At 40.0% G+C, this 122,242-nt stretch overlaps 1 protein-coding gene and 1 non-coding gene across 4 annotated transcripts; one reads left to right on the forward strand and one right to left on the reverse strand.

The window, feature by feature from the left end:
• Positions 1 to 29,125: 29,125 nt before the first annotated feature.
• LOC127451857 (axin-1-like) lies at positions 29,126 to 80,012 on the reverse strand. 3 transcript variants are annotated; one of them, XM_051716851.1, is made up of 12 exons: positions 79,918 to 80,012; positions 73,208 to 73,405; positions 64,741 to 65,712; positions 48,973 to 49,113; positions 45,714 to 45,810; positions 43,187 to 43,324; positions 37,183 to 37,730; positions 36,665 to 36,835; positions 34,816 to 35,064; positions 34,364 to 34,471; positions 33,009 to 33,158; positions 29,126 to 31,962 (listed from the first exon to the last, which is right to left on the reverse strand). In XM_051716851.1, exons 3-12 carry the CDS (start codon positions 65,631 to 65,633, stop codon positions 31,836 to 31,838), a joined length of 2,622 nt encoding a protein of 873 aa, XP_051572811.1. In that variant the 5' UTR covers positions 65,634 to 65,712; positions 73,208 to 73,405; positions 79,918 to 80,012; the 3' UTR covers positions 29,126 to 31,835. The 3 variants fall into 3 exon arrangements, with proteins under 3 accessions (XP_051572811.1, XP_051572810.1, XP_051572812.1); XM_051716850.1 differs by lacking the exons at positions 73,208 to 73,405; positions 79,918 to 80,012 and adding an exon at positions 69,038 to 69,198; XM_051716852.1 differs by lacking the exons at positions 34,364 to 34,471; positions 73,208 to 73,405; positions 79,918 to 80,012 and adding an exon at positions 69,038 to 69,198.
• A 15,958-nt stretch (positions 80,013 to 95,970) lies between these two features.
• trnat-cgu (transfer RNA threonine (anticodon CGU)) lies at positions 95,971 to 96,042 on the forward strand. The gene has a single exon. It is a non-coding gene; the product is annotated as a tRNA-Thr (tRNA).
• The last annotated feature ends 26,200 nt before the right edge of the window (positions 96,043 to 122,242 follow it).

The raw sequence follows: 122,242 nt of genomic DNA on the forward strand, positions 1-122,242 counted from the left end.
CACTACTCTAAATTACAAATATCTCTCCAAATCAGAGCGACCTTTTAGCATGAGCGCGCTGCTGCAGCAGCATCCGCTCTGACCAGGCTACAGCTTCCTATGGCTACATACAGCTTCCTCAACATTCTGCATTGTGTCTCACGTCCTCGCAGCATTTGCAATCACCTTGCCACGCAGCTCTGATAACCATACAGCAAGCGCTTTCTGCAAACTTTATTCAAATGTAAAATTATAGACCGCTGTATGATTTTCTCTCCTCCCGCAGACCAGAACGAATGTTTCACGCAGTTGAAATCAATCCATTACTTTAATATCACAGGGAAATCTTATTTTCTTGAGAGATAAATTTTAAAGCCATTCTAAATGATTGGATCATAGACTCTTAAGAAGCTTTACCTTAGAACATATTTTTTGTACCTATGTCTACCTTTTAAAGTGACTCATTAAATCTGTCACAATTCAGCGCTCCACACAATCTTAAAGTAACATGTTGAAATCAGTATCGGATGATTCGGCCTCACATTTTGCTTTTATCCTCAGAATATTTCAGTTATTCTGTAGAATTTATTAAAGGCTATAAAATAAAGAAGCTGTATTTATTCAGCACTACTGCAAATGGTGTCCATAGTATATTTTTTAAATCCAATTCTCAGGCAAAACTCCAAATAATTTTGTACGTCCCCGTCATAACGAGATGAGTCATCGTGTCTCAATATAATACAGAAATAATTTAATTACATTACGTTCTGAGAATAATCTACTAAACGCCAATCCATATGTAGAAGATAAATAATATCAGACCACGGACAGTCATCCAAGTAATTTAGTTTCAAGTACCTTCAAATTCAATGACAAATCACCACTTTAAATGACGCTGAATGTATGCACAAACGTAAGTATGTATCCTGATCGCTTCACAAATGATCCAGAAATTTAATCCAGCAAATAAATTAAGTTTGTCTCTGCATCCTCTGCCCCTGCTTACAATTGTAAGGAAATTAGAATACTATCTTTCCACTACAATAAGCTTCCTTTATTCATCCGCTTGGACCTACCTTTCACCAATATGGCTGCTCATGCACTTCTGTTACACAACTGGTTAAATGTTATTCCCTCTATGGCCTGCAGGCCTCTGATGGCTGCTATTTAAGCCTAAATAAGAAAAACTGACCAAGTTAATTTGCCATGATCCGCAAATCAGTACGGTGCCCTTGAAGTACTTGCTAGACTTTCTTCACCCTTGATGGTTCGCAGGCCATTGAATTTAGCAGATGCCACGTTTCATTCTTTGTCCCTCAGCAAGCGTTTGAACACAGCTATTTTGCTTTACACGTGTATTCAGGTGTCTTGCAACACCTAATCTTGCTACACAATCTTAAAGTAATGTGTCATTAATCAACATTATCATAACAAATCTGATTGCTATACACCCTTCCATCAAATTTCCTAAGTTTGACACATCTTTATAGAAGTGTATCTACAGTGGATTCCACAACAGCGAAAACACAGCAGTGGTTCCACTCCTAGCCCCCACCACAGCTCCTTTTACCATTCTCTCATTCACCATTCCAGTTCAAACGCTCAACCGCTACAGCAGTGCTTTAAACTCTGCTCCTGCAGGAGCCCACCTTTTACTATTCTGGTTCAACTATTCATTAAATACCCTAATTGCCAGTGCATCTTAATGCTAGGTGTTTCTGCAAATGCATGATTTACACATTATATTATTATAGTAAATGTTGTATAATCCGCAAACACTGTTGCTTCAGGAAGCAGCAAGTAGTGGTAGCCCTCGTGCCAGTGTTTCTGATAATGGAGACACCCACTATCAGAGTGCTGGGCTCGGCTGTGATCTCAGCAGAACGCAGATGCATGCCCAACCTTGAGCCCATTCTAGCCACAATATAAGCTGCTGACTGACGTGATCTATGTTCGACTACGCTTCGGGTTTCTTCGTCCTCATTCATTAATGTTTCAAATACTAATCTACTGTCGCCGAAGTATTTTAACAAGCTTCCACTGAAGCGCTTTCGTCTATGCTTCACTGCAGCTGTAATGAGCCCCAACTTTGCAAGTGCTAATCCCCTTCTCCTGCAATGCAAAAGTACTACCCCGGTACCTCACTGCATATCCTCTCCTCATCCAGTGCGTTAAAGCCTGGCAACACCACAACCACATAGCTCCTGCTATTGGCTTAATCTCTGAATCTACATCTCCAAATCAGCGCAAATATGCTGTCCATGTGCCGCAACTGTGGCATGTCTTTTGGGCCGTGCGACTAAGCAACGTAACTGCGATGTGCTTTCCTGATTAACTGTCTCAGATTATGCCACTTATGCCAAATTAATCACTACCCACTTTAGTGATTGACAGTCGGGCTGCTTCAGGTCACCTCTAAACAGTTCGCCATAAGCCGGCTTCTCAGCATCAATCATTTTCATCCGAATATAGTACACGCTTTCCCGTCAAACACTGTGCTTGACGATTCAGCCCGTGCGTATCACAGAGTGAGCTCTCATTTAAATGCAGTGTAAATAATTTTACACAAAAACATGGGCCCTTCCTGTCGTACGCTGTGCGGTCCCATGCTCGAGGATTCAGCTTGTTTGTATAGCAAAGTACACTTGTTTAATATACAGCATTAATAATTTTACGTGAAACAGGAGCTCTCCTGCTCTCAAGTGCTTGAGGATTCAGCCCGTTCACAGTGCTAAGTGAGCTCTTGTTCGAAATCCAGAATCAATTATTTTTCATGCGAAAAGCATAGGCTCTCCCGTCTCCGAGATTTCTGTTATAGACATTTTTCATCTGGAAGCATCAGTCTAATTGGCATTTGCTAAAAATATTAAAGATCAGATTAGATATAAACATATATCAAATAAACGTCCAGGTGATGTACCTGTGCTATCGGGCACTGCTTCTACAATGTTTACATCTCCAATTGCTATTCCCTAGTTCTCCATTCAGATTCCCGGCGACCTGTTATTCCAGTCATTCATTCCACATCGGAGCAGCAACCACCTCCGCACAAAGGTCTACCTGAGCAGCAAATTCAATCTCTCAGCTGTTGTTTTCAGATGCTTTCCACAGTTACATCAGAACGAACTGTTTCAGAAGAGCTCACCAAATTCTAATTGGCTAATTCGCCCTTAAAGGAATCAGCAGTTGTCCTATCCAATAATCTTACACTCTCGTCCAATGAAAGGGCATATGCGTATAGGCGTTCATAGAGCCCAGAGTTTCTCATCTAGCTTGGAGGGCACTATGGTGTTGAATGCTGAGCTGTAGTCTACAAACAGCATTCTCACAGAAGTGTTCCTTTTTTCCAGGTGGGAGAGAGCAGTGTGTATTGTAGATGCAATGGCATCATCAATGGAGCGGTTGTTGCAGTAAGCAAACTGCAGCGGGTCAAGAGAGAGTGGCAATACAAGGCAGATATAATCTCTGATTAGTCTCTCAAAACATTTGCTGATGATGGGGGTCAGAGCAACAGGACGCCAGTCATTTAAACAAGTTATTTTTGATTGTTTTGGAACAGGCACAATGGTGGATGTTTTAAAGCATGTGGGCACTACAGACAAAGAGAGGGAAAGGTTGAAAATGTCCGTAAAAACACCAGCCAGCTGGTTCGCGCACGCTCTGATGACGCGGCCCGGAATGCCGTCTGGGTCAGCGGCTTTACGGATATTCACCCGTCGGAAGGATCGGGTTAAATCCGCTACAGAGACGGAGAGTGAACTAACCTCTGTAGCTTCAGCCGCGAGAGCTCTCTCCGCAAGGGCGGTGTTATTTCCCTCGAAACGAGCATAAAAAGTATTTAGCTCATCCGGTAGAGAGGCAGCGGTGTTCATGGCGGAGTTTTTATTCCCTTTAAAGTCCGTGATGATGTTAATTCCCTGCCACATGTTTCTAGAGTTGGTGGTGTTAAACTGTCCTTCAATCTTACTCCTGTACTGGCGTTTTGCGGTTCTGATTCTGGTTTTTCGGAGGGCATAACTGGCTTGTTTATGCTCCTTCACGTTCCCGGAATTAAAAGCGGAGGTCCGCACATTAAGTGCCACGCGAACATCGCTATTGATCCAAGGTTTCTGATTCGGATAGATTCGTACAGTTCTGGTCGGAACAATGTCCTCCACGCACTTTTTGATGAAACACATTACGCTATCAGCGTAAAGCTCGATGTCGTCATCAGAGGCGGACCGGAACATCTCCCAGTCCGTGTGATCAAAACAGTCTTGTAGCGTAGAATCTGATTGGTCCGACCAGCACTGGATCGTTCTGAGGGTGGGTGCTTCCTGTTTCAATTTCTGCCTGTAAGCGGGCAGAAGCAGAATGGAAGAGTGGTCCGATTTGCCAAATGGTGGGCGGGGGAGGGATTTGTAGCCATCCCGGAACGGAGAGTAGCAATGGTCCAAAACCTGGTCCCCTCGTGTGTTGAAACTAATGTGCTGGTGATATTTTGGTGCGACTGATTTTAAACTGGCTTTATTAAAGTCCCCGGTCACAATGAACGCGGCCTCAGGGTGCGCGGTTTCCTGCTCACTTATAATCCCATACAGTTCCTTGAGTGCCCGGTCTGTGTCGGCTTGTGGGGGGATGTACACAGCAGTGATAATGACCGCTGTGAATTCCCTCGGTAGCCAGAATGGTCGACACAGAAGCATAAGAAATTCCAGATCAGGAGAGCAGAAAGACTTGATAGAATGTACGTTCCTCTGATCACACCAGGATTTGTTGATCATAAAACATACACCACCTCCTCTGCTTTTACCTGAGAGGTCTTTCGCTCTGTTCGCTCGGTGCACGGAGAACCTCGCGGGTTCAATGGCTGAGTCTGGAATCGCCGCAGACATCCAAGTTTCTGTTAGGCAGATAATGCAGCAGTCCCTTGTATCTCGTTGGAAAGAGATCCGTGCTTACAGCTCGCAGAGCTTGTTATCCAGAGACTGAACATTTGCCAGTAGAATAGTGGGTAGCGGGGGTCGATTTGCGCGGCGTCTTACTCTGATGAGAACGCCGGCTCTGTTTCCCCTTTTCCTCCTGCGTTTCCGCGGCCCTGCTGCCCAGACAAAGGGCTCCGCTTGCGTGTTTGTAAACAGCGGGTCGGCATTGAGGAATGTGAAGTCCGGTTTACGGTGTGAGATTGCTGAACCAATGTCCAAAAGTGTTTGTCTGTCATAGACAATAAGGCAGACAACATCCGAGACAAAAAACATAAGAATTGTGAACAAAACAAACAAAACATTACTATGTTGTGTCGGAGCTCGCAACGCAGCAGCCATACTCGGCGCCATCTTCGTAATGCATGCATTCGTAAGCGTCTAGTCATACATGAATGAATTAATAACTTCATTAATAAATATTAGCAATGCAAATTCAGCAATCTGTCATAGCTTGAGGTTCCACTTATTTGTATCGTGGGCTCTCCCTTTCGAAGCACTGAGGGGGCTCTCCCCTTCGAATGTGGTGTGGGTCCCCCATTCGACTGCTTGCTGGGCTCACCCGTTCGAATGCTGTGAGCAAGAACCTTCTCCAATTTGCACTGCGAGCTCCTGTTCTGATTGCAGTATGAGCCCTCCCTTTCGAATGGTCCACGTAGGCATGCATACTCACAAACACATCCACCGCCATCAAACATCTATTAAATCGCCCCCACTTGCAGCACCTGACAGCTCCCTCAGGAGCTCACAACAGTAAAGGCCACTACAATCATTCCATTCCTTATATCATCAGTATCCAATTCCCACATGGCTTCTATTCATTAAATAATTCTTAAAACTTTTGCCAGGGGTCAGTTTCTTATAAGAAACCAGTAGGCGTAATCCAAAGTATCTCTTTAAACGACCATATTCCTGGCTCGCTGTCCCAATCATTATCCATGGTAGCAATCGACATCACCAGCAGTTTTGGGGGATACCTTGGGCTCGGGTCGAGTCTCGAGCTCGAGCCCGCCATTATGGACAGTGAGCCACATATGTTTACCTTCTCTTCATTCAAAGATTACATGAACATGTGAACTCATGAAATGGAGTCCTTAACAAAAGTTCGGGAGGAGCATGTTCAATCAATCCAAACAATCAACACTGGAGTAAGTGTATATAAACCGCCACTTACCTCTATCCGGTGACAGTTATTCTGATATCCCTCTGCCACCCCAGCTCCACCTTCATGGCTAGTTACCACTAAATCAGACAAGAAAGTCCGGGGGAGGCCCTCCATTATGGACAGCAAGCCACATATGTTTACCTTCTCTTCATTAAAAAATTACATGAACATGTGATCTCATGAACATTTATTTCCATCCAGAGTTGCATTAATTTTTTACCAAGATCTTGTATTGATGACGAGAGAGTCAAACCACTCAGTAAAGTCTTCTCCAGCACATCCCAAAGACCTTCAATTGGGTTAAGGTCAGGACTCTGTGGTGGCCAATTCATGTGTGAAAATGATTCCTCATGCTCCCTGAAACACTCTTCCACATTTTGAGCCCGATGAATCTTGGCATTGTCGTCCTGGAATATGCCCATGCCGAGCAGAGCGGGTCCATTCTTGCCCAGGGTGGACAGGCACGGGCATTACAGGGAAGAAAAAATCCATTGATTTGATAACATGGTCATTCAGTACATTCAGGTAGTCAGCTGATTTCATTTTATTTATGCATAATGTTGCTGAGCCTAGACCTGACCAATTGAAGCAACCCCAGATCATAACACTGCCTACAGAGGCTTGTACAGTGGGCACTATGCATGATGGGTGCATCGCTTCATGCACTTCTATTCTTACCCTGCTGCGCCCGTCACTTTGGAATAGGCTAAATCTGGACCACACAACCTTTTTCAATTGCTCCACAGTCCAATCTTTATGCTCCCTAGCAAATTGAAGTAGTTTTTTTCTGATTAGCCTTGCTAACAAGTGGCTTTCTTGTGGCCACACAGCTGTTTAGTCCCAATCCTCTAAGTTCTCGTCACATTGTGCATGTGGAAATGCTCTTACTTTCACTATTAAACATAGCCGTGAGTTCTACTGTCGATTTTTTATGATGTGACTTCACCAAGCATTTTAGTGATCTCCGATCAAGATCATTCAAGATATTTTTCCGACCACATTTCTTCTACGAAGCTGACGGTTCATCATCCTTCCAGGTTTTAATAATGCATTGGACAGTTATTAACCCAATTCCAGTGAATTGAAAGACATTACTAACTTCAAGACACCATCCCCCAACTCTGAAGGGAATCAACAACTGGCTGACAATTTGAATGTGTTTTACTGTAGATTTGAAAAGCCCAGTCCCACACACCACACCTGCTCTGACCTTAGATGTTTTCTTTGCTTGATGGAGGCCAATAATTTGCCCCTTCTGAAACACAGTAACATCGTTTCCACGACCACGGGATACATCTTCCGACACGGTTGTTTAAGAAATTGCATCAGTTAGGGTTAAAAGAATTGTTGCCAGCTGAAACATATTAATCACTGCAAAAACGATCCAATCATAGGCTCTTAAGTATATTTAAATCCAAATGGCGATTTTTTTATTTATTTATTTATTTTTATTTTTTTGGCCAGGCAGCGTATACCAAGAAATGTAAGCACAGCGTAGTTCTAGCGGGAAGACTAGCAGCTATACATCATCGCACCATTAGCTAGATAACTCCTAGCCAATCACATGTAAGCCATTGCTTTATAAGTTTGCTCACAATCTATCATATTGCTGTTTCAGTGTGCTAACACGGCAACATCATTCTACAGCACTGTCTGACGTCGAGTCCATTCTCCGACTAGCTAACATCCAGCTATGGACATGGACTTATTCACTGCTCCTTACCTTATCCAGAAACAGCAAATTTCCGGATTCTCAGTGGGATCGTGCCCTCTCGGAATCATAATAGACTTGTTCTGACCTGTCCCATGCACAGAACATCTCTGGAAGCCCGCCTTCCCTTCCCAACGACGCCGTCACTTCATCTCAACTTCTGCCCGCATCAAACCCATGGGGAGTAAACAATCAGCAAACCCGGATCTTCATCCATATCTCTTTCACTTAGGAGATCTCCCTCAATCGAGCCACCGCATCCTCAATTGGAATGCATGACCCGGCGTGGAAGAAGTGCGCTCCTCGCCAAGTCTGTCAAAATCATTGGCTCAGGCAGCAGCTGATTTCCATCAGAAATAAGCTAAGTTCTCATTATATCCATCAAATGCATTCAGATTTAGTCATGGGTCTAGGCTTTCTGTTGCCTATGCTGTCTGTACATCATAACACATCGTATCGATATCAAAAGGCAATATTTCATGTCAACAGCGCATTCGCTCTCATAGTAACGGCAGGCAACCACGCGTCCACAGTGTGATCACAAGAGGGTAACTCGGTCAGGTTCACTCACATGTTATTTACCGTGTTGCATGCCCGAGTGTTCCCCGTGGCTTTACGCACGTTGTTCACCTTTCGGCAAAGATAATCATCAAACAATCTCTTCCCTCGTCGGAGGGTTTTCATAATCAAATGTTGTTTTCTTTCAACAAAGGGATTGCACGCAATGTCGCCATTATCGTATGGCTTTACGCTACGTTGTTCACCTTTTGGCAAAGATTTCTCAAACAACTCTTCTTATTTTTATTATTTTTATTTATTTATCACACATTGTACATTTGCACATATACAGTGAAATTCTTTTTTTTCACATATCCCAGCTAAGCTGGGGTCAGAGTGCAGGGTCAGCCATGATACGGCACCCCTGGAGCAGATAGGGTCAAGGGCCTTGCTCAAGGGCCCAACAGTGGCATCTTGGCAGTACTGGGGCTTGAACCCCTGACCTTCTGATCAGTAACCCAGAGCCTTAAACACTGAGCCACCAGCCCAAAATCACACTCAAGGACAAGGACAAAACCAAACTCAAGGAGGAGTTAAAAAAAAAAAAAAAACCCACACAAGGACAAAACCAAACTCAAGGAGGAGGAATATAAAAAATTAAAAAAAAACGCATGGCTTTTCCTATTGCAAAGGCATTGCACAACCATGCCAGAGATATTGCGTATGTCATGTCAAATCTAGGTGTTCACATCTCTTCTCTTCCCCACCCCCCCCCCACCCCTCTCCAGAATGAATGCCTAACACAAGACCTGGTTTGTACCTGACTGGATCGTCTCTTTTGGGCGTAGTATTCTACTTTCTCTCTCTTTTGGGGTAGGCTCCTCGCCCCTGCCTCCTATCTCCGGCAGGATATGACGGTTCGGAGTACAACTTCTTTGGATTGCCAGACGGTGCTTACGCCAAAGAGAGACATTACATTTCTGTTTTATATTCATCAAATAAATGTAATCTTAAATTTCACTCAAGTCTGTGAGTCTTCCTGATAGAAATGTAAGTGCAGCATAGTTCTAGTGGGAAGACTAGCAGCTGTACATCAATGCACCATTAGCTAGGTAACTCCTAGCCAATCACATGTAAGCCATTGCTTTATAAGTTTGCTCACAATCTATCACATTGCTGTTTCAGTGTACTAACTATAAGCAGAGTTGGGAAAAACTATACTTTGAAAAAATAAATGCAAGCAGCAAAGAAACGTTTCTAAATAAGTAAAGGCTATGGTTTAAAAAGAAAACAAAGTTTTCATATATATATATATATATATATATATATATATATGTACAAATACAAATCTGTTATATACAGATAGTGCAAGGGAATGTAAGGATATGTTAAATAAATATAATTGACTAAGCTGTGTATTGCACGTAATTATTGCTCAGTGGGGCAGTTTTAACTGTTCATGAGATGTATAGCCTGAGGGAAAAAAACATTTATTGTGTCTGACGGTTCTGGTACTCAATGTTCTGTAGAGCCAGCCAGAAGGCAAAAGTTCAAAAAGGTAGTGTGCTGAGTGAGTGGGGTCCAGAGTGATTTTTCCAGCCCTTTTCCTCACTCTGGAAGTGTACAGTTTTTGAAGGGAGGGCAGGGGGCAACCAATAATCCGCTCAGCTGTCTGAACTGTCCTTTGTAGTCTTCTGATGTTTGATTTCTTAGCTGAACCAAACCAGACAGCTATTGAAGTGAAGAGGACAGACTCAATGACTGCTGAGTAGAACTGGATTAGCAGCGCCTGTGGCAGGTTGAACTTCCTCAACTGGCGAAGGAAGTACAACCTCTGCTTGGCCTTTCTCACAACTGAGTCAATGTGGGTGTCCCACTTCAGGTCCTGTGAGATGGTAGTGCCCAGGAACCTGAATGAATGCACTGCTGCCACAGTGCTGTTTAGAATGGTGAGTGGGGTCAATGTTGGGGTGTTCCTCCTAAAGTCCACAATCATCTCCACTGTTTTGAGCATATTGAGCTCCAGGTTGTTATGACTGCACCAGTGAGCCAGCCGTTCAGCCTCCCTTCTGTATGCAGACCAATCGTCATCTTGGATGAGGCCGATAACAGTAGTGTCTTCTGCAAACTTCAGGAGCTTGACAGAGGGGTCCTTGGCAGTGCCGTCGTTGGTATACAGGGAGAAGAGTAGTGGGGAAAGCATACATCCCTGGGGGGCACCAGTGCTGATCGTATATGTGCTGGAAGTGAATTTCCCCAGTCTCAGCAGCTGCTGCCTATTCGTCAGAAAGCTGGTGATCAACTAACAGATAGACATGGGAACAGAGAGCTGGGTTAATTTATTCCATAGGAGAGCTGGGATGATGGTGTTGAAAGCCAAACTGAAGTCCACAAAAAGGTTCCTTGCATATGTCCCTGGTCTGTCCGGATGTTGCAGGATATGATGCAATCCCATGTTGACTGCATCATCCACATTCAAATCTTCAGCCAGTTTTGATTCCCTTCAGAGTTGGGGGATGGTGTCTTGAAGTTATTAATGTCTTTCAGGCCTCTCCACACTGATGCAGGGTTGTTAGCTGAAAACTTGTTTTTCAGATTCTCAGAGTAGCTTCTTTTAGCCACTTTAATTTCCTTAGTCAGTGTGTTTTTGGCCTGATTATACAAGATTTTATCCCCACTTCTGTAAGCATCCTCTTTGGCAAAATAAAGCTGTCTGAGTTTTCCTGTAAACCATGGTTTGTCATTGTTGAATGTTAAATAAGTCCTAGTAGGAATGCTCATATCCTCACAGAAACTGATATATGATGTTACAGTATCTGTGAGCTCATCCAGATTGGTGTCTGCAGCTTCAAAAACACTCCAATCAGTGCAGTCAAAGCAGGCTTGTAGTTCCAGCTCTGCTTCACTGGTCCATCTTTTTACAGTCTTTATGTAATGTTTGGTTAGTGGAGAGGAAGAGAGGAGATGCAGGAGTATCTTTCAAGTCTTTAATAAGGAAGTACGCTGGAAGGAACAAACGCTGAAGTGGAACAAATGCTGGAGTGGAACAAAAGATAATGCTAACCAACCAAATAACACTTTAACAACACAACGTAACAATACAAGAACTGACAAGGAATTAATAAAACTGGAGGGTATTTATACACACAGGTGCTGATGAGGAAATGGAGGACAGGTGAGGAAGATTGGGAACAGATGGCAGTGATGAGGACAGTGCATTATGGGAAGTGTAGTCCAGGGGAAACTAAGGATGACACAAAAACCATATCAAAATAAGAGTCCACAGAACAGAACGGTGAATAACTGTGACATTACCCCCTTTAAAGGGTGACTCCTGGTGCCCCAAAGACGGATGAGGAGGGTAGGGTGATGCAGAGGGTGAGGAAGGATCCAAAGAAGATGAACAGTAGGCCTGGGTGGTGGCTTCAGGGCTGGGAATGGATCCAGGGGCCTGGGAGGTGGCTGCAGGACAGGGATTGGGTCAGGAGGCCTGGGAGGTGGCCGCAGGACACGCAGGACTCATTAACTGTGGCAGGCATGGGCACTGGCTCGTATACCGTGGTAGGTGCAGGCACTGGTTGTGGCCCAGGGTACTCGCCATAATTCACAGTGTAAGGGGGAAAAGTAAGGAGTGGAGTTACCTTGGTGACAGGGGCTGTGAAAGGCTTAGAGACAGGGGCCATGGAAGGCTTGGAGACAGGGGCCGTGGAAGGCTGGAGGGCATCCACTGTGGGAGGAGATTCAAAGTCCTCATCCTCCGCACCCACAGTGAAAGGTGAGCTGCAGCTTATTAGAGCCTCCTCAATGTAGTCGGCGAGCGTCCAGTGAGGAGCCATCGGGGGCATCAGCTCCTTCAGTACACTATTCAGACCAGCCCTGAAGAAACTCACCAGAGTGTGGTCATCATAGTGCACCAAATTTGCTAGATGGAGAAACTCACGCAGGTGGTCCTCAACTGGACGGTCTCCTTGTTCGAGGAGGAGGATTCTCACTGCCGGTATATCCATCTTGTTAGGTCAGTTCTTCTGTAATGTTTGGTTAGTGGAGAGGAAGAGAGGAGATACAGGAGTATCTTTCAAGTATTTAATAATGAAGTATGCTGGAGAGGAACAAACGCTGGAGTGGAACAAAATATAATGCTAACCAACCAAATAACACTTTAACAACACAACGTAACAATACAAGAACTGACAAGGAATGCATTAAACTGGAGGGTATTTATACACACAGGTGCTGATGAGGAAATGGAGGACAGGTAAGGAAGATTGGGAACAGATGGCAGTGATGAGGGCAGTGCATTATGGGAAGTTTAGTCCAGGGGAAACTAAGGATGACACAAAAACCATATCAAAATAAGAGTCCACAGAACAGAATGGTGAATAACTGTGACACTTTACTACTGGTTTAGCTGATTTTAGTTTCTGCCTGTAGGTTGGAAGAAGATGAACCAGACAGTGATCAGAGAGTCACAAAGCTGCACGTGGGACAGAAGTAAATGCATCCTTTATTGTTGTGTATATTTCTGTCCCTGGTGGGGCATGTGATGTGCTGTCTGTATTTTGGCAGTTCACAGGTGAGGTTGGTGTGTTAAAATCAGTGAGAATAATAATAAGTGAATCTGGATTTTGTTGTTCTGTGTCTGTGATGTGATCAGCCAGCTGTTGATCCGTGTGGCAGGATGTACACACTCACCAGAATAAACAAGGAAATCTCCCGCGGCAAGTAGAAAGGCTTACAGTTGATAAAGAGCGCTTCCAAATTAGGACAACACATCTTCTTTAACGTTGATGCATCTGTACACCAACTTTCATTGATGTAAAAGCATGTTCCACCGCCTTTCGTTTTCCCCGTTAACTCCGCAATGCGATCCGCTCTGAACAGCTGGAAGCCCGGCAGATGTAATGCGCTGTCCGGAATGGCTTCACTCAGTCAGGTTTCTGTGAAGCACAAGTCAGCAGAGTTTGAAAAGTCCTTGTTTGTATGGGTGAGGAGATGTAGTTTGTCTGTTTTGTTAGGGAGTGGAGATTCACTAGATGAATACTCGGCAGTGCTGTTCGAAAGCCACGCTGTCGGAGCTTGATCAGTGCGCCGGCTCGCTTCCCTCACTTGCGTCTCATAGCGTGCTTTAACAACACAGCTGCGCCTCTGACTAAAATGTCCAGCAAAACGAATAGTTCAAAACCGGGAAAAGATTGTCTGGTATGTGCTGCCGAATGTTAAGCAGTTCATCCCTAGTAAAACCGATTGGAGAAAAATGACTAAACACAGGACAAACAAACAAAAACTACAAAAGAATCGGAGAGCTCCACACCGAGGCAGCCATCCGTGGAGAATCGTAAGTCATGACCATTTCCTGACCTTCTTTGACCTGTATAATTTCTCTGCACAGAGTAAGGAGTGATAGACCCTTCCACCTAGACATAAATCTCCATTGTATGCTTATTAATGCCTGCTCAGGAGGGAGAGTATGTGACACTCACCCTTAGCTATTACCATTTCAGATACCTTTACCTCTATTTAATCTTGCTTTTCACTGTTTTGAAGTTGAGAACCAGCAGATATATAGCTGCAATTATTTATCTACTCTGTTTTTCAGTTAGTTCTCTTAATCTATTTTTATTTAACTCCAAAAACATTTTGAAAAGGGTGTTTTTCTGTCTCACTGCAAGCAAGTGCAAACACATGGCCTACTTTAAAGGGATTGTCACTCAAAAACATTTACTCACCCTCATGTTGTTCCAAACCCATATGACTTTCTTCCGTGGAACACAAAAGGATAAAAAGAAGATGCAATGAAAGTGAATGGTGACTGTGACTAACATACTGCATAAAATCTAATTTTGTCATTTTGTCATCATTTGTGTTACACAGAAGGAAATAAGTCATCTGGGTTTGGAATCAAAAGAGGATGAGTAAAGTCTTGCTTTAGCTTAAATTCTATTCCAGTCTTTCCATTTCCTTTCTTTACTTCTTTAAATGCGAGAAACCTAATAATCCCTGAACAGTAATTCATTTGGGAAATTGTGTATTAATTATGCAGTCAGAAAGGACCATATCAAGAACTGGGTCTTATTATATTCATAACCATGTGCTAATGAATGGCTGATTGATTAACAACATAAAACAAATGAACTGTAATAATACAGTAATTCTGTTTGGCTCATGCTTTACTTTTCATGGATCAGCCCTTCTGTTGTACACATAATAAGCTTGAAATCAATCACATTTCCTTGTTCAGCGGAGGATCAGCAGTGGTTCTGTGAATGGATTATTTAGTCTGCTGATCTTCAGGAAAAATACATTCATTTTTGGTGCTATCTGTGCATATAAAACATTGTTACTGCTCTTGTCTTGTCCGGGCTGCGTCATCAGAGCATGCGCGAACCAACTGGCTGGTGTTTTTAAGGACATTTTCAACCTTTCCCTGTCCTTGTCTGTAGTCCCCACATGCATTAAAACGTCCACACAGCCCCATCACCATCAATGGAGCACCAGTGGAGAGAGTCAGCAGCTTCAAGTTCCTGGGTGTCCACAACACTGAGGAACTCACATGGTCTGTCCACACTGAGGCTGATGTGAAGAAGGCTCATCAGCGCCTCTTCTTCCTGAGATGGCTGAGGAAGTTTGGAATGAACCGCCACATCCTCACATGGTTCTACACCAGCACTGTAGAGAGCATCCTGACTGGCTGCATCTCCGCCTGGTACGGCAATAGCATCGCCCACAACCGCAAAGCCCTGCAAAGGGTGGTGCGAACTGCCAGACACATCATCGGAGGTGAGCTTCCCTCCCTCCAGGACATATATACCAGGCGGTGTGTGAAAAAAGATTGGAGGATCATCAGAGACTCCAGCCACCCGAGCCATGGGCTGTTCTCACTGCTACCATCAGGCAGGCGGTATCGCAGCATCAGGACCCACACCAGCCGACTTCACGACAGCTTCTTCCCCCAAGCAATCAGACTTTTGAACTCTTGATCTTTCACGATCAATATACATCAGCACTGCACTTTATTAATCTTATTATCTCACACTGGACTGTCATAAATTATATTCTCTCTTAACAACACACTGGCAACTGACTATCAACCGACAGCCTGAATGTCAATACAGTACGATACAACCTACTGTACATTTAATATGTACTATATATACTATTTTTTTTTTGTTGTATAATGTGTATTCTATATTGTGTGTATTGTATAATGTACATTGTATGTTATTATTTGTATACTGTGTTGTGTGTAATTATGTGTATATTATATTTTAAATTGTGTTGTGTAAATTTGAAGTTTATTGTAGACTGGTATATGTCTCATCACTGTCACGACTGCTATGTTGCTCGGAACTGCACCAAAGAATTTCACACACTATTGCACTTGTGTATGTGGTTGTGTGACACTAAAAGTGATTTGATTTGATTTGTCTCTTTACAAAGTCAGAGAAGGTTCTTGATTCACATAAGGCCCCTCAGTCAGTCTAAACATAATCAATGGTATCAGTATAACCAACACAGAATATACACAATTTCAGCTGCTTGGCAGCCACAAGATACAGAAAAGGAGAAACACAACACTTCCTTAGATAATTTAATACATCAGGTCAATCTGTCTGCTTTACATCACTATGGTGTTATGGAGCTTGGATCAATGAATTTCTTAACAGAGCATATCCCATAGGGGCAATTAGAGCTACCCAATCTTTTGCATAGAGTAATTATTTTAAAATACAACAGAGAATTAAAATGTATTCTTTTAGGAGCCAATACTTAATGTAATTTTTTTAATATAAAAAAATGTATTAGTATATGATGAAATTAACATTAATCAACATTTTTAAAAAATACTGTAAAAGTATTTTTCATTATGAGATCATGTTAAATATTGCATTCATGTTAACTAATTCAACCTTAACGTAAAGTTTATCTAATTAATTATCAAACTAATTAATTAATTATGCTGCTCTAGACTACTGTGTGATCTACTGAGGAAAAAGGACATTTTTCTGGATTGACACTGCACATCATGCATGTACTCATGTTAGGGCTGCACGATTATGATAAAGATCATAAGCGTTGATTATTTCCCTTGATATTGTAATTGCTATTAATTTAGATGAATAGATTTTCCATTACAACACTTATTTGGGGTGGATCAACTGCATGGCGTATTCTTTATGTTGGCTACACTTCCAAAAGAAGCTCATAACTGTGTTCCTGAATGACTTTATTGCTATTTTAAAAACATAAAAGCAAAAAAAGCAAAATTTTGAATACATCATACATCGAAGTGAGCAATGGACATGTCTCTGATTGGTTAAAATGATTGACCACTGCAAAAACATGAGTATGAGTAGACCTACATGGACTGCTATAAATGACACTTTTCACAATTAGTTAATTGTGGTAGCTGTAATTGTAATCTTGAATATTTTTTAGATTAATTGTGCAGCTCTTACTCATGTAACAAGAAATAAAGCCTTATTTCTTGTTACATGAGTGAAAGCCTTATCTTGGCCAGTTTGATTCTGCCTTGCTTACAACTTTGACAACTGATGCCTATGACTGTGGTAATGGTGAATGCACTTACACAGCTGCAGGAAGAGACTGAAAAGTATGACGTCAAATCATGGACAAAAATACACAGCGTGCAAGTGAATTACAGTAGGGTGAGCACAGTAACAAAGCTTGCAAGCAAAATGTAAAGCTGCAGAAATCACAAATCACAAACTCGAGAGGACAAAATATGATTGTGCACATTAATCAACATGCTGCAAGGAGACATAACAAGAACGCACATCTGGCAGGTCCCTCGCACACAGAACTGAACACATGCTTCACATGCGCAAGTGTGTTCTACACGCTCACGAGACATTTGAGTTTTGACAGTCAGGGGCGGGGCTCAAAACTTTGTGTGAACAAATGATTTTGGCTGCTGGCCTTCTCTGGAACTCCTATTTGATTGGCTGCTGGCCATCTCTGGAACTCCTGTTTTGACTGGCTACTGGCCATCTCTGGAACTCCTGTTTTAATTGGCTGCTGGCCATCTCTGGAACCCATGTTTTGATTGGCTGCTGGCCATCTCTGGAACTCCTGTTTTAATTGGCTGCTGGCCATCTCTGGAACCCATGTTTTGATTGGCTGCTGGCCATCTCTGGAACTCCTGTTTTAATTGGCTGCTGGCCATCTCTGGAACCCATGTTTTGATTGGCTGCTGGCCATCTCTGGAACTCCTGTTTTGATTGGCTGCTGGCCATCTCTGTAACTCTTGTTTTGATTGGCTGCTGGCCATCTCTGGAACTCATGTTTTGATTGGCTGCTGGCCATCTCTGGAACTCCTGTTCCCTATCTGTCACTCACTCGATGTTGTGTCAATGTAGTGACACTAGGGGTCACTCTTGGGAGCCCGAAACACCTCTGGTCTTTGATAAAAGGCCAATGAAAATTGGCGAGTGGTATTTGCATACCACTCCCTAGGACATACGGGTATAGAATGAGTTGGTATGCAACCACTCATTCAGATTTTCTCTTCGGAGCTGAACGGTCAATGTTCACTGAGCTGACTGTTCATTCACCTCTGCTGGATCTGACGCCGCATTTCAGTGTCTTCTCCCTCCTCTGCACTGGTGCACTGCAGAGAACGCCCCTGGGCGCTTCGGCAGAAATAAGAGAGTATATTTCTCTAAAAGAGTATATTTCTCTAAAACAGCGGCACACACGGAACGTCTTTTTAAAGATGCCTTTCCGTTTGTGTGTTATTCCTGGTTGCGGTCGTTATCTCTCAACTTCTGATGGTCACGATCGCTGTCTTTTGTGTCTGGGCATGACCCACGTGGAGACAGCGTTTGTGGATGGATCATGTACTCATTGCGAGAACATGACCATGGCAACGTTGCGGTCGCGGCTTGCCTTCGTAAGAAAGCAAGTCACCCCAGCGGCTCCCCGCCTAGGTCCTTCTACCTATGGGTATGAGGACAGCGCGGCTAGTACTGGGGGTGATTTGGGGACCCCAATGGGACCACCTTCGCCGGGTATCCCCCCACGGACCTCCCATTCCCCAGCACGCTCGTCTTCCCCGATCGGGCTTCCGGATGAGTCCACCAGCTCATCTCACGGCGAGTTCAACCTCTTGTTCGGAGCCCGCGAAGCTGATGAGCTCTTGAGCGCAGCATCGGAGAGCGGGCTCGTCAGACACGGAAGCCTCAGCTGGGCTTCCCCCCTCGGGTACGGTCGCCCAGTCACAGGCTGACGAGGAAATGACGGACATGCTTTCCCGGGCAGCCACGAGTGTCGGGCTAGAGTGGAACCCTCCGTTCTCCCCTGAACCCTCGCAGCTTGCTGATTGGTTCCCGGGCTCACAGCACCACTCACAGCCACACCCCGCCCCAGTTCCTTTCTTCCTGGAAGTGCACGAGGAGCTGACAAGGTCGTGGGAGGCACCTTTTACTGCCCGGTCCCGATCTTTCAGCTCCCCCGCATTCACTACCCTCGATGATGGGGCAGCCAGGGGCTCATCGGTGATTCCCCCGGTGGATAAGGCACTCACGGTGCACCTATGCCCGCAGAGCACCGCCACCTGGCGCGGGCGCCCAAAGCTCCCGTCCAAGGCCTGTAGGTTTACATCATCCCTGACGGCCAAAGCCCCTGGACCAGCCACCTCTGCCCTGCACGCCATGGCTCTCATGCAAGTCCACCAAGCCAAGGTGCTAAAGGAACTGCACGAGGGTAGTTCCACCCCGGAATTGATGCAGATGCTGCGCTCGGCGACCGACCTCGCTCTCCGGGCAACGAAGGTCAAGGCGCGGTCTCTCGGGCGGGCGATGTCCACCTTGGTGGTCCAGGAGCGCCACCTTTGGCTCAACCTGGTCGAGATGGGAGAGGCCGACAAGGCACGGTTCCTTGCTGCCCCCATTTCCAAGGTTGGCCTATTTGGCGAGGACTTTACCCAGCAGTTCTCGGCTTTGAAGCAGCAGATGGAGGCTATCCGGCACATCCTGCCCCGGCGCGGCTCAAGATCCCGCACCCCACCTGCTCGTCACCAAGGGCGTCCCCCCTGGAAAAGAGCAAGCTCCTCCCAGTTTAGAGCATCTCTTTTCTCGGCTTGGAGTTGGATTCAGTCTTGTTGATGGCGCGCCTCACGAACGAGCGTGCACGGTTGATGCTGACCTGTTTGAAGGCATTCAGACAGAAGACAGTGGTTCCACTGAAACTATTTCAGAGGCTCCTGGGGCATATGGTATCCTCAGCGGTGGCCACTCCACGCTGGTTGATGCATATGAGACTGCTTCAGCACTGGCTGCAGACTCGAGTCCCAAGATGGGCATGGCGCCACGGGACACATCGTGTGGCCATCATGATCTGTCACCGTCTCTTCAGCCCTTGGACTGACCTCACGTTTCTACGGGCAGGAGTTCCCCTAGAGCAGGTCTCCAGGCACGTCTTGGTTACGACAGACGCCTCCAAAATGGGCTGGGGTGCTGTATGCAATGGGCACACAGCCGCTGGCTCATGTACGGGCCCACGGCTACATTGGCACATCAACTGCCTCGAGTTGCTGGCAATTCTGCTTGCCCTGCAGAGGTTTCGGCCGTTGATCCAGGGCAAGCATGTGTTAGTTCGGACAGACAACAAGGCAACGGTAGCATATGTCAACCATCAAGGCGGTCTGCGCTCCCGTTGTATGTCACAACTCGCCTGCCGTCTCCTCCTCTGGAGTCAGCAGCACCTCAAGTCGCTGCGAGCCACTCACATCCTGGGCGACCTCAACACTGCAGCGTTTGCACTGTCATGGCAGGTTACCCTCAGGGGAGAGTGGAGACTCCACCCTCAGGTGGTCCAGCTGATTTGGAGTCGATTCAGGCAGGCACAGATAGACCTGTTTGCCTCCCAAGAATCCTCCCACTGCCCACTCTGGTACGCCCTGACCGAGGCACCTCTCGGTATAGACGCGCTGGCACACAACTGCCCCCTGGACTTCACAAATATGCATTTCCCACAGTGAGGAATATGCATTTCCCCCAGTCCCCCTTGTGCAAGGTCAGGGAGGACGAGGAGCAGGTCATCTTGGTAGCACCCTACTGGCCCACCCAGACGTGGTTCTCGGACCTCACGCTCCTCGCGACCACTATAGCGGCACACAATGGCACAGTAGATGGTAAGTCCTTAGGGAAGCATGACCTGATTTTCAGGTTCCTGAGAGGCGCCAGGAGATTAAATCCCTTCAGACCATGCCTTGTTCCCTCATGGGACCTCTCTGTAGTTCTTCAGGGTCTACAGAGAGCCCCCTTTGAGCCCTTGCAGTCAGCTGAGCTTAAGGCACTCTCTTTGAAGCCTGCCCTCCTGACTGTGCTCACTTCCAACAAGAGGGTAGGAGACCTGCAAGCATTCTCTGTCAGAGAAACGTGCCTGGAGTTCGGTCCGGGCTACTCTCACGTGATCCTGAGACCCCGACCGGGCTATGTGCCCAAGGTTCCCACCACCCCTTTTAGGGACCAGGTGGTGAACCTGCAATCGCTGCCCCAGGAGGAGGCAGATCCATCCCTGACGTTGCTGTGTCCGGTGCACGCTTTACACATCTATTTGGATCGCACGCAGAGCTTTAGAGTCTCTGAGCAGCTCTTTGTCTGCTTTGGTGGACAGCGGAAAGGAAGCACTGTCTCCAAGCAGAGGATCGCCCACTGGCTCATTGATGCCATAACAATGGCATATCACGCCCAGGATGTGCCGCCCCCGGCAGGGCTACGAGCCCATTCTACCAGGGGTGTAGCGGCCTCCTGGGCCTTGACCAGTAGCGCCTCTCTAACAGATATTTGCAGAGCAGTGGGCTGGGCAACACCCAACACATTTGCGAGGTTCTACAATCTCCGGGTGGAACCGGTTTCGTCCCGTGTAGTGGCACGCACAAGCAGGTAAGTCCAGGACAGCTGGCCGGGTGTATCACTTGCGCATAGTGCCTTTCACCTCCCCTGAGCTGAAGACGTGCGCTGTTGACTCCCAGTAGTGTTCACAAACTGTGTTCCCTGGATGATTTCCTCCGAGTCCTGTGGCAGACGAGTTCGCGGAGAAACTCTGCAAGCTCAGTACATGTGCTAACTAAGCCCTGTGTGGAGACCACGCACCCCCTTTCTGGGCGGGGTATGGTCTCCACGTTGTCTTCCCCTTGGGAGGGATCTGGTGGCCCCAGTCATTTAATTCCTTTTTTTTGGGGAGAGGAAAAAAAAGAGGATAAGAGGCCATGACTGGGCTAGCCTGTCTCTACCTTTTGGGCAGTCGACACTCATAACAGCGTAGGGGGAGGTTACATGTCGGCCTGGTGCACTGGCTACGAGGCACACAGTGGTCTGCCCGTCACACACCGCCAGTTCACGTAACACAGTTCAACCAGTTGCAGCATTTCGTATAGGTACCCCTAGTGTCACTACATCGACACAACGTCGAGTGAGTGACAGATAGGGAATGTCCTGGTTACTTGCGAAACCTCCATTCCCTGATGGAGGGAACGAGACATTGTGCCTCCTGCCACAACGCTGAACTACCCGCTGAAATGGCCAGGACCTTGTCTCGGCTCCTCAGCACAAAACCTGAATGAGTGGTTGCATACCAGCTCCTTTTATACCCGTATGTCTGGGGGAGTGGTATGCAAATACCACTCGCCAATTTTCATTGGCCTTTTATCAAAGACCAGAGGTGTTTCGGGCTCCCAAGAGTGACCCCTAGTGTCACTACATCGACACAATGTCTCGTTCCCTCCATCAGGGAACGGAGGTTACGCAAGCAACCAGGACGTTTTGATTGGCTGCTGGCCATCACTGGAACTCTTGTTTTGAGTGGCTGCTGGCCTTCTCTGGAACTCCTGTTTTGATTGGCTGCTGGCCATCTCTGGAACTCCTGTTTTGATTGGCTGCTGGCCATCTCCGGGAAGGAGGCACCTCAGAGTTGCAGAGAAAGCGGGATGATGCAGACACTGAAGAGGTAACTTTTCTTTTTATAATATAACCAAATTCCAATATATTTGGAATTTGTACAACAGCTGTAAGGTTCTTTATTCAATGGAGCACTGCCTATCAATTAATTAATGGCTTGTAACACGATCGCTAACTTCAGCTATGTAGATGTGTTAGCTATGTAGTAAGCACATTGGTGGCTTTTGTGTCCTTCATTTACATGTGCAAAAAAATTACTTTAACGATGAATAGCTGATATCAACTTTTACAACGTGTTGTTAAAGGCAGTTTTTCTTACATATGAACAAAAATACAGTAACCTTATTTTATTTAAAAAAACCAATTAAATCGTCTTTATGAGGATGTCTGTCATTTTGATCGAAAAAACAAAAACATGGGAAAGGCTAGTATTTATTGTCATGATGTATGTTTTATATTTTAGTGGACATAATATACGAGGATTAGGCAATTAAAATGTACCATCATTGCATGTATGATCAGTTTGGTGTTCTTCAAAAATGACTCATCCACCTTATCATATAAGTGATTCAAACATGTTAAATGCTTACATAATACCTCTACTGACAACTGGCTTATGATGTATATGTTTATGTTTTTTGTTCTTTTTGCATGGTAATTCCAATATACAAAAAATATACTTTTCTGCATATCGCAGCGCCATTTTGTGGCCCGTTCTGCATAACGCGGCGGCCCATTTCAGCTTATCGCGGCCCATTCGGCCCCGTTTCACGGCCGGTCCTTCGGGAAAAGTCCCGATTCTCCCGATGGCCAGTTCGCCCCTGCTACTGGCTATTGCCTAGTGATAAACCTGCCAAAGAATGTTTGTTCATATCAAATCACCTTGGTCAGCCATGTTCACATGATATTACAATACACAGATGACCTCTTGTGAATAGATGGTTATGAAACGGATTCAGTAAAGCAATCAGCTGTTGAAGGACTAATTGTTTTCTATTTTAAAGTATTGATTTTTTTTACATCTTTGAACATTCTTCAGTGCAGAATAACTATACAAATGAAGCTCATTTCTGTGTAATTCTGCTTAATTTACTGTTATGTTTTTGTACATGAATTTAACAGTTTTGAAAACAGTATATTAGTGTGTGCAAAAATAGCTATGAGTTTTGCTAATGGTTGCGTTAGAGTAAGAATAGATTTTGACTGCATGTTGTATCAAAGCAATATCAGACACTGCTGTTGTGTTGACTAAGCTACTTTAGTTAGGTCTGCTGGAACACTTCTCATATTCTATAACTCTACTTTAAAATTAAGTGAATGGCATCTACACTAATATTATTCCATTTATTTCCTTGTCTCATCAGGTTAGCAGAGCCTTATCCGATTCAGCTTTGGTCCCGGCTGATGCTCCACTCTCACCACTATGTGTTACTGAACGATGACTACTAACTGCAGCGTGTGCTGACCAGACAACAAGGGACACTTCGATGGTCGCTGAGTGCATCACTTCGGTCTACTACAATGGACTTAACGTAAAATGAACTGCTGCCAACTACCAGCTAGATTGCAAGGCACACCTCACTCACCATGGCCTACTTCCATGGGCGTCACTTTGTTTTAAAAAGTTTTGGGGATGCTGATTGTGACCTCATTAAACTAATGAATATTAATTACATTATGCACAGATATACTCAAATAATTTTTACTGTTTGATAAATAGTCATTCTTGATGACCAAATAAAGCGCTCCAATAAATATTTTACATAATTAATTTGACAACTTTTATCTTTATATATACCACTCTTGGTCCTGCGAATTTGTTATTCAGTCATTAGATAATACACGATAGTCCAGTAGTCTGTTATTTGTGGAGGCTTTTTCACCACTAATACAAGGAGTTTCCAGTTCTAATCCGCCCAATATATCTTTTTATTTTAATAATTTAAATTGTCTTAATAAGTAATAAGTCTAAATATCTTATTTGTTGCTCAAGTAAATGTATCTTGTTTTAAGTATTTTTAGACAATTTTAAATGGAAAACAAGACAAAAACACAAAATAACAATGGGATTTTTTGCTGTGATTTTTTTTACTGAATTAAACTTAATAAAAAGTTTTTTTTTTTTCCTCCTTAATTCAATGAATGTCATTTAGAGGTATTTTTTAAAAGATGATTTTGTCCTCTTTATTGTTAGTAAGCACGTTTAATACAACCTTTTAAGTGAACCAGCTGAATAATCGGCTAAGAGCTAATGATTAATCATTGCAATAATTGCCGAATAGTCAAATTATCGTTCTAATAATCATTAAATTAATTGATTATCAAAATAATCATTAGTTGCAGCACTAATAAACATATACATCATAAGCCAGTTGTCAATAGAGGTATTATGTAAGCATTTAACATGTTTACATAAATCACTTAAATTATAAGGTGGTTGAGTCCATTTTGAAAAACACAAAACTGATCATACATGCAATGATGGCACATTTTAATTGCCTAATCCTTGTATATTATGTCCACTATAATATAAAACATAAATTAAGACAATAAATACTAGCCTTTATTCCCATGTTTTTGTTGTTTCGATCAAAATGACAGACATCCTCATAAAGATGATTAAAAAAAACTTAAAATAAAATAAGGTTACTGTATTTTGTTCATATGTCAGAAAAACTTCCATTAACAACACGTTGTAAAAGTTGATATCAGCTATTCATCATTAAAGTAATTTTTTTACACATGTTAATGAAGGACACGAAAGCCACCAATGTGCTTACTACATAGCTAGCACATCTACATAGCTGAAGTTAGCAATCATGTTATAAGCCATGAATTAATTGATAGGCAGTGCTCTACTGAATAAAGAACCTTACGGCTGCTGTACAAATTCCAAATATGTTGGAATTTGGTTATATTATAAAAAGAAAAGTTACCTCTTCAGTGTCTGCATCATCCCGCTTTCTCTGCAACTCTGAGGTGCCTCCTTCCCGGAGATGGCCAGCAGCCAATCAAAACAGGAGTTACAGAGATGGTCAGCAGCCAATTAAAACAAGAGTTCCAGAGATGGCCAGCAGCCAATCAAAAAAGGAGATCCAGAGATAGCCAGCAGTCAATCAAAACATGAGTTCCAGAGAAGGCGAGCAGCCAATATCCACCTTATTTTTCAGTGAAACTAGGGCGCTGCCATTATCATCCTTGAATGTGGACCATTTCTGGTATCAGCCACTTCCAGCTATTGTAGCGATACAAAAATACTACATTATGCTGCTTTATATTCAGGGTTGGGAGGGTTACTTTTGAAATGTATTCCACTACAGATTACAGAATGCATGCTGTAAAATGTAATTTGTAACATATTCCGTTTGATTACTCAAGGTCAGTAATGTATTATAAATACTTTGGATTACTTCTTCAGCACTGGTAGATTTTTCACTTGTTTTGACTATAAAAACTCTGCCAGTACAGTAAGACAAAATACACATGTTAAAAATACATTCTCTGAAAAACCTAAATATCTTATGCAGTGTTGTTTCTAAAACAAGATGAATTAAATTGTTCTTGTTTTAAGTATTTTTAGATATTTTTACAGGAAAACAATACAAAAATTATTATCAAGAATATGATTTTTGCCCTAATATCAAAGGTCTTACTAGAAAAAAAGAAATTATGATCCAACGTGAATTTTCTTGATAAAAAAAATATGATCGTGCCTGGTAACGTACATATAAAATGGCTAGAAATAACATTTAATGTAGCGTAAGGTTTATTTCTATTTCTTCTGCTCCAAACTTACTTCTCTGTATGAATGTAACACATCATAAGAAAGTGTTTCACCGCTGTTCAAATGCACTTTGGATCGCATAATTTATATGTATAAATGTTTTCCATCTGAAAGGACTAAATATTAAATGAAACAAATGACAATAAAATGCAAAGTAATCTCTTCAGTAATCAAAATACTTTTTGAATGTAACTGTATTCTAATTACCAATGATTTAAATTGTAACTGTAGTGGAATACAGTTACTTATATTTTGTATTTTAAATACGTAATCCCGTTACATGTATTTCGTTACTCCCCAAACCTGTTTATATTACAGGCTGGCAATATATGTTGTCATATTATTATCATTAATTATGATTTTCATAAACTCACTGGTTTTGAACGCATATAATTTTACCATTTATTGCATTTTGCCATTGTTTTATCACACTGTTGCACAGGCAGAATGACTGAAATCAGGTGCTGACAGGACAGACCTCCATGCCGTCTGACACACCTCCACAAACTTTACACAACCAGCAGAGAGAAAGAAAGCTGCTGGGCAAATGCTGCTTTAACTTTCTTTGCACTAAAACGGCATCTTGTTTCATCTTGGCAAATTAATAAACGCATTTTACTCTCCGTTCTTGTCAGAGAGCATTGTCTCTTTCTTAGCAGTGTGTAGTAAACAGACACGCAGATCTTGCATTCAGCATGGCTTATGAAACATCACCTTTTGAAATAAACAAATAAAGGCATCATTGGAGGTTATGCAGGCACATATAAATGTTGGTTTACATGGAGAAAAGAAACACTGCATCGTCATGATCTCAGTAAAATAAGCAGATTTTATTATCACCTCTTCAATACAACACACAGCAACAAGTGAATGATTTACTTTTTTACTATAAATGCTGAAGTTAGAAAAATATCCAACATTAAGCCATCATTCTGCTGTACATCCTGTGGTTTTGTGATAGTTTATAAATTATATCACTAAATTCTGGTATTATTATCCTTCTATTTGCTTACTTCCGTGTTAGAAAATAAAGTGAATTTGTTCACACAAAGTTTTGAGCCCCGACCCTGTCAAAACTCAAATGACTCGTGAGCATATAGAATACAACGTGCGCTTTTGTTATGTCTCCTTGCAGCATGTTGATTAATGTGCACAACATATTTTTCCTCTCAAGTTTGGGATTTGCGATTTCTGCAGCTTCACATTTTGCTTGCAAGCTTTGTTAATGTGCTCACCCTACTGTAATTCGCTTACGCGCTGTGTTTCTGCGCTTGCGTATTTTTGTCCATGAATTGACGTCATAGAAAAACTACTGTTTTTACGTCACACACCTTAGGTTGTGAAAAAACACATTCAACAATCAGAAAAAAAAGGTTGTATTTTGTCTCTGTATATGCAGCTGAACTTGTATAACCCATGAGCTTGTGAAATCTTCCTACACAGACACCACAGTTGTTCTTTGGTACTGGCGACTGTGGCAGGGTGACGCAGGGTGGTATGAGGCCTCAAAGAACATAAATATTAGAAGGGGATAATAAAGTGTCTGAGGAGATTTGGACATGTTAGGTCATGTTAATGCCTAAACGGTTAATTGTCACATTTTTTTCTGACAAATACAGTAGTGTTTCAGCCCAACTGGCTTGAAACCCTAATTATACGAATAAGAATAATACAAAAATATGAACAAATACAAGAGGGTTCTAGCACCTTCTGTGCTTAGACCACCAAAAATCCTGACAAAAACAATGGGGTTTCCAGCCCTTTGGGACAAAATATGCACCTTTCATCAACTTGGATTTAAATGGGAACTAATCAAATCAATGGCACCTTCATTTTTCACATAGTACAGCTGTAAGAGAGAACTTTTTGAATGAAAAAGGAGTCCATCCAGCTAAGCATTTTTGTGGCTTCTTTCCTCATAAGGACCTCTTTAAAAACCCATTAAGTCTTAGAAGTGCCATCTACAAAGGGGCCCTCTAAGGCCATTGTGAGAAAACACTCAAAGCTCTCAGCTCAGAATCCCTACAGTGTCTGGACATATTGGACAGCCACAAAGAACATATCCTTATTTCATATATTTACACATATAATATTACAAAGAGTTGTTGGTGGTTGAAGATAGACTCACAATTTAAAGGGTTAGTTCACCCAAAAATGAAAAATCTCTTATCATTTACTCACCCTCATGCCATCTTAGAGGTGTATGACTTTATTTCTTCTGCAGGACACAAACGAAGATTTTTAGAAGAATATCTCAACTCTGTAGGTCCATACAATGCAAGTGAATGGTGGCAAGATCTCCAAAAATGGGATAAAGTCAGCATAAAAGGAATCCATAAGGTTCCAGTGGTTTAATCCATGTCTTCTGAAGTGATCCAACTGGTTTTGGGTGAGAACAGACCAAAATATAACTCCTTTTTCACTGTACATTTGACAGCAGTCTCCTTGGTGATCATGATTTCAAGCTCGATTACACTTCCTATAGCGCCATCTAGCCCTCTGCACATGCATCAAGCACTAGGAAGTGTAATCGAGCTTGAAATCATGACCTTGCCTCGAGACTGCAATGACAAGATGTACAGTGAAAAAGCAGTTATATGTTGGTCTGTTCTGACCCAAAACCAACTGGATTGCTTCAGAAGACATGGATTAAACCACTGGAGTCTTATGGATTACTTTTATGCTGACGTTATCACTTTATTGGCGCTTTTGGAGTTCTGGTCACCATTCATTTGCATTGTATGGACCTACAGAGCTGAAATATTCTTCTAAAAATTGTGTTCAGCAGATGAAAGAAAGTCATACACATCTTGGATGGCATGAGGGTAAATGAGAGAATTTTCATTTTTGGGTGAACTATCCCTTTAATGAATAGTTTCTGTTACAAGTCATAATTCTTTTTTCAATGATCATGTGAAGTCTATGAAACATTGGCTTTGTGATCTTGGCAAAGCTCATGAAACTAGTTGCAAGGGAACGAGTGTCATCATATATATATATATATATATATAGAAATTATGTAAAATACATCAAATGCTTTCAGTCTTGTAAAAAGGCATGTATCATAAAAAAGAACAAGAGACCTCCACATTTCATTTATTACATGTCTTTATTGTCCAAAGTACCATAAAATGAAAACTGTACAACTCGGCACACTTAAGCAGAACCAGGGCACTAAATATCCAAATTGGGTTGCTGGTTGTAGTTGAAGACACATAAAAATGTACATATTTACAAAGAAAGACTTATAGTGTGGTGATACGCTTCGCATTGAAAACTAACATAAAAAAAAAAAAACTTAAAAGCATAATGCAAGTCCCTGGTACTGGACACATGGAGTGAGGGGAGCAGACAGTGGATTAGAGATGAGCATGGTCAGAAAAGGCACTCTGTGATGTCTATGTACAGATAATCCATCATTCAGTGAGTGGAGCTCACATCCAGGCTTTTCACAGTAGTTAACTTTTTACATCTCCATTGAAAAAAAGAACTGCGACAATTATGCCACAATTAAACTTATTTAAAACAAACATGAGAAATGTTCCATATTAAGTACCCATATTGTTTAATATGATAGAGAATTAAAATCATTCTAATTGAAATAGGGAAGAAAAAAAAAAAATGAACAAACATTGATGACAATGGGCAGCTTAAATCAAATTATGCTGGGAATTTAAAATAAACACTAACATTAACACTGGGGAAGATTGGATGCAAGTACAACAATAAGCATTCTAACATTATAACAGCACCACGTCTGGCTCTGTCTTGCCAGCCACATCCTAGCGGTTAGTACACTTCGAAGATCAGCACCAGCTTTTGTTATTTCACCAGCTTCACATTTGTTGCTAAAAACAAACAAATCAATTGGATTTTATTTAACTCCTTTAATATGTTGTTCTCTTTGGTGTTTCATGATCTCATCATGGCAGACCACATTAGGCTAAAACTAAATTTTTAAAACAATTCGTTCTTGCCAGGCACCAAATTTAGCTGTGTTAAGCTAAAAAGCTACAATTCTCTATTTGTTTCTTCTCTGTAATACATTAAGGTAAGTGTAAACATGATCGTTATATTGTCCTATGGCACTCAGTAGACAATGGACCCCAGGATCACACGCATGTGCATTCATACTATCAGAACTTCATGTAGCCCTCACTTTACTGCTGTGGACCACCTCTTAAACACAGGGGTTGAAAATATGCAAACATCTGGAAAGTGGGAGAAAACACTTCCTGCCATTCCCCATTTCAGATTTTATGGAGCCCCATAGAGGACATGGAGGGAATTTATTTTCTGAAACAGTTTTGCGTTCTCTCACAATATGTTTTGTCTTTCTGTTAATACATTGTGCATTCCCTCACAATTATTTTGGGTTCCCTCGTAATATCTTTAACCACCCCTTACAAAAATTAACCATAGTTTTACTACAGAAACGAATGGTTTTAACCATGGTACATGTACCACAAATTAACCATGGTGTTACTATAGTAAAATTAACCGTGTTTTTTGGCAGAATGATTATGATTTTGATTACCCTAGTTTTGGTTTTCCTGTATTAATACTACAGAATATCATGGTTAAAATATGGTTTCCATAGTAAATATTGTGGCTATTATGGTTTTACTATAAAAAACATAGTTCAACTTTGGCCACTGTAGTAAAACCATGTTTACTTTTCATAAGGGGATGGATAAAGGTATTGCAAAGGAATACAATTGCGAGGAAACGCAAAACTATTTTAGAAAATAAATTCCCTCCCTGTTCTCAAGGTGCTCTGTCGATTTTGGATATAAACTACAAACCCATTGCTCTGTCAAGATGTCTGAAGATGTTTGTTTGTCCTTTTGTCCATTTTGCCTGTGCGGGCTCTTTAGTCATGCGATGTGTGAAGAGGGGAGGGATTATTATGCATGTCATCGCTGACAGCAGTGGATAAACGAGAAGACCCAAGACACTGGATTTTGTTGCATTCAAAAGCACAGAGCAATCATACATCTATCCACAATGTGAAGGCATCGCTGTATAGGACCTCTGCTCAAAGCTATTCTCCATCTCCTTTGACATCAATGCATAATGCTGTGAAAAGTGCAGCCATTGCTGACTCCCCTCTACAAGTAGGACTGATAAAAAAAAAAAAAACAACTGTTTATAAGAGTTATAAGCACTCTGTAAAATGTGGGCTATGGTTTCTGCCTTCTCAAGTTAGGTCAATGCCGCAGCTGTGATATGGGTGAACCGATTTCTCTTTTTTCCCCTTATTTTTAAATATTTAAATAGATATAAAACTTTATCTTTTTGCTTTTAAACAGACAGTCTGTACACATCTGGTACCAGCACATATAAAATTACAAGAGTTGTTAAATTAGAAAGGATACGTTCCTTCTGATACATCATATCAAAAATATGCAGCTTTAGTAAACATATTCATAGTACTTTTTTATAGTCTAACTTTACATTGCTACATTACATTTTCAGAGCTAGAACTATACCAAAAGTGAGAGAACGCCACCTCACGCTTTATTTCTCGGTGAGTCCAAGGGTTCTGTGGATTCTGCTCAATGCAGTGATCTTCAGCACCGAGCAGCTGTTTGACTTTAAAAGCCGTTGTGCAGAGGTAGAAGCCTCAAGAGTAAATAGTGTACTTGCCGCAGCCCTCCCTTTTCTGGACCTCTTTCTCCAGCACAGCCACATACCCTGTACCACTTTCAGCACCTGCACATCGCACCCTCCCTTTCTCCACATCCTGCAGCTCCTTTGCAGCCCACGTCTCCCAGTGCACCTCCTTTCCCCACTTCTCGTATCCATCCCCACAGTCTCAGTCAATCTTCTCGACTTTTCCTATGATCTTCTCCTCAAAGATGGGCAGGATGGCATCATCCTCGCGAACCTCCTCGAACACCACTCCGCAGTCAAACTCATCGCTCACTTTCTTGAAATAATACCTGAGATTTGGTGAGGGAGAGACAGTGAATGTGAATGGTACTTAAGAATCATCTCACCAAAGCTTTGAAGTCAAGTAATTCTGTTCAGTTATAACGAGACATACTGTATAATCTAAATTGCAACATGAAATGACTGATTGATGACATCCCAGTTCTGCACGTGTTGCGTGTAGTTGACAATGCTAAGTGCTAATTCGGACAGACATGAAACAATAACTGAAGTGCTTGGGCTGTTCATTGCCAAGGATATGTTGCCCTACTCTGTTGTTCAAGATGTGGGATTTCAGCGTATAATTAAAACACTCGAGCTGCATCACAACATCCCTTCTCGTATCCATTTAAACAGCAAGGTTCCTGCAATAGTGATGTAGGCTACAGTTTCCGAATGTTGAATATATGTTGAGTTTAAAATGCACTTTATGCTTGTTATGTATGTAATAGTGCAGGTTTTAATTTCAAATGTTGATTAAGTAATAAGAGAAAAGTTTTTTTTTAGTTAAGGACCCTAAGGAAAATTAACCATGGTTTTACTACAGTAATATTGTAGTAACCATTACTGTAATAACAATGACTGCTGTCACCATGGTTTTCTAAGCAGAAGTCATGGTTTTGATACAAATAACCATGTTTTACAACTGCAACACTGTAGTTTCCATATAGTAACCATGACAGTAATCATGTTGATTTTCTGATTACTATGATTTTACTAAAAATACCATGGTTAAACTATGTTTACTGTAGTGAAACCATGGCAATTTTTAGTAAGGACAAACCTGTTGAATTTGGCTGTAATATATATTTTTTCTGAACATAGCAAATACCGAACCGTACAGAAACTGTGACTTTTAAACCGTGATACAAACCGAACAGTGAGAAATTTGAACCGTTACACCCCTAGTCTTTAATATATAAACTAACATTAAATACAGTCATCTGATGCTGGAAATAATATGTTTAAGAATTTGACCATCTAAATTGAAGACTATGGTCCCAATAACCTATTAATGCTGAAAATAAGGATGTATAAAGTTAGGGCAGGGGTTTACCTGTAGCTCCCTTTCTTGGTTAGCAGCTCCTTGAACTGTCCCAGCGTGACAATCCTCCCTTTGACAGACGTCCTGTATGGGATGGGCTCTCCGCAGAAGTAATAGGCCACAGTGATGTTCTCACAGGGCTGCTTCTTCATATTCTTGTGCCTGCAATTAACCAAAAGGTACTTAAAAACATTGCCAACTACAACGAAGCTGTTCCTCCACACTCCAGATGCCTGAAAAATGCTGCCCACTCCTTAGAAAAAGAAAAAAAAAAAACTTGGCACAGTCTGGCAGTGCAGCTTTCAACTCCTCCATACTAAAGCTTTGATGTGACTAAACTGCATATCTGCATGAGGAGCAGGCAGACAGTAAACATCAATGGATCGCTCTCGCTCAGTATTTTACACAAATAAGGGTGCTTTTGGATGTATCAAGGGTCTATAAAATGCTGTCACTTGACACTTCACTGCAACCATAACAATGCTATAAAAGTATGTGTTAATGGCTGCTTGAGGAACTACTTGCCCATACTGGTGAATCTACTCTATTTAAAAAGATTCTGTGATTATTTACTCACCCTCATGTCATTCCAATCCCATACTCTGTTTTTGTTTTTCCACATGAGGCACAAATAGAGAACTTTGAAGAAATTAACATTTGCTGTCAAGCTCCAAAAAGGACAAAAAAAAAGAACCATAAAAGTGGTCCATAGACTGATTCATTATATTCCAAAGTCTTTTGAAACCATACAATAGCTTTGTGTGATGAACGGACTGAAATTTAAATCATTACTCACTCTAAAAATCAAATCACTGATGCAACTAAGTATGGAGCTCTCAAATCAAATATGGCACAAATCTCATTGGTTTTGGAGTGTCTCGTGACCAAACATCATAACATAAAACATATTCCATAGGTGCAATATTTGATTTGCTACATATGGAGTTGCATCAATGATTTGATTTACAGTCCCTTCAACACAAATCTATTGTATGGCTCCAGAAGACTTAGAATATAGTACACAAGACATTTAAACTATTTATTTTGTTTATTTTATTGTGATTCATGGAGAAAATAAAAGCATAAGGGTTTGAAACAACACAATGGCGAGTAGATAATTACAGAATTCAGTTTTTGGTGAACTATTCCTTAAGCTAAGCACGGGAAAAGAGGTAGGATAGCTCTACACAGACTAACCAAAAAAAGTGTTAGTGAACTACATGAAGGCACATGCTCAACAGCCCTGCTGCAGGCTTGCCGTACACATGCGGGTGCGTGTACTGGTAGCATGGGATGGTGAAGGGGAGTGCTATGCTCTATGGGGAAGTATGAATGGGTAATTGGAATGCTAGGACAGTGGCACATACTCGGACTCGGAGAGCTCCGTGTCGGAGACAGCGGGCACCACACTGAGCGTGGGAAACAGAGCGGGCCTGACAGCGGCGCGACCCCTCTGGATCACCTCCATCACATACCTGAGGAACAACCTAGTGTTAGACACACCGGCTGCTATTGCAGGCTCAAAATGCCTCAATACACACATGCACCTATGCTAGCTATAATGTGTGTGGAAACATGTTGACTAGAAAGGGGAAGAGGGGGAAATAGGTGACAGCCTTGCATTGTTCAGCTGCTAGTGATTAAGTCACACTGCTATTGTGTTGAAACTTTACCAATTTCCCTTTTGACGGAAGCAAATAGCCTGCGATCATTGCTATACAATAACAAAACAGGCAACCATGTATCACATATGAACTATTATCATGCTGAGTCAATACTGTTTTGAGTGCTCTCATCTTTAGTGGACATGACTTCTCACCTTTGCTTGGCCTGCAAAGTTCCAGACTTCTTCCTCTCCTCTTCAAGCCGCCTTCGCGCCTCCTCCAGTTGTGTGAGAGGGTTGGGGGCCGGGTTGGGGGGCATGGTTGGATCCTGGATGAAGGGATGGGAGGGCTGCACATTGTTGCGGAGCTGAGCAGTAACCCAAGGGTGCACTGCCCCAGGCCTTTCTACCGAACTGGGCCTCGTGACTTCGTGACCTTGCGCCTTCTTGGAGCCTGAGATGCTTCTGAGGAATAAGCATGACCAAAATTAGCTTTAACACCATCAGTCAGGTCCAGTAATGGGTTCAATACAATGACCAGACGCGATGCTACAAGAAAAAGCAGCAACAAGCAGTTTGTCCACACTGAATATGAAACTGCATCGTGACGCCACTCAGAAGATTTCTGATGCTTAATCTACAGTTATGAGCAGCAGGATTTTGGAAAAATTTGATTTCACAGTGGGTGGGGCTACCCAACTCAACGCCACAGAAATAGAAACCAAGCGATCAACAAACTGCCCTGTTGCTCATCATTTGTCACTGTTGGTAAACTGACAAGCCATAAGTTATCTCTTCCATGTAAATCTATTGCGTACTGTCTGGTTAGGACACGGAGTCACAGCAATGTAGGCCCAGCTATATTTGATTCTACAGAGACACTTTTCTTTTTTACGGTGTTCCTGTTACAACATAATACATGTTACCATTTTTTTTTTTTAAATAGTATTACTGATTATAATATACAAGTACAAACAGCTCAATAAAATTATTACACTACAACTGGGTAATTACTAGACTTGGGATAATCAGAAATTTTCCCAATGATTATCGATATATATCAGCATTTTTTAAGATATAAATAGGACTGCTTGTTGAACAACAGTCTTTGTCACTTCAAACATATTTTTCAACACAACACCGGACGCATCTGGTGGACGACATGGTGTATTCCAACATTCGAAACAAGAATTTTCTATGAAGGTATGCACACATTCAACAAACCTACGACTCCCAGCTATGACTCCAGAGGCTGCTCAAAATTCTGCAGCCCCACAGAGCGCAACTTGTTTTAGTTTAGTTTTCCATTAAATTCGACCCAAATCAATATCACAGGACAAAGAATATTTACTCACTGGATGATATATTGTGTAGATGTATCTTTCATAGAGCCTATAAAATGTATTTTCAGTTATAAGTATGTTTTGTGGTTTGACAGCTTGAATAAATCCTCTTCAAGGCTACATACAGAGAAATTGCATAATAAACGTCGCCATTTCTAATCGTTCAGTTTGCGCAGTTAAACCAGTTTCATACACTAACCTGCAAACGCATCAACGTCACGGTTCATTCTTTAAGTACAAAATCATAAGAAACTTTTGTATGTATGATGACTAGATTCACAACTTTGGACTGCCACCTGCACTGCATCGACGTATTAAGTACAGTACATTTTATATCACCCCCTTGTGGTCTCCCAGAGCAATTACACCTGACTACATTAAATGGAAGGCAAACTGACAGTGAGTTAGAAAGCACGCAAATTTGGCTTCTAATTTAAATGCCGGCTTATGTTAATATATCAATGCCTCAAATGTATCAATAAAACAACGTGCTGAACAAATAATTGATATATCGCTATTTTATGACATGCTTAGTAATTACTGAGATACATGATCACTGTAAAATAAACTAGATTCAGGTTTTTCTTTTTTTTTTTTTTTTTTTTTTTTTTACAGTCCTAACCAATCTGAGCAGTCTTACAAAATTCTTAAGAATATAGATTCATGTACTAAACCTTCAAGATTATTGCACTAAGAGGGTTATTGGCAGTAAGGGTACTCACCCATAAGGACTTCTTTTGGAGCGTCCGGTCTCCTTCTCTCCCTCCATCATCCACTGCAAAATCTTCTGGTTCCTCTCCATATCATCAGGGGGCAAGGGCTCTCGTAGCTCATAGTTTCGTGCATCATCTCCTTTTCTGACAGGTCGCTTTGACAGCGTGCTACCTTTACTGCTACAATAAGAGACCATGACACCACAATCATTTAAGCTGTTAAGTGAAATGGCTTCATTAAAATGGATAGTTCATCCAAAAATGCAAATTCAATCATTTATTCATCCTCATGTTGTTAGGCAGAATGCCTCAGTCTCCATTCACCTTCAGTGCAAAGAAAAAGAAAAAGAAAGTGAATGTTGACTGAGGCTAACATTCTGCCCAACATCTCCTTTTGTGTCCCATGGAAGGAATAAATTCATACATTAATTTATGAGAGAATGATGACAGTAGTTTAATTTTTGGGTGAACTGTCTATTTAAGGTCTACAATATAAAGAAATAACAAGACAACATCAAGGAGCATACCCGTAACCCATGGGGTCTGTGGTGTTCGGACCGATGCTCATTCCATCTGCGTAGTTGCGGGGCTTGGATCCATAGTGGTGTTGCTCCATGTTCAAAGCGAAGCCGGCGTGCATCCTAATGACTTCCGCCTCCATTTGCTCTTTGGGCTTTCCCCCAGTCGCATAGTGTGTATGGTGAACATGTTTGTGATGGTGCATGTGTGCTGCCTCGCCCTTTGGCCCCAGCCGAACCTGGTGCTTGCTTTGTCCACCAGATAGCGGCATCATCAGCCCAGACATCTTGCCCGCGGGAAGCCCATCTGGCGAGCGGGATTTCGGAGAGTGGCGGCCTGTGCCGGGAGATTGACAGCCAGGGGTTTTCATAACACGTTGCACATGCTCATCCAGGATGGTCTCAGGGTTCTCCTCATGCGCGTCCCGTAGCTGCAGCCCATTGTAGCTCATTTCAGAGTAGCGACCGCCATAATGCTGCACTTGGCCAGCAAGAGGCATCCGGTGACTGACCAGAGAGGGGGCAGTGGAGATGTCTGCATCATCGCCTTCCTCTTCCTACAGGACAGAGATTTACAATGATGACAAAATACATTTTAAGAAAAATCAGCCATTCGGTTTGAACCGAATCTGAAGCCATCTCATTCAATAAAAAAATACTGTGACAGTTAATATGCCAATGGGAATGCCATCTGATAGACCTGAACCAGCCTAATGCAGAGAACAATGAGCTCTAAATAATCACTGTGCAGTAACGGTTTTAAACCAGCAGATGTCCTCCTTTCATAGGCTTAACCAGATAAGGCTTCTATTGATATGCCTTTGTTATGGTCACATTCAAAACAGACAATGACCTGAAAAGGACCCATGGCAGAATTTCCTTGTAGCAAAAAACACGACTTTCACATTCAAGGAAATCATGAAAATCACAGATATCTGCTCATCACATTAGAAGGGATCAGACAAGTGTTTTCTCTCTTTTTGTTTCTCCCCAATTTGGCATGCCCAATTCCCAATGCGCTCTAGGTCCTCGTAATGGCATAGTGACTCGCCTCAATCCGGGTGGCGGAGGACGAATCTCAGTTGCCTCCGCGTCTGAGACGTCAATCCGTGCATCTTATCACGTGGCTTGTTGAGCGTGTTACCGTGGAGACCTAACGTGTGTGGAGGCTTCACACTATTCTCAGCGGCATCCACGTACAACTCACCACACGCCCCACAGAGAACCACATTATAGTGACCACAAGGAGGTTAACCCAACGTGACTCTACCCACCCTAGCAACCGGGCCAGTTGGTTGCTTAGGAAGTCTGACTGGAGTCACTCAGCATGCCCTGGATTCGAACTTGTGACTCCAGGTGTGGTAGCCAGTGTCTTTACTCGCTGAGCTACCCAGGCCCCCCCAAGTGTTTTCTTAAGATTTAATAACGCCTTGCTTATTAATATGATAGTCACTGATCAGTTCTGGCCTTCAAGATCAGATTTGACTTAGCTGTTGTTTTTTGGAAATCTGATTTTAAAGTCAGCGGCAAAAAAGCAGTATTAATTTTGAGGTATTTCATCTTAAGTCAGTCTTTCAACTTAATACTGCTTTAGTTACATTCTGCCATGTAAAATGTGGCCAATGAAAATGTAATAATTTGTTTTTGTAAATGAAAACCTAATTCTAATTGAACTAATTGACAGCCTTGTCATACTCTGGCACACTGCAATCTCACCCTGTTGCATGCATATTAATAACTGGATATATCTGTAATGTGAATAGTAATCAACATACTGTAGTTTTGGCCATAGGTCAGGTCACTCCAGAAAGGTGCGTTCTATGGGTACTTTAAAGGAATATTCCTGGTTCAATACAAGTTAAACTCAATCGACAGCATTTGTGGCATAATGTTGATTACCACAAAAAAAGATTTTTGACTCGTCCCTCTTTTTCTTTAAAAAAAAAGCAAAAATCAAGTTTACAGTGAGGCACTTACAATGGAAGTGAATGGGGCCAATTTTTGGAGGGTTTAAAGACAAGAATGTGAAGCTTACAATTTTATAAAAGCACTTACATTAATTCTTTTGTTAAAACTTGTGTATTATTTGAGCTATAAAGTTGTTTAAATCAACATTTTTACAGTCATTTTATGGTTTTATGGTTCATTGACATTACATCTTAAAATTGGAAATAACTTTACGGAGAAAATATTAGCAAACAATTTTATCACATTAAAATCATATCAACACACCTATTATTTACGTCTTGTGGCTATACTTTTAACGTTTACGTATTGGCCCCATTCACTTCCATTGTAAGTGCCTCACTGTAACCAAGATTTTTGCTTCTTTTTTTTTTTTTTTTTTAAAGGAGGGTAACATCAAAATAATTTTTTGTGGTAATCAATATAATGCCACAAATTCTGTCAATTGAGCTTAACTTGTATTGAACCTGGAATATTCCTTTATGTTAAAATATAATTTAAAGGAGACCTATTATGCCCCTTTTAACAAGATGTAATATAAGTCTCAGGTGTCCCCAGAATGTGTCTGTGAAGTTTCAGCTCAAAATACCCCACGGATCATTTATTATACCATGCTGTAAATGCCTCTTTTTGGGTGGAATCAAAAACATGCTGTTTTCGTGTGTGTCTCTTTAAATGCAAATGAGTTGCTGCTCCCCGCCCCTTTCCGGAAGAGGGCTGTGCCTTTACAGCGTGCTTCGGATACTATAGCAACAACAAATCAGAACCAATATGACTGACACCGTAAATACCGGAGTTCAGCCATATATGTATGAGCAACCGTAAACGACGCAAAACATATGCATTTTGAGTTTGTGATAGTGCTTTTTAAGTAGAAAATCACTTCCTGCCCTCCATCTGCATTTCACACCACAGCAACGCAGTGACGTGACATCATGTGCAAACAAGCTATAACGACATAGCTCTGGTCTCTGTGAATACAATCAGAGACAATGGTAACTTTAGCTGCATTAGCCATGGAATCAGCTAACAAGCACATTCTGAAAGGCGATTTGCAAACATTCACAAAATAAAAGTGTGATACTCACATCTTCAGGATATAAAGCTGGAACACGGACAGTTGGTACTGATCCATGTTTGAGTCAGTTTTTTTGAAAATCCTGCTTTATATTGATCCTCATTCACAAAGCAGTCCGGTGTGAAATGATTTGCACAAACATACACTAATTTTGGTATGTTTTGGGGCACATTTTCTTCAAAAACAAAACTTGTCCACTGCGTCTTCAGTGGCTCTGATGCCGGGAGTACATGAAGACTCTTATGTTCACTTTTACAGCGAACAACAGAACACGTATGATGCTTACGAAGTTGAGACATTATTCTTCTCACTTTAGCTGCTCCAGCGCGGGAAAAAAATGGTGGACTGTGTGTCGATCACTCAGGGGAGGATGTATGATAATAGGGTCGAGTCCGTCACCAGTCGTGGGCGTGGCCTGCTCTAAAGTGATGTCACTTTACGTTGAGACACTGTTTTTGATTAATAGAAATATAAGAGAGGAGTGGGTGGACTTTTAACATTGTAGGGTGGTTGTGTACACACACTGCCGACTCACATTTATGTTCAAACATCAGGTAAAAGTGAATTTTGCATAATAGGTCCCCTTTAATGTTAATGTGTAACTGTGTTTTAAGTTATTTCAAATGTATTGCATTGTTTAATTTTAATGCAGTGTCATGTGTTAATGTGTTTTATGCTGATGTGGGATTAACCATACACAGAAGGCTGTCAACTGGGCAGATAAATTAAGTTTGAATTTTTACCTATTCTAATAATATTCTAATTTTAAAGTCAGCTGATTTTTTTAAATTGACGTTGTTTCCTTAGTCCACAAGAGGGCGCGTTAAATACATAAACCATACATCACCATAATATTATTGCAAAGAACATTCCTGGCTGTAAAAAAAAAAAAAAAAAAAAAAAAAAAGAGCATTCCATTTTCAACTAATGTGCATAAAATAAATATAAATTTTATACAGTCCACGCTTCAATAGACAGTCCACATGGTGTTACACTTACTGATGCCACAGTATACTATCCCCAGCTCAAACTTCATAATAAAAGCAAAATACCACATTGTTTTTTCTATTCATTACAGTGTACGTAGGGTAACAATATTCACAGACAGCAGTGGTATTCGGCTGAATTCGGTGATGAGCAGCTCAGACTATGAGCACAACAGACGGAACACAACAGAGTGGAACCAAACACGAGAATCTCGAAACAAACATATCCAAGTTGAACATCTTTCCTGACAAAGCATTTAAAAAACTTGTTGCTTAATCTGAGAAACGCTTATAAGAGAGCAAGATGCAATGACCAAAGACCACCAACTGTAAGGGGCTGTTCACACAAAACACTTTTGCAACCATTCATTTGTTTTTCTTTGTAAACGCGTGCTAGATGAATGTCTTGTTTCGCTTTGTTTTTGTTTATTCAGTGTCTTGTGCAGGAGCTCAGTTTTAGATGCTGTGACTAATTAAAAATAACTTTAAAAAGCATATTGAGACACCTGCTTTCTGTTAAACTGTATTTGTTGCACTGTGTCTAGCCTTTTTAGCGCAAGAATGCGATCGATCAGAAGTCATCGTCAGTGCTTGGCACAAATCCAAAATTCGAATACACAGTTTTAGCATTAGAATGTGCATTTCTTTTCTTAAATTCGACGAATATTCAAAATTCTCATTTTTATTTGACAGCCCTAGTACACAGTGTTCCCTTCAAGTCTCTTTGCTGCCAAATAATAAATAGATTTGTTAGGCAGCCCACATTACACAATTTTGCATGGTATTGGGCTCTTCTTGACAGTCTGTCAGTTCATGACGTCAATTTTGTTCATCAACAATGCAAAAATATTTTGTCTTTTTATTTCCACTAAATGTGCATTTTCATTTAGTTGTCATCTCATTTGAACACTGAAGCCATAGTGGGTAATTTGTGTGAAATACTTTGATTCTCTCCACAGGTAGTGAAGCCCAAGGAGATTCTGAAGATTTTGCTCATGCATATTTTTATTTTTACAGAGTATCTGTGCAGGTCTGGGCTCTGGACGATCTTTGACACAAATCGTGCCAAAAACCAGGAGTGGAGGTGGAAAAACAAAACACAAATCCAACCGCAATGAGCAAACCAGCAAATTTATGATTGCCCTTTGCGGCTTATTTGACCTCTAAAAACTGGACACTGTGACTTGCTCTGAATTTAAATTTAATTATGCTACAATAATAAATGACTGTGTAACATCCCTATGACATATCATTTTATTAGTTTATTCAGTTTATACAGCCTTGTCAAGGCACCTTTGCTGTCAAAGGCGTATTTAACTGTCAGAATCCCGCCCATCCCTGCTCAATGGAGAAGAACCAGCGGAAGGTAGGTTGGATTAAAGAAGGACAGTTAGCTGATGGGGGAAAAAAATTTTAGAATAAATTTGCTAAGTGCAGAATAGAGAGATAATCTCAAAAATTGAGGCACCGATGAGAACATCAATTAGGAGACAATGACATTTCTCCTTCGAGCTTTTAATAACTCAGAGTCACTGTTCCGTGACAGAAGTTCCTCTTACAGGAGGCCAAACTATATAAATAATCTGCCTTGAGACTTAACACCTGGCTTTGAGTTGGGAAAAAGATTCCCATTTGCGGTGTGTGCAAGCATTTCTTCATGCCCCGATTGACTTCAAACAAAGTCATTACACTAAGGCAGACTAGCAAGTAGCTCAATCTCGGTAGGTGATTCACCCGACACTTACAAGAAAGACTATATAAATAAGCAGAGTACCCTTGATAAGTTGGGAAGTCTTCAAAAGACATCTGATTGCCTAGCACATAAAGTGCAGTAAAAAAATGAGCTTTACTGTTTGACACTAATTAAACTAAAAGTAGCTTTTTGATTTAAAGAAACAGTAGCACAAAAAAATCTAATGTATCTACTCTAGCACAATTTATAGTAGTATGAGGATGATTCCTTGGTGTGTTCGGATGCACTTACCAATCTAACCCTCTTTAGCCTCTCCTCCAGTTTTTCTTGTGCCTCGCGTTCCCTCAGCACCCCCTCCAGCCTGCTGATTAGCTCTGCTGCAAACTTCTCAGGCTCAACGTGAATATCCTTTGGTATCCGGTTTGTGCGCTGATGGAAGGAGAATGCAAGTCAGTGATCAAGGTCACCATTCCCATTTAATGTTAGAAACTATAGCTGCCTATTGCGCATGTATGCGAAGATAGCTTTTAACAAAAAACAGTATTGCATGACAGTGTAAAACACAATAGTGAAAGCAGAAAAGCATAATGGACAATGTGCCATAGAGAATGAATGCACTGAAAAAATCCACAGCTGGTTTTTTGCGTAGTCAAGCTACATTGTTCAGCTTGATTGTCAGTCTTTAAACTTCACATTTTGCACTTGCAATGTGAACTGATATAATAATAATAATAATATATAGGCTATAAAATGTTTAATTAGGTAAATATTAAAAATAGAGCACTGTAACGGAGCCAAGTCCCTGGTGTGTTTCAAGCTTGTTTAGTGTTAAAAGTCCCACGTTATACACCCAATCTTCTTATTTTCTGATTATTATTGGGATTTTGGTTGAAAAATAAAATACATTTGGGATTTTATTCATTTTGTACTCTTGCCTATGTCTATATTGATGTAACATACATCTAGTCTAACAACTAGGAAAATGTTGTAACATTCTATGAATCGATTTTAAAATCTAATGGCCAATTAATTGGTTTATCGGCTTTTTCCACCACCTTAGATATCGCTATCAGCAATCGGTTAACCTCTACTTTACTCTACATAAAGGACTTTCTTGTATCATTTTCTGCTCTCTATTATTCCAGAAGTCTGAAAAGAGAACAAGAGAGGTGGGGGAGGAGGGCAGACACATGGAGAAATATAGTTGCAGGCAGGGCCTGGATACGGTTCAATAAAACCTTACAGGAGCTGTTAAAATTTTGATTATAGGGCCATAACTGATCTAAAGTCTGTTTCAGCTCTCTTTGTTCTGGCCTACTGTTTCCTTAAAGAGCAACTATTATGGTTTTTAAATGTGCCTAATTTTGTTTTACAGGTCTCATACAATAGATTTACATGCATCCAAGGTCAAAAAACACATTAATTTGCTCATAATTTAAATTGCAGCATTACCTTTTTTTCCCAGTGTCAAAAACGACTCCGTTAAATGATCCGTTCTAAAGGATTCATTCTAAACTCCTCCTTTCCGAGAGCCTACTCTGCTCTGATTGGTCAGATGTCTCAGTCTGTTGCGATTGGTCTACCGCTTAGTGTAGTGTTTGAGGGCAGGTCAAAGCTGTTCACGAGCAGCCAATGAAGAACCGAGGCGGGTTTTTTGTTACCAAATTACATAGGTTAGTACAGGAAGTAAGTCTGGAATTACTAACGACTCGTTTCAGGTGTTCAGAATCGGTTCTTTCTTTTGGGAGTCAATAACTCCATTTGTCGTGCACTTTGATTTTTGAAACTTTGCAGACTTTTTTACATTCACAAACAGCTATATAACACACTTCATGAAAGGTAATATTTGAAAAACCATAATAGGTGCTCTTTAAGATTCAACAGTCTCCTCCACAGCCCACATGGTTACATGCCCAGTGGAACTGCAGAATCTGTCAAGTCTTAACAAGGCATTTTGGTCACTAACACTGCCTCCCTGCTGCAGACCATGCTTACAGAATATAAGAGACCCTTTTAAACTTTATTAAAACAGAACAGGGGAATGCAAGCAAATGGAAAAATAAATCCAGGCGAGAGGGAATAATGTTTTAGAACCATAAACATAATGTTGATGTAATGTTAAAGGAAGAAAAAAAGAGAAAGACACTGACAGACATTAGAATTAAAGGTCAATTAGAGTTGGCAAAGTTTGTACATCTGCGACTTGCTGTTTTGGTAATCAGATTTAGGTGCGCACACAAAAAATAGGCAAAGCGGCTTTGGAACATCACATGCATATTGCTGCCTCCACAGCTCTCAGTCTCTATAGGATGAGTGAAAGGCCCCGGTGAGAGGAAGTGTACGTTTGCTCTGTTAAATTGGGCTCTATCTCAGAGGCTCCAATTATGCTGGAGCTGGTGCAGTGGGAAAGCCGAGCTATCAGAGGGGAGGCTTCACATCTGCTGGGGCAGAACTGGCAGAGCTGACGAGAGAATCAGGAACGCTTTAGACAGCACACTCGCGCTTGCTCACTCTCCATCAGCTATTCGCCGGCACATGATCAAAGCTCCCCAGCCACCGCTGTGCATCTTAAGAATGCACATTCATTTTAGGGCCGATGGCAGAGACAAGGCAGGGGGAAGAAAAGAGAGAGTGAGTATGACAAGGAAAGACCATAAGATGATGGACGGAGACAAGGCACAGAGAATAAAATAAAACAAGGCGTGGGGATTGTGTGAGAGGGAGAGGGGAGGGAGTAATGGAAAGAAAGGTAGAGAGAAAAGAGAGAAAAAGTTTTGTAAAGTCAACAAGTTGTTCTGGAAATCCAAAGCATACTTACAGGAATATGAGGTAGTGGCACTCGCCCATTAACTTTGGCACTTTCGTGTATCTCACGTCGATGTGGTTTGCGATATCTATAAGGTGGGACTCCATCTCTGATGGGGAGAAGCAAAAAGGGATTTTAATTCTCAATCTGTATCAATATATGAAAAACAAAGTTTATCTATTCAATAACACATCTTGATAATTTATAACAGGTTATAGTGTTAGTTCACCCAAAAATCTAAATTCTGTCATGGTTTACTCATCATCACGTCATTGCAAACCCATATGATTTTCTTTCTTCCCTGGTGCATGAGGGGAAATTTTTAAGAGGCACTGCTCTTTCACATAAAATGAAAATGGAATGTGACAGAGGCTGTCAGTCAAAACTGGCATCTCACGCAGTAGCAGGTCGCAGAAAACCGAAGTATACTTTGACCCTGATATCTTTTAAGCTCCACGAAAGAAAGTCAATGATGTTTGGAAAGACATGAGGGTGACTACATAATGGGTCTGTTCCAAAACTTAGTGCACTTCCTCCAGAAGCGGCATTTTAAGGCATAATAGGCGTGCTCCCGATCTGAATTAGGCATCTTAATTATGCTGCCCCATAAGATATCTCTTTTCCAATTCTAAGGTAGCATATATGTATCCTTCCCTGGTTAGGCAATCCCAGAATGCACTGAGATGAGCTCGGTGGAAAGATAAATCTAAGATGCAGGAGAAATACCCAAAATGTGTGTGTGCCATGTATTATTTATGCTCATAAGAGTATTGCATCCTTCCTCTCGCATCACCTGTATTGAAATCAGTTGTGAGTCGGGTCTAACATGCGCTGCGCATGATGAGAGCTATTAGAATGACGCATGAAGCTGCCACCTTTGTAGAGCGTTCAAAATTGATCTCATGTGAGGCTCCATTTCGGTTAGGATGCTGCCATAGGAGACAGCTGCCTATGTAGGCAGGGGACAGCAAGACAGCTCACCAAGTTTTGAAACAGACCCAATGACAGAATTTTTACTTTTGGGTGAACTAAACCTTTAGCCATAGTACCATATGTCTTAATTTCCATAAGATGTCAGCTTACATATCTGGCCGTTATGTCATCATGGAAATGTTCATATGTGGTACTTTTTGATTCTAAGTAAAATTGTGATGAATAATGTGTGCTGAACATGAGGGGTTGAACTGAGCTTGCTAAATGCAAAAGACTTGCTGACAAAAGTTGTTACCTCTTTAGCCTATATAGCTTTAAAAGAAATGTTGGCTCTACGGGGAACAAAATGGCGCTGTCTCTTCGCACCAATGATTGTGTGCATACAAGGCAGTCCTTGTGTAAGAACAGGACACTTTTAATCAACATGCTCAGGCTGCAAAGCTTAAAGTGATTCCAGGCACTCAAGTTTTTGTTGTTGAACTGAAAATGGGAGCACATCCTCCCCCTGTCTGGCTGAATCCCTGGGGCAGCGGCTGCAAAAGCAGCTTCAGAGCGAAGCATGTTTGGGGTCCCTCACTGACATGGGCATAGGGAGTCTTTAATCCCCTTGGGTCCTGCTGCGGACTCCCCCCGCATCTCCACCTGGCAAACAGCTGATAATGGCCTCTAATCTAGCCCAATTCAGACACATGTTTTTGCCCTGATGTACCTTTAATGTTTTTTTGTAACATGGACCACTGGTGCCATCTCCGAACTTGGCACACTCCCTGTTGCTGTCTCTCTTCCTAAAACTGTTCTAGTTCTCCAGTCCAACAAATCCTCCCAAAACCCTTCAAAAGCAGGACTTCACTTCCTGTGGAGGAAGAAAGTACTCTTGCTAAATAATGGCTGATGGCAAATGAGAGTTGGATTAGCGGTTTTAAAAATATTAATTCTTAAAGGCTTTAAAATTATAGAAATGGATAGTAGGGCTGTGAATTGATAAAGATTTTCCAGTTCCAATCAATTCCAATTCACAAGCTCTCCATTCGATTCTGATCTCGATTCAATATAAATTAATATGGGAACATTTCTGTAGCAATGTCCAGTTTGCTTACATATAACCTATAATATACAGTATATATGATCCTAACCTTCTAGGCAATTAAATGTTTCTTTTTTGTTGTTTTTAATTAATTTAGTTATTAAACTTAATTTAGTTATTAAAAGTGACATTATTCAGTGATGTATGGATCAAGAGGACCTCGTCTTTGGACACACAGAAGAAGTTAAACCAAACTTTTAGTATCAACACACAGTGAAAGGACCTCTGTGCTAATTATTTCTCTATTATACTACTCAATCACTGGTGAGTGAAATCTGAACATTTATTAGCCAGTGGCTAATCATAGCCATTTTAGTCAAACAGCGTGAGATTTGGTTGCACATGCAAGTGATTTACTTGCATTATAGAGGGTTACCACATAGAATGAAAGATTAATCTTAGGATTTAAGAATCAATATCGAGATCATTTAAACGAAGATCACGATGCATCAGAAAATCAGTATTTTTACCCAGCCCTAATGGTCTTGGAGAAACTCGTTGCATATTGCAATATTTTTGTCCATCCACCCATGTCCTCTCATGCTGCCTCAAAGCAACCATTCAAAATAATTGCATACGGGCTAAATATTTTTTTGAAGCCATGAAGTGAGTGGACAAATTTGATTACACCTAATGCCAAAACACATTGTTTGCTTTCAATATTTCATTTCCTCTTCTTCCAATAACCTGCTTGTCTACAAGCACTGTACAATGTGAAGGCCATTTCCTTTGTTTTCAGGGAAAGTTAATTTAAAGAGAACAAGTCAATGCCTTCAAATTACAGCCTGCAGCGCCTCATACCTCCCAATCTGAAGCTCTATAATTAGCATAAGTAATGACATTTAGAGGCTTTCATTGGTGTGGATAATGAGCAGATGGTCCTCGGAGGAGGACAGCAGATTTGTTCCCAGAGCAGAGCTGGGGGAAAATGGCACTAATTCTGTATGCAAGAGCCACTGTTCTGAGACCAGCCTCCGCTGATGGCTGCCAGCCTCTGCTTAAGACACTCCAATGACAAGTAATATTAAGCTGCATGTCTTCTGTTCGATTGCTGGATTATCTAGGCTCCTGCAGAACTGGCTGCAAGTTTTCTTTGAGCAGGAATATCCTGCCAATTTGACTTGAGGACACTGTAGTGAAATTGAATCGCTGTAAGCTCTGAGATGGAATGTTCCGCCAGCTTGGGGTAGTGAGGATGGATTGGTTTCTTGTGAGGAGTTGTGTGTATTTTTCGGTCTATAGATATATACGTACACACTGCTGTCGGTCAGGGAGAGAGTGTCTGCATCGCTGGACATGCTCTGTTGCTCGCTATCGTTGGCGCTGGTAGCGGGAGCCAGCGCATAGCCGCTGTTCACGTAGTATGGATTGACAGGCTCCCTCCATGATGCATGTCTGTTGATGAAGAATGGGACAGAGGAGACTCAGTTAAGAGACGTGATTTAAGAAAACAATATTGGACATTTTAGTGAAACATGTGCATACTACATTAGCTTACAATCATTCATTTTTAAGTATCAGACAAGATAACGCCATACAATTATGACCAAAGTCTCCACCAGGCTTGATTTATTGTTCTGTTCTCTACCTGATCTGTGTTACAAAAGGAATTATAGGTCTTAACATCAGGTGCCATTAATGATGGCAAACAATTAATCAAGAGCAATAATAATAATGGCAAACAACTGATCAAGAGCTTCACCATCTAATTAACCTTAAGCATTTCCAAAAATGACCTTTAGGATGGGTGGAGGCAACAGTTGCATTCTCAGAAAACTAAATCTGCAGTTAGTTAATGCTGACAAAGAAAACAACATACCAAACAGTTGAGAACATCATCTACTCATGCGAGAATGGCAGCATGAAACTGTTAGGCTAATTAATCAATTGTATAAAGTAGGGTTGGGCACGAGTACTCGAGTACTCAGGAACTCGGACGTGGCAGCAATGATCTATCATGAAAACGATGATCATGCATGATGTGAATTTTCACTTAATTCGAAATTCAGTGACAATTACCTGACAACTAAACACAAACGTATCAAAGATTGAGCTTATTTTTAATTTTGAGATTGATTACGTTGTGATTTTGAGGGGTACATTGATTGTCAGAGACGTCTCATAGCAACCAAACTGATATACGACACTACAATGCCATCGTTATGATAATCAAAAGAGAGTGTAATTAACCATGTTTTGAACATCTGTAAAACGTTTTCTAAACACATTTTATTATTATTTAAATGTAAGAACGTTGACTTGTTAATGGATATTATTTAATAAAAGTGAATGTTTGTTACTGACTGTAAAACCTCCCTGCCCTGGGTGCCAAAATGTTTGCGTGATGTAACACACACCTGCATCTCTACGAAATGGGAGTTGAAGATTTCCGCATGAGTTTCCAAGTTAGAAGTCCGACAAAAAGTATCATTCCGTTGCACTTTCCCCCAGTTGAAAGGTGGAAATTCTGACTCTCCGATTTGAATGGAACGCTTCATGAATCATCACAGCAACAACAATACGGAGCATCGTGGCTTTCCCCACAGGAGCGAACACTTGGGAAGAGACACACCAGACGTGTGGCAGTGGATGCACCGCGATGAAGCAGCGCATATACAGCAGGCGAGTGTTTTAACAGCTAGACAGAGCGTAGCTAAATGGAACAGAATGCAGCGTCTTCAAAACTGAACTTCAACTTAACACGCATATTAAAAACGGCATGCTTATGGCATCTCCTGTTAAGCCAACCACGATTTGAAAATGGACTGTTCAGACAGTCACTAAAAAAAATGTAGTGCACGCTTACTAAGATTACTATGGTAACCTGAAGAACAGACAGATGCGCGTTGTGCACATTCTTCACATAATGACAAAATATGATGCATTATATTTTGATTATGCAATCTTTTGTACATTTTGTAACAGATTATTTTATAACAGCCTATAATAATGAATAGACGATACACTGGAACAACAAGATGCAATGCTGCAGCCAAAGACGTTTGTCAGACATGTTATTATACAGTATATACAGTTATGTACATGTCATTGCCCCGAGTACTCGATGAGAACGAGTAATTAGTCCAAGTACTCGAGTAGACAAAATGACCAAAATGCCCATCCCTAGTATAAAGTTCTGTTCTTAAAACCTAACCAGGTGAATGTTTCAAATTTAGCTGATCTCTTTGATAGCCTTAAGATACAAGTTATACATCTTATTAAGCCCCACCCCTTTTCAGTGCTCCACGCTTCCGTGTTCTGTCTCTTAACCTCTGGTTTGCATTAAAGATACTGAGAAGATTCGATCAAAATGGATTACCTGTGGGAGCTCAGAAATTATTTTTCACCAAGAGTTGATGGTGTGAGTCTACACCACCCTTTTACTATGTGAAAATGCTAGTGAGGTGTTTTGCTGTAAATGTTCATTTTCCGATCGCAGTGGAGGTAAATTGGACCCGACAGATCACATTCGGACAGCTATGACACACTTAAATGCTTGTATCATGAAAACTGTAATGTTATACATGTAATTCTCAACTTGTTAATAATTGGTGTTAAAATATGTAGTTGACATGAAATTTCCAACAGTGAGAGCACATTCATGACTTAAGGAAATTACATTTGTACTTTTTAAATGTATTTGCCACCCCACATTTTTAAAAGGCTTAAATGTGATGAAATTTTTTTGTAAACGGATTACAAAATAAAACGTACACTTTCACATGTATATTTATGTGTATGTGTGTGTATAAATATAGTTGCACCCCTTCCCCTGTCCCGGTTTAACACTCAAAAAATGTGCTCACCTACTATAACGTGATGGGTGAATGACATGAGAAAATGGCCAAAGCTGTCATACAGAGACATTTTAATGACTTTGAGTTGTCTCTTGGAGTTTCATATGCACAGAGGCTCATCAGTACATCCACAGCGTGAAGGTACGATCTTGTGGATTTATGAGAGAAGTACTCTTGTTTTAAAATCTCCACTATCTTTATAGTAAACGCTAGACCAGAAGCTATTTTCTCTGGCGCATAAGGTGAATAGGAATATTCCAGGTTCAATTCAAGTTAAGCTCAATTGACAGCATCTGTGGCAAAATGTGTATGATTACAACAAAAATGTATTTGGACTTGTCCCTTATTTTCTTTAAAAAAAATTAAAAAAATTCAAAGTAAAAACCAAGGTTATAACGAGGCACTTACAATGGAAGTGAATGGGGCAAATTACCAGAAATTGGCACTGGGCAGGTGTTAATTTCGGACCCTACACGTAGAGCTGAACGATTTATCGTAATAAAATCGAAATCGCGATATGACGCAGTGCAATTTTCAAACAGCAAGAGCTGTGAATTAAATAGTTTGCACACCCTGCTCGCTGCACTTACTGTATGTGCGCAGCTCTGTTCTCTGTACGTGTGAGGCTGAAGAGCTATATTTACAGAGCTCTATATTGACTAATTGCATATTTGTGTAATTCCAAATATGCTTGGTCCCTAAACGTTATTATCCAAATCTGAAGTAACCTCATAACACCGGGTTTTATCATCAAGTAGGGATGACGTGAGTTTTTGATGGTTAGATTACCGTCTTTGAAAACATTTTTTGCGCTTAACCGGTTTTACGTTTATTCGCCATTTTTTTATTATACAACAGCACTGATGCAAAAAAAATGCATATCTCACAACTGAACTTCTTAGAGGACGTATTTCTGGGGGATAGGAGGATGGGTACCCCCACAATAAGAAAACTGATAAATACACAAAATATAAATAGGACGTATATAATAAGAGACGCTCGAATCTGGGGCACGACACCGCTTATGCGCATCCCGAGCTCAGTGATGTGTTTCAATGTAACCGTAGTGCTTCAAAAGTGTGAGAATGTAAGATTACTGTGGGTGCGCAACATGTAGCCTAGTTCACGGCATCCAATATATTTTTTTTCTTCTGCAACAGTTTATTAAAGCAATCCGTTGTCTGTCAGACACCCCACTATAAAGAATCAGCAAAAGACTCCATAAAAATACTGTCCAAAACACCTTACAAATAAACCTGTGGACTATGCATAATAACAAGAGCATTGCTTATAGCAGGCAATTTAAAGTACGATAATGACTCAAATTTACATGTATTGTTAAATGAAGTGAATTTGTATAGAAGCAATGCTTTAAATAATGAGGACGATTTAAGATGCAACTTTACAAAGTTGACTCGCTGAATGTGCTGTCAGTGCACTTAAACATTACAAAAAGTTGCATCTTTTAATTAATCACTTTAAAATCACCACAGCTAAAAATATTAAACTCACTAGTTTGTTGTTGGACGACTAGTGGAGCATCCTGTCCCATTTGTAGGATGTGTCTATGACATCTGTCTGTAAACAGCCACTTTTTTTGGTTGATATTAGTCTGGTAGATCAAATTCCTCTGTTATATAATGGAGTTTGTGTGTGGTAGCACCAGTTTCAATTGAATCGCAAGTTCACATTCTGTCCGCGACACCAGACCAAGCTCCACACCATCCATAACCATAGTAACAGCTCCATTACCCACACATGCACAAGAGTTTTTCATTAGGCTTACAAAATCTTACGAATAACTATTTTATATTATATATTTTATACATTATAAATAATAATTTTGCCATGTATAAATAAAGCATTTCACAGTTTTAACCATGGATTCTAAATTCTTGTGGTTAAATTAACCGTGACATTTTTATTCACGGTTAATAGTAAAACCGTATAAATCACGGCATCCCTATTATCAAGTCAACTGGAACTACAAACAAATGTCTTCCTTTCAAAATAAAAGCTTACAGATTTTACTGGAAGTTAAGAAATGATTACATAAATATGGTACTGTTTTAAATTATTGTTATTTTATTATTGTTGTTATACTATAAAAATGTATTTCCGTAATAATTTAATAACTTACTTAGTTCAAAAGTAGGCTGAGACCTTATCACAAAGTGGGGGAAAAAACGATGCACAGTAAACAGATACAATGTGAAGGTGATGTGAATGTTTTTTTTTTTTTTTCCCTCTCCATGTTTCACTGTATTTATTTATTTATTTATTTAATCTGGTCCTTTTAAGAGGACTCAAATGTAAATGCCCTTTCTTGAATAGTATTTCTATTGGCATTAGAGCATGTTTGCCCATTACTTAATTTTGATCAATAGAAAACACTTACAGTTGTTTTTTTTTTTTATGTTAACAGACCTAATCATATCACAGTTTAAATCGCAATTAGATTTTTTGTTCAAATCGTTCAGCCCTCTGTACATGTGTTTTCACACCTTACATACTTGAACATTTGTATTTGTGTGATGTATTGAACATTGTTGTTGGGATGTCAGCTTATTTAAATGTCACCAAGGTAACATTATCTATGGCTAACACAGATGAGCTTTTGTCGAAACTGGGAGAAAATTGTGACGGAAGCAACAAACAAATCAGTAATGCACCATATGCGATCATTTTCAAGCAAAGGTTTGAATTCCTAGATTTCATGGAGCATATTATTAAAAATTCAAATCCTAATCATTTGTAGTAAATAATTATTTTTGATATAAAACAGGGTAAAAAATATAAATAGACTACATTTTTCCAATTGCATTTAAAATATGCTACTAAAAATCAAATGTATAATTCTTTGTGGTGAAGCCCGTGACAATGTTGGCAGGGCAAATACATTCTGAACTACAGCCTCAACCAGGCCAGGAGATAAACTCTTTTAGAATAACCTTATTGTTGAATCCGCGTTATAACCCTAATCTCAATTGTTTTTTTAAATAACCACAATCTGTAAAAGACTGGACAACTTTACTGGCTAGCCTGTTCAGATATTGTAAGGGTGTGATGAGAAAATAAGGAGAAGATCGCTATGAAAAAGTGCTTTCCTTGGCCAACAAATAGCTATACGCTAGGGGCGTTGTAAACAAAGTGTTGATGCCAGTTTCTATAACCTCAATTATTGTAGCTATCATGCATAAATGCAGGTTAAAACTACAAATAAGTCTAGTTGTACTTCATTTACAACAATACTGATTCCTTCTTGGAAGAACAGCAATTTCACTCTGCATCTTTCTGTAATTAAAGCAGTCTTAATGTTTGTGTAAAATTTCACATATACTGGTGTGCCAATTGTGTCTAAAGGTACACTAATATGGTATACTATGACTCAAACAAAAACGCTTCTGTCATATTTCCAATATTTATGCAAGTAAATACCACATAAATAGCAGGAAGTATATATATATATATATATATATATATATATATATATATATATATATATATATATATTTTTTTTTTTTTTTTTTGTTCTTCCAGTGTATTTCAGTAGTGGTTTTCTCTGGTTAGTGTGATACAAAGCCTATTTATTGTGCGGCACTTGGAACCAGCCAGGCACTGTTTGAACCAACTGAAACTGAGACAGAAACATTTCTTTGTGACCAGTCTAAACAGAGGGACTGAAAGAAATGGAGAGGCAAATACAGAGAAAGAGAGAGATTCAGGTTCTCGGCAGTCTCCAGTGACTATCACTCACTCTCAACCCATCCACAGTCTTCTAATGATTCAAGCAGCAGCCATGTCAATATTCACAGTATTAGAGATAACCAGAAGCCTTCAGAGACATTCACCAGCCTTCAGCAGCACTCTACACATGCCCAGCATTTCCCATTCCATTTGATTCTTTACAATACAAAGGCTCCAAAACAGGCAGGGGCATTTGGAATCTCTGAATCATTACTGCTTTTCAAAATGAATCGATCTGTTTCTTTTCCCTCAGTAACATACACATGCCTCAATCCAACTGAGCTACCATGCGTATTAATTATGGGGACATCTCTCATAAAAAATAAAGAAAGCCCTTGCTAGGGTAAAAAAAATATATAAATTAAAAAAATAGGCACATTAGGATTTAACCAACTCCCCTTGCAGCCCATTACCACTTTAAAAACCCAGCATCTAAAGCAACTCCACAGGGACAAAAGCACAATGTGCATTTGAAAAGAAACATTACCTAGATACAGGCTGCATTGCTGCTCCCAAGATTTGTGCACCTCCCCACACACAGAATAATTATGAGCTCTTTGTCATCCCATTTTACATGTGATCACGACTGACTCCAGACTCCTACAGATTAAATCCTCAAAGGCAGCTCTGTACTTGAGAGTACAGGTAAGAGACTAGCTTTCAGATTACAATTTACATTACTTCTAATAGAGCCACATACAGTACCACCCAAAACACATGAGTACATACTGGCTTCTAAGCGACTGCCACCCTTGAAACAGATGCTCACCTGGATACAAACTACTATCAGTTGCGGTTTCACTCCTAACAATCATAAGTCGTTAGTAAAAATGCATGCATAAATTAATATACTATACACTGTGTGATTGCGACATTCCAGTGTTTATTTTTTTATTGCGGTATTACATTAGTATTTAGAACAAACATCATTATATATATTACATTACTGTCTATAGGTCTAAAATTAGCAATAACGGCCATAAAAATCCTCATTATAACAGAATTATCATTGGGATTCTATTAACAGGTCTTGACCAAATGGATCCAATGGCTCTTTGTCCATGAATACAAAAAAGAAAAGGTATACTGAAGAACACTAAAGCCAGAAAAGTACAAATATTTGTTGTTACATTTATTTAAGATTATTTGGTTCAATCTGGTGGAAACAGAGTATCTATTATTCTTGTTATTGCTTTAGTGCAAGACAGGGATGCTGCATAGTTTTAAAGTCAAATGTAAAAATGTGAACAATTTAAATTAATACCGTATGTCCATACAGAACAAACCCAAAAAAATCTCCAAATAAATAATGTATCAAAGATTCTTTTGTGTAAACAGGCTCGAGCACACATTCAACAAGGCCTTAGAACTTGCAGCACTGATTATCAGCAAGACAGTGTATCTGTAAGTTTAAAATACTCAAGACATGTTTCCCACACATATACTGTATATACATCATATTAAAATTGGTTTATGTACCAATATACCAAAACATATTAGAGGTTGACCAATATTGGATTTTGCTGATACGATAATAATGTGTTGAAAGAAAAGCAATAAGAGATTAATTTGCCTATTACCAATTTCAATGCTCAGTTTCTACCATGTGTGATCTGTGCAAATGACAATAAAATGACTTAAAACTTATGACTATAGTTTATAAAATCTATATATTTAATGTGTTAAAAAATGCTCTTACTCTTTCCTTCCTGTGACAGGGCGGGCACAGTGGCTAAAAGAGTCAATTTAATTAAATCCCAGAGGATTATTGTGCAATTGCAAAATTCCAATAATAACCAAAAAGAAAAATGATTTGGTGCATAACGCAAGACTTTTAACAATAAACAAGCCCAAAATACACATTAGGGACTCTTATTTTGAAATGTATGCACTTCACTGCTTCCAGCTGCTCATTCACACAGATAAGGGAAATAAAATATGCACTCTTACATTCATCTACAAGGTATTACAATATAAACACTTTAAAGGAAACACTGTCATAATTCATCAAGAGTAGATCATCAGCGATTGCTTGTCATAAATGTCCGATATTCATTGATTGCTAAACGCTCTGAGGCTGCTGGAAACAATGAATCTCGAGTTCTCCACGTGCATTTCACTTTGATGCCCGCAGTGCACACATGATATGTTTATTAAATCATAGCCTTTTAAAGTTTAATAATCACATTAGGCCATATCGCAATTCAGGTCTGTAAGTCCCCAAATTAAAGACTCTTTAAATGATAATTAACACTTTTCTTATACCAATTAAGATATTTAAAACTTTTTATGACCTTTAGATAACTCTTGCAAGGACCTGCGGGAACCCTGCAAGAGATCAAAATCACAATCCCTGTTCCAACAGAAATGGAAAAATATATTTCCATATTGATCCCTCCTGGAACAAATTCCTCTCCACAGAAGTGATAGGATTAGATTTAAAATGGTTCATATTTTGACCACTGCTCTTGGTGCATATATATAATTCATTTGGTTTTATTATTGGACTAAGACTTGGTGAATGTTGCACATTCAAGAAAAACCACTGCAGTCCGATTAGAAAACGAACTGGTTGTATCTTTCCATAGTGAGCAACTTTTGAATTCCCTCACTTCCTATTATTTTCCAGAAAATAAAAAGACATATGACTTCTGCAAAATTTAAATGCTTGAAACCCTAAAGCATAGACCTAAAAGGCTATTTAAAAAATAAGTGGTGTCTTTTTATAATTCCAGCCAAACACTTTATGTAGGCCTAATGAAAAAATCATATGAAAACAACCACACAAATACATTGCCCCCACTTATTAAAAACACAGCAGGTCCAGAGGCAATGGAACATACGTTCAGCTGCGTGAAATGTGGAGGGTGTTTCTGTGGTTTAACAACAGCAAGTCTTTCATCAAGTCTTTCATTTTGTCATGTTATGGCTTGTTAAAAGAGGTACCATTTAACATCTTTCAAAAATTAAAATGAAATGCAAAGCCCTCCAAATGCTAAACAAACTCTTGGGACAAGACACAAGTCAAAGGAGCAAAGATACTGCAAAACAAGCTCAAAAAGACAGAAGCATTTCCTTTTGTAAACCTCCTGGGGATGTTTCTCATCTTTATACCTCACCTGAAAGAGTGTCTAAAGAGCTGAGATTTTGGACAGAACAGGGTTACTGCATCATCAACTGATATCAAGGTTTTTCTGAGACAGTTGAGAGAAAACTGGGTCAACTTCTAGGGGTATATTTCCGCAATTTTCAATCTTTTTGCAGGAGGAGTGCCAGCAGTGAACAAAGTGCAGTTGAGCACATCAGAGCAGCAAAACGCAATGTATGCTTGAGCATTTTACAGAGGCTAAATCAGGCTGTGTAAATCCTCCTGCTCCTCCATGCCTGCTTAGAATTTAAGCTTTAGCTTTGAGAAGAAAAAAAAAACATGCACAAATTCAGAAATTCGTATAATAAAACGGATAGTTCCAACTCTAATTTCTGACTGGATGAGCTGTGTTCGAAGCCTTTCTAAACAGTCAATAACCCCACACCTGTGACCACATTTAAAATTAATGCCCCATGTTACTATTTTGCTTGGCAACTAGGTATGTGCAAAACTACTAATTCTCATAATTGACTAGTCGTCAGTTGTTTTAATGACTATTCAGTGTTAAGGATAATAATGTATAATTAAGCTCCGGTATGGTCTCGATCAGACGTGTTTACGAGGGATACACGGACGTTAAGTGCAGCACTTCAACATGGTAACTAACGGATATTCAACAAATAAATAGGCTCAATAACTATAACATCTTACTGCACAAAACTATCAAAGTAAGAAATAAAAAAGGCTACAATAAAGAACGGCACAAAACCTCTTATGCGTTTCAATGTAAACACAGCTTGGGAGTCTCGAAGCGATCCTCGCTGCTCATTCAAAAGCGCAGAACTGCAAGATAATGATGCAGGTACACATCTAGTTCATGACAGAGCATTTTAACCTTTCTAACTGCAACTATTTATTTATGCAGTGTTAGATAGAATCAGCAAAAGACTCTCTCCAAAGCTCCTTACAAATTCAGGAACAGTGCTTACAGCAGAGGATTAAACGTCCGACAGTGATCGTCTTGTAATTAGAGGTCAACCGATAATGGGTTTTGCCGATATGATAACTAAGGTGGAAAAACAGGCCGATAGCCGATTAATCGGTCAATAGTTTAAAATGTATAATATGAATGAAAACTTTCCACTCAATGTAAATAGTGCTGAACTTTAGTAAGCATCACTTTCAATGGCAATACTTTATACATTTCTCTAACACTGGTACCTTCTTCAGATAATTTTTCATCTAAAATTTATTAAAATATTAAAGTGCCCCTATTATGCTTTAATAAAGTCCCTACTTTTGTTTTAGAGCTCTCATACAACAGGTTTACATGCGTCCAAGGTCTAAAAACACTTTAATTTTCTCATACATTGCAGCACCACCTCTGTTCTCACATTGTCACAAACGATTCATTCAAGGATAAGTTCAATCTAAACCCCTCCTTTCCGAAAGCCTACTCGCTCTGATTGGTCAGATGCCCCAGTCTGGGTACGAAACACTCATTATCATATCTGAATTTCAGCTCAGTAATAATGTCGTCGGTCAAAGTACACATTGTCAATGAGCAGCCAATGAAGACCAGATGCAGGATTTTGGACAAACCTACGTAGGTTTGTCCAGGAAGTATAGCTGGAATTACTGACGATTTGTTTCAGGCAGTTCAGAATCGGTTCTTTCTTTTGGCAGACAGTAACTCCATCTGTCATGCACTATGATATTTAAAACTTTGCAGACTTTTTACATTCACAAACAGCTATATTACACACTACATGAAAGGTAACATCTGAAAAAGCATAATAGGGGCACTTTAATTAAAATATCACAGGTCAAATGTGTTTGTTGTTCAGCAGTTACATAAAACACTGCCTTACAAAGCCAAATAATGATTGCATACTTCATCACTACTGACAATATCTATTATTTTATTGTCATATTAAAAATACAGTTGAAGTCAGAAGTTTAAATACACCTTAGCCAAATACATTTAAACTCAGTTTTTCACAATTCCTGACATTTAATCGTAGAAAACATTCCCTGTCTTTGGTCAGTTAGGATCACTACTTTATTTTAAGAATGCGAAATGTCAGAAAAATAGTTGAGAGAATGATTTTAGCTTTTATTTCTTTCATCACATTCCCAGTGGGTCAGAATTTTACATACACTTGGTTAGTATCTGGTAGCATTGCATTTTTAAATGCAATTTAAAAATTGTTTAACTTGGGTCAAACATTTTGGGTAGCCTTCCACAAACTTCTCACAATAAGTTACTGGAATTTTGGCCCATTCCTCCAGACAGGTGTAACTGAGTCAGGTTTGTAGGGCTCCTTGCTCGCAGATGCTTTTTTCAGTTTCAGCTTTTTCGGATTGAGGTCAGGGCTTTGTTATGGCCACTCCAATACCTTGACTTTGTTGTCCTTAAGCCATTTTGCCACAACTTTGGAGGTATGCTTGGGGTCATTGTCCATTTGTTAGACCCATTTGCGACCAAGTTTTAGCTTCCTGGCTGATGTCTTGAGATGTTGATTCTATATATCCACATAATTTTCCTTCCTCATGATGCCATCCATTTTGTGAAGTGCACCAGTCCCTCCTGCAGCAAAGCACCCCTATGCTTCATAGTTGAGATGGTGTACTTCGGCTTGCAAGCCTCACCTTTTTCCTCCAAACATAACGATGGTCATTATTGCCAAACAATTTTTGTTTCATTAGACCAGAGGACATTTCTCCAAAAAGTAAGATCTTTGTCCCCATGTGCACCTGCAAACTGTAGTCTGGCTTTTTTATGGCAGTTTTGGAGCATTGGCTTCTTCCTTGCTGAGCAGCCTTTCAGGTTATGTCGATATAGGACTCGTTTTACTGTGGATATAGATTCTTGTCTACCTGTTTCCTCCAGCATCTTCACAAGGGCCTTTGCTGTTGTTCTGGGATTGATTTGCACTTTTCACACCAAACTACATTAATTTCTAGGAGACAGAATGTGTCTACTTCCTGAGCGGTATGATGGCTGCATAGTCCCATGGTGTTAATCCTTGCGTACTATTGTTTTTACAGATGAACATGGTACCTTCAGGCATTTGGAAATTGCTCCTAAGGATGAACCAGACTTGTGGAGGTCCAAAAAAGTTTTTCTGAGGTCTTGGCTGATTACTTTTCATTTTCCCATGATCAAAGCAAAGAGGCACTGAGTTTGAAGATAGGCCTTAAAAAACAGCCACAGGTACACCTCCTATCAGAAGCTAATTGTCTAAAGGCTTGACGTCATTTTCTGGAATTTTCCAAGCTGCTTAAAGGCATAGTTAACTTAGTGTATGCACATTTCTAACCCACTGGAATTGTGATATAGTCAATTAAAAGTTAAACAATCTGTCTGCAAACAATTGTTGGAAGAATTACTTGTGACATGCACAAAGTTAAAAAGAGTTTTATTGACTTCAGCCTAAGTGTATGTAAACTTCTGACTTCAACTGTATGAATGATGTACAAGGGAGAGAGAAAAAGGGATAGAGAAAAAGGGATAGAAATCAAATCAACTCAGATCTTGTCTTTTTAAAAGGTAATTTTAGAATGGCAATGTATATTTTATATGTGCCCTGACATGAACACATTGTACAGTATTATATAACAATGGGCCCTCTCATGAATATCAAATTTATATTTCAGACTTATATATTTTACCATGCTCATATGTTTCTTTTTTTTTTTTTTTTTTGTTTTTTTGTTTTGTACACAACAACATCATTAACTTAGGAAGCTTGGAGAGAAGTTCATTTTGTCAGAACGGAGAAAAGTTTGTGAAATTTTACAGTCAAAAAAACTATAAAACAATAACTGTTCCTGTGCGCGTCTCATTCACGCAATGTAATTTGCTGGTGCTTGGTCTTCTAAAACAAGCGAATGGTAGAGCAAAAGCTCAAGCAACATATTCATATAAGGTTGGCATTAATGATCGATTTACTACTGATAATTAACTTATAAATCTGCTTCGCAACAAAACCTCTTCGGAGTGTCTATGTTTACAACATGACTGGAACATATTGGACACCCTTCAACCCTGGAAAATAACTCAACGGATCTGCACAAATTCATAAGTGAATTTTTATTATTATTTAAAACAGCGTATTAAGAAGGAAAGCAGTTTCCATCCTTGACTTGTAACATTGTTCTAACCATTCGAACAGCTAATGTTAGCTCTAAAGTTATCCTCTCTCTCCACCTTGTCAACTCTGCAATTCTCCAGTGCAGCGATAAGTTATAACAAATTATCAAACCACCTTTGTTTGTCTTAAATGACTGATTTATTGTACCATGACAATAATAACAACGTGTACTGTATACTTACTTTGGCTTTTCTCTGTCGATGTTTTAAACCATGTCTGTCTCTATAAATAGCCTAGTCACATTGCAAAACAAACTCCACGTGGAGTTACTGATAGTTTTTTATTTAACCTCTAGAGTGTTATATTGTCGAATCAAGGAGTTCAGACTGTAGAATCCTCCAGTGCCAGCAACGGAGGAATAAAACCAAAAATAACTATTGGAAACTATTAGAGTTGATTTTTTCCAATAGTTAAAAAACACTACTATAATGAATCTGTAAATCCGATATATCGGTCAACCTATACTTGTAATGTGTTGTTGATGCAGCACTTTGATGGCCGTAACAGCAGCGGTACATATATTGACTAAAAGCATTAAAGAGAAAAAAATATATATATTTTTAACTGGATTAACTGTGCCGACTATTATTCACTTTTAAGCACAGCAAGCTATAATCACGCAAAAACGCTCCCTTAGAAGTTGTATCTCTCAATTTGAGAATTGCATCTCCCATTAAAATCACCAACACTAAAAATATTATAACGTTATTATATTTAACGTTAAATATTAAAGTAGTCGACTCCACTTACCAACTAATGAGTTGTTGGATGACTAGTCGATTAGTCGACCACCATAGCACATCCATACTGGCAACCATAAACAGCCTACAGTTAAGCTAATGACCTTATAGGTCATTGGCAGGCCCAGAAGGAATCTTCACATTTTTCTGCATTTTCTGTTCTGTTAATTAGGCAAAGTCTGTGAAATTCTGCGGAATAGATTTAAACGTGTAAAAGTGTGTAAATCGGGCTGATAGTATTACACTTACAGTGAGGGCTGAAAAAATGATCAAAGTAGCCAAAATATTTAACAAACAAACATGCTAGGGATGGCAGATGTGAAGAATTTTATGAACAACTGGCATTCCAATTCTGCAGAGTTCTGTACGCAAATATTCTTTGTGGGTGTGGTCATTAGCTAATGTTCATTTCTGGAAAAATAGCTTATTATGATTCAACAAAACTACTGGTTGCTATTGCTATAATGATTGGTAACTAGGCTGTGCGTTACAGTGATTTTACCATGCTTTACTATGGTTGACATGTCGTACCAAGAATGCCCTTTACCTGTGCTAAAATCTCTGTGACACACAGCCTCAAGTGGCTTATTGCTTTAAAAAGTCATTGTGAATGCACCTGTCGATATTTGCTTTTAAATCACAAGTGGAAAGCTTTGTAATCTTCTGCAGAGACTGTTCAAAAGCCCAAATGCACAGCTTTCTATTCCAGCAGGACAAGGATTAAAGTATTTAGCAGTCACATCTCTAAATCCCATTTTGCTCATATGGAGGAACTTGAGGCTCTGATGCATCAAGTGATTTGCTGTAAATTTCACAGCATGGCTTAAAAATCTGTCTAGATGCAGATTAAATGATGTTGGTATAGTGCACAATGCGAACAAGCAATCTCTGCACTAAAAGAGCACAATGGGCCATCACAACTGGAGGCGAGGAATGCCTTAGGATAATCTGAGCACAAAAATGTATTACAAAGCACAATCCTTTAAATATATATTCCAATATGCTTGTTCTTCAGGCAAACTATGGGTGGTATGAGACAGAGATATAGATCTATGAAAACAAAGTGTATCTGAATGCATCTGTAAAATCTTTACTTAACTTTTTTCAGTGTGCATTCTTTCTTGCAAATATTCAATCCAGTTTCTCCTTTGTGCACATTATAAAGAGAATTCATGTTGTGGTTTTCCTGAAGAAACCTTTATTCTACTGCAAAGGACTGCCATTTAAAAGACACCTGCATGGAGAACACAAAGGGTACCCACTTGCACCAACTCGCAGTAGGTAAAGGCACCGCTGCAACCCACTATCTGTCTTGCTACCACAGTCACATGTACTTAGAGGTTTCTGCCTTTACTGCATTCCTCTCATCTCCTGTGGAAGGCTGTGCTTAACTCAGATTCTCCTTTCTTCTGACTGCGATTGCACCAGGAGAGGGGAAGAGGAAGGAGGGAGAGGGGAAGGGGAGAGAGGTTTTCAAAGCTGCAGGGATTTACCTGTACTCACGGTTGTCCTGATATCTTTTACTGCTGGCCACCCGCTGAGGCACAGTTTCCATGAGCAGCTTCTGGGTCAGCCTGTTGCTAGGGGTGGGGTCACTTTCTGGGTGCTGCTCCTGTTCCTGGTCACACCTCCACTCCTCATCTTCATTCAGAGTCGGTAAGTACCCTGGCAAGACCTTGCTGTTCCCTGACATTGAGCTCTGGTCACTGAACAGTTTGGGACTCTCGCCACCTGTCCTGGTGTATTCCAAATATATGTCAGATTTCAAAAACAAAGGGTAGGTGTTCTCCTCCATCATAGTCTGAATCTCAGTTTGAGCTTGGTCGAACATAGCAGGGTCAATATGAAGCTTCATCACACAGTCCTTGATGAAGCTTTTTGTGGCTGGTTTGATCTGTCTGGAGACAATTCCATTGTTATCCAAGATATACTTTTTGTAAATGGCTTTTGCTAGTTTCAGCATCTTCTCAGTGCCTTCGTTGGTCTCCTGCTTCCGGAAGCCGCTGCAGGCAAACCAGAAGTCCAGCATGTCAGCGCAGTCCTCCTGTTTGAGGAAAGCCCTGAACAAGAGAATGCCATCTTGATCGTCCAGGAGAGAGTGTAAAGACTCTGCCCACTTCAGGTAGGGTGGCGTTGGGGAAGCACTACCCTCAGGCTCATAGCCCAAATCCAGATCAGGTCTTCTGGGCGTAGCTATGGAGGCCTCGTTCTTGAGGCTCTCGCTCTTGGAGGAGTAAAAACTGTGGCCATACTGTCGTCCATCACTGGACACCAGATCGCCCTCCTCTCCAGGGACTGGAGGTCTGGGGGCATCCTCAGTGAAGTTGCCACCCAGGTCTGTCAGATAGCATCCCTTCTCTTTTACACTCATGCTCACAGCGTCCATGCACCCCGTCCCAGTACAGCCCACAAGGCAGAAAGTTTATATCCACACTTCTATTAATGCCACAGCAAAAGAATGCCTCCTGTAAGAAAGGTAGATAGGGGAAGAAAATAAACATTCATAAAGGCTTGACACTATCAAAGGAGAGGGTCATTCTTTGCAGAAAACAGTCCAAAACCCTCTGAATCTTGTGTAAAATAGTAATGCTAATTCCAAGAAACAGATCATTGATAAGCAGAGGTAGGACTGCACAATTAATCGAGAAAATAATCAAGATCACAATCGTGAAGTGTCAGTTACATCATTCAAATTGAGATCTATTCCTGAACTGTCAAGATTTTGTATTTACAAAATGTTTGGTCTGTTGTGTGCATGAATGCAATAGTCAGAATATCAGTAAATCTGTTTAGTTTATTATATAAAAAATGACAACCTAGTGTTCTAGTATTGTTGTGTTGCACACTTTCTGAGTATAATTTATTCAAAATTTAAAAACATTTGTTTTTTACACAACAAAGCAATTCAGGAACAATTCTCAGCTTGTTTTAAATGTGTAGCCTACATAAAGAATATGGCATGCAGTTACCCCACAACAAATATTTTAATCTAAATTAATAATCGCAATTACAATATCAAGTGAAATAATCGTCAATTATTTTTTTCGTCATAATTGTGCAGCCTTAAGCAGAGGTAACAACTCACTGTATACGATGCAAAGCCATCCTTTTCCTGTTACTAACTAAACTTGAGCATTACATATTTTAAATGTCTACATGACCATGCCTATTTAAAAAACACATGATTATACATAATAAAAAGAGAGTAAAGTTATGAATGAGACAACACCTTTAAGAAATGTAATCTGCATAGCTACAAAGACACTATGACCCTGTTTCCACCTGGTATTACGATGCGTTTCAGGTGATCCGATCGCCTGTGGTCAGCCCTAAATACAGGTCTTAACGGGGTCTAAAAGGTTTTGTGATTGGATCACAAAAACCATATACGAATGTGGTCAAAAACGCATGTGACCTCATCACATATGCAGTGAAGCACCACCCCTCACCTGTCAATCAACCACTGCACTAAAAGGAGTGTTTTAACTTTGCCTGTTATGCACTCTTCTAAATGGAAAAAAAAATGTCAGATCGGAACATTTGAGAAAGTGGATACGACACCTAGTGGCGTGGATGTAGCATAATTTAAAATCAATAGTTTTCAGTTTCAGATGCCCTTGTAGAAATTCACTATTCACAGTTAGTCATGATTAAATTAATCCTCTTGTGAAAGTGTCCAATAACAGGACGGTCACTGAGATAAAGCGAGTAGTAATCTGCTGGTCATGTGATTGTATCATGGCAGCCCCCATGTGCGGACTCTTTCCATGTATAATACAATAGCTTTTTTTATAAGGTTATTGATATGACTGGAATCTTCATCTAATTTGAGTGCTTGTGATTTTATACATACGTTTCAAAATTACAATTTATTTCGTTAGTACAAAAACATTTTTAATAAGGTAAAAAAATACTGAGAATGCACCTTAAAGAAATATGTATGAGTGAACCTTGCATCGTCCATGTTTCCTGCTCTTTCCGACAACAAAGCGTCTGAACGCGACATACTCGTAAATCACCACTTCAGAAGTGGGAAGTAGGATAATTCTGATAGCACATGAAGGCAGCATTAATACCATGTGTAAACAGGGTCTTTAATTACACTGTGCTGTAGGAGAACTGATCTAAATGTATTCTCAGTACATACTAATGATTAAACTGTCATCATAAGATTTTGAACAGGAATGCCACTAGTCACCTTGAGCTTGCCCTAATGTGATAAATTCAAAAGAAGTGTAAATCTGTGACCAGTTATCATCTGCAAGATCATACATATCAAGCCAAATTTTGATTGTTTCTCTATCACTTCTGGACTAGAGTCTGTAAGTTTAAAAAAGAAAGAATTGTATTCCAGCCATAAATTCTAGGCATTTCTCATTATATTAAAAGATTAGTAAAGGAATTTTAATATTGTCAAGAGCTACTCCGAGACAGTTACACTGTAATAATGGCTCAAATGGTAATTAGGATCTCAGTTCACCTTTTAAACGATTTTCAAGTTAAGAAATGTAGTTTCAGCATTGCAAAGCTCAACATTCCCATCAAATCTTACAGAAGACTTAAGTATCTATCATGAAAAGAGGGCAAAAATGGCAACCTATCATGGCACAAACACACTTTAATTCACCTATGACAAGCTTTATGACACCAACCATAAATCTGAACACTTTCAAGTTCAGACCTTAAAACCTGTGTGTCTGCCAACTACATTTCGTCTGATGTTCCTGATAATCGAGCTGAAAGGAAAAGAAACCTTGCGCTATCTTTGTCTGAGTCAAACAATAACTTAACCAACTCAGAACTTCAAAGAAAGCTACAATGGCGATAGTTAGCTGGCTAACCCAGCACAAAAATACTTCTATGCACATTCCAAGTCGATTTAAAGCCATTATTCACAACTACTCTGGTTTTTAAAAACAAAGGTTTGCTAACCGTTACATCTGTAAACTTAAGCGGCTATTCAGAGGCTAATAACTAGATACAAATCAAAACAAGCAAGGATAAGTTTAAAAAATATACACACATCTAATGCAAAGAAAACAACGAGCGAGGAAAGGAAGTATGTGCGGTGCAAAACCTTCCCGAATAAGTGAACTATATGGAGAGAAAAAAAAGACTTCCACCATCTTCAAGTGTATTTAGCCGACATTGCTAGTTAGCTCGCCCTGCTGATACACTGAACTGATCCGACTCAACTAGTGTGAGAACACGTTGTCATAGCAAGCTTAGCCATCTTTAACCACTATAAACACCAATATATCCTATCATCGCACGTATGCACTGCTAGAGCATGAAAAAATAGGACTCTACAAACAGGTCGCGTTCGCTCTCGGTGCGTTTTTTCCTTCCCTGACGACATTACAACACCCCTTTCGCTGCCCTCGCGATCTGCTTTGAAGTGAGCCCCACATTCATCGCATTCATGTCTCGGCCTCAGCAGCAGCAGGAGCGGATGGGGGAGGGGAAGGTAAGAAACAAACTCCATACATACACACACATAAGCCAGGCCCTTCCGCAGCTCAGCCACTAGTATGCAACTTTGCAACACTGATTTTCACACTCCAACACGCGCATCCCGATCAATGCTCACGCGCCCGACCTCGCGCGCAGATAATCTGACATCGAAAACCAAGCGCGAGAGATTTATCAGCGCGTCCGCGACCTCGAATAGCATTCAAACACGGGAAACGAAAAAAGCGACAGCACATTTCATCTCTCACTCTCTCCGCTACCGCAAAGCAAACCCCCATTACACCCAAGCCAGGAGAAAAAAAGTGCTCCGTACTGTACCTGTGAGAACCTACTTTCCGTTTTCGAGCGCATCGGGAATAGCGTTGTACGCGGCTAGTTGTGAATCGTGTCATCGATGCGGATCTCGGAGTTTAAAAATAACAAAGAAAACAGTCGGATCTCCACCTCTCCATGGCTGTCTCTCACACTCCTGTGCCCGTGTGCGAGTGAGTGAGAGAGAGAGGAACAGGAGATGTGCAGCGCCGCGCACGGCCAGAAATCACACTGCCGCCTGGAGAAAAAATAAAGGCGAGGAAACCCTGGGGGCGCTAACAGCGCCTTCAATCCACTTCCATTTCAGTTTAAAATAAAGCTATGTTATAATATGCCTGCTGATGTGCCAGTCTGTATGCTTAATTATGTATGACTTAATCAGAGGAGGCTTCATCTGTGCACAGCTGCATGTATTTTGGTTGGTGCAGCCATAGAGGAACATAACCTTGAAGAAATGATCACAGTTTTCCATCTGTAGTATCATAACTATGCTGTGCCAGCCTTAATTGTCATGCAATCTGGTTTTAATTGTAAGCTATCAAGTTCCATCTTGAGTTTTTCAGAATGTGCAAGGTGTAAGGAAAGTCAAAACCAAAGTATACTTTAGGCTTAAGGTGCAAAGGAGTATGTTAAACCTGTAGGAGCAATTCACTTTAACATGCAAAATGATTGTTACAATTTTACTTAAACATAAAAAAGCAATGCAATATCCTCTACAACACTGTTTAGCCCATGCTTTAATTTAAAGGAACAGTTCACCCAAAAATGAAAATTCTGTCATCATTTACTCACCCTCATGCCATCCCAGATGTGTATGACTGCCTTTCTTCTGCAGAACACAAATGAAGATATTTAGAAGAATATTTCAGCTCTGTGGGTTCAAACAATGCAAGTGAATGGTGGCCAAAACTTTGAAGGTCCAAAAAACACATAAAGACAGCATAAAAGTAATCCATAAGACTCCAGTGGTTTAATCCATGTCTTCTGAAGCGATCCAGTCGGTTTTGGGTGAGAACAGACCAAAATATAACACCTTTTTTACTATAAATCTTGACATCAGCACTCTCCTCAGCGATCATGATTTCAAGCTTAATTACACTTACTAGCGCCATCTAGTGCTCTGCGCATGCATCAAGCAATAAGAAGGTTAATCTAGCTTGAAATCATGATAGTGCCTAGAGACTGAAATGGCGAGATTTATAGTTATATTTTGGTCTGTTCTCTCCAAAATTCGAATGGATCGCTTCAGAAGACATTGATTAATCCAATGGAGTAAAATGGATTACTTTTATTCTGCCTTTATGTGATTTTTGGACCTTCAAATTTCTGGTCACCATTCACTTGCATTGTATGGACCTACAGAGCTGAGATATTTTTTCTAAAAATATTCCTTTGTGTTCTGCAGAGGAAAGAAAATCATACATATCTGGAATGGCATGAGGGTGAGTAAATGATGAGAGAATTTTCATTTTTGGGTGAATTATTCCTTTAACACAGTAAAACATGACAATCTTAACAATAAAAAACCCTTTACAACTCTCCCAATGTGAGAAGAAATTGGAATCAAGGTATAATTTCTCTCCATCTGACAGAAGATGAAAGCAACTTAAAAAAGAAAGCAGGAGATTTACACTTAGTTTTTTACTTTCAATCATGAAAAAGCAGGCAGAAGGAGTTATGCATCTTTTGAATCCTTTTATCCTTTTAAACTTATATAGTCTCTGAAGTCCTGCAAAGCATACAAATCTCACAGAAAAAATCTCACCCATTTCTTCATCTCTTTTCTTCACCTCTTATGAACAAAGACAAAAATCTAAACTCATGTTAAGAGTAAGAAATAAGTCATCTGACTGGGCGCAGATAGTCATATGTGTTAGAGAGTCAAAAGCCTTTGCAGATGATATGCAGAAGGTATTTCTGGATTTATGAGAAAGTTGTGCAAGGGCACTCATGTCTTATGGCTTAGTGCAGGCCATATAGTGTTAAAGGACCTGCCTTTAAAAAAATTAGCAGGCCTAAAAGTTGTTGATTACTTTGTATGCTCTGAACCTCTGAAGTTATGACTCAACACCTGGATATAATCAGGCATGTAATCTCATGGATTCATTGTGAAAAGATCAAAGGCCTTTGGAATGTGGAGTCCCGTTCCTCCTTTTTATGGCTTTATTTGATAAGCTCATCTGAATTTGAAAGAGCAGTTTGTGGGGAACCATGAATTTAATGACATATTACAAATTGTTCATGGGGAAATCAAGACAGGGTATAGTCAAGCATTCAGTCTGACTTCATCTTTGAATTTGAGACATCAAAAATATCTTGCCAAATTTTTGGTGACCTTGGCACACCTTGGCACATTTTATTTTTGTGTGTATGTACAGTATGTGTTTTTCACAAAGCAAAAGAGCATTCCTAACGATTCACATGGCTGTATCCGGACTATCATATTTTATTGTATTTTTTTGTATTTATTTTTTTTTACGTTTAATAATTATACTAAGCCTCTAATTATCATGAAAATGACTTTTAAGAATTTTTTTTTTTTCAGAATTCTTATAGTACCTAATTCTGCTATACTATGCTGCAGCAAACACTTTTTTTTGTTGAAAATTTTAAGAGCAAACATATGACAAAAATGAAATAAGTAGGCAGAGTTTTCCAAAACAATGCAAAACATTTGAAAATGTGCAAATACGTAAGTGTGATTAGATTGCATTAAAGGAATTGTTCACTCAAAAATGAAAATTATCTCATCATTTACTCACCCTTGTGCCATCCCAGATGTGCATGACTTTCTTTCTTCTGCTGAACACAAACTAAGATAAAATATCTCAGCTCCAGGGGTGAACTGGCCATTGGGAGAACCGGGACTTTTCCCGATGGATCGGGCAATGGGGCCGAATGGGCCGCGATAAGCTGAAATGGGCCGCCGCGTTATGCAGAACGGGCCACAAAACGGCGCCGCGATATGCCAAAGGGGGCAGCGATATGCAGGAGACTATAAATTCTCCTTCCTGCCCAGAAGGTGGTGATATGCACAAAGAATGCGAATCACCAAAAACAAAAGAAGAAGAATTTTTAAGTGAAAGTGGAGAATTTATAGTAAAAAAGGACTTAAATATTGATCTGTTTCTCACCCACACCTATTGTATAGATATGGATTTAATCACTGGAGTAGTATGGATCACTTTTATGCTGCCTTTATGCGCTTTTCGGACCTTCAAAATTTTGGTACCTATTCACTTGCATTGTGAGGACCAACAGAGCTGATATAATCTTTTAAAAATCTTTGTGTTCAGCAGAAGAAAGAAAGTCATACACATCTGGGATTGCATGAGGGTGAGTAAATGAGAGAATTAAACATTTTGGGTGAATTATCCCTTTAAAAAGCACAGAGGAAAGCATAGATCATGCAACACGACAACATTGACATGAATTTACAAGTGTTAAGTTAGTAAGGCTCTTAGCTTCCAGCCTGATCTCATAATTATTTGTAGGTATTTGTACGTAAAATTAAATATGTGGACAGATGCTGAAACTATTTTTTCACTCATACATATGTATTGTCATGAAAGTTCTGCGTACTGTTTGTATATTTGAAAAGAAAACAACAAAGACCAACAACAATAAATATCAGTATTATACTACATTACTGTACTGTTTATTGTTTATAGATGTACTCTAAATGGCCTCATGCGCTGTGTAAGTTACAGTATATTCCCTTACTTCAGTTAGTTAAAGGTGTACTCACTAATTAGTAACTTTTTCCGCATTAAAAAGTTTTACTCCTAAAAAATTTTAATAGTAATTTTGAAACATATGTATGAAAACCTGATCACTCACATGAGATGAAGACCAGTCATAACAGTAGCCTAATAAATGTTGTTTTATCCTACATGGAGAGGGCTGCCATGTTATGATTGCATGACCAACCAAATAATACTCTGTAACCACCTTAATCTCAGTAACCACCCCGTTTTTGGACACCTTAACTCATGGATTAAATTAATCATGGCTGACTGTGAACAGGGAATTTCTACAATGGCATCAGTAACTGAAAACTATTACATTTACACGATGCTGCATCCATGCCCCTAGGTGTCAGTGTAAGTACAAGACAACAAAAACAAAAACTTACTAAGTGCATCCTTAAGAAGAATGAAAAGTTAAATGCATTACCTGAGGAAACCTTATGTTTCTGTCTTGCGTTTTCTGGCATCCCCCAAATCTCCCTCCATTGGCAGAAGATTCCATCTCAATACCATTTACAAAATCAAGTTCCAGTAAAAACGGCATCCTTCTCTTTTTCAGAGAAACCAAGCTGATTGTCCCAAATAAATCTGTCCATTCCAGGTTATTTATTGTGTCCATCCGAATCTGAAACATAAGTATGAAGAATATTTAACATCAAGCTTAGTTATGCCTGGTTCAACGGTGTATATTTCTTTCTTTTTAACAAACAGATATTTCAAATCCTGGTTTTGCATGCATTTTTTCATGGTGATTTTGACAATATTTGTTGATTAATAGTTCATTACTGTAAACTGTTGTATATAGGGAAGATCTGCATATTTAAAAAAAAAAAAAAATTTACAGTCAAAGGACCATGCATTTTACTTTATGCATGGGCTAGTAAATACCATAAGGTATACTGGGCCAGTGCCCAAATCAGATGGCATCAGCAGCTGCAAACTCAGATCTATCCTTGCCCTTCCTGAGGCCTGCATGGCTTTGATTACTGGGCCCCCCACCATGAGCCAACACATGGCCATGAGTGCATACCAGCTCAGTGCACAACCTCTGAGCAACCACTTGGAAACAATCAAGGGTTAAACAGCATGAAATAGAGGTGTTTGGAAAAGATTTGCAGAGATTGTACAGATTAGGAGAGTATTTAGTAATTGCTCAAACCCAGATCATTTTCGCGTTTTGAACTTTCACTAAGGGAATTACAATTGGACGTGAGCAGGAATCGTTGCCACATATAAAGTAATTTAGGAAACTGTAACCAGAGGTCAGTGTTACATGGGTGAATGTCAGATTGTTCTGTCATTGTTCTTCTACATATAGTTAAAGTCACGGTCCCAGAGGAAACTATTGGAATTATTTGACAGCTGTGTTTGGCAAGCTTCCTACACAAGGTTTGATGGAGGTTGTGACTTGCAGCTGTAGCTGCCATTCTGCTACCTGTTGAGTGGCCTTGGAACTTTTAGACAAATTACATGACAGGTGCACTTTCAGTTTAAGTACCTGCTCGTCTACAAAGTAGCTGGTAGGCTGCAAAATAGACAGCAACACTGCTCTGAATTATTTATTAAGTTTGGTCATGTTTTCCACTTCTCCTCTCATCAATGTAAAAACAGATTGTCTATAGCTGTCAAATAAAGCCATAATCTTTTAAAGACCACTCAAATAAACCCACACTCAGGAAACAGTCACAGGACGGAAAGAAGATCAAACATAATTGACCATAATAGACCAAACATACATTTTGGATTTCTTTCCAAATGCATATGTTGTGTATCCAACATGTATTTCAATATATTACTTGCTTAGATAAATTTGGTCAAATTAGGTTCAGGAATGTCAAAAATAGGGGAGATCTGGTATAAATGTAATGCTCAATCAATGTATCATCAGTAAAAACTTTTAACATCAGGAATGTGCATGCACAATTCAATCCTCCACTTCCTCGCAAAATAACAGTTTCAGTAACAGCATGCAAAGACATTTTTTAACAAGCTGTAGTTTTTGGTTTTGTAATTATTATTTTAAATAATTAAAATAATTATTATTCCTGATCTTCTACTGGCACAAACAAAACACCTTTTCAATTATTTTTGAAGCCCCCTATTAGTAGTATTATACAGCATTACATTTCATTCTTTAAAATTGTATTTATTTTACAAAAGATATTGGTATGGTCCTTAAGATTATGAGTTGAATAAACAGCTAAAAGTATGGGCTATTTAGTTAGATGTGCCTCCACCTCAACACTCATATTTGTAAATTCCAAAGGTTTTCAGTTCTGACTAATGGGACTGCCATGTCTCTGTGGCTTGTCTATATCTGCAAGAGTAATTTCCAGCTTCAAGGACATCCCGCATCATAAACGCAACTCGGGAACTTTGTGGTACGTGACACACAGCATGATAGCAGGTTCATAAAAGTAATTACCTGTGATTTTTTTCCCATTTGCAATGTCATCACAAACATTCTTGTTCAATCATTTGTTACATCAACATGCAACTTATTGTAGTTTGAGGAATCACATTTTAACCAGTTCTCCCTTTGGGGCACAAAAATGAACAAATTTGATGTGACCTGGTAAAAGAAGTAAATATCTGAGATTATACTTTGTTTTTGTAAAGATTGCACTTTTTGTTACTAAAATGTTATTATAAAAAAAAAATTTTAAAAAAGAAGAGAAAAAGAGACTGAGGGCAAAGTATGATCATGTGTCTTGGAACATGTTAAATGTTTATAGCTATTTTAACAGTACCTACTTCTGAGTGTTGCACAATGCAAATTTTTTTATTTTATTTATTTATTTATTTATTTTACAGCAAACTTGTGACATTTAAAATTAAAGGGATAGTCCACCCAAATAAAAATTCTCTCATCATTTACTCACCCTCATGCCACCCCAGATGTGTATGACTTTCTTTCTTCTGCTGAACACAAACAAAGATTTTTAGAAGAATGTCTCAGCTCTGTAGGTCCATGCAATGCAAGTGAATGGTGGCTAGACCTTTCAAGTTCCAAAAAACAAAAAACAAAAAAAAAACACAAATAAAATCATAAAGGCAGCATAAAAGTAATCCATATGACTCCAGTGGTTAAATGTATGTCTTCAGAAGCGATTTGATAGGTGTGGGTGATAAACAGATTTTTACTATAAATCTCAACTTTCACTTTCACAAAAAAGTGAAAGTGGAGATTTATAGGACAAAAAGGGTTTAAATATTGATCTGTTTCTTACCCAGACAGATTGAACCACTGGAGTCGTATGGAATACTTTTATGCTGCCTTTATGGTGCTTTTTGGTGCTTCAAAGATCTGGTCACCGTTCACTTGTATTGAAAAGACCAACAGAGCTGAAATATTCTTCAGAAAATCTTAATTTGTGTTCTGCTGAAGAAAGAAAGTCATAAACATCTGGGAAGGAATGAGGGTGAGTAAATTATGAGAGAACTTTCATTTTTGGGTAAACTACCCCTTTAAGTGGGTGGAGTCTTCCAATAACACTGCAAAACATTTAGAAACTGACAAAGTAGTAAGTTTGAGCCTCTCTCTTTGTCTACCTTAAAGCACAGATAAGATTGCTTTACTTTAAAACCCACAATGATTCAGAGAACAGCACAGACAATAACCTGCAACAGAAAATTAAGATCCTCATTAAGAAGGCAGGTACAGAATGTAAAAATGAAGCATGACAATAAATGTGGCAGAAAACACAAGCTCTTGGCCCAAGGTACATTCATTTACATTTTTTAAATCACCTCTAACTAAAACGTGGTGTCACTCATCCCTTTGCGGCATCTCACATCTGGTAAAAAGCAGGATGAGCTAAGTCAAGCCCACGGCAGTCTTTCATGAAACCTATTGTTTGTGACTACCCCATCTGCACAGATTCGCCATTATCTGGTGAAGGAGCAGATGAGTGGGCATCCACAGGGACACACAGAAGTAATGTTTCATATGAGGAACCAAATCAATAACCCTCTTTAACCAAAAATGAGATGAGCATAAAAAAACTGAGAAAAATATAATTAATTTTTCTTCTTTCGGCTGCTCCCGTTAGGGGTCGCCACAGCGGACCATCTGTGATCCGCATATTTGACTTGGCACAGGATTTACGCTGGATGCCCTTCCTGACGCAACCCCCAGTGGATGGGGGACTCTAGAAAAATATAATTCATTACACTTGCCAAATACATTTTTCATCATATCTTGAATCACCCACATCAAAATGTAATCTTCACAGTTAGTTGCTCTTTGTACGGTGAGATTCTCCATATGTATCTACAACTGTCTGTAAGTGAATGAAACATTTCAGGATCCTTAAAACAATGTTAAACCCTTTATAAATATTTAAAATATTAAGTTAGATATATGAAGTAGCTCTGTACTGACTCCCATTAAAGTTATTGTCTTTAAAAATAAACAAACAAATAAAACATACTTTTATTCATTTGCACTAATTATATGGCATCAAAGGTTTGGCCACAGTGCCACCGATCACTGTAACACAACTATCCTAGAAATACACAAAAGACATTCCAATCTCTCAGTTGCATGTCACTAGTACTTGTATGCACTGCCTTGGCCTAACCATTTCAGTGGCTGTGACAGACTAATATGCTACTCAAGCTTTCAATAAAAAGGCAATGACAGCCATGTTATGTGACTTAGAATTTGAAGAAAGGGGTGAGTTCAGCAGGTGTCCTTTAGCTCCTAATCAATGTGTTCTGGAGGGGGCACTAGTTTGTATATCTGATTCAAGTAAATGGTATATTCATTAATTAACAAATACAAATGTAAACAGTAAAAATATTTAGCCTGCTTATTACATTTAGTGAGAGATTAGATGTGGAAAGCAATGATAACAGCATTTGCCCAAAGAAAGAACAAGTAAATTTAGTGATTCTATTTTAAAATCTGAACAATTTCATGCTTGTGTTTTAATGAAAAAATTAAATATCTTTAAAAGCAATCTTGGACATCTACGACTCAAATTACACTATTACTATTAAGAATATTAAGAAACTCAAAAGTCATAGATATCATATATATTTGTTTACTTTTTTCTAGAAATCAAACAGGTGTCATTTCCATGTAAATTGCTTCTTTTACCTTAGTAATTAGTACTGGAAATTTTTTTCTAAAAAATGAATGACTTATTCTGATGTCATGATATAAGTACTCTTGACAGGAGAAAAAAAAACCATTTCTGCCCAGCATTCCTCTGTGTTGGTTTTTGTTACAGCTGCCAGTGCAAATTTACACCTCCTTGTAGGCTGTGCTTGAAATAGGCTTATCTTTTGAAGGGCCTGATCAGTTGACAATACCCCATTTAGATGTTAAAGCAAAGTGCTGCTCTTCTCATTTATACAAAAGATAATTATTCCTTCAAATAAGTTACTTCAAGGTTCCTTTTAGCTGTTCTGTAAAAAGTGGAATAATAAGGCTTTGAATTATGGGTGGAAACAAAGATTTGTGAAATACAACCAAAAATAGACAAAGAAGCATGCCTGAAATGGTTGGACTGGATGAACTATGAAACAAAGACAACGAGGGTCTGGTCGAGAAAAGCTGATTTATATTTGAATGATTGGGATATAATAAAGGGAAAGTGTCTTTGGTGTATGGATAAGCTGCTCTTTTTAGTACTTGGAAGTCTTGGGAGAAAGGTTGTATCTTAAGACTGTCAGAATGCACTCTGGAGTCCTGCTGATATCTTTTGTCATAGCTGAATAAATCGTGACTAACATGACCAAGAGTGGATTAGGCACAGAGGATTAAAGTTTGTTGCTTGCCATTTGTCTAACACTAAACTACTGATTAATGTTTCCTTAAGAAAACATGCACAAAATGCTATATTCGGCTGCTTTTGATTTGATCGGCAAACAATATTGGATAATGACACAGGGCTACAGCGAAATCATGTACAAATGGGCGAAAGAGTCAGATCTTGAACACAAACAAATGCACTGTCAGAGAAGCTTAAAAGCTTGTTATTATCACTGATACTTTGAGCTGGATATGCGCAGTGAGCGGTCGTAACAATTGATGCGCTGTCTTTGAAATCAAGAGGGCCATACGAGAGGCAAGCCTACAAGTCGAGACGCAAACGTAAGCCTTAAATAATAAAGACACAAGGAAAGGAGTAACAAACAATGCAACGTGAAGGAAGACGAAACTGCCGCTATTGTAATTGCTTGTACAATGCTACACAATTGATGCACATGCTATCTTCTTGTTAGGTTACCTCACTGTGGGCACTTTTCAGTTGTTCTTAAATGTAGACGATCCTTATTGTCTCTCAATGGATCGGGTCTTGCGTTACGCAGTCTGCGGCATGCCCAGCCGCCATCTTTAAGCACAATTGGTTTTAGTTGGCGATGGCCCTCCCCTCCATCTTTCTTTATCTTCTTGCTTTTCACCCAGCCCCCTTTCTGTTTGTTATGAAGGGTCTTCTTTTGACATCATATCGTGGTATCGACAGGTTCATGGACTGCTCGGTATGTATTCAGCGTGAACATGAAGCCCTCGCTGCTGTGTTTCAGCAAATCGAGGATTCTCTGATCATGCTTGATTATCTCAAAACATATCCACTGAGGATAAATATTCTTCCCAGATCTGAGGCCTTTGATCTGATGAAGGCCCGATTTGAAAGCCCCCTCCAAAGAGCCTTTTAAAGACAGCGTTACCTCAGATGTTCCAAGTAATGAGATTTAGAGTGCTATGATTAATCTAGGCCAATTTCATACACACACATAAAAACACAAAAGACATGGACATATGCATACTCTGACCGAACAAATTAACTTTGCGCAACGATTCTTCCCATCGACAAATTAACGGAAAAACACTGAACAAGAGCCCAGCTGGAGTTCTTTGATCGCGCTTTGGAAAAAATTGATCTGAAGAGGCTTCAATAATCATATTGAAAACTAAGGCCATGCTGTTTTTCTCGCTTTCATTTTCCCAATGTCCACACTATCATAGCAAATTTTTCAAGCCCCAATTATCAAGCGTTTCTTTTCACTGTTGGTGGCTTCATGTTAATCCTAATTTTGTTGACCACCATCTCCGACATATTTCACAGAGTATAGTCTCCAAGAACAATAATGTGAGTTAAGTCTCAAAATGGTTGATGCTCTCACCTGCCTTTCCTGCTGGGTGTCTCCTCCTCTGTGATTTCTGTGGTCCGCCATGACTGGGCGCCGTCGCCTATTTGCCACCTCAGAGTACTTTCTTATACTCATGAATCTCTTTCTGTTTCTTACTACTGTGTTGCTGAAAGATGTGCATCTTTACTTTATGTTGCAGCTTCAGCTCTGTAACCTGATTGGTGGATGCAAGGAACAGATGATAGACCTCGGAACCCTATTGTAACTATGGCAACAGACCCCACAGGCATGAGTGATTTGCTCCTAATTGCAAAGTAAACATTAGCAATGGAACTGGATATTATCACAAAGTGTGACGATACTTAGGGTGACAATTACAAAAATGCAATAAGCTTTAAAACGAAAACAAAGCTAAGCACTGTCCGATATGCTGCCCATTCTAAGCACAAAGACCATAGAGTAGCGGTCCTTTACAAAAAAAAGCTATGCACAGTTGTACGCATTTAATGCGAATGCTATTTGATATTTGTGTGTATTTAATTTATCAAAAACAAAAATAAATAAAAAATAAATAATATTCACAAATATACATAGTGAGCAGAGAAACACAATCAATGAAGGCAGATGAGAGTGGTGGAAAAAAATGTGGAGAAGGGGAAAGATGATATTGCCATTGTTGGATAATGTTATCAGCTGCTTACCTTTCATATGGATTTCACACTTGCTTGTCTAGTAGCAGCCAGGGTCAGACCCAGCAAACCTCTCCCACAATGACCGATTTTCCATTCAAACCATCCTGGCGAGGATCCTTGGTATTGCCTGCCACTTGCATTTGCATTGGCGCCGCCACTCTCAAACAAATTTACCACACATACTTTGTCTTGTTTTCAGGATTTCTCATCGTGCTGTCTTTGGGGTTTGCATCGGCTAGCAGTGGACTCTTATTGAAAAGACAGTTTTGATTCCACACACTGCACATTGAAGAACAGCAATGTGACTACTGAGAAAAGAAAGTCACTACAAAATAGCAGCTGGCCATTAATCTCAGTGGCCCCCTCAGCACAGTGCACAGGCTAATATGTTTGGGGGGGGGGGGGTCGACTCGAATGGGGGGTTTCTTGACTGAGGGAGGGAGACTGCACTTACATTACATTTAAAAGAGTCATTTCTTTTTTAAGTGTTTGTCAATAAAAACTACTGTGTAAACCAGTCATTTCAATACTAACACAGTATTATCATTACAAATATTTTAAGGGACTTTATATGGTGCATTTCTTTAATAGAGGGAACACAAAAAAGAGGTATCAAAATATATAATGCATTTATGTTTAATAAATGCATTTAACTTTGAATACATAAAAAATGTGGTCCTTATAAATTTGACTTCTTTGAAAACCCATTCAGTTGTCCGGTCTTCTTATAATAATGCTACTACATTGTAATTACAATGTTAGTACATATTAGTACTATTTAATAAATTGCAATTAATCTAATTAGGTAATATAACCCTATAGTAGGCAATAAAGGTTCATTTGATAGGATTAAATATACTAAAGATTGAATTCAGTTGACTACAATAACTAAATTTGTTATTTTACTTCAACAGTATTCCAAAAATAAGTGGCCCATCCTTTGCAGATAAGCTAGTGGATGTTATGGAGTTGTATGGGAATTAACAATCCAAACAAGCTTCAAAGAATATATTATTTGTAGAGGTCAATGCAGCAAAAATTCTCACCAAAAGTGCTGACATTTGATGCAGTGGGACATAATATTGTTGATGAAAGATCGACAGTTCTCTTTTTCCCTTTAGCCCTTTGTGGGCAGAAAAGGGCAAATACAAAACCAGAGCAACACATCATTAAAATGCTGCAAACCACCTACAGAGCAATTCTACAGAACATGGACCAGGGGAGAATCAACATACAGTACATTTGATTGATCGTAAACAAACTATACCTTGCAATACCTTGCAAAACTGTTGGTGAGGTCAGATGCATATGCCATTATATAACAGACTGATGTATTATTTAGGAGAGGATTTTCTGAATAATACAGTCAATTTAACAACGTTCATTGTCACTCAAACATTCTCTCAAAATCTTCACACAGAATGATGGTGGTAGATGTGATTTACTGAATGTTTGATGGTACTCATGATGAGCTCAGGTAATTGTTGCGAGTGCACATTTTAGCTTGAGATCACTGATTATACAGATAAGGACATAGAAAATTGTAAAATAATAGTAAGCTATTCATTTCAAGGAAACTGACTGGGAAGGAGGAATGGCTTAAACGTGTCATCAAAAACAGAGTGAAATATCCTGAGGGTTGGAAGGTGTGTCAAAGAGTATCCAGTTTCTTGCTGGTAAAATAAGGGCAGTTTGCAATTCATTTAACTTAAATGTTACACTTCTAAAATAACATAGTCATATTCACTGGCACAAGCCCATTTTTAAAAACCAAACCTAAACTGAATGAACTGCTCCCACAAAGACACTAAAATCCAATCATGCTGATACAGTTCTACTCAGCAGTCATTGAGTCTGTCCTCTGCACTCCAAAACTGTCTGGTTTGGTTCAGCTGTGAAATCGGACATCAGAAGACTTCAAAGGACAGTTCGGACTGCTGAGCGGATTATTGGTTGCCCCCTGCTCTTCCTTCAAGAACTGTACACTTCCAGAGTGAGGAAAAAGGCTGGAAAAATCACTCTGGACCCCACTCACCCTGCCCACTACCTTTTTGAACTGTTGCCTTCTGGCCGGCGCTACAGAGCACTGAACACCAGAACCGTCAGGCACAAGAACAGTTTTTACCCTCAACAGTTTAAAACTGCCCCATTGAGCAATAATTATGTGCAATACACAGCTTAGTTTATTCATATTTAGCCAACATATCCTACCTCTTCTGCCATTACATTCCCTTGCATGCATCTGTATATCCACAGTTCCTGAGCAACCACTGGGTGGTGCAATGATGATTCTAGTTGCCTGTTTTCTGTTTGTGGTCTCGAGACGCACTTTAAAAACTATCAAAACGAGCGATCCAGATGGAGAGCAACAACCATTTAAATTTTTTGGAGTAAAAATTAATTTGTGCTGTTGTGGGTTGTCATTACAACTCAAAGTAGTTAATGATATCAACGTAACTAACCTCGGACCATCGCTTCATGACATCTACACACTCAGGTGAGGCACCGTCATTAAAAAATGGTCTTCTCGACTCTGTAAAATATCGATACTATGCAGCCACAAGTTTTTTTTTTTTAACTATTTTTACAAATGTAATACCTTAAACATTACATTACCACTAAGAATATACGCCGATGCAAGTGATAACACTGGAGACTGGAAATTGAAAAAAGTCGATTCGTGGAACACTTCCGCGTTCAGGAAAAAGGTGGATAACAGTTCCCTATCTGTCACTCACTCGACGTTGTGTCGATGTAGTGACACTAGGGGTCACTCTTGGGAGCCGAGACACCTCTGGTCTTTAATAAAAGGCCAATGAAAATTGGCGAGTGGTATTTGCATGCCACTCCCCCGGACATATGGGTATAAAAGGAGCTGGTATGCAACCACTCATTCAGATTTTCTCTACGGAGCCGAACGGTCATGCTCATTGAGCTGAATTCTACTGTTCATTCACCTCTGCTGGATCTGATGGCGCATTTCAGCAGCTTCTCCCTCCTCTGCACTGGTGCACTGCAGAGAACGCCCCTGGGCGCTTCGGCAGAAAACAAGAGAGTATATTTTCTGAAAGAGCTTTTTTCCTCTAAAAGAGTATATATTTCTCTAAAAGAGCGGCACACACGGAACGTCTTTTTAAAGACGTGTCTTTTTAAAGATGCCTTTCCGATTGTTTGTTATTCCTGGTTGTGGTCGTTATCTCTCAACTTCGGATGGTCATGATCGCTGTCTTTCTTGTCTGGGCGTGACCCACACGGAGGCAGCGTTTGTGGATGGTTCATGTTCTCATTGCGAGAACATGACCATGGCAACGTTGCGGTCTTGGCTTGCTTTTGTAAGAAAGCAAGCCACCCCAGCGGCTCGCCACCTCGGTCCTTCTACCTACAGGTATGAGGCCAGCGTGGCTAGCACTGGGGGCAATTTGGGGACCCCAATGGGATCGTCTCCGCCGGGTATCCCCTCGCGGACCTCCCATTCCCCAACATGCTCATCTGCCCCAATCGGGCTTCCGGATGAGTTCGCCATTCTTCCCGGAAGTGCACAAGGAGCTGACAAAATCATGGGAGGCACCTTTTACTGCCCGGCCCCGATTCCGCAGTTCCCCCGCTCTCACTACCCTCGATGGCAGGGCGGCCATGTGCAATACAGCGATTCCCCTGGTGGATAAGGCACTCGTGGTGCACCTATGCCAGCAGAGCGCCGCCACCTGGCGCGGACGCCCTAAGCTCCTGTCCAAGCCCTGTAGGCTCATGACATACCTGACGGCTAAAGCCTACAGCGCTGCTGGACAAGCCGCCTCTGCCCTGCATGCCATGGCTCTCCTGCAGGTCCACCAAGCCAAGGCGTTGAAAGAACTGCATGAGGGTAGTTCCACCCCAGATCTGATGCAGGAACTGCGCTCGGAGACCGACCTCGCTCTCTGAGCGACGAAGGTCACGGCGCGGTCTCTCGGGCAGACGATGGCCACACTAGTGGTCCAAGAGCACCACCTTTGACTCAACCTGGTCGAGATGGGTGAGGCCGACAAGACACGGTTCCTTGCTGCCCCCATTTCCCAGGCTGGCCTATTCGGCGACACCGTCAAGGACTTTGCCCAGCAGTTCTCAGCGGTGAAGCAGCATACGGAGGCAATCCGGCAAATCTTGCCCCGGCACGGCTCAAGATACCGCACCCCGTCTGCTCGTCGCCAAGGGCATCCCCCTGCGGTGACTGCACCGGCTCTGCCGCAGCCCGCCCCTTCTGCCCGGCCCCGGCATGGAGTCCACCACAGGAAGCAGATGCCACCCGTCTCACAGCCGGCACCTAAGAACCCACGGAGGTTGTCAAAGTGCCCCTGGGACGGGCGACCCAGAGACGAGGGAACCCACTCACCTGGAGCTGGTAAAAAGACCACTCCATCCCCCAGTGGAGGGCCGGGCGGAAAATCTTTTGTTGCCTTTATGTTTGATTTCGCCGCATGCCACGTGGCTGCGGTACCCAACAGTTCAGCAAAAGAGCGACTTCCTTCCTCCCTGGGTCACATACCCGGTGTGCACGGTGGTCACCACGACTACCGTCCACTGGTTTTTTCTTGCAGGATTGGCTTTCTAGCAGTGGTCTTTCCGCCCCTGTGCGTCCAGCTGTGGCACACAGCCGCCCCCGATGTGGCAGTCTCCACAGGTTACGAGGACAGGCCTCTTCCTCCCCCGTCCCAAGCTGTTCCGGTGGTGGTCACAAGGAGCCAGGTAAGTGCTTCAATGTCCCTAGACTCAGCACGGCCACGACGTGGTGTGGCACCTCGAGCTCCGCCCCGCTGCGAGGCCCCACCTGCCGGTACGTCCGATGATGTTGTCCCCTTGGGCCCCCTTGCACGGAACTTGGACGCGTGGCTTGCGCTTTCCGATCCGTCGCGATGGCTGATCCAGACTGTCCGACTATAAGCCACCTGTGGTGGTAGACACGATCACTCAGGCTAGGACCCACTCTATGAGGCGCCTGTATGCCTTTAAGTGGCGTCTGTTCGCTAAGTGGTGTTCTTCCCGACGGGAAGACCCCCAGAGATGCGCAGTCAGATCAGTGCTTTCCTTCCTGCAGGAGAGGTTGGGAGGGAGGCTGTCCCCTTCCACCTTGAAGGTGTACGTTGTCGTCATAGCAGCACACCACGACGCAGTCGACCTTAGGGAAGCACGACCTGATCATCAGGTTCCTAAGAGGTGCCAGGAGGCTGAATCCCTCCAGACCGTGCCTCGTACCCTCATGGGACCTCTCTGTAGTTCTTCAGGGTCTACAGAGAGCCCCCTCTGAGCCTTTGCAGTCAGCCGAGCTTAAGGCACTCTCCTTGAAGACTGCCCTCCTGACTGCGCTCACTTCCATCAAGAGGGTAGGCGTTCTGCAAGCGTTCTCTGTCAGCGAAACGTGCCTGGAGTTCGGTCCGGGCTACTCTCACGTGATCCTGAGACCCCGACCGGGCTATGTGCCCAAGGTTCCCACCACCCCTTTTAGGGACCAGGTGGTGAACCTGCAAGCGGTGAACCTGCAAGCGCTGCCCCTGGAGGAGGCAGACCCAGCCCTGTCATTGCTGTGTCTGGTGCACGCTTTACGCATCTATTTGGATCGCACGCAGAGCTTTAGAATCTCTGAGCAGCTCTTTGTCTGCTTTGGTGCACAGCGGAAAGGAAGCGCTGTCTCCAAGCAGAGGATCGCCCACTGGCTTATTGACGCCATAACTATGGCATATCACACCCAGACATGCCCCCCCGGTAGGGCTACGAGCCTATTCTACCAGGGGTGTAGCGACTTCCTGGGTTCCTAGAGGGGTGCCTCTCTAACAGACATTTGCAGAGCAGCGGGCTGGGCAACACCCAACACCTTTGCAAGGTTCTACAACCTCCGGGTGGAACCGGTTTCGTCCCAGGTAGTGGCACGCAACACAAGCGGATAAGCCCGGGATAGCCAGCCGGGTGTATCGCTTGCACATAGCGCCTTCCACCTCCTTTTGAGCTGAAGGCGTGCGCCATTAAATTCCCAGTAGTGTTCACAAGTTTGTTCCCTGGTTGACTTCCTCCAAGCCCTGTGGCAGTCGAATTTTTGGAGAGATTCGCTGCCGGCCCAGTACACGTGCTAACTAAGAGTCCTGTTCTGGGGTAGGCCTCCGCATGTGGCGGTTCCCTGTAAGGCTAACCCCATGCGATATATATCTTTCGCTAATTCGTTTCCTGTTGGCAAACTGCGTCTTCCTTGGGCAGAGCCCCTCTGCCCCAGTCTCCATGTTTGTAGTAACTCCTCCCCCATTGGCAGGATCTACCTTGAAGACTCTCCACATGGTTGGAAAGACCATGTGACGTTTCCTTCCACTTAAATATCCCCCCCTCTCTTTGGGCGAGGTGTGGTCTCCGCTGTGCCTTCCCCTTGGGAGGGACACCCCCCAACTAGACCTGGCGGCCCAGTCGGATAATCCCCCTTCTTTTTTGGGGAGTGGAAAAAAGAGAAGGGGAAAAGAGGCCACGACTGGGTTAAGCCTGTCTCTATCTCTTGGGTAGTCGACTTGTCCCCAAAAAGGGCCGTTTTTATGTTTACATAACTATGTTGGGGTGGTTACGTGTCGACCTGGTGTGCTGGCTATGAGGCACACAGTAGTCTGCCCACCACACACCGCCAGTTCACATAACACAGTTCAGCCAATTGTGGCGTTTCGTATAGGGACCCCAAGTGTCACTACATCGACACAACGTCGAGTGAGTGACAGATAGGGAACGTCATGGTTACTTGTGTAACCTCCGTTCCCTGTTGGAGGGAACGAGACATTGTGTCCCTCCTACCACAACGCTGAACTACCCGCTGAAATGGCCGGACCTTATATCGGCTCCTCAGCATAAAACCTGAATGAGTGGTTGCATACCGGCTCCTTTTATACACATAAGTCCGGGGGAGTGGTATGCAAATACCACTCGCTAATTTTCATTGGCCTTTAATCAAAGACCAGAGGTGTCTCGGGCTCCCAAGAGTGACCCCTAGTGTCACTACATCGACACAACGTCTCATTCCCTCCATCAGGGAATGGAGGTTACACAAGTAACCATGACGATTTGTATTTGTACATGCGTATATATATATATATATATATATATATATATATATATATATATATATATATATATATATATATATAAATTTGTCTTATTGTGTATTTCTATATATACTTGTATTTTCTATTCACTTTTTATTTTTATTCTATTTTTTTATTATCTCTGTCTTGTATTGTTGTATTGTTTGTGCACTGGAAGCTTCTGTCACCAAGACAAATTCCTGGTATGTGTAAGCATACTTGGCAATAAAGCTCATTCTGATTCTGATCATAAACAACAGCAGTTGATGATAAATCAAAGGAATCACCAGTTCTAGATCTCTATTATCCTCCTTGAGTACTGAATGCCTCATGATGAAATCTGTTTTACTTTGTAAGGCAGATAGTCTGTCATTTTATCCTCTGGATCATCTATCAGACTTCTCTTACTTGAGCTACTGAGAAATCTTCTTTAACCTCAAACAGTGAACTGTTTTACCTAACATAATGCACAGCTGGAAGACATTCTCAGAATTCCCTGTTCCCACAAAGAGGGTTTGAACAGACTTCTAGTCGACTGTTTCATGAATAAAAAATGCCTCATTAAGGAGTGTATTGAGGCTCACAGGTACAGCATTGATTTGATGATCAATGGAGAGCAAAGGTGTTCAGAATGCCAAATCAGTTCTGCATAACAATAAATTCCAACACTTCAAAGCTCAATTCATCCCCCCAGTGACACAAACGGACTTCTAACATAGAATGGACAACTTGTGTGTTGATTGTAATATTTAATAAACACTTCAAATCAAAACTCACAACACAAAATCTATGAATTACAAAGAAATATTCTCTAAAGGAGGATGTATCATAGCAATTGTATCATTGCAATATTAAAAATAAGGTAAAAGTTTTTACAATAAGGTTGTATTTGTTAACATTAGTTAACTACATTAGTTAACATAAACTCACAATGAACAATACTTTGTCAGCACTTATTAATCTTGGTTAATTTCAACATAAACTAGTACCTAAAGTTGTATACAGTATGTTAAAAGTAGTTGATACAATATTAACTAACATGAGCAAACAATGAACAGTTGTATTATTTATAAATTAACATTAAACAAGGTAAAAAAAAATGATAATGGTTGTCTGTTGTTTACTGTTAGTTCATTTACTTAGGCTAGCTAATAGAACCTTATTGTAAAGTGAATATATATATTGAATACTGAATATATTCCAACTTATAAGTTGCACTTAAAAAAGGATATATGCTGCTTGTTCAATTTACTTAATTAAAATGAACTAGGAGTCACGTGGCGCCATGCGAGGTTCGGACACGTGAACGGCGAGCTCTGCACATTTTGCTAGTTTTAATACTTTTTAGTGTCATAAACCGGTGAAATTCGATACACCCTGTTCCATAACTGTTCTATGAAGACAAAATCTCAAAGAATTCAAAATCCTCGGGCTCTGGAGACATTAAAAGACACTTACGTGCTCAAGCTGAAACCCCTGAGCAGCAGGCTGAAAGCCCGGGACTCAATTTGGCTAGTGAGGTGAAAAAGATTCAGTGTCAACTGTTGAACATGTCAGCAATGCTGACAAAGGTCGTTGCTGACTTGGAGGATCTTGCTGTAATTCGTTGATCGATCACTGCCATGGAGACGAAATTCACTGAGTTGGTTATAAGAGTGGCAGATGCTGAGAAACAGATCGATTATCTGGAGTCATCGGAGAGGGAATTAGCTGCGTTCCAAGACAGATTTGGAACGCTTTTGGGAAAAGTTGGAAGACCTTGAGAATCGTAACCGGCGAAACAACGTCCGAATTGTTGGAATTCCTGAGAACAAAGAAGGCCAAGATATGGTGAAATTCCTAGACGAGCTCTTCCCGAGTCTGCTCGACATAACAGGCCATAAGCTGGAAATCGAGCAAGCTCACAGAGTTCCGGTTCCACAGAGACAGGCCCCGATCAATTCTGGCCAAATTTCTGAGATCATCCGATAAAGATCTTGTGTTATGTGAGGCAAGGAGTAATGGAAGGCTTTCTTGGAAGAACCACAGCATTTTCTTGTGAATTCGACAAGAGAGAAATGTGATCGATTCAAGGAATGCAAGAAACTCTTACATCAACAAGGTCGTTTTCGCACTCATGTTCCCGGCCAAATTGAGAATAGATCCTAAGGATGGCCGCAAAATATTTACATGCCCACAGCAAGCGATGTCCTTCATAAAGTCAATGGAATGAGAAAGTCATTGTGTGATGCTCTCGATGCAGCCGAGTGGGCCTGACTCACTGAGGAAACTGAGCACCTTTTTTGTTTCTTTTTGTGTTGGTTCCACCTTGAGGCTGGAAGTTGTTTTGTGGAATAACACTCCTTCAGGACAGTTTGTGGATGAATCTGCATTTTCTTTGTGCTTATACCTGCTATTGGATGGAGTTTGTTTTGTGGAATATTTCTTGCAAATCATTAGAGGGATTAGGGCATTTGTTACACTCATGTAACAGCCGAATGGGCCGGCTTACTGAACATTCTTTTGACTGACCGAGGAAATTGAATGGCTTTTTATTTTTTGTGCTGGTTCTGCTAGCGGCTGGAGTTTTTTTTTTTTTTTTTTGGAGGAACACACCTTCGAGACAGTTATGTGGATGAATCTACACATTCTTTGTGCTTATTCTGCCTATTGGCTGGAGTTTGTTTTATAGATTATTTTGTGTTGTGTAATTCTGCCTCACAAAATTTGTGTAGAAGCACCGGACTTGAGCAATCCGATGGCAAAGTTGTCACGAAGACTCTCGTAGGTGTACATGGACTGTTTGAGTTTAGAGGGATGGATGCCGGTTGGCGCTGTCGTGCACACGGTTAATGCACACGTTTTTCTTTTTTCTGTTTTTTTTTTTTTTTTCTGGGGGATGTACGGGGGTTGAATGTTGCACCAATGTTGGAATGTGGTCTTTATAATTTTATTTTTGACACACAATTTATTTTTTCTAATATGTCAAAATGTCAGATGTTAGTATGAGTGGATTGTCTCTCTCCACGTGGAATGTGAATGGGTTGGGGCATCCCATAAAAAGAAGGAAGGTTATTTATTTTCTTAAATGTAAGAAATATGATATAGTGTTTCTTCAAGAAATGCATCTTTCCCCACAGGAAGCTGAAAAATTTGGGAAGATATGGGGTGGATTCTTTAGCACTGGCTCAAGTAATAGCAGGGGAGTCATTATGTTGATAAGTAAACATCTACAATTCAAATGTTTCAAACAGATTAAAGATAAATTAGGAAGAGTTATTATTGCTTTAGCAGAAATTCAGGGGCAAAGGTTGATTTTGGCTAATATTTATGCACCTAACGCTGATGATCAGGGCTTTTTTATAGATCTTGAAGGGATGTTGCAAGCCGCTGCCACCCCTCATGATATAATATTGGGAGGAGACATTAAGCTTTTGATGGACTTAGTCCTTGATCATAGTGAAGCAGAAGTGTGTAAGCCCCCTAGAGCAACATTGACGCTTCACAGGATGTGTAAAAATCTTGGTCTTACAGATATTTGGAGACTTTTGAACTCATCTGGTAGGAACTATATATTTTTTTCATCAGCCCATAAGATTTATTCTAGAATAGATTTTTTTTTTAATATCTAAATTCCTCATTTCATCTGTTGTGGATTGCTCAGTTGGAAACATCTTAGTCTCAGATCACACCCTGGTGAGTTTACAGGTGTTGCCACATATGGAAAAAAAGAAATCATATAGTTGCCACTTTAATGTATCCCTTTTGCAAAATCCTGAATGCAACAAATGTTAAAGGCTGAAATCAGTGTTTATATGGAGATCAACTGGTTCTCAGTATCCTCTATGTGCATGGCCTGGGAGGCACTTAAGGCGGTTCTTAGGTGTCGGATCATACAGTATGCCTCATTCATCAAAAAATCCAAAGCATGAGAACTCGTGGAGTTGGAAGGGAATATTAAAAATGCCAAGGCAGAGCTGAAGTGCCGAATGTTGTCTGATGGCCTCAGAGAATTTACCGATTGAAATACAGATATAACACTATTTTGTCACGGAAGGTGGAGTTTTGGCTATTCAGGGCAAGGCAGTCGTACTTTGAGTCGGGGGATAAAGCAGGAAAACTTCTAGCTAGATATATAAAGCAGAGAGAGTCTTTTTCTACAATAACCTCAGTGAAATCTGCTGGTGGTGAAATATTTACCTCGGCCATTGATATTAATAATGCTTTTAAAGAGTTCTACCTTGATCTTTATAGCTCCACGTCTTTGTCTACTGATGAAGATATTTGAAACTTTGTGGAACCATTAGAACTCCCTAAACTGACGACTGAGCAAAAAAATTCTCTTGATTCTGAGATAACCTTGGAGGAGCTTGGCGAGGTAATTAAGGCCTTGCCTACAGGCAAGGATCCAGGGCCAGATGGCTTTGCTGCTGAATTTTTTAGATCTTTTGCTACAGAACTGGCTCCGCATTTGTTAGAAGTTTATACGGAATCATTAAAGAATGGGAAGCTTCCGCCAACCATGACACAAGCCCGGATCAGTCTGATTCTTAAAAAGGACAAAGATCCAAGTGAGTGTAACAGTTACTGTCCAATTTCCCTGATCCAACTAGATGTAAAAAGATGGTCAAAAATTCTGGTTAACCGATTAAGTAAAGTTATGACATCTCTTATACATATAGATCAGGTGGGGTTTATTCGGGGCCGCAGCTCTTCTGATAACATTAGGCATTTCATCAATATCATGTGGTCAATGGCGAATAATCAGATCCCGGTCGCTGCCATCTCACTTGATGCCAAAAAGACGTTTGATATGGTAGAATGGGATTATCTTTTTAAGATTTTGGAAATATATATGGGTTTGGAAATACTTTTATTGGATGGATTAAGTTACTTTATAGACACCTGGTAGCGGCGGTACCATCAGATGGATTAATTTCAGATCATTTTACTCTGGATAGGAGCACCCAGCAGGGTTGCCCTCTTTCCCCATTATTGTTCTGTCTTGCCCTGGAACCATTAGCAGCCACGATAAAAAGGGAATATGATTTTCCAGGGGTGGTGGCGGGAGGTATGGCGCATAAGCTTTTGCTTTTCGCTGATGATATTTTATTATTTGTCTCCGACCCTACTAGATCTATGCCTTGCCTCCACAGAATTATTAATTATACTCAGGATACAGAGTCAGTTGGTCTAAATCCGAAGCTTTGGCTCTGACAGCGTACTGTCCAGCAACGGCTTTTCTGCCAGGTGCCTTCCAGTGGCCCAAACAGGGCATTAAGTATATGGGCATTTTATTCCCAGCAAATTTGTCTGATTTAGTTAGAGATTTTGGGATTCCCAGATCTCAGTTATATAGGTATTTACAGCTGTGCCACCTGCTCTGTACTGTTTTTGGGAGTAGTTTCCACCCCCCCCAAAATGGCAGATACTCTGGGAGAGGTGATTACTGCTTTTGGAAAAGGTCATGAGGCATCAGTGTATTACATATTGTGGGGGTTAAGTATTGATTCTGTTTGTATATGTTTTGCTTTTCTTTGTTTAATAGATGAATCAATAAAAAAAATGTAATCATAAAAAATTACAAAGAACTAAAGTAACATAATTCTAGAGTATTTTTTCACAACTTGATTTCATTGTGTTCTATCCATTTAAATGTATAGAATGAAAGTTTACTAAATCTATTTGAGTTGGGTCTACATGAATTCTTTTTGTGGTGTTAATGTAGCATTGATGAAACTGGGCAGGGTGTTTCCATTTCCGGGCATGGGACTCAATAAAGAGAGTAATGTAGATGTTAAAATTAAGCATTATTTTATGTCTTTGTGCAAGATGAATATTAAGTGGTATACATGTTAGAGTTTAATGTTTAATGTTTTGTTGAGATTTAGAAGAGTTTCTGTTATGTTGGATTTTTGGGGTTACCATTATGGTGAAGAGTGGAGCTTGAGCTAATGATGAGGACAAGTAGATGTTGCACATGAAATTGATTATTCATTTCGTTGAGCAAACTATCCATAGCATAGCTAATATACTACACTCTGTAGTGCTAATTTATTTAGCATGCTAACATTCATTTTCACTAGCTAGTACATAAAGAAATAAAATAGATTTATTTGAGTTACATTGACACGTCTAATTTAGTTGGGTTTACCCAATTCAACTAGGTTCTTTCTACACAAAGTGTTTGTGTTGAGATTGCATAGTAATTTTAATAAAACAAATTTAAGATAGGTGGAACCACTTTCCAAGATTGAATCAAGGTCAGCCAAAGATATAAAAATATATATATTTAATATCTATTAACATATGCATTGCTAATTCTCCATGGCCAAAAAACTTTGAGATATTGGAATATTATCTCAAATATTTTTTTTTGCATTTGCCTAAAAGGAGGTAATATCTATTTTCTGACACATTACGTATTGTATTATGAACTGTGTGAACAATTAAAATGTAAGAACTATAAATATCAATATGGAGCCTTACATACATATAACTTTTTTCCCTCCCCTTTCTTTCACAATAATATATAGCAAGAGTAGCACAAACACATCCTTATGGGAAGATATCACACAGCAGGCTTTGAAAACATATCACTTACAGAGTATTATTCAAAATATGCTTCTTGCCTGTACAGTGATTTTCCAAATCTCAGTTTAGAGCTCAGCATGCTCAGGTTTCAGCAACAAAAATGAGCTCCTCTTGCACTCCCACCCGCATCTTTGTACTGCTCTCCCCCTCCCACCTCTAGCTGTCTCTAACAGAGACTCTTGTTTATTCCTCCCCTCAGGTTGTAAGATTGGAGCCCAGGCCTGCCATGAAAGACTGCACACAAAACAAGGGAAGATTAAAGGACACAGATATATAAGGAGTGCATCTGACCAAACCATCTGTGCTACTCAAAACCATCACCTTACACTTACACACAGAGGTGTAAGAACCACCATATATAGGAAGCTGCTGTTGGCAACCATATATAGGAAGCTGCAACATAAATTCCAAATATGAGGATTTATTTATGGATTCAGTGGTAAAGGTATCAAAATGTACAATGAGTTTAATTAAAACAAACTATAAATCAGCTGCATCTGCAGTTTACCCTCATAGTACCTTTAACAGATACCACAAAAACAAAATAAATGCAAATATATGTATTCCCTCAGCTTCTATGCACTGATACAAACAATTGTTTTTAGGGAGGGTGGAATTATGTTTGTAATACAAACTTATTCTAGTTGATTTTTCTAAATTATATATATATATATTTAAAAAAAATGTAGCTTTCTAAAGTATAAAAAAATAAAAAACAAACTGTAGCTTTCTTTGCCTGAAAAGAATATTTATTATACTGCTGGTTGAATACAGATTCCACTACAAAAAGAAAGAAAGAAAGAACTGTGCATTCTCACATAAGACATCATATCAAAATTGATATTATAAATCTCCACTTTCACTTTCAGAATGTGAAAGTAAAAATGAAATTGGAGATTTACAGTAAAAAAAAAATGACTTAAATATTGATCTGTTTCTCACACACACTTGCCATATTTCTTCTGAAGACATGGATTAAACCATTGGAGTCGTGTTGATTACTTTTATGCTGCCTTTATGCGCATTTTGGAGCTTCAAAGTTTTAGTCACCATTCACTTGCATTGTATTGACCAACAGAGCTGAAATATTCTTCTAAAAATTTTAATTTGTGTTCAGCAGAAGAAAGAAATCTGCATCATTTGTTTTATAATAAAAAAAGTATTTTTTTTAAATTGTTTAATTTTATTTGTTTCCCATTATAAAATGTGAGTTAATTTTATCATTGAAATTGTTTTTTTTTTTTTTTTTTTTTCAAATAGGCTAGTAACAATGTGGTCGAACACGTTAAGAATGTGTTATTATTCTTCATTGCCCGGATTCGATATCTTTTTGGTTGAAATATCTCAGATTTTACAGTCTCTTAAATGAATTCATAATGGCAAGAATGCCATATTTCTAAAATATCTTTCAGACTGAGAATTTATTTCTTTGTTGTGTCTCGATTTTTGTCTTTCCCCCTTTTTTCTCTTCTGTAATTCTCTTTTGCACTTCTAATGTTCAAAAAAGAAGAGCGATTCAACAGCCTCCCCCTGTGGATGCCACAAATCATCTAGTTTTGCACTTGCATGGAACAGAGCGATGTGAAAGTGTTGCATGAGCTAAAGTGATCAGAAATTACAAATCTATGTTAAATAACGACAGGTTTAACACGATGTGTCTGAATAATAACGAGCTGTGAAGTGAACCACAGTCTGCTGCTCTTCTCCTGTAAAACAGGAACTACAGCAACAACAGCGCAGGCGCGGTGGCCAAGTGGTAAGGCGTCGGTCTCGTAAACCGAAGATCGCGGGTTCGAACCCCGTCCGTGCCTTTTAGATGCGACAAATGCTAAAGTCGTCTCATAATGAAAATACGTTGGCGAACATTCTCAGCAGATATCATATCACTATCCTAAGACCCTATTCCATGTGGGTATACCATAAAGCTCAGAGTATTGAGTCCAATGGGCATAAGGAAATTGTCTACACATCATGTGTCATGATTACAAATCTCACTGATACTCAATTGAACCTTGTAGTTGTATAACTGATTGGTGATATAGTTGGTTATATGTATATATATATATATATATATATATATACACATATATAGTGCATTAAGAAAGTGTTCAGACCCCTTCATTTTTGTCACATTTTGTTATGTTGCAGCCTTATGCTAAAATACTTTCAATTATTATTTTTTTTTTTTTTTCATATCAATCTACACTCCATACCCCATAATGACAAAGCAAAGAAAAGCTGAAATATCACACTGACATAAGTATTCAGACCCTTAACTCAGTACTTATTGTAAACACCTTTGGCAGCGATTACAGCCTTGAGTCTTTTTGGGTATGATGTAACAAACTTTGCACACCTGGATTTGAGGATTTTCTGCCATTCTTCTCTGCAGATCCTCCCAGGCTCTGTCAGGTTGGATGGGGACCATCGGTGGACAGCCATTTTCAGGTCTCTCCAGAGATGTTTGATTGGGTTCAAGTCCGGGCTCTTGCTGGGCCACTCAAGGACATTCACAGAGTTGTCCCTATTCTAAGCCACTCTTGCATTGTCTTGGTTGTGTGCTTAGGGTCATTGTCCTGTTGGAAGGTGAACCTTTGGCCCAGTCTGAGTGCTCTAGATCAGGTTTTCATTAAGGATATCTCTGTATTTTGCTGCATTCAGCTTTCCTTCAACCCTGACCAGTTCCCCAGTCCCTGCCCCTGAAAAACACCCCCACAGCATGATGTTACCACCACCATGCTTCACCGTTGGGATGGTATTGCGCAGGTGATGAGTGGTGCCTGGTTTCCTCCAGACGTGACACTTGTAATTGAGGCCAAACAGTTCAATCTTCTTTTCATCAGAACAGAGAATCTTGTTTCTCACCATCTGAGAGTCCTTTAGGTGCTTTTTTATGTATCTTGCACTGAGGCGAGGCTTCCGTCTGGCCACTCTGCCATTAAATCCAGATCAATAGAGTGTTGCAGTGATGGTTGTTCTTCTGCAACTTTCTCCCATCTCCACACATGATCTCTGGAGCTCAACCAGAGTGACCATTGGGTTCCTCTCTTACCAAGGCCCTTCTCTAGGAAGAGTCCTGGTTGTTCCAAACTTCTTCCATTTAAGAAGTATGGAGGCCACTGTGTTCTTAGGAGCCTTCAATGCACCCAAAACATTTTTGTAGTCTTCCCCAGATCTGTGTCTCTCACAATCCTGTCTCTGTGCTCTGCAGGCAGTTCCTTTGACCTCATGGCTTAGTTTTTGCTTTGATATGTATTTTCAGATGTGAGACCTTATATAGACAGGTGTGTGCCTTTCCGTATCTTGTCCAATCAATTGAATTTGCCCCAGGTTGATTCCAATCAAAGTGTAGAAACATCTCAAAGATGATCCAGAGAAATGGGATGCACCTGAGTTACATTTCAAGTGTCATAGCAAAGGGTCTGAATACTTATGTCAATGTTATATTTCAGTTTTTTTATTTTTATAAAATTTGCAGTTAACAAAACTCTGGTTTTTGCTTTGTCATTATGGGGTATGTAGTTTAGATTGATGTGGATTTTTTTTTTTTTTTTTAAAGCATTTTAGCATAAGGCTGCAACATAAAATGTGACAAAAATGAAGGGGTCTGAATACTTTCTGAATGCACTGTATATATACACTCACTGAGCACTTTATTAGGAACACCTGTACACCTAATTATTCATGTGATTATCTAATCAGCCAATCGTGTGGCAGAAGTGCAGTGCATAAAACCATGCAGATACGGGTCAGGAGCTTCAGTTAAAGGAATGTTCAGGGTTCAATACAAGTTAAGCTGAGTAGACAGCATTTGTGGAATAATGTTGATTACCACAAAAATAAAATAAAATAAAAAATGGAGGTTACAGTGAGGCTCTTACAATGGAAGTGAATAGTGACAATTTTTGGAGGGTTTAAAGGCAGAAATGTGAAACTTATAATTTTATAAAAGCACTTACATTAATTCTTCTGTTAAAACTTGTGTATTATTTGAGCTGTAAAATTGTTTAATTTGTCATTTTAGGGTTTTAGGGTTTGTTGATATTACATCATCATGGTAATGAAGTTGTAAAATTGGCTATAACTTTAAACAGAAAAGGTTAGTAAGTGATTTTATTATACTAAAATCATGTTAACACACATATTGTTTATGTATTGGGGCTATTATTTTGAAACAGCGTGTATTTTAAAGCTTAAAAATTGGCCCCATTCACTTCCATTGTAAGTGCCTCACTGTAGTTTTTGCTTTTTTTTTTAAAGAAAAGGATGGATGAGTCGAAATACATTTTTGTGGTAATCAATATTATGCCATAAACACTGTTGATTGAGCTTAACTTGTATTGAACCCAGAATATTCCTTTAATGTTCTCATCAACCATCAGAATGGGATAAAAAAAAAGATCTCAGTGATTTCGACCCTGGCATGATTTTTGGTGCCAGATGGGCTGGTTTGAGTATTTCTGTAACTGCTGATCTCCTGAGATTTTCACACACAACAGTCTCTAGAATTTACTCAGAATGGTGCCAAAAACAAAAAAACATCCAGTGAGCGGCAGTCCTGCGGACAGAAACACCTTGTTGATGAGAGAGGTCAATGGAGAATGGCCAGACTGGTTGGAGCTGACAGAAAGGCTACAGTAACTCAGATAACCACTCTGTACAATTGTAGTGAGCAGAATAGTATCAGAATGCACAACACATCAAACCTTGAGGCGGATGGGCTACAACAGCAGAAGACCACGTCGGGCACTTTATTAGGACCATAGTGTTCTATAATATATATATATATATATATATATATATATATATATATATATATATATATATATATATATATATATATAATTCCGCGAATATTTAAGTGGTGCTTAATAATATATTTCACTATAATAATGCATTTATGATGTAGTATATCGTGTATTATGCATGAATCTTTGTATTTCCATCTAAAAGTGCATAGTTTATTGCGTTCTCTCTTTACATCCCTGCAATTGAGTCTCGGCAGCAGAGGGCGGCAAAGAGCAACAAATCAGTAGCCTACTGTAATCCTACAGGTTTGATTGCAGTTTTTAAAATCACCTTTAGGAAATTACTGCATTTATAGACACTCGATTGACTCCATGTCTGCCAGTGTAGCATTTCGCCAACAAAACGGCAATAAAAGAACGTTCTAAGAATGTTCTTTCCTCGTTTCTATATTTGGAGATTATTTCTAGGAAAATAGAAACGGCCAGCTCCATATCCAGTTCCACGTGTTAAACTTTGTCGCCTTCACGTTTTACAATGTGAGCGATTTTACATATTGCCACCCACTGATGGTCATTAATAGACTCAAGAATGTCCGAAAAGAATTTAACACACAATTGGAGTGTGTTACTGAAAATGGAATCTCCCCTTGCACGGCCCCTGTTTACCTAGTAGCGTGACCATAAAGCAATGCATTAGCAGTGAGATCTTAACATGCACAGAGTCAGTCTGCTTCTCTAGACGCTTGCTGATCTCACCACCGGGAGCACGTCTAGCGTGTACTTAACAAACAATGTCTGAATCAAACCAGCCAGATGTTTCTTTTTATTCATACGAGGTAAGTTTAAAGCGACAAATACATCGATATACAATGCGCGTGTTTTCTTGAAATGGCAGGTGTGATCAGAATCCGTGCAGCGAGCAGAATACTTATTAATTCCATTGATGATGTCATAATAGACAGTCTGCTAACCGTTAGAATGGGGATTTAAATTTGAATTTAAATGGGAAAGATAGTGATTGCCACGTTGTTTTGTGTTTGAAATCAACAGCATGACATTTTTAGATGCACATTGCATCACGTTTTATATCTCGCGGATGTTGCTTCCCGAACGAGGCAGACAGATTGTGTCTGAGAGAGTATCTAACTCTCTAGGGAGCCGAACACACTGTCTGGGACTCCACTGACGCCCATTTGTCTGCAAACAAAAAAAGCTTGTCTTCTTTTTGTAAAAAAACATGTGCTTGGACAGTATCTGTGAACTTCATGTGATAGCTCTTGTAGCCACTGTATTTGTTACATATGTGTGACATGATTCAGTTGGCATGTTAACTATGGCTTAAGAAGGTCACCTGCTATACTAATTTAACAGAGAAAGTAACTGAGAAAAGAGATTGTGGAATCTGAGGAATAAGCATGAAAAATATAGAATCAATGGAGACACATGAGATTTGTCTGAAAACTGTTTTAAGATCATATATTCATGAAACAGAAATGCTCAAAAGATGGTGGTATACAGGAAATTAGCTTGTCATCAGCAGCATTCAGTCTCTTGAGGTTTTAAAAAATACATTGTGATTTCAGTAGCGGGACTTTGGGGGCAAGATGAGTATTGATCTTAATCCAACTGGCCCGCAAAGTCCCGTTTCTGGGACTCGCTCTCACAGCATGACAAGAGTTTACACTGCATGCATTTTATGTAGTTATTTCTACATAAATTTGATCAGCCACAAGTACTCAATATAATTAGGCTACGTCATGTTGACATTTTTGTGCCTGATGACAGTGAAACTCAGATTTTACTGCATACGTGTTGTGTATAAACTTGTTCACTCATCTCGCAAAATTGAAATCGACACTCTCAGAAAATGTGTCTCACAAATGTATGCAATTTTAAGTCTAAATGTAATGCCGCAGGGAGAATGAGGGGCTTTTGGGGGCACTTGTGTTTCAGATTTACCATCATAATGCCCCTAAAAATCCTTATTGCTCTTGCACTGATCACCACTGACTTATGACATTGTCATGTAGCATGTAAAAAGGCCACATGCTCTCTTTTGTGTTATTGTGAATGTGTAGACTGCTTATTACAGATGGATTTCATCTTTGTCTTTGTCATGTAGAGGAGTTGTTTCCTGACCATAATATTAATGCACTGTATTCCAAACCTAATAGTATTAACATATCGGAACTAATGCACACAGAATATGCTTCATGTGGTAACATCTAAATTAACTGGTTTGATCCAAGTCATAAATGCTATTTAACATTGCTGAATCAACCTGAAGACATTAGGTTACACCAGCGTTCCATTTTATGTCCTACCGGTTTTATCCTCTTGTAGAAACATAGAATGGGCCCTCCCCTGAGGGCCAGTGAAACAGAGAGAACAGACAAGCAAAGGAATTTCTCCAGCCCAAGTCCAAATTCACATCTCTATGCTAATCATCTATTTGTCATTATGAAGAATGTCAGTTCATGAATGAGTAGAAGTTCTATCTATCACCCTATCCCGGTCATTGACATCAATGACACATCAATCATGCTTTAATTATGTGACACTGCCCAAAGCTACAGCTGACAAGAATGAAGAAATGAGAATATAACATCCACTGCTATAATATGCACTTCATGTAGTTTGATAAGCAATAGGGGCATTTATCCAATAAAGGGCAACCTTACTTTAAACTTGTATCATTTCTCTCAGTCAAAAAAAAAAAAAAGAAAAAGAAAAAAGAGCAATAGTGACTGCCATTTGTGTGTCTCGGTGATCTTTTAGTGTACTCCAAAACACATCATGCCATGTTATTATAAGAACAAGGGATCTATTGCTAGTTGAGGGAACAGGATGTGATTCCAAGAATGTGAAGAGCTGTATGCCACATGTGATTAGGGGATAGTTTTGTTGCAACTTGCAATATCTGGGAATGTTAAGCCATAAACTTTCTCATACTCTGTTTTCAGTAAACATCAGTAGAATTTAATTTATTTTGATGGGCCATAATCAATTTGGATTTCCAAGCATATTGCACTGGCTGACACCTCTTTGATATCTCTGGGCACTGGGCTGGTTACTTGAGCAGGAATTAGCTGTGGTGCTTTCTCTTTTCTCTGGCTCTGTTACGACTCAGCTCATGGTAATAGGAGAAAGGGAGAGTTTCAGCTGGGAAAGTAATTATTGACACCCCACACAGCCAACAGTGAATCCTTCCTAACTGAACTCAAATGACACAGTTGTGGTGACCATAACCTTAATAGGTTCATAATTCCCAATAAAGACAGTGAACTTCATTGGCACACATTTGTATTTGTCCTTTTAATGTGTATTAATATTAACTAGGATGATTTATAAACAACCCAATAAGAAATACGTAACTGAACACCAATCACCTCGAGAGAAACTACCTTAAATAGAGTTATTAAACCAATCTGTCAAAGATCTGGTCAAGCCGGTCTCATGACAAGTCATAATAATAGCACAAGAGGGTGAAATCATATGTTGGCTCCTATACAAAACATACAGCTTTTACTTCCAAAGAGAAAAATAAACAATCCAACAAACAGTTTAATTAAAAATATTTCCTTGCAAAGTCACTTGCTCATTGTTCCTTTTGACGTTATTAAAGCCTCTGAATCAGTCTCAAAGAATGCACCGGAGAGCCATTTGTGCTGAGTTGGCAGTTCATATTAGCAGTCTTACCTCAAATGGTTTAGGTTGTTCAGGGCCTGTTCGGGCTTTCTCAGGGCCTTTGTAGCTCCAAAAATCATATAAAGGAAACATAAAAGTAATCAATAAGACTCCAGACTCCAGCCTTATGGTTTACTTTTATGTTTCCTTTATGTGATTTTTGCAGCTACAAAGTTCTGGCTACCATTCACTTGTATTGTATGAACCTACAGAGTTGAAATATTCTTCTAAAAATCTTTGTTTGTGTTCTGCAGAAGAAAGTCATACACATCTGGGATGGCATGAGGGTGAGTAAATAATGAGAGAATTTTCATTTTTGGGTGAACAATCCCTTTAAAAAAACCTAGCAACTCCTTCATGCCAATTAAATAAAACAATGCAAAAATAAACAATTCACAATGAAAATTAGTCAGAGAATTGATTAATACACTAAAAGTCGTTCATGTAAAAATGTTATTGTATCATTAATAATGTTTAGTTTAACATCAAGGCTATTTATCCAGATATTATTTTTGTTAACATTATTATTAACTACATTGTAGCATTTGGTTACATTAGATTTTGTGTTCTCTCAGACCTGATTAACTTAATAAATTAAAAAAACATCCATCCCTCCCGCAATTTTGGCTTCTAGCTGGTGAGGATGAGGCTTTTCAAACAGACAGATACGTGAGATGTGCCGATAACAGGGAAGTGACCGTGATACTTACTAGGACAGTATATTTTGAACAAGGACCGAACGTGTTATTTTTTCCCACCTGTATTCTGGCAGGTCCCGCCTCCTGCGTTCGGACCGGCTACTTAAAGCTACTTTCAAGCGGTCTGCGATTGGCCAGTTGAGAAGTCGTTAATATCGCCATAGTAACCAACCATAAAACAGAGGGACATCATATCAGTGACGGGCCATGCATTTAAAGTCTAGGCCTTCGGTGTGATTCATGCCATTAAGAAAACAGTTTCACAATGAATAAGACACCCTATACCTTTGGGCATCATACATTATGTTGCAGCTAACTAATAATAGCAATTGACATTTTAAAAACACGTCCACGCACGAAAGCCAGAACTTGAAACGACACTTAATGCTCAAACAAGCCTAATTTTAACTGCAGCATGACTGTTTTGTGAAATGAACCTCTCCCGAACAGACATTCAAAAATCATAATTTTTCATATGAATCTACCAAGGAGGTCTATAATACCTGGAAAAATCTATCTAATAATATTTGCGATTTAAATGTTGCTTGCAATAAACTTCATTTCTTCAGGGTACACGGTTATGCTGCATTCCATTCAAATTGGATGAGGGATATTCCTACTTGATATCTCTTACCATAAATGCATTCCATTCCCCGATATTCGGAAAATGACGTTTAAGGAAACAAAACTGCAATGCTCCTGTTAAATTAGCAGGTGTTTGACTCTCATTAGAGATGTCTCCTAGCAACCCAACTGATAAACAATGCTGCAGCGCTAGCATTTGTGCTTCAGGTGTACAATTATCAAAAGAGATTATAATGTTTTATACACAGGCGTTTGTTAAACGAGCTTTAATATCATGTAATGTGGAAACGAACTCATTTATCGATATTACTTAATAAAGTGAAGTTTATCTCTTACTTTGTATATCTGTGTCGACATGTTTGTGTGACATCATGCCCCTGCATCTCGGAGAAATCGGAGTTGAGAATTTCTGCACGAGCCTACAAGTTGTAATTCTGACTTCAAGATGCATTCCATTGCACTTTTCCTAGTAGGAAGTTGTAAAATCCGACTTTCCGAGTTTATTGGAACACAGCACTACTTTTCAAAACTTGATCCAACACTGAATGCTCAAGCAGCCTAATTTACACTTAGAAAACTCCTGATGTTGCTATAACAATGCAAAAAGCACTTACCAATTTACTTGTAGTGAAAATCAGTCCTCCTTTCCTGTTTAATAAATTAAGCAATCACACAGTCATGCAGAACATCTCGTGTTTTTAAATCCATAAGGATCTCTTTCTCAACGGCGATTGCGGCAATGATGACAGTCGACTCGTCAGCAAGATCTCGCGCTCTTCGCTTTCAAATTACATCACTTAAAGCGTGATTGCATCACTCAAGGCCAGCTAGAAGACCTCGACCCTGGACATATCCTAAAGATCACACCCACCAAGAACAAATAAATCAATCTGATTGGGTGATGAATCTGACAATCTGACATTAGATGCGCATTCATTTGCACTGTTGAGTGATTCTGTGGAAATTCTTAAGGCCTGACTGGGTGGAGCTCAGACTCACACGCTGCTTCAGGCATGCGATTTGTGAAACAGTTGTCACATTTTGCTTGTAAGCATCAAGGAATAAAACAATTTGTTTGTAGATTAATTAAGAGTGGAAAGCGGTTAAAATACAGAGGCAAAAAGGTGATTGAGCATGTTATTTGGCATGTTAGGCCAGTAGAGAAGGCTTTGCTGGCCCTGAGAATTCGCCACTGCATCATGACGTATAAGTTGCAGAAAAACAAACAGCCACTAAGTTCGAAGTTCAGTGCGAATTTTAAATGGTTAACATTAAACAAGACAAAACTATCACATGCATTTAAATAAGCTGTTTAAAGCTTTGTCGAATATTATTATAAATGGGGGCAATGTAACATCGCAGCTTCCAGTATATGAACATGTATGTGTTTTTACTTTTTTCTGTCCTATACAGCTGATCAACCTATTTACTATACAGTATATTCATACAGCTCAATATACGATATGTAATGTCATTTGTCACTTTTTTTCTATAAGTTCAGAAGCGGTTTAATGAAGTGATATAATAGCTGTGGGTGAGAAACAGATCAATATTTAAGTCCTTTGTTACTTAGTGAAAGTCAAAGTTTAGATTTATGGTAGAAATAGGACTTCAATATTTATCTGTTTCTAGGAATATGGTAAGAAATAATTGAAGATTTTATATTTCTTGGCCTACAGAAAAGTGAGAAAGGCACTGTCAACTGTGAATTAAAAATGTTGTTTTCCAACCTTCCTGTCTTAAAATTATAATAATCAATCAAATCAAATCAAATCACTTTATTGTCACACAGCCATATACACAAGTGCAATGGTGTGTGAAATTCTTGGGTGCAGTTCCGATCAATATAGCAGTCGTGACAGTGATGAGACAGTACCAACTTACAATAACATCAAATTAACACAGCACAATTTAAACATCTGATATACACATAATTACACTCAACAATATACAAATAATAACATACACTGTACAGTATACAATACGCATAATATAGATACACATTATTCAATAAAAATAAAAATATATAAAAAAGTATATATAGTAGTATATATAGAATGTACAGTATTGTACTGTATTGACATTCAGGCTGTCGGTTGATAGTCAGTTGTTAACAGAGAATATAATATAATAAAAATATAATTTATGACAGTCCGGTGTGAGATATAAGAGTAAGGGTAATAAAGTGCAGTGCTGATGTATTTTGATAGTGGGAGATCAAGAGTTCAGAAGTCTGATTGCTTGGGGGAAGAAGCTGTCATGGAGTCGGCTGGTGCGGGTCCTGATGCTGCGATATTGCCTGCCTGATGGTAGCAGTGAGAACAGCCCATGGCTCGGGTGGCTGGAGTCTCTGGTGATCCTCCGAGCTTTTTTCACACACCGCCTTGTATATATTTCCTGGAGGGAGGGAAGCTCACCTCCGATGATGTGTATGGCAGTTCGCACCACCCTTTGCAGTGCTTTGCGGTTGTGGGCTGTGCTATTGCCGTACCAGGCGGAGATGCAGCCAGTCAGGATGCTCTCTACAGTGCAGGTGTAGAACCGTGTGAGGATGAGGTGGTTCATTCCAAACTTCCTCAGCCGTCTCAGGAAGAAGAGGCGCTGATGAGCCTTCTTCACAACGGCTTCAGTGTGGATGGACCATGTGAGTTCCTCAGTGATGTGGACACCCAGGAACTTGAAGCTGCTGACTCTCTCCACTGGTGCTCCATTGATGGTGATGGGACTGTGTTCTCTGTCTTTTTTTCTGAAGTCCACCACAAGCTCCTTTGTCTTACTGACGTTGAGGGAGAGGTTGTGCTCCTGACACCAGTGTGTCAGAGTGTGCACCTCCTCTCTGTAGGCTGTTTCATCATTGTCAGTGATCAGACCTACCACCGTCGTGTCATCAGCAAACTTAATGATGACATTGGAGCTGTGTGTTGCCGCACAGTCATGTGTGTACAAGGAATACAGTAGTGGGCTGAGAACACAGCCTTGTGGGGCTCCAGTGTTGAGGGTTAGTGATGAGGAGATGTTGCTGCCTATTCTAACCACCTGGCGTCTGCTTGACAGGAAGTCCAGGATCCAGCTGCACAGCGAGCTGTTTAAGCCCAGAGCCCGGAGTTTCTCATCTAGCTTGGAGGGCACTATGGTGTTGAATGCTGAGCTGTAGTCTACAAACAGCATTCTCACATAAGTGTTCTTTTTTTCTAGGTGGGAGAGAGCAGTGTGTAGTGTAGATGCAATGGCATCATCAGTGGAGCGGTTGTTGCGGTAAGCAAACTGCAATGGGTCAAGAGAGAGAGGCAGCACAGAGCAGATGTAATCTCTGATTAGTCTCTCAAAGCATTTGCTGATGATGGGGGTCAGAGCAACAGGATGCCAGTCATTTAAGCAAGTTATTTTTAATCGCTTTGGAACAGGCACAATGGTGGATGTTTTAAAGCATGTGGGGACTACAGACAAAGAGAGGGAAAGGTTGAAAATGTCCGTAAAAACACCAGCCAGCTGGTTCACGCACGCTCTGATGACGTGGCCCGGAATGCCGTCTTGGCCCGCGGCTTTGCGGATATTCACCCGTTGGAAGGATCGGGTTACATCCACTACAGAGATGGAGAGTGAACTAACCTCTGTAGCTTCGGCCGCGAACGCTCTCTCCACGAGGGCGGTGTTATTTCCCTCACAACGAGCATAAAAAGTATTTAGCTCATCCGGAAGAGAGGCAGCGGTGTTCATGGCGGAGTTTTTATTCCCTTTAAAGTCCGTGATGATGTTAATTCCCTGCCACATGCTTCTAGAGTTGGTGGTGTTAAACTGTCCTTCAATCTTGCTCCTGTACTGGCGTTTTGTGGTTCTCATAACTGGCTTGTTTATGCTCATCCGTGTTCCCGGAATTAAAAGCGGAGGTCCGCACATTAAGTGCCGCGCGAACATCGTAATTTATCCATGGTATCTGATTCGGATAGATCCGTATTGTTCTGGTCGGAACCACGTCCTCCACGCACTTTTTGATGAAACACATTACGCTATCAGCGTAAAGCTCGATGTCGTCATCAGAGGCGGACCGGAACATCTCCCAGTCCGTGTGATCAAAACAGTCTTGTAGCGTAGAATCTGATTGGTCCGATGGACCAATTTGTTTTCTGCTCTGACTTGGTCACAATATTACAAAACGTCTGTGATGATCCCGTCTGTATGAATGTAACAGCTGCCTTAAACTCATGAAGAACACACAAAGCAACTGAGGCATATAGTGAAGAAGACTAATATGTTTACATTGTAGTCTGGTGGTGTAAATAAATTCTGTGCTTCATAATCTTATGATATGTTTCTTATCAACTAACATTAGTATATGCACATTAAACATATACTATATGTATTCACATTATAGTACTTTTTCATTAATGCATTTGACTCCATATATTATTCAATCAATTCAAGTTCTGCTTTCAATTAAATTAAATTACATTACAATATTTTCAGTTCTAATGGTGTCTATGTGCTTATCTGATTAATTTCTTTTCCACAGCATTCTCAGAAAAGTCTGAAATTGTTAATTACAAAACATACATATTCTCTCATGGTTACCATGATCATTTTTATATTCTTATAGGCATACAGTGAAACCATAAATGTGGGAACCAGGCAAAATCGGTTTGTCATAAAAAAAACAAAAATCTCATTCATATCATTCATTATTGTTCAGGACAAAGTGATGTCACATATAACTAATTATTTTCTTTCCAGTACATTTATTCAGCCATTTACTATTAATAAAAAGGAAAACACAAACAGTTTTTCTACTGTCGGAACAGCAGTGTTGAAGTTATAGAATTAACTATGCCTTATCTTGAAGGTGGATAAGATAACCATCCAATCAGAAGGCGTCATCAAGCTGGTGACGTATAGATAACTTTCGTCCAAACATTTGACTGGAATTAGTGGGAGTTGCCAGAATACGGTGGGAGAAAAAATAACGGGGACCGAACAGTCACGTAATTTAGCACGTGAGCACGACACCGAACTGATGTGGAGTGTGAGAAGCGGAGTGTCCATCTGTGTGCATTTATGACACGAGCATCCGCCACTGACTCAGCAACATCTGCACAAACGGACGACACAAAACAAATAATGTTCAGTGAAAATTCAAATGAAGATCGTGATGTGTGTATTTGGACTACGCCTATATCAGATGTTATTAATATAAAACAACAAGAACAGCAACTCTTTGCGGGTGCATTTTTTGCCACCATATTTTGAATTTAGGGGGCATTTTTGCCCAGTGCCCCCCGTTAATTTCCGACCATGGATGGAACACTAGAGAGATGGAGATGAGAGATGTAAAAGGTGATAAAGTGTCTCTCTTCACCATGCAGCTGGTTCACAAAGCATTTTTGCTATTTCTGCCTGTAACAGATGTTCGTATTTGGATCAAAAAGAGGAAGCGGGAGCCGGTTTCAACAGTCAGGTGAGACTGAATATTAAACTCCAATTTAAATGCCAGGAACTCAAAGTACTGCTTTTCAACATAAAACAAACACAGTCCAGCTTTTCAGCACAGTAATAAACTCTCTCTGCAACAGAAACGCAGTCTCTCTCTCTTTCGGTGGACTGGGCCGTCTTTTATCTCCCCTGACTCTCACTGTGAACATAGAAACGGTAATTAGTCACAGTTCATCTCAGGTGGATGTCCATACGGCTTTCTCTCTCCCCAGGGCACTCGACCACACCCTCACCTCCACACTGACTTTCTTGTCAAACGTGCTGCATTATGACGAATGATGGAACGGCAAAATATGAAAGACGTCAAAACTATAGATCCAACATCGCCCACTTGCAGTGTTAACAGCTTTATTAATTATTAACAGGAGCGATTGCTTTATTGCATCGCTCGCTAACGGAGACACAATATAAATCCATTTGCATGTCGAATTAACAGATTTAGAAAGGTTTATACGTCTGTAACATCTTAAGTTCAGTAACTATCCGACAAAGTGCTCCCTCACTGCGCACGTTCACACTAAACTCAACAAGCGCTCAACCCACTGCTTACAGCTGCACGTGAGAGAGAGGGAGAGATAGAGCAGATTTACTTGCGTCTTCTGGAGTTACAGTTCAATACAAATACAAGTTTATTGATTTGTTCATCTGTATCTATTGGTTTAATTATTTGCAGCTGCACTGTAAAGTAAATAAAAGTGTGCAGGAATTTCCCACACTATGAACGTGGAGCTTGCGGGAATTATTAAAATTGTGTGCTATAACTGCAGTCCCGCGCTGAATTTCAGGCCCTGTTGTCAAAACAAAAACAAAAAAACATGTTGAATCTTGCCCTGACAAAAAGAATCTTCACAGTCCTTTAGTGTCTGTAGCAATTCTGCAAATTCTCATGTGTTCCTGCCCCTTGCCCTCGATTTGTGCCCCTTTATTATTTTTTGTGTACAGATAAAAGTTGAGTCAGTCATTTATAGACCATTTCAAGAATGTAAACAAAAACAAAGGAATTAGAATGGTCCAAATGTATTTCCGGGTCCTTTCAACAAAGTCTCTTTTTCAAGTTAAGCCAGTCCACTCGGCAGCTGTTTTTGGAACGTTCTTGGGCAGTTTTGGCAGCTATTTTTCTATGTAAACAAGCGGCATGAAAGTGCAGCTCCTATCTACTTGAATGGGGAAAGACCGAAATCTCCAAAACATTTGGTCAAGATTTCGATAAAAGAACATATTTAAAATAAGCACTAAAATCTGACAACACTAGCCACGTTTACATGCAACCAAATAATCAGTTTTGAATCTGACTGATAGCTCAATCGGTTTGAAAAGCATTCATGTAAACACAAAAATGATCCTGGATCTGAATTCAATTTCCATCTGATTGAGGGGGGTGGTGTAGACCTAAAATAATCAGATTAAAATAAAAATATTAGCCATGTAAACATTTGAATCCGACTACTTTCTCAATCGTATTCAAAATACCTTGTGCTTATGCACAGAGATGTGGTGCGTATGTATGTTTATACATGATACTCTTCACGGGAACCTACAAAGAAATGACAAAATGCATTATTAAGGGTATGCGGGCTCACACTGAATATTCTGCAGGGCACATGCTCTTTCATGACATCACATAAAGCAAAAAAGAATGTGTGTCAGTCTTAATAGAGACTTTAAGCAGCAGGTGCGATTACGGCGTTCTGTGTTCCATTGCGTGTACGCAACTTCACTCACTTCCTCATGTCGAAACCATAATTTCTAAAGCATTTCTTCTTTGCCATAGTGACAGTCGATTGTACGTGATAGATTAGGAAAGTAAATGTTAGAATATGTTTTACAAGATGATGCAAAGTGAACACAGTAAATAGCCTAAACATCCTTCTCAAAACTTATGTTAAATTACATACGCGGTTATAGGCTTTGAATAATAAACCTCAAAAATATTGGTAGACTATTAATAGTAATATCAAGGTTTTAGAGTAAGGCTATATCGTACAAGAGTAAAACTCTTCTTCTGACAGTTATTTAACACTGCAAGCATCCATTCTCTGTCCTTCCGCCGGCCGGTCTTCCCTGCCTCCTGGGAATCTGAGTAGGACGAGGGGAGGGAGAGGGGAGAGGGAAAGTACGAGTGGGGGTTACAGAGAGAGAGAGAGAGAGAACTTGCTCACTGATCCCAAACACGCTGTCGACTGGTCCTCAGACAGCTGTGCAGCGGTCCTCCGTGACACCAGGCGATGGCACTGGACCTCGCCTCCTGGCAGACGGCAGCGGCTCCTCCGCTTCCTGGCAGACAGCAGCAGCTCCTTCATCCCCTGGCGGACGGCAACGGGCTCCTCCGCCTTCTGGCGAACCGCTCCATTACCACCAGACCATACCTCCTCGGCGACGTGACCCTCCATCAGTGGCGAGGGCTCTCTGACAGCGCATCCCTCCTCCTTTCCGGGTTTCGGCACCAATGTAATGGATTCACACGATGAGCAAGGAGGAGGCGGGAACTGGCTGAGCAGTCAAAAGAATGGGCAAGGAAGAGGCGGGAACCAGCTGAACAGTAAAAATAAAGTTTTATAAGAAACTCAACATAAACAAACACAGACACACATGCAACGCGGCCGCGTGCATCTCTCTCTCTCTCCCGAACTGGCGCCTCCGGCTCCCATTTATCTCGCTCTCCCGCTGATCAGCTGATTCAGCGCCAGCCGTTTATCATCACGGCCCGGCCACGCCCTCCTCCTCCTCACAATGTTCAAGTGCTCGGGCAAGCGCTATAGCCCATTTATAACAGATACTTCTCCTCCACAGTTTACATTCGTCCTCACACATAAAATATTAGACAACCATAAGCAGGAAGGTACTCCAAAAACAGGGTTCATTTTTTACTGTAGGCTAGTCTAAACCCTGTGGTTTATTATTATTTATTTATTATTAAGACCTCTTGTGCACCAAATAACTTTCAGCGGGAAATGTTAATTCATGTATTTTATATACATTTATGTACATATACTGTATATTACTATTATTATTATTATAAAAATAAGACATTTTAAATAATACACAAAAGATAATGTTAAAAATAATGATTACAAAAGGTATATTTATTTGTAACAAATTAACAGCGATAAATAAGAGATTCTTGTTGTTAGAACATCTGTGCTGTGTCGTCATAGTAACGTTTCAGGCAAAGATAAAGTGGAAGTGATGTATGTTTTTCATTACTCCCTTCATCAAGGGTGTTCCAAATGGCCATACATGAGACGTGAGTGCCCTCCTACCTTCAGAGTTCCCACTTCCAGGGCTCAGCCCTTTGGAGGGAGTAGGGCATAGGGATGCCACCTTCCATTTGGAATTCGCCCATCGCCACTGTGCGGCTTCACTTGAGCGGTCCGGCTTCCCTGGTCCGTTGGCTGTGACACGTGCGCCAACTCGCGCTGGGTCTGGCAACGCATCTAACTCACACCAGACCCTCCCTGCTCCGTTCCTGGACCTGTAAAGACGCCAGCAGGTAAAGACCGGTCTCCCGAAGAGAGGCGTGCTTGGTGTTTAAAGGCAGTGATGATGAGGCTCTTCATTGGGATCATGCAAGGCGACGATGATCCACAGGAAAGGCATGTCGTTCCGTCACAACTGGCATAATAAATTGTTTCTTTATCTCAGGTTACGTTATACATGCAATTATACCATTTTGTATAGCTAATGCGCATGCGTGTTCTCGAGTTGATTGATTTCTGTATCTAAAAGGTGATTGGCTCTTTTACCTGTAAGGCAGGTTGACCGCTGGCTGCCATTGGGTGTTCCAATTTCTCCCATTCACTTTAATAGAAGTGGCCCATCTCTGCTAAATCTCTGTTTTAACAAGCAGGAAATGTTCATGGAACAATGACGTCACTTGACGTCACCAACGAACAGTTCTTGAAATGGTCTATAATGAAGTTGTATGTTTCTGCACAAATCTGTCACCACTGTTGATTTCTGCCGTCTGATGGAGAAATATGTTAGGCTTATCAGCAATTTTACTAATACTTTTTAATTAATGAACTGATTGACTTGTCATTTACTCATTCAGGTTGTTCAGTTTACTTAATTAAAATGAACAAAAGCAACAGAATTCTAGAACATTTTGTCACAGCTTGATTTCAATGCGTTCTATCCAATTACATTTGTAAAATTGAAGTTTACTTAAAGGTGCAGTATGTAAGATTCAGAAACCCTTGTTATTAATGACACTTGTAGCCGTTAAGAGAACTGCAGCCAGCTACCTGTTGCTGGTGCTCACGCTCATGCACACACTCCATAGGGATACGAGCGAGCATCGACCAAAACAATGACGAAACGTACAAAGAGACTGAACGTGATTCACAGACATCATGCTGACAGATGAGGTATCATAATTAAAATTACACAGTTATGATTGTTTTACTACAAACTTTGAGACTGTATATTATATTTGACTCTCCAGTGCTGGAACAGGGCTAAAACAAAGTGTGGATATAGGTCTGACTATGCGAGACTGTAGTTTGAAGTACTCACTTTTCTTTGCATGATACACTTATACAATAGCCTATGTCGGCGTTAGCTAGCTAGCCAGATTTATCAATAGCTGTTAGCTAAATCTGGTGGATGATGACAGTAGCTATTTATAAAATAAACTGTACGTTATAAATATGTTGACACAATTCAGTACTGATGTGATTCCATCACAACTGACATTTTGATATAGCGATGCACTATTGTTTTTTTTAATAATAGAATGTATATATTTTCTGTATAACTAAGTTACAATACACTAATAAATGGGTCTTTTTGCATTATCTTGAACATTGTCTAGCATTCATTTCATGTGTTATTGTAGTTTACCTAGCTGAATAATTACAGATTAACATTGTTTATGTCAGTTACTGTGAATTAGCATACCTGACTTTTAGTATAAAGAGAAGATCGTTGAAATTATTTGAAAGTTACGAAGCAAGATAGCTTGCAATTCGTCAACATTAGCAGGCAAGATCAAGTTAGCTAAAATTACACAGATCAATCCTTATGGCACTATATTTCACATGCTTTGCAGTTATGTAAGCTTACCTGTCCAATAAGAAGAACGGCAATTCAGGGTCGGTTTTGATCCCCATAACCGAAGGTCCCTCCAGGAGTCAAATGCCCTGCCGATGTTCACGCTAGTTTTTGCTCGATCACTTTCCCGCTTAGCCAGACGGGATTCAGTAGATAAATTTTTTTTTGTTGTTTTTGTTGTTTTTTTTGGCTTACTCTGAGTTTGTGTAGGAGTAAGTTGTGTGCTGGAAGCAGAGAGTTGTCTCTGTTGAATAGCGGAAGAGAAGCACTGAGGAAAGGCTCTCAGGAGCGCGCATAAACGTCACATCCTTTGGATTTTCCCGGCAAAAGCAGCCTGTTCCCTTCGCATGAAAATCAGTATACAGGCTTTAATAGGCAACCTAGGAAGTCCGGGAAGGACTCATTTTTTAAGTCACGATACAAGCCGTTCATACATTGAAAAAAAAAAAAAAGGCAAATATTACATGGAAATTGTTACATATTGCATGTTTAATGCATTTGAGTTTGGACTACATTAATACTTTTTGTAGCATTGATGAAACTGGGCAGGGGATTTCCATTTCCCAGCATGTTTGCATGGGACTGGATGGGGTGAACAAATGTTAAAATTAACTGTTGTTTTATGCATTTTTGAGCAAGATGAGAATAGGTGGAGATTTGTTAATGTTTAATGTTCTGTTATATTGGTATTTAAAAAGAGGATCTGTAGGCTGCAATTTTGGGGGTTACCACTGTCATGAAGACTGGTGCTTGTGCTTAGGTTGAGGATGGACTTTAACTTTCAAGTGATGATTGATTCAAGTGCTGCTTAGCTCTGTAAGCAGTTGCTATCAAATTGACAGTGCAACAGTTCTACTGACCTTACACTTGATCACCTGGCATATACTAATGATTAATAAAATAAGTTAAGTTGGACCAACATAAGAAAATTAATTAAACATTATTAAATGTAATTTGACGAACCTCATAAAAGTCAAGTTAAAACTACTATAAGTACATTTATTTGACATAATCCAACTAAATTATGTTGTCTAAATGAAACTGACTTAATTTGAATGAAAGAAATTAAATTGCTTGTAAACACATTCTCAAATTAAATTAAGTAAGGGTAATGACTTAATTTATTGAGTGTACAAGTGAACTTCTTGAGAAGGTGTGGGCTGAAGTTCACACAAGTGAGAACTTACAGTTTGTTCCTCCTGAGCATCATTTCACAATTTTTAACTGCCTCAACAGTCCCCATGCTCAAAGACAAAATGTTACGCTTAAAACAGACAGCAAAAAGCTCTTCTCCTTGGGGTAAAGCTCCAGGCTTATAAACAAAAGGATAAATGGATTTATGATTTGTAACAGTCACCTGTCTAGTTCAGTGCTTTGAGAGTATTATATTTTTCTAATTAAATTGATAATTAATGGATAATGCATGAAAGGGTGATATATAGAATTAGCACTATTACAGTGAAAAAAAATTAAACATGTAATTTTCTAATTCAACCTAATTCAAAATAGGAATGTTAGTCAGAAAACAGAATATCTTGAGACGAATTTAAGTGAATCCACAGGGAAATAAACTTTTGAGGTGAGAATGTAATTATTTTCAAAAGCTGCTGTAAACAGCCAAATCATCAGAATGGCTCACAATAGGCCCGTAACACATCATATTTTGTTCTTTATTATTATTGTTCATATTGCACTAGAGCCCTCAGTCAGTATAAGGTAGTATTTTAAAAAGCAATAATTAGAAAAGTAATTTGTGTATATAGCTTTCGTTGTAAAATACATTAAATAAACAAGAAGAGACACCGAACTTAAAAATAAAACTGTTAATTTGTTTTACAGTGCTTGTAAATGCCAATAGGTATATCTGAAACGTCTAGACATAGACAACCCATGCAGTAATTCTTCTGCTGTCACTGGTGCACCAACTGGTTTGCAGAGGCACTATGCCGTGCACTGTAAATGGGTCTCAGAGGTCTCAGCACAGTCAAATATATAGATATATTCTCACGTCACAAGCCGCCATTGCCGAGGAATATGTTTACAGTTTCTTGCCCTACAGTTATATTTAGAAATAGTCTGAAAGTTTAAACTGAAAACAGGGTGCGTGTTTTGAGTCAGCGTAAAGCGTCCATTCGCTGCTACAGTCATGTGTGTTTACATGGTTTATCTGAATCTGAGACGGCTCATTCTGCAGGTTGAGCCTTTGAATTTCACTTTGACAGGGATAATATTTCTGAATTACCACTGAATGTTTCAGCACAAAGATCCATGGTGAACGATAGCCTGCTCCAACATGTGGAGTAATTGGACTTTGGAGTAACTGCTCCAATGAATTCCCACTCTAGAGCTGAAAAAGTATCATAATGGATTTTGGCACTTAGAAGTGGCATAAAATCAGTGTAATTATCATATTGTTTGTTAATTAATGATAGACACAGAATGACGTTATCATACTGATATATGCATTTTCTCTTCTGTGGTTTTATTAACTTTGTTGGCCACTGTTCTTCTTAAAGGGACAGTTCACCCAAAAATGAAAATTCTCTCATTATTTACTTACCCTCATACCATCCCAGATGTATGACATTCTTTCTTCTGCAGAACACAAACAAAGATTTTTAGAAGAATATCTAATCTTTGTAGGTCCATACAATGCAAGTGAATGGTGGCCAGAACGTTGAAGGGCCAAAAGCACATAAAGGCAGCATAAAAGTAATCCACATGACTCCAGTGGTTAAATCCATATCTTCAGAAGCAATATGATAGGTGTGGGTGATAAACAGATCAAAGTTTAAGTCTTTTTTTTTACTATAAATTCTCCTTTCTGCCCAGTAGGTGGCACTATGCACAAATTATACGAATCGGCAAAAATAAAAGAAGAAGAAAGTGAACGTGGAGATTTATAGTAAAAAATTACTTAAATATTTATGTTTCTCACCCACACCTATCATATTGCTTCTGAAGATACGGATTTAACCACAGGAGTCATAAAAAATCCTAAAATAGTTGGACACAAAATAGTTATTTTTCACCAAACATGATATTAAAGTTGCCTTGCCATCTCTTGCATATTTAAAATAAATTATAGACATGACAGTACTGGTTTTGTTATTCTGATTTCCCAGTGGGCTTAGTATGCCCTAGCATGCTGTAATAGATCATGCTCTTTGGCTTGCTACACTGTCTTTTTGAGTCCATCTAGCACTGGATTCATGCACCTGTGATACTGCAAACTTGCAAGATACAGTTCAGAAGTTTACATACACTTAGGTTGAAGTCATTAAAACTAATTTTTTACCACTCCACAGATTTCATATTAGCAAACTATAGTTTTGACAAGTCGTTTAGGTTATCTACTTTGTGCATGACACAAGTAATTTTTCCAAAAATTGTTTAGAGACAGATTGTTTCACTTTTAATTGACTATATCACAATTCCAGTGGGTCAGAAGTTTACATATACTAAGTTAACTGTGCTTTTAAGCAGCTTGGAAAATTCCAGAAAATTATGTCAAGCCTTTAGACAATTAGCCAGTTAGCTTCTGATAGGCAATTGGCTAATTTGAGGTGTACCAGTGGATGTATTTTAAGGCCTATTTTCAAGTTCAGTGCCTCTTTGCTTGACATCATGGGAAAATCAAAAGAAATCAGCCAAAAAATAATTGTGGACCTCCACAAGTCTGGTTCATCTTTGGGAGCAATTTCCAAATGACTGAAGGTGCCACGTTCATCTGTACAAACAATAGTACGCAAGTGTATACGCCATGGGACCACGCAGCCATCATACCACACAGAAAGGAGACGCATTCTGTCTCCTAGAGATTAACGTAGTTTGGTGCGAAAAGAGCAAATCAATCCCAGAACAACAGCAAAGGACCTTGTGAAGATGCTGGAGGAAACAGGTAGACAAGTATCTATATCCACAGTAAAACAAGTCCTATATCGACATAACCTGAAAGGCTGCTCAGCAAGGAAGAAACCACTGCTCCAAAACTGCCACAAAAAAACTAGAATACAGTTTGCAAGTGCACATGGGGACAAAGATCTTACTTTTTGGAGAAATGTCCTCTGGTCTGATGAAATAAAGATGTAACTGTTTGGCCATAATGACCATCAATATGTTTGGAGGAAAAAGGGTGAGGCTTGCAAGCTGAAGAACACTATCCCAACCGTGAAGCATGGGGGTGGCAGCATCATGTTGTGGGGGTGCTTTGCTGCAGCAGGGACTGGTGCACTTCACAAATTAGATGACATCATGAGGAAGGAAAATTATGCAACGTCTCAAGACATCAGCCAGGAAGTTAAAACTCGGTCACAAATGGGTCTTCCAAATGGACAATGACCCCAAGCATACCTCCAAAGTTGTGGCAAAATGGCTTAAGGAAAACAAAGTCAAGGTATTGGAGTGGCCATCACAAAGCCCTGACCTTAATCCAATAGAAAATTTGTGGGCAGAATTGAAAAAGCGTGTGCGAGCAAGGAGGCCTACAAACCTGACTCAGTTACACCAGTTCTGTCTGGAGGAATGGGCCAAAATTCCAGCAACTTATTGTGAGAAGCTTGTGGAAGGCTACCCAAAACATTTGACCCAAGTTAAACAATTTAAAGGCAATGCTACCAGATACTAACAAAGTGTATTTAAACTTCTGACCCACTGGGAATGTGATGAAAGAAATAAAAGCTGAAATAAATCATTCTCTCTACTATTATTCTGACATTTCACATTCTTAAAATAGTGATCCTAAAGTAGTGACCCACAATAAATGTAAGGAGTTTTATCCACAGTGGATCATGGACAGTGTTGTCTATAATTCTAATAATGGCCATTTTAAAGGGATAGCTCATTCAAAAATGAAAATTCTCTCATCATTTACTCACCCTAATGCCATTCCAGATGTGTGACTTTCTTCTGCTGAACACAAACGAAGATTTTTAGAACTGCTTACAATGGAAGTGAATGATGACCAAAACTTTGAAGTTCCAAAAACACATAAAGGCAGCATAAAAGTAATCCATACGACTCCAGTGTTTAATCCATGTCTTCTGAAGCAATCTAATCAATTTTGGGTGAGAACAGACAAAAATATAACTTATTTTTCATTGTACATCTTGCCATTGCAGTCTCATGATTTCAAGCTCTATTACACTTCCTAGTGCTTGATGAATGCACAGAGCGCTAGATGGTGCTATAGGAAGTGTAATCATGCTATGTCATGGTTGACAAGGAGACTGCTGATGTCAAGATTTATAGTGAATATTTAGTTATATTTTGGTCTGTTTTCACCCATACCTATGTAGGGCTTTACTGGTTGTTTAGATCAGTGTTACTATCAGAAATAATTAATAATTATTTCTTTAGTTATTAATTAATATTTAAATTAATTAATTGAATCTAACTAATTAAAACCTCATATGGGGCTCCAGTAAATGTAGTGCGCTACGTTTAGGAGCGGGTTTGGTTATTAGCAATAATTAATAATTATCAAAGATAATTATTAATTATTAAAATCAATAGAACATTGATGAAAATCAATGTTAGCTTTTTTTAATCCTTTAAATCAACAATTATCAAAGATAATCACTAATCATTAACATCGATAAAACATTAATTAAAAATTAACACTAGCTTATTGATCATTCAAATTCAACAATCATCAAAGATAATTATAAATTATCAAAAATCAGTAGAATATTAATAAGGATTAACATTGATGGGGCACCACCCTGGAATCAGGGACTAATAACCAGATAGTATAACAGTCTCAATATTAGATTGTTTTCTTAGGAAAATCGACATCCGAAGAATATCGATTTTCGGGAAAAAAAAAAACAATGAATGAAGGCTTTAATCCGAGCACTGACATCCCGTCAGCATGACACAGGTGTATGCAAAACAAACCAAAACACTTCTCTTTGTAATATAACAAAGTTTATTTATGCAGTAATATCAATTAATAATTAATACAATGCAGTCAATAAACTTCCGACTTACAACTACAAACTAAACAGTGATATGATTAGATATGGAAATCAAAATAATCCTATAACACATGACGGTGTGTGTGTGAGAGTGTGTGTCTGTGTGTGTGTGTTTGTGTGTGTGTGTATGTGTGTGTGTGTGTGTCTGTGTGTGTGTAAGGAGGGACGCGCACAAAATGGCGGATGTGACTCTCGTGGAGAGTATGTCACGCGAGACTTCTGGCCAGGGAATATGACCGCGAATGTGGGCGGAGAGAAACCAGTCAATGGTAGCTTAGGGACAAAGCTGAACTTTATCACAAAGCTATCTACTAGCCAAAAATGTGTGCCAGAATGTTTGTGAGGGGTCGCGTGTGTGTGTGGTTAGTACGAGAGAGAGAGAGAGAGAGAATTAAATGATGGCCCCAAAGCCGATTTCGCGATCATGGGAGAGAAAGCAGCTGTTAGTGGTGGACGGCTCGTAAACAGTCCCGCGTTCTTTGATTCTTTAATGGATAAACTCAGTTTGCCGGTCTCACCCGCGATGGTGGAAATGCACAACAGTCCAATTTGGTTGGACCACAATACAACAAATCAAATTTGTGATAATTAATACCCTGAGTATTAATAATGAGTGGACATGGTGGTCCGTAAACTGTACAAGCAAAAACCTTGAAACACAAGAATAGCATACTATAATATTCTATCTCTGCCCAGACGTAAACCTCTTACTTGAATCGCATGAGGATGCAGGTGGAATGTGTGTTCATCCGTCCTTTAACTCAGACTCGGTTCCTCGAGGCTTGGGTGATGACAGGAGGCCGTTTCCTCTCTCTGTCGGCAGGCGGTACGGCTGCTGATTCTCGGCGGGCTGGCGGAGAAATCAGAAATGTCTACTTGATTGAAGATGGAAGAGAAATCTTTAATCTCTTCACTTCTGCAGGCAAACGGATGAAGATGCGGATTGCTCGGCAGTCTCCTTCGGATCCGTTAGAGTGTTCGGTTGAACACAGAGTAATCTCAACTTGTCCAGCGAGATGGAGATTGTATGGCCACAGTTTCAAGTCGGACGTTACTTCCTTGTGCCACGAGACTGCGCCTGAAGGCAGCGATGAGCTGCATCTACCCACGCCGAGCAAAGTTGCTGGAAGCAAATCCCGGAAGCATTTTAGAGGTATTTCTACTCCTGATGATGTCATGGTTGAGGTGCGTTCTGTTGTGTGCCTCATCCAATAGGAGTTGAGAGTTCGATCCTTTAGTGAGCAAGGCTTCATGTGATTTGTAGTCTGTTTTGGACTCTCTTTGTTTGATTTTGGCACGATTTTTATCAGTATAATTTATGACTTATGTGGGGGCCTGAGTTAGGATTTACGACTGTGTTAGGCCTGCCTTTGTCTATCTATCTGACTACATGAGGCCCAACACCTATCATATCGCTTCTGAAGACATGGATTTAACCACTGGAGTCATAAGGATTACTTTTTTGCTGCCTTTTTGTGCTTTTTGGAGCATCAAAGTTCTGGTCACCATTCACTTGCATTGTTTGAACCTACAGAGCTGATATATTCTTCTAAAAATCTTTGTTTGTGTTCTGCAGAAGAAAGAAAGTCATACACATCTGGGATGGCATGAGGGTGAGTAAATGATGAGAGAATTTTCATTTTTGGGTGAACTATCCCTTTAATAATATTCCTGATAATGCTAAATGGTACCCAGAATGATATTAGTTAATAGGAACCAGTGCTGGGTGTAATTAGATTACAAAGTAATTAGTTACTGTAATAAAATTACTTTTTATGA

The sequence above is a fragment of the Myxocyprinus asiaticus genome, chromosome 14, assembly GCF_019703515.2.
Source record: "Myxocyprinus asiaticus isolate MX2 ecotype Aquarium Trade chromosome 14, UBuf_Myxa_2, whole genome shotgun sequence".
Classification (NCBI taxonomy): Eukaryota; Metazoa; Chordata; class Actinopteri; order Cypriniformes; family Catostomidae; genus Myxocyprinus; species Myxocyprinus asiaticus.

Bases quoted from the DNA above. Each gene is read 5' to 3' on its own strand.
- LOC127451857 (XM_051716851.1), bottom strand. From the start codon at position 65,633: ATGGACGCTGTGAGCATGAGTGTAAAAGAGAAGGGATGCTATCTGACA. The intron at 49,114-64,740 runs GTAAATCCCTGC...CTTCATCAACAG, and splicing joins CAGGACAACCGTGAGTACAG to ACATGCATCATGGAGGGAGC. The intron at 43,325-45,713 runs GTAAGTATGCTT...TCCTTCCATCAG, and splicing joins TGCCACTACCTCATATTCCT to CGCACAAACCGGATACCAAA.